At 48.0% G+C, this 144,179-nt stretch overlaps 1 protein-coding gene across 1 annotated transcript; it reads right to left on the reverse strand.

The window, feature by feature from the left end:
- Positions 1-19,073: 19,073 nt before the first annotated feature.
- LOC149347454 (uncharacterized) lies at positions 19,074-111,158 on the reverse strand. The gene is made up of 20 exons (XM_089541582.1): positions 111,040-111,158; positions 106,571-106,736; positions 104,278-104,535; positions 99,248-99,451; positions 89,591-89,737; positions 77,551-77,644; positions 75,884-76,098; positions 68,453-68,629; positions 66,777-66,944; positions 62,891-63,073; positions 57,679-57,874; positions 56,194-56,504; positions 52,044-52,346; positions 38,242-38,343; positions 36,872-37,081; positions 34,290-34,448; positions 31,472-31,638; positions 29,619-29,813; positions 27,589-27,694; positions 19,074-19,112 (listed from the first exon to the last, which is right to left on the reverse strand). Exons 1-20 carry the CDS (start codon positions 111,156-111,158, stop codon positions 19,074-19,076), a joined length of 3,519 nt encoding a protein of 1,172 aa, XP_089397708.1.
- Positions 111,159-144,179: the final 33,021 nt, after the last annotated feature.

The following is a 144,179-nucleotide window of genomic DNA, read 5'->3' on the forward strand; positions in this document are numbered from 1 at the left end:
TTTTTGAATATCAACTGTTGTGTCTTGTGCGAGAATAGCTCTAAACACAGCGTTAGCTTTGTCCCCGCGTCCGCGCTCTTTCAGAGTTTGAATTGCGGCAAAGCAATTTATGAATTGGTCAAGACCATCGTTGAAAATATGTGCCCTTCTGTCCCCCTCACCATCGTTTATCTTCACCGTCGGAAACTTTCAACTACCTTTTCCCAACTGGAGGCAATACTGATAGCAATGATTACAAGACTAAAGTACTGATCTCTCTTTATAAGCTGCTTTCACAATTCTTTAGTAACGGCATGATGTTATTAGTTCTTGTTACGCCTATTTCTCTATAGAATGAAAATGCTTTCCAGGTTTCTTATGATTGTAACCGCTTAATGGCTCGACCAGAATGTTTTCTCACAAGCCGTACCTACTATCTGTCAAGTTATTCCTTTCTTACGAAAACTAGTGTCTAATAGCACTGCCTCGCTCTGACCGTCCTTGCTAATCACTGCGAATGGAGCCTTAATAGGTATCTAAACCAACAAGGAGGGCTCTGTCAGAATAACGTTGCTTTCCAAACGCCAAGAAAGGGGGGTACCGACCAATTCACAGGCTCACGTTGGGGTGAACTGTTCAGATTCGTGGCCTACAAACGCAGCTGGCAGATCTATGGAGCTGTGTATAAGAATCCAAAAGGTTTACATATGTCAGCAATAAAGGAGTGAAGAAATTGGCATTAGCAAGTGTGCTGACCAGATGGCACGTAATTCTGACCTAATGTTTTTTTTTAATTATTTGTGCAATGCATCCGTGTAAAATTACGCATGCAAGCATCCCCTAGCAGCGGACAGCTTGCTAATGACTGTCCAGGTGTAATCGTTGTCCACTCAAGGACTGACAAAATAGAACTAAGAAAACGTTCCAGGCAAATTAATATACTCGCGCTGCTCTAAAAGGCATGCCATTGGCTTAATTTAGATCCACCGTTTCCTGCATAGCGATATAATAGACGCACTCGAGCGCACGACTGAGGATCGAGATGAACGCTGTACTTAAAAACTACTGCAAGTACTTCACTGAAGCTGAAGCCTAATGATGGAGAAATGCAATCAGTCAGGCGACATTTTTGGATCTGATGGCTCGACGGCTCATGGAACATAGAGCTAAGTTCCGTCACGTTCTTTCGCACATCGTGATCAAACTGTTGAGACGACCTTTCACATGTTAAAGGAGTTGTTTTGGACAATCTCTACTTCCGGAGAAAAATCTGTGGAAGAAGCGAGTAAAGAGGCAATACTTTCTTACAATGCTGTTTACTCTGGTAATTAACGAAATTTATCCAGTTTTTCTAAAATTCCCTCCAACCTCCAACTGGCAAAGCAGGAATGTCGCATAAGTACGAAACCCAGAACACCACTTGCTAAAACTTGGACGTTAACGGGAAGTTTGAAAGTGAACTAATGACAGCGCAGCCAGATTTGAAGAGAACAGTTACACAGGTAACATAAGGAGACAATCGGAGTCTAGCCTGCTCTGCAAAGTTTTATCCATTTGAACAGGCTGAGTGCGGCACATGGGGAGGTAGCCCGCACGCGTGCGCTGCCTCTAGAAGCACTCTGAATGGGCGCACCAAGAGGCGCTCTTTTTACCGCCTCACCAGTGCGCCTGATGCGACAGTTGTGCCCTGCCGGCAAAGCGGATCCATCGCCTAAGAGTCGGGTGTGCATGTCGGTGTCGTAGGCGGTGTCGCTGTGCGCTCCCGTGGTGAGACCGAACAGCGTGTAGGACTTGCTGAACGTGGCCTGTCCGGGGCTCTCGGCTATGGTCCCCTGCTCAACTTGCTGCACTGAAGTGGCTCCTGCAACCTCCGTCACGAGAACGGGCTGCGGGCTTCTCGAAATTGAGCGTCTGGCCTTTGGTGATGGCGGCGCCGGCGCCTTCACTTCGACCTCGCCATCTGGCGGGACGCTACTGGGCAGCGGAGCCGGCGTTTCCACAACCTCGTCCGCGATGGTAGAGGCCTGCACTGGCTCACGTTGGTTCGGCGTATCAGCTGCCACCTCCAGGAAGGGCGTCGAGTCGCGGCGCTCTCGACCTGCCAGCGCCGACTGCACCGATTGACTCGCCGTTTGCACGAGAAGGTCCTGCGAACAGTTGTGAAAGGCAGTTTTGGCTAAAGCATTGTTCCATGCGTGAATGTTTTCTCAAGTGTGTAGTCTAAATATGCGTGGTATTGAATTCGGTGCGATGCCTATTGATAACTCTTCTGTATCACAGACAACCCGCTCCAAAGTTAACCAAGGTGATCCAATCACTTCTAAGCAGACTTCCGCAGCTTACATCGGCATTTTGCAATTTGAGCATCCAACCCGCATGCGGGTGAGGCGGAGTTCAATCCTCAGTGCCGCAGGGTACCCATCGGTTTCCAACAGGTGCTGTTGGCCTGCTTCTCCGCTTGTAAAATGCTTGTAAAAAAGTTTACAGAGACACTTAAGACTGCTTACGTGCCCGATAAACAAAGTCGGTATTGTGCGCTGTAGTCAGATATGGACACCTGCATGACGACTCGGGCGCCTTGGCACATAAAACGCGGCTGGTAACGTGACAAGACAGAACATTAAGTCCGAAACCATTCTTTTATGTCCGCCTTTATCATATCCTCCCGCCAGAGCGTGTCTGGCTGTTCCATGATTCATCCACAGTAAAATTGAGAAAAACAAGGCTATCACACTGGAATAACTAGGTGCCGCAGTCGTCTGTGGCCACTACTCCTGCACAGTTTGTTAATGCTGTTCGCAAACTTTGCACTCGACACGGACAGTATTTCTTACATACACAACCTGCCGAAAAAAAGGAACAACGGCAGCATGGCAATGATCTACCCTCTACATTCTTCAAAACAGTGGAACTATATAACTGGTAATAGCAATACGCTTTTGCCACTTATGCGTCATTTGTATAAGCAGGGATATCACCGTGTAATTTTGAGAAGACGGCTGCTTTAGAACACCAGTAAAATTCCTGTTAACATGACTCCATCCCAAGGGTTAATATTTCTGTCGGAATGTTAAAAGGAGACCTGAACTCAAATATTTGCGAATAAATGGCTACGGGAGTTCGTGACCTCCGTAGAACGTTAAGAAATCTGTAAGTAAAATATAGCATTTGATACCAAGCAATTTCTCCTTGTAATCTCTCTCATTCTTTTAGGGTACCTAACCAATGGCATGGACCTACTGAATGCATGAATGTTCATTTCAGCTTTTTGTCGTGTCCGGTCGCTGTGTTGAATGCAGCGAAAGACGCACACGGTACTTTAAGACTTCGTTTATTTAAAGCCGATGAGGGTGCGACCAGCGTCGACCGAGGCAGGAGCCGAACTGGCCGCCCGAAGAAAGGAGGGAGCGGAGAAGCGTCCACGGGAGGGAGTGGCTTCCCAAAACAGGAGGAGGATGCGGGGGCGCACCATGGGGGGGCATCTGGCGACAGCGTGCGACGAGGGGCAAGTGGTCGTTAGGAGGAGGATGCGAGTGGTCGTTAGGAGGAGGATGCGGGGGCGCACACACACAAAAGCAATAAGGGGACACAACACTTCCTTCCCCCTTAGAAAGTTGCCTGGTATCGTGCAGGGGGTCGGCGCTCACGCGTGGAGGCGCGCTGGCTTTGTGCGCTCGGGGGAGAAACACTTGTAGGCTGGCTGTTGTTCGCTGTGTCTCCTAGGTCTGTCCTGGGCGAAGTCTCTTCTTCCGGGAAGAGGTGCCAGGCTATGTGGGAAGATGGTGCACGTGCTCTCTCCGCTGGCGGACAGCTCTCAGACGGCGTCGTAAATCTACGCAGCTGGTTGAGATGTCGGCGTGCTACTGTGCCATGTATGTTGACGAGCCAAGAGCGCAGGCCTATGCGTCTGACAATTGTAGCTTCCTCCCAGCGTGGCTTTTTCAGAAACTGACGGGCGAGGACGCGCTGCCCCTCATTAAGCGTGCCGCAGCGCGGAATTGCTTTTTCTTCCCGGAACGTCTCTGCCTTTGGCTCGGGGAGGATGGCTGTGAGCTGGGTTCGCATTTCACGCTCGAACATCATTTTCGAGGGGGTCTCGCCTGTTGTGCTCTGAACCGTCGTGTGCTGCTTGAAGAGAAAGCGCGCAAGGCGGCGCTGCAGCGAGCCTGTCTGATCTCTTTCAAGGGCGCGTTTTAGCTCGGCTACGTAGCGCTCGGCTTGTCCGTTTGTCGCTGGGTGGTAGGGGGCCGATGTAACTGATGAGATCCCGTTGTCGCGATAAAACTTGAGGATCTCCGCAGACACAAACGGTGTTCCGTTGTCCGACACTACCTTGCGCGGCAGGCCGAACGTTGCAAATAGTGATCGGAGGTTGTCAATGACTGCTGCCGAAGTCGTCTGTCCCATTTGCCTTATCTCAAGCCACTTTGTGTAGGCATCTACGACCACAAGGAAAGTGCAGCCCTCAATTGGTCCTGCAAAATCAATGTGCAGTGTGTGCCATGGTGTGTCTGGCTTTTCCCATTCTGGGACAGGAGCTTTCGGCGGGGCGCTCCGGCTGCTCTGGCAAGGCTTGCATTCTCGCACCACTGTTTCGATGTCGTTGTCAATGCCAGGCCACCACATGTAGCTTCTGGCACACTTTTTCATTGCAACGATGCCCCGATGTCCGGCGTGGATGAGAGACATAGCTTGTGCGCGTAGTTCTCTCGGCATCACAACTCGGGACCCAAATATGATGCAGCCGCGATGGGTGCTCAACTCTGTAGCTCGCCTGCGGTAAGCGTCGAAGTTGTCCCCTTTGAGTTTATGCACGTTGCCTTGTTGAACAGCTGTGTAAACGAGCCGGAGAGCTGCGCACTTCTGCGTAGATGCTGCAACTGTGCCTGCTGTAAGCGGAGGTTCTGGCAGTGCTTCGAACATCAGAACGTCTCCTGGTGGAAATGGTTCGTCAACAGTTGCGTCTAGTGGCAGACGGCTTAGCGCATCGGCGTTTTGATGTTTACTCCCATTGCGGTAGACCAGAGCGTAGTCGTACGCTGAGAGTTTGATGGAATGCTGCGTCGGCTCGATGACACCTTGCTGCTCCAGTTTGTCCAACTCTTTTTCAACTGAATCTCGGAGAGCAAACGGCACCGGCCTGGCCTTCAGAAATTTGGGTTGCGCGTTGTCCAACAACTCCAGTGTGACCGGGGGCCCTTCGTTTCCTGGAATCTCTTCCGAGAATACTCTTTCGTATTTCTCTTGCAGTTGCTCAACCATGTTCTGGCTCGGCGTCTGGTGTATGCCGCATATCATCACGCCTAGTGGAGAAAACCAGTTTCTCCCTAGAAGGCTTGATCCTGTGCCCTTCACAACAAGCAGAGGTAGCGTATGGGTCTGGCCGTTGTAGTTAACCTGCACGTTGGCAGAGCCCAATAGTGGCAGATTCTGTCCTGACCACGTTCGCAGGTGCGTGTCGTCTTGTTGCAGGGCGGGTGCGTCAGATGGCCATGAAGTTCGGAACGTGTCCTCACTGATCAGAGTACAGGCTGCGCCGGAGTCCACCTCGAACTTAATCAGCTGGTGATGTACGCTTACTTCTGTAAAAATCTTCGGTCGCGTGCCGAGATTCATGGTGTTCAGGTCGTACAACACAGATGGTGTTGCTGATGTTGTTCCATGGAGATCAGATAGCGGCGTATTCTCTGAGGCGTTGACGCTGTGATTAGGCTGGGAAGGTGACTTTATCTTGGCAAGTCTCCGTTTCGTAATGCATGCTCTTTCGATATGCCCTCGCTTGTGGCAAAAATTACACGTGGCTGACTGGAATCGACATCCCTGGGGGTTGTGTTGGTCGTCACACCGCCAGCAGCGTTGTGCCTTTTTGACCGATTTAACAACAACAGAAGGCTTGCGCACCTGGTTGCTTGTCTGGTGTACCGGCTCGGTGTTCCGGCGAATCCCTCTCTGCTGGTGACCGGCGCTCTCCGCTCGAACGGCGATGTCGTAAGCTTTGCTGAATGTGAGGTCCTTCTCAGCGAACAGGCGCTGCTGCAGTGACTCGTCACTCAGTCCGCACACAAATCTGTCGCGTAACATCACGTCCAAGGGAAGCATGGTGGTGTTAGCAGAAGAAGCTGCGTCTCCCTCCTGCCCGGTAGCTGTTGTCGACAGCGTTCCAAAATTGCAGTCGGCAGCGAGCTTCTTGAGCGCGGCTACGTAGGCGCTCACAGTTTCTCCTCCCAGTTGATCTCGTCGTTGGAAGCGAGCCCGGCTGTAGACCTCGGATGGCCTTGGGTCGTAGTGCTTTTGCAGCGCTTTTACGATGTCGTCGTAAGACACTGCCGCTGGTGTGCTTGGCTGAATAAGGGCGCAGACAGTATCGTAGGTCTGCTCCCCGCACAGCGTCAGCAGGTTGGCCCTCTTCAAGGCTGGGTCTGTGATGTTGTTAGCTTCAAAGTAGAACTGAAGGCGTCCAACCCACGATGACCACGATGAGCCGTTGAACTCTGGTATCTGATTGGGAAAAAACCCTCGCGTAGCCATGGCTTGTCAATAGCGTTGCGTAGCGCGGGTCGAATCCACTTTCTCGTCGCCACTGTCGTGTCCGGTCGCTGTGTTGAATGCAGCGAAAGACGCACACGGTACTTTAAGACTTCGTTTATTTAAAGCCGATGAGGGTGCGACCAGCGTCGACCGAGGCAGGAGCCGAACTGGCCGCCCGAAGAAAGGAGGGAGCGGAGAAGCGTCCACGGGAGGGAGTGGCTTCCCAAAACAGGAGGAGGATGCGGGGGCGCACCATGGGGGGGCATCTGGCGACAGCGTGCGACGAGGGGCAAGTGGTCGTTAGGAGGAGGATGCGAGTGGTCGTTAGGAGGAGGATGCGAGTGGTCGTTAGGAGGAGGATGCGGGGGCGCACACACACAAAAGCAATAAGGGGACACAACACTTTTGTTACACAAAAACCGTGGCTGACAAAAAAGGGCGTCCGCAACGACCACTTCAGAGGCTTCGTCACCCGTAGAAGCCGACAACATTAGCAGAGACAATTCATTCGGAATACAATGAAGTAAACAACATTAGAGGAGAAATATTAAACATTTGGAAACAAGGAAGAAAGAGTACGTTTCAACACCTTCACAAATACAACCTACTCAAAGAGTAGTTCCCAAAGGACAGAAAATGACATTTTGCTTAGACTGGTATAGAGAGTGGGCATCAAACATTTTTGGGAGATAATACTTCAATCTAGCAAAAGCATGTTTATCACAAACAATTAATGGTGTTTAGTTGCAGTGGGTGTGTCGTGTGATGCCAGTTAGTTGAACAATGCGGATCAAAAGGCAATTATTTAGTCCCGTGATTTTTTTCATAAATGCAAGCAAACCTGTAATCAAACAGCTTTTTTACCGGGATAATTTGTGCTTTTATCGCACGGGGAGAGTGGTGGCTTCATAGGCGGCAGTTTTCAAAGGATGGATAGGATGCAGAGCACAGTGGCCACCTAGTGGAGGGCGACAAGCTGCAGCTCACGTCGAATTCTCCTCGCGTTGTATGTCATCCAGCACTGTCCACGCGCGTACGCCAAACGTGCACTCTCAGTAGCAACCATTTGTATTGCAGTTTCAGCGGGTTCACTTCTTGCTAATCTGACTGATCTAAAAAATCAAAAAGTAAACTGGGGTTTACATTCTCTTTCTACGCTGCAATGAAGTCCCTAATTATGCGTGTTGAGCATGTCGCGCGGGAATGTCACATCCTTCATATACCTTCGGCGCTTTTTCTTTCGCCGCATGGGGTTTCATGCAGACCTCTTAGGTCATACCCATTGCGAACTGCCGCTTCAGCTAGTGACTAGTCCTTGGAGCCACTTTGAGAGGATGGATGGTGGCTATAGCCACAATGCTCGGCTTTTTTCTTTATAATTCTTGTCTTGTAAACCGGTCTATAAATTCGCCATTTTCTTTAAATACATTTTGAATCCCGCACTTTTAACCTGATGTCACCTCGCTACTTTGGAGCCGCCAATCTTGCAATCACTTTTTGCTAACTCTCATCGCAAATTCACTCACATGACCATTGTTGTCTATAAACCCCAGCGCCTCAGGGGGAGTAACTGTGCCTCATCGACATCCGGATGGATGACATCACACTGAATTATAAGATGTTCCATTGATTGTGCAGATTTATCCCACCCACGCTGCACATCTCTCATCATCGTGGTGAAATTTGTTTTTGCAGCTGACACCCTGACCTAGCTTCAAGGAGTAGGGCACTGCATCTTGAGTCAAGGAATGATTCCTTCCGCATCTGCTTCTTCCAATACTCGTCTAATCCGACACAGCTTCTTTTCCAATTAATGATTCCACTTTTTACTTTCTGCATTTTTCGTGCCATTTAAGGGTACTTATTTCTTCATCCTGTTGTCCTGCCTACTAACTAGTTAGTTTCGTAGTCCTTTTCGGCCATTGTAAGTAAACGCTTTCTGTATAAGGATTTAAGTCCTTCAACAGCCCACCTACTATCACCCAGTTTCCTTAAGCGTTCCGCTACTGAAAATTTCTATTCTGCAATAATGTCATACAGATTTGTTATGCAAATATTATACAATTAATTATTTTGCAAGAGATACGTTAATTTCTAAGAATGCATCACCAGTGTATGACATTTGTATATTAGTAGTATGATATTTTCATGGCAAACTTTATCATGTCATTGGATCATGCAGCTTTTCTCAGTAGGGTCTTCATACATTATTTTACTCTGAGCTTCCTGTACATTGAACGATGCCCAGCCCATATCCATCTGAGCTGCCTCGTTCGTGGTTTTGCCGTGGTCACCAGGCGCTAATTTTCCAACAGCTCTCCGATTTATTTTTAATCTCAACTGAACTTCTGCGCTTAGACTCAAAACCGCTTTCCCGAAAGTAAGTCCCGGCATCATTATTCCTTTCCAAATACCTCTCAGAACTTCATATTTGCTGTACCCCCTAATTCCTTATATTTCATTATCCCGGCATCTTTTCGGCTTTTTGTCCTAACCGACTGTTCATGCTTTTCTGTGTGTATCTGTCCTTTGTTTACCCATATCCCGAGATATTTGTATTCTGTCACTCTGAGTACTGCATGCCCAAGTATTGTAAGCACCTGAACAAGTGAATCGTTGCAAAATCATCATACATGACTTAATTGAAATTGAAGCCTAGATCGCCTCCTTCGTTTCCACAAGAATCAAGTAGAGTTGGCAAATCTTTCTGCTATTTGCTTATAGTACAATACCATCCGCATGCATTAAATCGGGATGCTCGTACTCTACAACTTTTCTGTTTAATCTTGAAGACAGAACATAACCAAGCCTACTGTATTGTATTCTTCTTTCCATATTAATTATGTAAAAACAACAGCGCTGAATGAGAGCAATATTGCCGTACTCCTTCCTCGCCGCCGCTTGTAAGCCTCTTCCAGAGGCTTGCTGATTGCGGCGCCACCTAGAAGCGGATAATAAAGCCTCTCGCTATTTTGCGCCATTAACTTCTGAAGAGTGTTTTTTTTTTTTTGCTAACTTTGTCTGCAGATTTAAATCTCCGACAAACCTTATGCATGCATTTTTAGGGTGCATCTGTTTCACTGATTTTGTTCTCTGGTGGCTGAGCGGTTAGGAAAATAACGAAGGTAGTAAATGGAACACGATTTACGTCATTGAGAAGTCTTGTATTTTGCTCGGTGGTATTCTATGGTGTAGGTTCAAAGAGCATACGTAAAAGAGGACTGACAGTGACAGAGGCGACACAGTGCACTCCATGAGGTCGCGAACAACTGACCAAGATGGTTGCCACCAACTCCGAATTATGGCTGAATAAGGCCGCCTTTTTTTATACTTGGGCCCCGCGCGAAGTTCCGCGACTGGCAAAATCGAAGAGCTCTGGTTTAAACCATATGACGATACCACTAAGTGTAGTGGCGAAGCAAACGGAGTAACTGAATGTAACCTTACAACGATTATATCTGCTCACCAACAAACTGCACTGCGATACTTATTCTTTATTCTTAATTCAAGAGTTACCCCGCATTTGCCCGAAGGCGTTATAGCAGGGGGGTTACAGATTGGCCAAAAATACACCTTCACTTGCAGAGCACACTTGCATTTAGGAAAGCCGGTTCTACTGTTGCACTGTTTTAACAAAAAATGAATTTTCAAACAAGTTCGTCCTGGTACGGTACTCTCTAATTTTACGGGAATGGTCATGCCGTTGAGAAACGTAAAAGGGCTGTTTTAAGTAACTTTCAAAATCAATCCCCGTTTTTCCGTGAACTATTAAGTACAGCAATTTTAGCCTCAATTTTCTTCTACGGGACGAGTGGTCCCCATTTCAATTCTTTTTTTATTGCTGTACAACTATCCCTTCGCCCGTACCTGCCCAAGACGAACCTTGCTGCTCTGTTATGAATTTTTTCAAGTTTTTCAAATAACACCCGATGTGCATGGTCCCATACAATACAGACATATGCAGTGATAGGTCAAACAAAAGAGAGAAAAGCAGTTTTCTTGAGGTTTGGCTCCGAAGACCTTAAACTCCGCTGTATGGAATTTAGTGCCCTACCGGCTTTGGTAACCACATGATCCACGTGAGCATTCCAGGAACAGTCATCTGTTAGTGTAACACCTAAGTATCTGTAAGTACATTTCTGTGTGATCAATTCAGTGTGATCAAATCAATCATTTCTGTGTGAGCATTGTATAGAGATTCATAAACGAGTCGAAGTAAAGACTGCTGTCATGCAGAGTCTATTTCAATAGGCAATATCGTATCCTCTAATACGCAACATCATGTTCTTTTGAGTTGTTTGTTCTCTTTATGGTACCACTTGTCGTGTAGGTATATATGAGTCATTTTCATACTCTTTTCCTTCGCCAACTTTTAAACTTAGTGCATCTGGGAGATCAGAACCACAACAAGCGTTTCTCTGAGTTTTACGATAGTTGTATTAGTGATCAAGCCCTGCACCTAAATGTAACCTAAATAATCTGGGTGTGGTCTATATAACTAAACCTCTAATTCGATCGCGCGATAAAGTTGCGTCTTGCTGACGCAATATCTCCAACGCGAGCTCATTAAGACATAAAATTATCGGCAAAATATGAATCACATGTGTGTCGCTCTAGTTTGCGAGAGTAAAGAAATTTTTCTCTTAAAATTTCTTGCGCAAGGCTAGCCACAATTATGCGTATCGCAGCATCATTATAACAATTCTTGGGTAGGCTTCGCTTAGATGCCTTAGAAAATAAAGTGCGGAAAACGCGAAATTAGGTGAGCATGAAGCAAGGGTGTGCGGCAGTGCCACTTTTGCCGTAGACAAGCAGTGGGTCACGCATCACTCAAGAAATTTAAGGGAGATCAACTGGTTTGTTGCGAGGAAACGCGATCGCGCGCTTCATTCACTCGGTAACCTATTGCAGTTCTCAACCTATACCCATTTTGAGTTAATAGTGTTTCACTTCCTAATCAAATACAATTTTTACTACGCAGCTACACCTTATGTGTCACGTTGTTACATCACGGCAAGTAGCCATACCACTACCGGAGCAATAGCGCGTAGTTATGCGCAACACCACTGCATGGCAGGTGGCTGTTTGAAACACAGCCAGAGGTTGAGCTTTTGAGACCCAGGTTGCTCTTCCAGAGCAATAGTGGCAGGAATAGCTCCCCCACATGTTTCATTTCTGCGCAGATATTGCTCCGGGAGGCTTTATGTTTTGCCCGTAGGCCTGCTATTGTCCGAGTTATTTCCTTCTAAGTCATTCCCACTTTTCTGAGTCATTGTTCTTGAGGCGTCTCCCTCCTAGCTCCCATACATTTGGAAGGCCGATTGAGATCAGTTTACACGTGGCAGTTTAAGGGAGGAAGATCCCCTAAACAACGCCTGCGAGACGGAAACTTCACACTTACGACGCCGAAGCTACAGGACAAATTTCGCCTTCTCCAAATTCTGTGGCAATAAACGCAAATGAAAATACAAGTGCCGCTAGGCAAGTAACAAAAGTATTAACGCTGCCAGCATGGAGAGAAAAATGACAAAAGCTTAACTCTGTTGCACCGAACAGTCGAGCGATAGCTGTTCTTCGTTGCAATAAGATTGTGCTGTTTCTTATCTGTGGCTTAACTCATTGCTTACGGCTGCTATGTGTACTCAGATTAAGTACTTAGTTTGCTAGTTTTAACCATTTTTATGCTTCTTGTCTCACACCGATTCTGACAAACACCGTCTTGTGGTTCGCGAAGTAGTTGGCTTTCGTTCGCACTTCTTTTGTTGTCATCTTTGCGAAAATCACTCGCAAGACCAAAATTGGAGGTAACTATCGTAACGAGCAGCTTCAATATAGCCTGGACATGGATTTTGGTCCAAATCCGCGAGGATGAAGTTTCGTGTGTGGGGTGGCCAAATGAGTGACCTGAGTTAGATTTGGGGGTCACCATCTCATTGCGAATATTCAAATTATCCTGAATATTCATTTTGGTCCAAATCTGAGACGGTCAAATATCGAGTTGGTGAGGAGCTAATTTGGGTGCTTGGGTGGGCCAATGTTGGCAGCGACCAGGAAAAAATTTGGGGAGACAATCATATTGGCCATTATCAAAGTATGCTTCGGCATTTAACTTATGGTTGTTGCTATGAAATTGCAAAGCCCGAAGGCGACTTCAATGTGAAATCTACATACCGACAGATACTCAGGTTTTTGCAGAGTTATCGCTCTAAAAGCAAACCCAGGATAAGCCGCTGGCGAAACAGGGGTTCTATGCTTGTGTTTAAATTACCCGCGTCTTCACACTATGCCCTTAATGTTCACAGAGCTAGTGCTCCGCGCCATGTACAGTGCAGTCATGGTTGAAAGCAGTAAACGTGTTATCTCATTCCCTTTAGTGGAGGCCCTTTCTGTACCAGAGAACTCTCCTGGAGTTCGAAGCCAACTGCAGCCACGTACAGTCTAGCGCGATTTGAAGGTTATCGCGCGAGCGTCGACCAGCCTAGCCCTTTAGGCACCTAGCGGCCGACTTCGGAACAGGAAAAATCATGATTTCGCACTCTCCTCTTCCTCGTTCGCTGTTCCGTGCAACATGCTTCACCCCCGCGGCGAGATGACCACCCTTTCTCTCTATTCTAAGCTTTCCATTGGTTGTGATAAAGTGTGGACTTGTTTACCTCTCGTATCTTGTGGGCGATAACAAAATTTGTGGGAAAGATCTGGTAAAGCCAGTGCTTGGCACTTCTTGATTTGAACGACTTTGAAGTTGGAAAAATATAAAAAGGCAATATCGCCTCGTCATATTATCTTTGTCCACCAATAACATTCCGCGAAACATTTTTTCATGAGGGATATATAACTGCTGCAATGATCGATGCGATCCCAGACCACTTGTCGCAAGGAAAATGCCACGACGACTTACGTTAGAGGAGCGCCACGAAATTGTTTCGTTGGGAAAGTTCATGTCCCAGCGAGAGATATCCCGTGAGGTGAACCGTCCTCAGAAGACAGTCAACCGCATTCTTCGAGTGTTTCACCGGGAAAACCTCTTGGAAGATGCCCCGCATCAAAGAAGACCCGGAAGAACAACTGCGCAGGAAGACGCGCTGATAATAGCTGCCGCCGTCCACGATCCATTCACGACCGCCAAGAAAATCAAAGAAGAACTTGGCCTTCGCCTAAGCCTTTCGTTTATCCGAATGAGACTTAACGCTGCGGGTCTTAAGAGCCGCGTGGCTGCGAGAAAGCCACTTTTGACCAGCGGACATCGCAGGAAGCGTTTGGAATTTGCACATCGGCACGAAGCATGGAGCGCTGAGGAATGGCAACAGGTCATATTTAGGGACGAATCGACATTCTCTACCTGCTGGAACCAGCGACTTCGTGTTTGGAGAGTCGATGGCTGCCGGTGAGATTTACTTTTCTTGCATATCATTCCACAAGAACAGCGGTTTTAGGCCGACTCTTTAGTTTTATCAGTGAAGTCATCATCACCACCCATATTACGCCCACAGAAGGGTGAAGGCCTCTCCCGCAGTTAACTATGTCCTGCGCCAGCTCCGGCCACCGTATCCCCGCAAACTTCTTAACCTCATCCTTCAGGGACGTGAAGTTTATTGGAGCAAACATAGACTGAGCAGCCGCACAAGCATCACCAAGCGCGGTTATTTATTCTCGGCTCGCTTCAACTTCTTTTGCGGGTCCCGTTTGCTCCCTGAACGACTCTGTTTCTCTCTTCTAGTAAATTTAGCTGTGATTTTCTTTTGCAGAGCTCATTGCATCGTCTTTGATTTAAGTTGCAGCGCAGTAGTGGTGTGGTAACCACGTAGGAGAAAGACAGGCGTTATCATGGGAGGAGGCCGACAGGTGTATACAGGAGGAGTATGTGACCAGAGTTAGTTATGATGGGGGGCAGCGCGGAGAGTATACGGCTAGAGCAGAGGAATATGGCACGCTTCGTGCGTGGCGGCTGCTGTGAAATCCACCGCCCGAGGAGAGGCTTTAAGACCGGCATACTGTAGCGGAGTTTCAGGCGAAGTGCGAGTAAGTGTGCAAAACTAAAATAGGTGGTCTCTAGCTAGAAAATATGCATGTCGCTCTGAAATTTTTTACCTCAGTGTATCGCGAGCTCAAAATACCTTAGCAGCTAGCGCTCAGTCTCTCATTATATTGTGGTAACTGCCCTGTGCGTAATTCTGGTTATTAAATTTGAATCATCACTTTTATTGCAGCTATGAAGCTGAAAACGTCCGCGATGTCGGAGCAAGCGGGCGTGTCTCGGCCAATGTCTGGGGTGCAATAACTTACGCTGGTCTGGGTCCCCTCTTCCGCATTCCAGGGAGGCTCACGGCCGAAGTCTACAACGAGATCATCGACACTGTTCTCCTTCGTTTCGCCGTGAACGGACCTTTGCCTGATGGATGTTTTTATTTCCAACACGACGGCTGCCCTGTTCACACTGCATCATCAGTGCAAGAAAATCTCACCAAGTCTGGAGTTGCGCAGCTCCTCTGGCCACCAGAAAGCGCCGATCTGAACATAATCGAAAATGTTTGGGTTTAATGAAGGCACGGCTGGCTCGCTCGAACTTAACGCAGACACTCTGTGGGCAGCCGTTGAGAGGGAGTGGAATGTCCTCCGACAGGACCAAGAACTTGCAGTTTCTGTTCGCTTCTATCCCGAAAAGGATAAAAGACGTGAAAGAAAGAATGGGCGCCGCGTTGAAGTATTAGGACCTAGGTCAAAGCTCTAAGCCTGTGATATTGCATAAGATGCATTAGTCTCGTTTGGAAGCCAATAAAGAAAGATTGAAATGAATTTGAGTCTAATCAACATTAATGGGTAAGCATCGATGACACAGCCATTTTCAGTGGTAGTTCATTGCTTAGCCCTCTCCGTATACGATGCCACTGATATCGAAAGTGATTCTGTACACAACCATCACTGAAATTCGCAGCACCATTTAGAGTCCATAGTAGCCCGAACACACATCGGAACGGTCAGCGTTTATCGACATTCAAACGCCTTAGTGACTCTATCGTTCCTCGTCTGTCTCTTACTTATGACTCGCAGCTCCGGCTTGGCTGCCGCACACATTCTAATTTCGACCGCGTTGCCTGACCTCAGCCTCAGGGACCAGCTTGCACATGCGAATCCTTTCATCGGTGATGATTTCGCTCTGCTTCGCACGTGTGTAACTGCAGAGCTTTGAAGGAAACAGCATAATTAAGATTATTTTTCTTATTTATGCACAAAATCTATCCATATTTAGCGCAGTTATCCAAATTTTTATGCTGCGTCCTTTCATATTCCGGTCGCTCATTGCGACAGTGATAATAAGATGGAGCGGGCTGCAGTCAGAAATTCAAGAAAATCGTGATGCGCTCGACGACGTTATGCGCTCATGAGTTCTCGACGAACGCACATCTTCATTTTTAAAATGTTTAGGGCATACCTGGCTACAATACTTCGTCATAGGGCAAATGGCGACGCGAAAGCAATGAAAAATAATAGAGATACCGCGCATTTTTGCCCAAACTGGCGCTTTTACTTGCCGCGTGCTTCCACGTTTATCTTGTTTGGAGCCTTCGAAAATAAAATAAAAAAAAACTGATAGCCCAGAGGAGGGAGTGACAGCTGCTGAAGGAACAGCAAAAAGAGTGAGGGAAGCTGGCCTGATACCTCCCTCGCTTCGGCAGAGAATTCTGGGCCATGGCGCTGTTCATGTTCTCGGCCGACGCTCGCGCGATAACCTTCAAATCGCGCTCGACTGTACATTTCCACGGTCGGCCCTAGATGCTCATTCGGTAGTGCAGCGGCGGTGAAGCTACCTATAGGCCGACATCCTGACCTCAGAGCGGCAGCCATTCTTGATTACCTAAGTGCTGTAAACGCTCCAACAATTTCAGGCAAGCGTACCGGCGTCCTTCGTCACCGCGGTTGCGGATATAAGCAGGCGGAAAGCTTCGATGCAACATTGCCACGGGTATTAAGAGGAAAAGAGGAGAATCTCGTGTGGGGATTAGACTAACAGCTCCGAGAGCTTTTCATGCCCGAAAATATAATTGTGCGTAACAGTAATATCTCCCACCGTTTCATGAAAAAGAATGAAAAGCCTGTGGCTGGCGCCTGCGAAGAGACGACGCCAACCGTCCACCGACATAGGTGAGGCAGATACTGCGCAATTTCCTTTCCTAGAAAAAAAAAGCAATTTACCAAACATTTAAAATAAAACTGACGAAACATAACCGACTAACCAAAATTAAAAGCCTCTAATCGTTGCTGCTAGCGTGGGGGAAAATGCCGGCGCTTCTATGCAAGTCCTGCAGACTCTGACAACCGGACCGAGTGCAAATTTGCGAATTAAAACAACAAAAATATGTAATCGAACGTCGCTTACGGGGCTAACGAGGACGGGAACATCGGCAGAGATGGCGGCGGAAGTCGGAGTGGCGGCGTCCGTATCCCTCCGGAGCGATGTCGAGGAGGTTGCTTCCGCGGTCATGGCCCCCTGGCTAGGCGTGGCCTCCTGGCGGTGCTTCCTCTTGCTCCGCTTCTTGCGCCCCATGCAGACGTCCGGAGCAGTTCAAGGTGCTTTGGACCGCGTGCGGCAGAACGACGCAGTGTGCTCTCGACGTCAACGGAGAGGATACTGAAGGCGTGAACGTCGGGCGCCGTCTTGTTCTCGTCCCGGGATCGTCGGCTGCGTTCGAGTCGCGTGCGATTCTTTCCTCTTCTGTTTCTTCTTCTGGCTCGAAGAGTGACACGCGCCATGGGGGCGAGATTACCGAAGTCAGCTACCTGAGCGCCACACGTCAGAAGTCTTAGCTTGGCCATCGTTGTTATTGCAGTCGGGACATCAAGGACCGTACCCACAAGGGGAATTGGCCATGACACGGGCTGTGACTGCCAGATTTTTTAGTGCGCAGGCACAAAGGCATCCTCTCCGCCGCAAAGCTGTTGTCTCGTCCCTCCACGGCATGGAAAAGCTGGGTGTCAACCTTGACGGCCACCATCACAGATCATTAATTATTCAAGAACGTTATGGCTAACACTGTTTAACTAGGATACATTTTATACTGTGTTATCTTTTTTTCTCTCTCACCTGAACACCTTAGTAACAATGTATATTTAGGGGTCATGTTTCAATCAATTAATCAATCAATCAATCATGTTTATTCAAGACAATAATACAAAACTATTGTCTTGTTTGCACCGTGTCTATTTCATTTACACCAGTTTGTTAAATTGATTTCATTTTTTGTAACAACTCCGCTCTGCAATGCCGTAGTGGCCCTAGGGGTATAATAAACAAATACATACACGTCATGGATGGTAGGCAGAACGCCTGCATCACGTGACCGTGTGACGTCATTACAAAGTGCCCACCGGATTATGAGCAAAATGCATGCCCACTTCGGCAGATGGCGGTAATATTCATGATTAATCGCGAGGAGTTTATTGGGAAGAGGAACCTGATACCCGCAAGCCCCATCAGTGGCAGCAACTACCATCGCAAGGCAGTGGCGCGTCACTTGCCGCTGCACCACTGCGCCAGGAGTGGTATGAGCACTCCCAAGGATATCTGAACTTTGTCTTCGTTGCCTGTGATCTTTTGCCAGCCGTCAGCTGAGGGATATTGCAGGAGCGTTGATTCCGCTCACGTCGCAGCCTCTCAGCTGGCCACAACTACCACAAGTAACCCAATGTTGTGTTGTTGGGACTGAGAGAAGGTTTGGTTCACTGTTTCATTGGGGTTTAACGTCCCAAAGCAACTAAGGCTATGAGGGACGCCGTAGTGGAGGGCTCCGGAAATTTCGACCACCTGGGGTTCTTTAACGTGCACTGACATCGCACAGTACACGGGCCACGACTGAGAGAAAGGTGAAAAGGAAAGTGCATGGGCCTGCCGACTGGCTCAAGCCGAGCCATAGAGGAGAGTTAAGAGATAAGAGGAAAGAGTGAAACAAGACACGCGCGTCGCAACAACCGCGTCCGCCGAAGCGAAGACGCTGCCTGAAACAACAGATACCCGATGCCCCCCCACCCCCCATACACACACAAGTAACCCGAGCTCGCCCATCCGCAAATATCCACGCAGGGGAGTGTTGGGTTTTGGCATCCCACCGCTGCCACCACTGTTGGGACTGGGGCATCCCACCGCTGCCACCACTGTTGGGACTGGGGCATCCCACCGCTGCCACCACTGTTGGGACTGGGTGTCCGAGCCAGGAAACGGTCGAGGCGACGGTGAGTAAAAGGACGTTTATGTACAGTATGTACAAGGGCTTTTACATGATACAAGGGTCAAGAGCACCACGGGCAGGCACACAGAAGAAGGGCGGCCCCGGCGGCGAGCGTAGCTCCGGCGTGATGGCTCTTCTGCTGCCCGTCTGCTGCTCGGGTTCAGCGCGGCTCCGTTTTTATAGCCGCTGGTAACGGTTACGGCAGCCAGCCGTTCAAATCCTCCAATCACTGGCCACCGTTCAAATTGGACCAATGGTCGAGAGGCGACGCGTCGGAGGAGCCCGCACCGACGGAGAGGAGGGAAGGAGGAAGGGTCCATGTCGGCGCCGGCCTGGCTGGATGAGTCACGCTGCACGTCGCGACATGTCCGAGAAAGTCTGGGCCTGCTTTGAGCGTCGGCGAGCGCGCAGCGCTTGTTTCCAGGGAGGCCGGCCAGCGAAATGGGAGCTCCGGCACTACAGGAGGCAGCACTACCCTGCAGAGACACTCCGCAGGAAGCCCTTGGCATCAGACGGCGCTTCAGCAGCCTTCGCGTGGCGCGGAAAACAAAAGGTATAAAACAACAAGCACTGCCGCCGGTGAGTTGCGCCGTTTCGTGCATGTGCCCTTGTTTCAAAACGGAAGCTATACTCCTCCCGTTCTTCAAGGTCATGTCGGTATGGAAAAAGACCTTGGGAGGCAGCGGAGGGCAAAATAAAAATTTAAAATTTAAAATGAAAACAATAATAAGATCAAACACAACAAATAAACAAAATAATAAAAGTAATATATGAAACATAAAAAACAAACTCAGAGAATAAGATCAATAAAAATTTCAGAAAAATTGAAAGAAAGCAGACTTCGCTCTGCATTAAGGTTGCGCAGAATTGCGACGAACCTGCGTCAATTTTTCTCTCTACGTTTTTCTGTCGTGAAGTGGCTCTCACGATCGACCAATTGAGTACCGCATGCTTGAGTGAATACGAGCTCTTCGGTCTTTTTGAAGAAAAATACCTGGCAGCAAGATCAGAAAGGATTTTACCTGCAGACATCGCCTCATGCCTAAAGGAGGCTGCGAACGACTTCGCACGTGAGTGGTTACTGAAGAGAAGAAAGTGAATGGTCAGTACAGCCCTTGTGCTGTTAACGGAATCTTAAGTGACAAAGAACGCTTTTCTGCGACAAAGAAAGCTTTTCTGCTAACATGGTCTCTCTTCAAATCCCTCCTTGGCACTAAGCCTGCCCTTGCTCCCACTCTAGCTAATGCCCTCACTCAAGGGACTGGACTCCCTCCGATGTTTTTGATCAGCTCGCCTCTCTCTATCTCCCGCCCCCTCTGGCACCCTCCTACCCGGTGTACAGCGGTGGACCTAACCCCGATCTGGACCAATCCTTCACTCTCCGGGAGCTCGAATCGGCTCTGGCTGCTAATGCTACACGCTCGGCTCCCGGTGAGGATGCCATTACATACACCACACTTCGCAACCTTCCTGGCTGTGCCAAAGAATTCCTCCTTAAAACCTACAATGAGGCCTGGAACAGCGGCTGCCTGCCAAGCTCCTGGACGCTGCTGCGACTCAGGGAAATATTAACACATTATAGCGACAACCACCGCCTTTTCCCGGCCCCTGCTAAAGGGCTGAGTAAGACGGAGGAGCGAACTTTAAGGCGCCTGCAGACAGGTACTCTACTCTGTCCTGCAATAATAAAACATTACGATCCTAGCACGGATGGGCGATGCCCGCACTGTGGGGAGACCTGTGAAATCTTCCACATGGTGTGGGCATGTACTCAAAATCTCCACCTCCCCCCTTCCCTACCCCTTCCAGAGAGGCATGGCAGACTGCCCTCCTCAACTGCTCCTCGCTTGAGTCCCAAAGGGCTCTGGTGAAAGGGGCGAGAGACGGGCCTCGTCATGCGGTATCCCGGACTAGGGACGCCGGCAATGTAGCGGGGCCACTCTGTGGCTCCCAAACTTTTTTCACAAAATAAAAGTTTTCACCACCACCACCTTCCTCATTTCTATTATTCCAAAGCCGGGCAAACCTCTCTCTCTCTATAACCTCCGCCCAATCTCCCTGACATCGTGTGTTGGTAAGACTCTTGAGCGAATGGCCCCGACTCACCTCTAATTTTCTCGAGGCGAGGGAGTTCTTCCCTCATTCTCTCATCGGCTTCGGACGCCGCATCTGTGCACAGGACATGTTTCTGATTCTCCAGCACACGTTTCTGTCACCTACCCCCACTCAAATTCACGCACATGTGACCGTCGATGTTCGCAAGGCCTTTGACGGTGTTTGACACGACCACATCCTTTCCCAACTCGCCTCCCTAGACTGTGGCTCCCGCATGTACTCTTATATCCGCTCATTCCTCTCTAAACGTGTCGCTCGCTTTCGAGTAGATACCAATCTGTCCGACCCCCACAACCTCACCCGAGGCACTCCTCAAGGGGCTGTTCTCTCTCCTACCCTTTTCAATCTTGCTATGGCCCCTCTCGCCTCCCAGCTGGCTGATAATCCCGGCCTGCATCATATATTTTACGCCGATGACATCACTCTCTGGTGTTCGTCTGGCTCTCCCGGCCATGTACAGCACACCCTGCAACGTGGCCTAGATCTCATCGACTCCTTTTTCCACACCGCTGGCCTCTCTCCTGCTCCTGAAAAATCCGAGCTGCTCCTTCTCAACCATTGCTCATACCAGCGCTCACATAACCACTTCGTCTCTCTCCACCTTTCTGGCTCTCCCATTCCTGTCGTCACGCAGTGCAAAGTTCTTGGCTTTCCTTTTTATGCAGCCAAGAACGTGCAAGCCCTCCACCACGCTGTCAACACCTGCCACTCGGTAACTCACCTCCTGCGGCGCGTGGTCAACCGGCGCTCAGGTCTCCACGAGGCTCATGCGTGCCGACTTACCCACGCTCTGGCCCTCAACAAGGTCTTGTACTTTGCACCCTACGTTTCCTTCAATCAGACTCAACTTAACGCTCTCGAGACTGCCCTTGTGGGCCTCTACAAGGCAGCTCTCAACCTCCCTATCACTACCTCTACTGCAAAGATCTTTGCCACACGCCTCTTTCATCCCCTCTGTTTTCTGTTCTCTCTCCATCATGACTCACAGCTTCCCCGGCTTTCCCTTACCCGTCAGGGTCAGTGGTTACTGACTCAAGCGGGTATGTCGCCCATTCCCATCGCCCCGTTTACCTCTTCTATTCCCACCCCGGCTCCCAATCTTCGTACCCTCCCCCTCCCGTCCAACATGTCCCCCGTTCTACACGCCGGCCGTCGTCATGCGGCCGCGCAGCACCATTCCCCTCTATTTCATACCCAGGGTGTAGCTTACACGGATGCCTCCTTCGTGGCTCCTCGAAGTTGCTGCGGCTACGCCCTGTACCACCCCCACCTCCCCGCTCCTGAAACTCACACCAGCGGGCCGTTTCTACGTCCTCCGGATGCATTGTCCCTCGAGGTCCTCGCCATTGCGCATGCCCTGCAGTCATTTGCCCTCCTTCCCTCTATTCAAGAGTACACAGTCTATTCAGACTCACAAGCCGCTATACACCACATAAAGAAACGCACCCTGACCCCTTCTTTTCAACAGGAGGTCGAAAGAGCGGTCTCCGCATTGCAGCCTTCCATCGTTTTCCTCCGCTGGGTCTCTGGGCATTCAGGGATTGCCAGCAATGAGCTGGCCCATCAGCTCGCCCGCGACACACTTTTCCGGGCACCGTTGATCCCCTGGCCCAAGACCTCGGAGGACGGTGGGAGACTCACCCTTCGCCGCACCATAAAGGATGTCTACCTCGAGCTCCGCCTTGACAAATGCCTTTACCCTCCCCCTCATCCATCACTCACGGTGCCGGAGGCTCGCCTTCTTCGGCACATTCAAATGAATGCAGTCATCACCCCGTCTCGCCTCTTTATCGCTATCGATCGGACCCTTCCTGCCCCAACTGCCTCTGTATCTAAGCGGACCTGGCCCATTCCCTCTTCTATTGCCCGGCTGCTCAGCAGACGGGTTCCTACCCCCCACTTTCTTTATCCTTCACCACCTGGCTCGACTGGCTTGGCACTGAAGGGGAGGACGAACAGCGACTTCTGGTCGCCCATGCGGTCGACATGCTCGGCCTGTAAATTATGGCCGAATAAAGATCTTCTACTACTCTACTACTACTTTTCTGCTACAGTGAAAGAAAAATTGGTTTTTTAAAAGCAACTTTAAAATAAAAAAGGGGCTGACTGCGTTGTAGCACGATCGCGAGATCGTACGCCTACGCTGTCGTCTCGAGCCCGGACCATGTGCAGTGCGCGAAAAAAAGCTTACCGATTGATTAACGTCGCTGAGTGCTATGGTGTAAACAGCCCTCCAGTTTTGAGAGCGTTACCTCCACTGGTTGTGTTTCGAGCCTTCGATTTATGCTCATTCCACGGATAGAATTCAAGATGGCGGCCTCCATAGCAACGGCACTGTATTAGAGCGTTAAGCTCTACTTCTCGAGTTTCGGGTCTCATCGTTACGCGTTATAACGCAAATCATAGCCCAGTAGTTGGGACGGTGACCGAGGTTGTTTCATGATGGAATAAAATAACACCAGGTGGCCTGATTACCGAGCAGCACAACTCCAAACCAAACTATTTGGATCCAGTATCTATGTATATCCCTGTCTGTCAGGCATCAAAGCCGCGCCAATTAGTCTCGACTAATTTATTACCTTTATCACCAGAGGATAACAACTTTATTACCAGAGGATACAGAGGAGCGACCCCAATTTGCGGGCCAACAGTTTGCCGCGTAATGTTCCGGGTGGTGTCATACGATTCAGCATTTTGTACAGTATAAACGTACTAGTTAAGTTAGAGCCTAGGTCGCGACGCACATTCGAACCGGCGACCTAAGTACCCCCAATTCCACGGCATTATGAATCTGCACATGAACATTGGGGCTGAACCGTTTGCCGCAGACGGTTCGGGGTGGTGGCATATAATTTCGCGTTTCGTTAAGCATAAACTTTTTAGTTTAGTCAAAGCCTAGCTCCCGGTAGGGGTTCGAACCGGCAACCTGTTTAAGGGGTGTTAACAATCGATGTTCGATCGCTGCCTCAGCGTCGGCTAACTCATTTAATAATATCCGGAGAGCGTCGCCCACCCGTAAAAGCTGCGCAGGAGCAAACCAAACCGGAAACAGGGCAAGGTCTACGGCATGCGCCGATACACCGCTGCAGGGGCAAGCGTCGTCTACTAGGCTGTTACGGTTTGTGTGAATAACCCCTCGCCACTCAGCTCTACCCTCAGCGGAACGCCAAACACCGGAGTGATTTCATCCGGCCTGCCCATATAGTGCAGAGGCTTACCTTGAAACAAGCACGATGTTGCGATAAAAAGCAAACGAAATCAGAAGAACGGTTACAGCTGTAATGCACAAAAAAATAATCACTACGCTGGCGGCCATGTTGAGTACAATGTCACAGCGCGTTAAGAATTGTAAGTGGTCAGAATGACTCTGTAGTCGCCTAATATAGTATGCCTTGAAGCCCGTGTGTCGCTTCGAGACGTTAACCCCTACAAATTATTAAAATTCACAATTTAAGGAAGCGCTATACAATGTAAATCCCGGAATCTAGCGAGAGCAAATGTACACGCTCTGTTTCTAAAACTACATGAATAAATTGGTAAAGGAAGTGGCACAGTATCTATGCCACCTATCTCGGTGGACCCCTGAACTGCGCCTTAAGGAAAGGGAGGAAGGTGGGAGTGACAGATGAAAGAGAGAAAGAGGTGGCGTAGTGGAGGTCTCCGGAATAATTCCGACCACCTGGGGATCTTTAACATGCACTGACATCGCACAGCACACAGGCGCCTTTTGCGTTGCACCTCCATCAAAGCGCGGCAACCTGGGTCAATCTCGAACCCGGATACTCCGGCTCGGTACACGAGCGCCTTAACCACTGAGCCACCGCAGCAGGTATACCCCTTTCATCCATTCTTTCATACCCACGTGAACAGCATGCAATCCAAGTGTTCTCACACGGCGATATTGCTTGCACGCCATTCCTTTTAACTAACCTATAACACCTATACAGAAACTCAAGAGCATGTGAGGGGTGTTTCGACCACCTGGGCACCTTTAACGTGCACTGATATCGCACATCGCAAGAACGCGCACGAATTCTTTTGTCTGATTCCGGCGTAATCCTTTTAACTATTTTTCTACATCCTTGGATTGTAAAGCTTCTTGCATTACGTTTCTTCTAGCTTGGCAGGGAAATTTCTTTATTGTCATATTTTGCACAGTTGAAGTTTGTGTTTTTGCCGTTGTTATTCTATATTCTACCTGCAACAAGCCCGCTGAAGGGTTAGCAGTATTCCAAATATATAAATAAGGTTAACATGCTGTCGCACGTGCTGAAACCATTAAATAATTTCCCAGTTACTCATTTTCGAATAAATATTAGCTATACGATCAGCGCTGTATTGATGAACGTTTTATCGAATTATAAGCTTTTGTTTGATGAAGACGAAAAACAATGATCAAGACAAAAAATTACAAGCTGGCAAAAATCTAGGGAACTACTTCGTCAGATGGCGCTGCTATCACAATAGCGTAGGCAGCGTCTGTTAGGCTTAACAGCTTAAAAGTGGCGAAGTAATTTGTGACAGAAATGGGCCAGTAATTGCTGGTACCATGACCTAAAGGCTGGTCAGCATTTCTGCTGGGTTAGTTGAACAGATTCATCATCATCAGCCTGACTACACCCACTGCAGGGCAAAGGCCTCTCCCATGTATCTCCAATTAACCCTGTCCTTGGCCAGTTGCGGCCACTGATCCCCGCAAACTTCTTATCTCATCCGCCCACCTAACTTTCTGCCGCCCCCTGCTACGCTTGGCTTCTCTTGGAATCCACTGTGTTACACTTAAGGACCAGCGGTTATCTTGCCTTCGCATTACATGCCCTGCCCAAGCCCATTTTTTCCCCTTGATTTCGACTAGGATATCATTAACCCGTGTTTGTTCCCTCACGAACTTTTCCCGCTTCCGATACGTTACACATATCATTTTTCTTTCCATAGCTGGCTGCGTTGTCCTTAAGCTCAACCCGCGCCGCCGCGGTGGCTCAGTGGCTATGGTGCTCGGCTGCTGGCCCGAAACACGCGGGTTCGATCCCGGCCGCGGCGGCTGAATTTCTTTGGAGGAGAAATTCGAGGCCCGTGTACTGTGCGATGTCAGTGCACGTTAAAGAACCCCAGGTGGCCGAAATTTCCGGAGCCCTCCACTACAGCATCTCTCATAGCCTTAGTCGCTTTGGGACGTTAAACCCCATAAACCAACTAACCAATCTTCGTTAGCATCCACGTTTACGCCCCATAGGTGAGCACCGGTAAGATACAGCTACTGTTTACTTTTCTCTTGAAGGTTATTGGTAAACTGTCATTCATGATCTCAGAGAACCTGCCATATGCGCTCCGCCCCATTCTTATCCTTCTAGTTATTTACCTCTCATGATCCGGATCAGAGGTCACTACCTGCCCTAAGTAGACATATTCTCTTACTACTTCTGTCACCTCGCTACCAATTGCGAACTGCGGTTCCTTGCTGGTCTGCTGAACATTACTTTGGTTTCCTGCATGATCATTTTTAAACCCTCCGTTCCCGCTCTGCCTGTCTAACTCATTTACTAGACAGATTAACCCAGCGCTAAATAACGAGGACACAAATGGAACGCACAACAGAGGACAGTCGCTGATTGCCAACTCTTTATTTTCTCGTACATCAGTATAAGTATGACATATATCGGTGACTGTGTGCGAAATAAAGTAGACGCCACCATTAAGAGCCAGCAACCACGCCGAAGAATGCAGTGGCGACATCTATTTGCTCCGAAACAGGCGAGCAGCCCGCCGCCATGTTAACGCAGCCTTTAAGTGCCCATAGCGTCCGCATGTTTAGTAGCGTGCTTCGGGTGCAAAACTCAGCGAGAGACACAGCGTTCTGCGCATGCGCATCCGTTGCGTACAGTCTGATTGCGAACTAGTTGGTTTAGTTAAACTAGTTCGCAATCAGACTGTGGCCTGCAGATGGATGGGTCTCATGAAGCGACCTGCGCCTACTTTAATTACCCTTTTGGCCGTTGAAGGCGTTAGGTAGCCCTTTTCGTCTGATGTGATTTATCCTCATCGTCTGTTATTTCATGCGTGCAATTTCAGCATGTTTACTCAGACTTCCTCTCCTTCCTCTTTATCAACAATAAAAGCAGCCACAAAGTGCCTTCTTCCGCTTTAGGACAGAACAAAAGAAAATATCTTCACTTTTGCACCCTCTCTTTTCGTCGGCACCTCCGCACTCAGCACAAGTGCATAGTGATGATAACATAACTAAGGGAAAATATATAGTTCTTGAAATAAAATGATGGAGCAGGCGATTTCCTTATTAGGTATACCTTACCGCCACACCACCGATAGTGTTCCTAAGCTAGCGGCGAAAGGGTTAAACGAGGATAGGCGCGCGGGGGCAGTGCCAAGTGTGTAGGTTTGTACTTCAGTAGGTGTTGCCAAAAGTGTCGCATATTAATTCTACATTCCGTTGCCTGTACCTCGTATAAGTCCTGCAAATAGATTTCATAAAACCTAGTCAGCCACTATGAATTTTCTCTTCTTTTGCATATAGGCCCCTCTAAGTACTCTTCGTTCATTTTATAAAACTAACTGGAGGCCAGAATAAATTTTAGGATGTTTTCGTCCTCAATGCTTGTTTCAGGTAGAACTTATCCCGACTCATCCCGGCTTATCTTAACCTGGCTTTCAGAATAACGCCATCGCACGAGACAAGATTTAACGCAGTTGCTTAGACGCTGGCAATCTTTCGAGCAGCAGCGGCCGGTGCCAGCCCCGTCCCGCGCAGCAAGGCGTGGAAAGCAGAGCGCTCATCTGAGGCGAGGTCACTTGTGTGGCCAAATTCCACGACCCGACCACTGTGCATCACCAGGATCCTGGGCGAAAATGAGGGCAGCAGTGGGCACCAGTGGATGAGGACCGATTACCACACGTCATATATGTTCCACACAGACACACATCATCATCAGCCTGACTACGCTCGCTGCAGGGCAAAGGCCTCTCCCATGTCGCTACAAGTAACCTCATCCTTTGCCAGCTGCGGCCACCGTATCTCGGCAAGAAACTTAATTTCTTCCGCCCACCTAAGTTTCTGCGGCCCCCTGCCACGCTTGCCATCTCTTGGAATCCACTCCGTTACCGTTAAAGACCAGTGGTTGTCTTGCCTTCGCATTACATGCCCTGCCCAAAGCTATTTCTGCCTGTTGATTTCAACTAGGATGTCATTAACCCGTGTTTGTTCCCTCACCCAGTTTGCTCACTTACGGTCCCTTAACATTGCACCTATAATTTTCATTTCCATAGCTCGCTGCGGTGTGCTTAACTTAAGCTGAACCCTCTAGGTTAGCTTCCACGTTTCTGCCCCATAGGTGAGTACCGGTCAGATACAGCTACTCTGTACTTTCCTCTTGGGGGATATTGGTAAACTGTCATTCATGATCTGAGAGAACCTACCATATGCGCCCCACCCCATACACGAATCAGCATAAATAACGAAGCCCTGGTAAGCAACGACACGCCGTGCCAGTGCCGCCTCTATATGCATGCAATCAGTGAAAGTATTGCTCCTGCAAACTCGAGAATTATTCACCAAAAGATGCCTGAAACTAATGCAGAACCCAACAAGCGATAGAGTTCCAAATGGCCATTTTAGGGACGGCCAGGGGATCTTGTAGTCTACTCACTGTTGAAGAAACAGTTTCTAATGTTATTTATTCTTCCTCTACACGTTGATTGGAACCCTCTACCCGCAGACAATGCCGCCAGCTCCTCTGGTACGCAGTTATTTCAGACCTTTTCTTATATCTCTTTCTTGGGATAATTAACCTCAACTATTTTGTTTAAAGAAATGTTCCTGGTGCTACAATTGTATTGTTTAACCTTTTAATGCATTTGTAGAAGCGCAATTTGTTTGGCATTCTTTTGTGTTATGCACTTGTTCCCATGTTTCCTAAAGCTTATTTTTTTTTAACTTTTCATCGTTTCTTATAATCCATCCAATTCTCACTGTAAAGCTACGCCACCTGACGGCGCAACAAATTAAACAAGAATTAAGCTAATCAAACTCTCCAAAGAGTGGCCATTCGAGATACCAGCAAAGAAACCAGCAACTATTCGGACAGTCGCCGCTCTATGGCGGGCCTATATACCCTTAAATGCACGAGCAGTTAAACACGATCCATGTCAATGTGGATGTGCGATATGGTCTTGTTTCGAGCCCTAGGCCACTCGTAAATCACGCTAATATACTGCCGGGTCTGTCGTTCGAGCACTCTGTGTACAGTCGCCATAACAAGCTTACAGAATGTGGGTTTCCCAAAAAGAATTCAATTTATTTCCATCCAGGGCATATGTTTAAGGCTGAATGGCTCACAATGTAATTTGCACAACCATAATCAGGTTAAATATTCCAGGCTGTGGGCAAAAACGGCCACGTAATACGATGTAATTGACGGCCTCCGAAGGCACTGGCGATAAGTAAGTACATTCTCGCAGTGATATTGCTCTTCATAAATTCTGGGCAGCGGTGGCACATATACACTCCCATTGTTGCAGTAGTTATCGATTAGCTTTTTTCTGCGGATGTATAACCTCGATCAAAAATATCCAAGCCACTGGGCTTTCTGTTCAGGTGTTAAGTGGAGCATTCAAGGTCGCCGTCATACTCTACACTTATGCACGTGTTGAGAGCCGTTGTCCAATAGCCATTCGAAGCCATTTAGACTTTAAGAATGCTGTGCCTACTCAACGCCGACAGTGTGGCGTGGGGAGTTTCAAAGAAGACTGCATGGACGCACTCACTTGTCGTAGTCGAGCACGGTGTCCAGCCTGTGCGCGATGGCGAGTACCGTACAGTGAGTGAAGCTCTGGCGCAAAGTCCGCTGTATGAGCCTGTCCGCGTCTCCGTCCAGGCTGGACGTCGCCTCGTCCAGTAGCAGCACCCGCGGACGCCGCAGCAGAGCTCGGGCGAGGCAGACCAGCTGCCGCTGACCAGCACTGTGGTCAGAAAAGGGAAAAACAGGTTAGGTTCTAAATTACAGGTTTACCACTAATAAATTCCAAAAAATAGTTGGTTGTCCAGCTGCCCACTCTCAACATTTCATCCATCTTTAGCAGCCAGAGCGACCCGTCCTGGGGTGAACGATACCATCGCTGTTCAAATAACGGTACGAGATGCAATCGTTGTACTACCCAGGAATTTTTGACGCGTTGGTTTGTTGACATTGTTACGTAATGGCTATCCGAAGTAGCGGTAATCTACTAGAGAGAGGATCGATGGCCTGTGACAGCCGAACAGCACACAAGCGCGCACCACAGTGTCGTCATTGTTCGAGACACTTCGTCGTCCTACCAACGTCGGTAGCAATATTGTCGACGATATATAGATAGATATAATCATAATGTGCCACTAAATGAATTTCGAACGCACGACGTACTTACACCGACCACTAGACTGCGTGGAGATCATAAGCTCCCTTCCTCTGCGAGCAGTCCTCATTCGCATCTTGTTCGCATAAACAGACCCACCTCTTCATGAGTTTTAACGCTGCTTTAACGAAGCTCTATCGAATAATGCTCTATAGATGCCGAATTGAGTAATACTGCAGTTTTACCACCGTTTAGAGAAATAATTGTGTAGCAACCCGAAGTGACTACGATTCAAAAGTGCAATGAAGAGAATCGAACACTCCAACGAATATTCGTGCAATATTTGATTCGACTCGCAGAGTAGGAGCGAAAACAGCGAATCCCTAGCACAGATGAAGCGATACGATGCATTGCTGTTACGCATGAAGTTATAATTACAGCGGTGAAAATTTGTAGCAGTAATCTCCATTAGAAAGATGCAACATCTATTCAATGCATCAGGTTGATGACCATCCCTTGAGACACAGGAAAATTACTTTTTCTGTCATTGCTGACGATAGCAAATGGAAGCCGATCGGTGGGAAAACGATCGTGTAGCGCAGGGTAGTTTCCTATGGGGTTATGTGATGTAGTTTGGTGTGTTTGATGTGGTGTGCTGTGGTGTAGTGTGGTGTTGTCTGCTGTGGTTTGACATGCCATTAACTGCTTTAGACACATCTAAACACTGCGGCTGACACAATCTATAACCCATTCCAGAATATGCTGCGTCGGTAGCGAAAGCATTTCATGCTTACATCCACTCTGGATGGGCAGAGAGACTAAAAATTTTTATGTGCGTTCTTCCAACGCAATCTATACTCCTACTTCCCTGCCCTTTTTTTTCCTATACCGTGCCCGACCCCCTCCTGCGTGCTCTTTCTGCATGGAATCTTCAATAATTGGTATATTTTTATGTTACGAACCTAAATAAGCGGATGCCACCTATACTGTGGTGGAAGGCTCTCCTTTAGTTCGTGCTTGATAAAGTTTTTACGCTGAGCACATCCGTTATTTTGCGTCCAGCCTTCATGAAAGTTCGACCACCGTTACCGAGGCAAAAGATCGACATACCCTGATTGGAATAATGCGGATGCCAATGCGCCACTGCGGCGTTCACGAACGTTTCACAGAAACGAATTCCGACAATCGCAGCAAAGCAAGCTGGAAATCTCGGGGCCGGCTTATGTGCTATCACTGAGACATTCTATTACAATCGAAGAAAGTGAGTGCACGGGAGTGGCCAGTACCTGAGGTTACTTCCGCTGTCACCGACCTCGAGGCATATGTTCCCTGGGTGATTGGCAACAAACTCTTTCATGTGCACTTGTTCCAGCACTCGCCACACATCTTCTTCGGAGTGGCTTCTGGCCGGATCCAGTACGTCGCGCAAGGGTCCTCGTGTTAGGCATGGGTCCTGGTTTATGGAAGAAAAGAAGGATTTGTTTTTAGAAGCCGGGCTGGGAGCTTCTAAACTACATCGAGTAGAGAATAAAATCGCCAACTTCCTTCAGTCAGTGGCAGCAAGAATGGAAATGCATATTTCACTTATAATATTAGTTTAGGAAACACCGAATCGAAGAATAGGAATGATAATTTAACAAAACTTCTGTTTGGGCTAGATGATGCATAGCTTATATTGAAATGAATTCAAGCGCACAGGAACACGCACACAACCTGTCCTGTGTGTTCCTCCTCTTGTGTGCGTGTTCCTGTGCGCTTGAATTCATTTCAATATAAGGAATGATATGCGACCAAATTTGGGCGATTGAGAGCTGAAAGTTACCCCTATAAAAAGAACATACCTCATTCACATCCTAATATTGTACTGTACGGTATGGACTACGAGTCCAACTTTTCTGGTCCCCAAGAGTTATGCCACCAACTGGCCAACATACGTCGGGACCAGTATCCCTTACCAAGAATACCCCAAAGTAATCAATCAATCAATCAACTTTCTGGGCAGCACTTTTCATTATTAGGCAACTGTGGAATATTGTAAGACACTGTTATGAAGATATTGATGGGAATTGTCCAACCTTTCAATGAGTAGCAAAATCTTCCTCTTAATGTTTGTCCGGCGCTTGAACCGAGCAGTTAAGACTTCCATAGAAAACCAATGGGATGGTATCTTCACAGTAGAGAGCACAAAACTACACACTACTCTAGAAGATATCTGCAGCTATAATGATTTCTGCGGGGCAATCCTGCGATATGCAAAAATGATTGCATTCATATGCACCTTTGGATTGCAGAGATCGCTCCTCCAGAATTTCTGGTTTTAAATATGACGTTGTACAAGTACAATAAAATAAGGTATCATATGGTTCGCGGGGTTTTAACGTTCCGAAGCTTCACGTTTGCTGTGGTAGAAGCCGCAGTGATGTGCAAGAATAGGCGCCTTCTGGGATTCTTTAGCGTCCACAGACATAGCACAACTCGCGGCCGTTTCGCCATTTAGTCGCCTTTAAATGAGGTCGTCGCGACAGCGATTCAGTCCTGTGCTCTTTAGTAGAGGACATAATGCCGAAGGCTATAAGATGCTGCTGCAGGTGATTTACGTTTTGAGCAGCCCTGCGCCGCTTATTACACTGCCACAGGTGGAGTGGTGGAGAGCAGTTTCGGTGATTTGACCATTACAGGACACCGTATATAGAGGCATGGGCGCTTGTGATGGCTTTTCAATCAGAATGTCCATCAATCATGGGACATTTATGACGAAATATTGAACAAAACCTTAATAAATGTAATTCTACATTCTGTTAAAATAAATAGAAAAACCTGCACCTTTGTTTTCCGGCTTCGAACCATACTATAGTGCTGTAACACAAACATGGCATCTAAGCAACATCTAGAACGTCGAGATAACTCGCCCAAAAGAGAGAGCAGGCCCGCACGAAACGACACGTAGGCACTGCGTGGAGGGGTGGTCATTTTAGCAACACTTTGAAAGAAAGCTTATTGGCCTCGGTCTCCCATCGTAAATTTCATCTATCATAGCTCATCGTTTTACTGAGATGTCAAGAATTCTTTTAAAAAGCAAAGCAAGCCAAACCGAGGCTTGTAGATTTATCGAGTATTGCTAATGCAACTAGACTAATGTGTGCGCATGCCAGGTGTACTCAGCTTGAAAAGTCTATGCCGCTCGACACAGCCGAAAATGGTAGGAATGAACGACATAGTATGACAGAAAGTTCAGCTAAGCTCCGTAGAGATCCCCAAGTCAAGCGCGGTTGCAAATCTAGAGCTTGCCAAATTATCCGATAAAAACTTGAAGACCATAAAGCCTCACAGACCTGTTCAAAGGTAAGCTTCCCCCTCCTCCTCCTTCATGCAATGTTACAGTTAAGGCTACGTTGAGTGATGAAACAGCCGACTCGTGCACTAAGATGCATTTCAAATATTGCCAGATTTTTCTTGCTCAGTGAATATTTTCCACCTCAAAAAGCGCAGACATAAACAATAAATTGCCGGCTATGAACGGAAATGAAGGAGGAATTGGCGCAAACGGCTGTAACACGTGGCCAATAGAAGGTATAGGAGCTTTCACAGCCTTGATTAAACGACCCTTGAAACTGCATCCCTCCTCAAAAAACGCCAATATATTTATTATCGCCATTAACGATAGAAGTATAAAATAAAAGCTACCAAAACAAATAATACTACTGACACGATCCCGACTTTTTCCAAAACTCTGAAAACATTACGATATGTTAAGTCTACAGTTTATAAATACACCTTCGGCACTGAAGACAGAAACAGAGTACCAAGAACAAGCTAAACAATTACTTCCCATCCGTGTTCATAGCCAATGACTAAATTTTCCCGCTTTAACCCTTGCAGTAGAACGGATCGCTTCAAGCTGTTCTCAGTAAACAAGACGGGAGTGATAAACCTTTTACTAAACATTGACGTAAACAGAGAGGAGGGACTTGATACGCACATTGATGCTAATATGGGTTCAGTGCCCAAATATATCGGTGAAATCTCTCCGTGGTCCCCTGAGAAATCCCATTCCGTATCAAGCAGCTCGAGCAGGCGTCTCAGGATCGTGACACATTTTCTCACCTGCGGGATTACGGTGACCACTGAGCGCAGTTTCCGCAGTGGGACAGACGCAATGTTGACGTCGTCGATGCGAATACTGCCTTCTGATGCATCCAAGACCCTAAGCAGGGCCATGATCAGCGATGACTTCCCCGCTCCCGTGCGTCCCACAACGCCTACCTGCAGGAATGTGTGGCGCAGGCGCATTCCTGACTGTGCGACTGTGATGGTGTCGTATTGAGTCGACAAGATTCAACAAGAGTTCCTAAAATTGATACCAAGGGAACCTGGCGAGTGATTCAAATAACGACATTAGTCACCGCATTCTCAACAGTCTGCGATATATGAAATCTCTGGCAGATTATTTCCTTTCCTCTGCTTCCTGTGGTATTGTTTTGATTATCCTGCCTTCACGCTACCGCACTTCGGACTACTCCGCTGCGAACGCTTGGTGACCCCATGCCTTGCATCAAAAATATTTTAAAGATACAATTAAGTCTCCTTACGCTCTGAAATGCGAAAGCATTTCGAGTTCCGTTGTCTACTCCGTTACTTAGTAGTGTAATTAATCATTTATGGTGACTGTTTTATTTATAAGTAATTAATCCGTTGTTGTTTGTTAAATAATTAGTAGTAAATGCATTAATAATTTTCAAACAATAATTATTGCTTTATTAAGTATAAATTATTCATTTTAACTTTATTAGATATTAATCAATTGATTTCGTTATTGTTTTCCTTGTTCACAGATTCCCTTGCGCCATAAAAATCTACCATCATCGTCAATTCACCAACTCCGTGAATTACGCGGAGTAATCAGCGAACCTGATTGCCTTATTATTTAGTTAATGATTCCATTTAGTAATTTGCTCATTTCCACTCTGCCATAATTATTTATTAGAAATCATAATCCCACTCTCACTGGATGATCGACAGTTCGTGGGGACAAGCTCTGTCCACACTTCCTGTCCAAAGCCCGTGATGACACCTAACCTGTCCACGCCACACATGAGGCAAGAAATACTTTCGTATCAAAAACACGACTACGTCCGCTGTGGCGCAGCCGAGAACTAGACACTATAAACAGCTACCTTCGAGCATACAATAGAAGAGAGCAGTTGCCGTAGCTCGCTTGATGAGGCACAGCACGCGACATGCAGAGATCATGGGCGCAGTTCCCACTGTACAGCTGCGGCCAGTCGAAATCGATTATCAAGCAACTTTCCCTAGCAGTAGCTACAAAAACAACGCTCTTTATTGTGCTCTCCTCAGTGTCATAGCCAGTTTGTTTCTTCCACATACTACTTTAAAGATGTTCGCAGAGAGGGGCAGAGGTTGCCGCTGTTTCAGGTACACGGCGTTGCGCTACGAAGCGTGCACCAAGAAATACGCAAGCGGCCACTACGTTGGTGTCACGTCAGTGGTTGGAACGATATGGCGTGAAGGGGCTGGTTGAAGAAGACCTTCGAAAACCTCGAAACGATAGGCCCTTGTGCTGCGAGGCACGTACCAATCGATTTTCGCCAGGTTTTGCAACTTCACTATTATGTCGGAAAAAGTGCGAAATATTTGCATTCTCTCCATCTCTCTTTCTTTTATTTTATTGTACGAGCATAATGTGCCGTTGCCATAGGTGTTCGAGTTAGTTCTGTACTCACTTTTCAGATGGGCCGCCGCGGTGGCTCAGTGGCTATGGTGCTCGGCTGCTGACCCAAAAGACGCGGGTTCGATCCCGGCCGCGGCGGCTAGAATTTCTTTGGAGGAGAAATTCTAGAGGCCCGTGTACTGTGCGATGTCAGTGCACGTTAAAGAACCCAAGGTGGTCGAAATTTCCGGAGCCCTTCACTACGGCGTCTCTCATAGCCTTAGTCGCTTTGGGACGTTAAACCCCATAAACCAAACCAAACCACTTTCAGATGGAAGTTCACACTTCTTTAGCGGAAAAGAATAGCCTTGAGCAAAAATAGAACAAACTGAATCGAATAAATTTTCTCCTCAACTATAAACCTCAACGCCAGGTTTTCAGTGGTGAATAAAAATCTTACAACAGAGCTTCGGTGGCGCATGACTCTGCTTTGTTTATTTCAATATGTGGAGCTCTCAGAAAGGCGGTGACTGATGAAACGAATTCGCTGGTTTTGAAGACATTGGTTGCAGTTGAAAAAAAAAAAAAGTTCAGTGCCAGTTACTTATTCAAGTGTAATTCTGATTAACAATCTAAGTTGTTTGGTTTAGTATTATGGGGTTGAACGTCCCGAAGCAACTCAGGCTATGAGAGACGGCGTAATGAAGGGCTCCGGAAATTTCGACAACCTGGGGTTCTTTAACGTGCACTGACATCACACAGCACACGGGTCTCTAGCGTTTGTCCTCCATCGAAAAGCGACCGCCGGAGCCAGGATCGAACCCGTCTCTTTCGAGTCAGCAGCCGAGCACTATAACCACTGAGCCATCACGGAGGCCTTCTCTTTTTTTCACTGGTAATATCAAGAAATCTTTAGAGCAAGAGCTTTAGCGTAAATCGCATGCTCTTTCTTTGTGGGGATCTGAGAAATTAGCTGCAGAAATGGGTATGCTAGCCTGAAGATTCTCGATCCATTTACCTTTTCTCGGGGTTTCAAGAGAAAGGACACATCTGTGAGAACGTTTGGCAAGACACCTGGCCTGTACGATGCGCTGTACTTCTGAAACTCGACTTTTCCTTCCGATGGCCACTTTGCTCGGAAGTCAAGACTTGTGCATGAAGTCAGCAAAGGCAGAAGCGATTTTTCTTGGGCTTCATCAACTTGAGCATGTGCGGCACAGCTGTCTGCCTGGATCAAATAAAACACACATACCCATGAGGAAAATTGGTTCTTCCCTTCAGAGACTGTTGAATATTCAGATTTTCGCAGATAAGTTTCAAGACACAGCGTTCTCCCTTGCCTGTCTGGGCCCTCTATCATGATTTGCATTCAGCCCCTGAGTTACCTGGCAGGGCACTTAGTTATATCCCGTCCAGTTCTCTGAATACGCCCTCTTATCAGGACAGATCGTGCCTCCTTGCCTGAAGTCCTTCCTGATCGATATTTCACCGCTCCCCCACATCTGCATAACATCTGGGCAACCGCTCTAGAAATTTCACTAACTTTACACACGCCTCTCCAACACCATGGCTGCATGGTTGCTGTGGTTCGGAATAAGTCAAACGCTTCGTCGAAATCAGTTAATGTTAGCCATATACAGACGCTGGTCATATTTTGCACAATTGCCTATCCACGAACAATGGCTAGATTTACGAAATCTAGCCTGATCCCTTGGTTCACTTATGTCTACGGTTACTCTAATTGTGTTAGCGATCACCTAGATGCGTTGTAAAAAAGGGTCTGTAGGCTCATCCGTCCGTAATCTTTCAAGTCCTTCGTGCCCTTTTTCTCATAAATAATAATGATGTTAGCATTATTCCAATATTCTGGTGCCACCGAGGTCATCAAGCATTGCGTATACAGGGTGCACGTCTTTCAACCGTAGTTCCACCCCTTTACTCCCACAAATATGGAGCTACCTACCGCTGTTATATATAAAATTATTTCGGAAGCTTTTTTTTTACCATATAGCTTCTGATGGCTTCAGTTTCAACGCAAGTAGCTTTTTTCTTTAGAACAGGGTAATATGTTGATGCGGGCCGACTTTGATTTATCGCCCTTTTCTCTTTAACGTTGTGAGACCAGTCCAAACAAATGGTCTATATCCATGCATCTTATAGGCTTCTTCATGCAGTACGGCTTTTGTGAAGAAGTCAAAACTTAGTGCGGCGTAGTAGGCTCATAGAACGTAATCAGAAGCAGCCCGGGCTGAAAATAATTTTCTTCACAGCTCTCATGCATACAGCACAATAATATTCCCTTACTTTTAATAACAGCTTACGTCATATTTTAGTAAAACATCAATTCAGGCATTCTTGACCGCAGGTTGGTTAGTACTGCCCACTCACCTCTCCAGGCAGCCTGGTGTACTCCAGGCAGCGTTCAAATGACACCATGGTTTGGAAGAAGACGACAATGCCTGCAATGGCACCCGTGATCAAGAGCGGAATCTTGCAAAAAAGAAGACAGCAAGCGAATTAGAACTCAAAAGTGCAACAAAATAAATCTAAAGCTCAATATCGCAGCTTCTCTCGCTGTACATGAATAAGAAGCATAGATTTGTATCCTATCAGACGCACGCAAATCTTTTCCTGCGCGCACTGATTATTTAGTTTGGTTTTTGTGTAAGAAAGCTCGCCATCTCCAGGATAAGCCGCACCGTTCTCTCGATAATAAATCGGTCAAAATGCATACAAATAACGATAAATAAAAAAAGAAGCGGTCAAAGCACAGCAATGAGGCGCGGTGTTAAGCAGGTTTTCAAGAAGAGCTTTTGCTGCCCACACATGGTGGGACGATGATAATAGGGATGGAGGTCTACCGCTTTAAAACGGGCAGTCACATTCAATGTTCCCTGGCCGAAAGGCAGAAGAAAAAAAAATCCAGGGGTGCACTGAAGTCTGCACGGGTGCAGCAATGTGAAAGCATTTTTCTTCCTCCTGCCGAGAACGTTGTTGCCTGTTCTTTTCTTTAAGCCTCCGTCGTTTCAAAATCGTCTTTTCGCTCTAATCTCGGTTCCGCCACATCCGATGACGTGAGTCCTGTTGCTAGACCGTATAGTAAGCACACAAAAAGTACAAACTAATTATTACAGTAATTATGTAATTCATCAATTCGATTAAATCCCCGATGAATGCCTAAAGCAATTCACTATTTGAACCAATAAATTTGGAGAACTCATGAACTGTCCGAATAATTCATCGTTTCGAGGTTTAGTTCGATGCAATCGAATTAAATCGCTTGTTTCATCAATGCAGTAATTAACGTATTTATCAATTGACTACATCGATTAATTTGAGAAGTAATTATCTCATTCAACTTAGCTACTTTGTCTAATTGATTATTTGTCAATGAAATTAATCATTTTGGTGGCCTAATAAATAATTCATGCTAATTACATACTTATTCCATCAACGACTCAAATAATTTCTCTTATATGGATGATTGACTAGTCATGCAGACACACTCTGTCGACATACTCTGATGACAGGTCCCGTACACGCCACTGATAAAAGACGAGGAATGCTTTCGCATTAACAGACAAATTTGGAAAGCCTGAGGAGAAAGGGAAATAGTTGGCTAAACAAAGCAGCGGCCTAGTTAAACGGTCGGCATAAGCCGGCAGCCGGGCGGCGGCGGTGGCGGTTTGGTCACGTTGACGCTTTCTACGCTCTCGCTCCAGCGCGGCCCTCTAGAACGAACCTCCCCCGAGACGGCAGCCTGAAAGGTGGTCTCCCCTCGGCGCGGTTACGCTGGCGCCACTGTTGCTGCTGCAAAGCCTTCGTCGCCCACTGTTCCTCGGTCTCCCTACGCCGCCGTTCGGCTTCTCACCTGCCGGCGAAATCAACAAGGCCTTTTCTACGCCCTCGTTGAGCCTCAGGAGCGCGACGACCGTCTTCCCCATCAGACAAAGCACTGTGACACGTCTGCTGCTCGGTAATCTGTGCGTGGCGGCTTCGATGCGAACGCTTTATGCTGCTCATCGGGAACGAAACGCGATGTCCAGAAAAAGTGGCGCCCAAAACACCCGTGACACGGCCGGAAAAAAATAAAATTTCTTCTGAAAGAGCGCGGAAATAAACCCAGGGCTTTCAGATTGCGAGGCGAGTACGGAGCCTAAAGGCCAGAAAACCACTTTGTTGTTTGGTGAACACAGGTAGATTATCTGCGTTGCCTGACAACTGCATGCTAGTGGTATAACTGCATGATACAAGTGTGTCATTAGGTGGGGGCGAAATTCTAGAGGCCCTTGTACAGTGCGCTGTCAGTGCACGTTAAAGAACCCCAGGTGCTCGAAATTTCCGGAGCGCTTCACTACTGTGTCTCTCAAAGCCGAGTCGCTTTTGGAAGCTAAATCCCATAAACCAAACCAAACCACTGTGTCATTAGGGAGGAAGGAAAAAGATAATAAAAACATCGTCACGTAGGTAAATAGCCTTGCGACTGATTCAAGGACGAATTCCGAAGAACAAGGTACCCTAGCGTTCAGCAAGAACAGCTGAGAGAAAAAAGCCGAGCCTCGCACTTCTTCCTCAGAAATATTCGTTGTCCACTTCAGCGCTATCGTCATTACCCCTCCTGTTCGGGAGCATCGACCCGACGCTAAAGAAGGCCTTCAGTGGCACAAGGTCAGTGCGTCCTAGCGTAGTAAGGTTTTAGGCAGACTACGTGCACTACCTCGGAGCGCTTGCGTTGTCGGCGTTCGGGCGTCTCGTGAAGAACAACCTCATTGTTGAGCTCGCCGACATAACGCAGGACTTTACAGGAACCGAAATAACGGCGCAGAAGTTTTTCGCTCCGCCCACGGTGTCGGATCGGGTTCGAAGCCCAGACAAAGTCGCCTGCAAGAAATTCGGCATCTCGTCTTCGCAGGTTATAGCGGTGCATATCCCGGCCTTGCTGATCTCGGATTCGCATCCTTGCTAGCTGGCGGGCATCCTTGGCGCATTGTAGAAAAGCGGTAATGTCGTCGCCTATGCGTTCGTCGAAATGGGGAAGCAAGGCGTCGAACGTTGTCGTCACCATGCGTCCGTAAACTCGAGAGAACGGTGTCATGTTGGTAGCTTATTGGACGGCAGTATTATATGCGAGCGTGCCCTAAGGTAAGGCCTCGTTCCATGTCCTATGTTCTACGGCCACGTACATCGACAGCATGTCTGCAATTGCCTTGCTGAGTCGTTCAGTTAGTTCGCTTGTCTGGGGCCGGTAGGCGGTCGTGCTACGATGCCGTGTGCGACTCGGAAGAAGAATATGCTGCATGAGCTCATCGGAAAAGGCAGGCCCTCTTGTGTAATGACAACTTCTGGTGCTCAGTGCAGCAAGACAATGTGCTGAACGAAGAATTTGGCGGTCTCAATAGTGGTGCCACTGGGGACAGCTGCCGTTTCCATGTAGTACGTCAGGTAGTTATTAGCTACTATGGTTACCTGTTTCCAGAGGTAGATGTGGGGAATGGTCTATGTTCATGCCAATTTTTTAGAATCAAATGGACGGGGTGTAATGGGCCTAAAAATATCGGCAGTCTTGGCAGACATAACCTTGCCTCAATGGCAGTTCCAGCAAGTTCGCACAAAATGCTTCATGGTGGCGGAGAGACCGGGCCAGTAGTATCTTTCCTGAATTCTGGCGACGGTTCAAGTGATTCCAAGGTGGCCAAAAGAGGGGTCGTCGTGACAGGCTTGCAAAATTTCGTCGCGTAGGCTCGCTAGCACGACAAGTAAGTACTGGCGACGGTTCGGAGCAAAATTCGTGTGAAGAACGCCGTCGCATAGGCAGAGAGAAGACAAAGGGCTTCTGAAAGCCTTAGGGAGCGTGCGCTGCTGGTCAGTGCTGTCGGTGTGGCTGAAGGCGTCCACCAAGGCGTCGTCGTAAACGGGGGCTTCCGGCTTCCAGAATGGGTGCTGTCTGAATGCGACGTTGGAGTTCCTGTAATGCCTGCTCCTGTGGGATTCCCCATGTTAACGGCACATCAGCCTTGGTCAAGGCGGTAAGGGGTGCGACTATTGTCGAGAAGTTTTTGACGAACCAGCAGTAATATGCAGATAAGCCAAGGAAGCAGCGAACCTCTTTCAGATCACGTGGCACCAGAAAATTCCCCATGGAAACGGTTTTCTCTGGATCCGGAAGGACCCCGTCCCGGTTCCCTATGTGACCTGAAAACTTCAGCTCCTCGTAAACCAAATGATAATTTTCGGCTTGCAGTGTAAGGCCAGGTGACTATAGCCTGCAGAACGACGTCGAAGCGACGAAGGTGCCCCTTGAAATTTGGGGCTAAGAAAATCCCGTGGTTGAGGTATACAAAACAAGTGTGCCACTTCAGATCGGCAAGAACAGTGTCCATGAGTCTTTGAAAAGTGGCTGCTGGAGAACAACGACCAAAAGGCATGACCTGGAATCCGCATAACCTATCTGGTGTGATGAAAGTCGTCTTCTCGCGGTCCCTCTGACCGACGACGATATCCCAGTACCCCGACTTCAGGTACATGGAATAGAAATATCTGGCGTCGGAGAGGTGATCCTACACTTCGTCGATTCTTGGCAGAGGATAGACATCTTTTTTCGTGACGTTGTTCAGTCGATATTAGTGAACGCAAAACCGCCCATCTTTGTCCCATCTTTTTCTTCTTCAAAAGGACCCCTGGGGCCGCCCACGGGCTTCAAGATGGACGGATGACGTTGGTACCCAGCATTTCTTCAACTTGAGCCCTGACAGCGGTGCGTTCCTTAGAGGAACGCTATAGGGTGACTGACGAAGGGGACGGACAGTGTCATCTGTAATAATGCGGTGATTTACAATATGTGTGCGTCCGACGCGTGCCGACGATGCAAAGGAGCTACGGTAGCAGTTGAGCAGGTCCGGATTCACGTCATTTTTCAGGTCAGTAGGGGCGTCGAATTTTGTTGGCGCTGCGCTGGTTAAACTGTGCGCGCACTTAGTTTCTTTGACGGCTTCAAGGTACGCCACAGTCGTCCCCTTATTGACGTGTTGGTGTTCATTGCTGAGGTTGGTATGCAAAGCCTGTTTATTCCCGACGACAGCTTCTGTTGCTCGGAGTGCCATTGTGCCGACGGTCACCATGACACTAGAACGTGTCATTACACTCATATGCCCGTCAAAATGTGCACTGCAGCAGGTAGTGTGCTGTTGGTCCGGAGGGCATTCGCAGTAAAAAGCCTGACAGACTTGATCTGCAGGTCGATGATTCTTCCGTGTTCTGCTAGAAAGTCCATTACGAGGATCACAGCACACGAACACTGGGCCAGCACGAAGAACGTTGCCAGGAAAGCTTCCCCTTGCACCAAGACTCGCGATGTGCACTTTCCCGTCATCACCATCATCATCAGCCCGACTACGCCCAATGTAGGGCTCAATCCCGTGGGCTCAGTCAAATGGCCACCAGCGCTACGTATCTGTGGGCCATCCCAGATGGTAGTAACCATCTTGAGCGCCGCGGAAAACTGCCCACTAAGCTCGGCATAGTCGGCGCCAGTATCTGCAAGGGCGGTAACGTAGGTTTTCACTGTGCGTGCTGTCGTCAGCTACAGTTACGCCGGAGATTACACACTCAGTGTCACATGACCATGACCACTACTCGTGGTCAGCAGTGCAACATTCAGGCGTGTTGCACTCGGATTACACGATAGAGCTGCGCACTGCTTCTTCCTTCTTCATCCTCAGGCGCCTTCCTGAATGCACAAACTGATTGAAGCGCCCGGTTGGCCCTCTCCTCAGTGGAACTGCAGAGGTTTCAAGGCCCGTACTAAGCGGACCGACCTACGGCTTTTCCTAACAAAGTTCCCCAGTCCTCTTGCTGTAGTGGCCCTCCAAGAGCCGGGGGACACAGCCACCCTCACAAATTACTCAGTGTATCAGCAGGATGCGCAGAGCTGCCTCTGCGTACATAAAAATTATACGGCCTCCCCGGTGGACCTGGATTACAAGGCGATTTTCTCGTATGCGATGGTGACGATCCTTCCGCTACGCAAACAGGACCCCCCTTTACACGTACTCAACGTTTACAGCTCTCCCAAACTTCCAAACGTCACATATGCAGACTTATTCAGTCGGGCGTTAACGGTGGCGAACAGGGACCCCCTCATAATCGTTGGGGACATTAATGCCCCCAGCCCCTTATGGGGATACATACGTGAAGAAAAACGAGGACGCAAGCTGGCGGAACTTGCGTCAACGTTGGGCCTTACTCTTCACACGGACCCTGCACAACCCACTCGCATTGGGAACTCCGTGGCACGCGACACGTGCCCAGATCTCACCTTTACAAAAATATTAGATATGCAGAATGGCACAATACCGAGGAAACCGTGGGTAGCGACCACTGCATTCTTGCGACCACAATCCGCACCAAACCCCTTACAAGACCTCACACTAAAGCAACCCTTCCAGACTGGACCAAATTCAGATCCAACTACACTAACCCTACCCCTATAGCGGATCAAGGTTACACTACCTGGTCACAACACCTCATCTGCCAACTCAAAGATACCGAACACCACGTTCAGCTCTCAGAGGCGAACCCGGCAGTGGACAACCACCTCCTTCACCTCTGGGAGGCCCGGCACAGCCTCGTCCGCCGATGGCGCGGGCAGAAGTACAATCGGCAACTCAAAATCCGCATCGCGGAACTCATCCAACAAGCGGCAGAGTATGCGGCCCAACTCGCCTACTCGAACTGGGTAGACCGATGCAACACCGCTGCTCGGCAGATGTCGAGCCGGAGCACGTGGCGCCTTTTCTGCGCCCTCATTGATCCGACCCAAACCCGCACCGAAACACAAAAACATCATCAACGAGCAATTCACACCTTCAACGGAGACACAGCCAAACTAGCTGACGCGCTCCGAGACAAATATCTGTACACAGACCAGGATTCGCGTGGTCCGGCGTACTCGTATGCAGGTTCTGAGAACGCAGAGCTGGATCGAACGTTCCAGCTTCACGACCTCAAAGCGGCCCTGGCCAAAATGAAACGAGGGACAGCCCCGGGCAGAGACAAGGTAACTGTGAAACTTCTCGCTAACCTACCCGAACCGGCCTATGAGCGGTTGCTCGAATACTTCAATGCCATCTGGACGGGAGGTACGCCTCTCCCAGTGGATTGGAAGACGGCTCTCGTAACATTCATACCCGAACCAGGCAAACCTCTCAACACTGACAACCTCCGGCCCATATCTCTCACTTCTTGTGTGGGGAAGTTGATGGAGACCATGGTCCGTGACAGACTATCCACCTACCTAGAAACGCACAACGCCTTTGCAGACACCATGTACGGGTTCCGCCCACACCGGTCCGCACAAGATGTGCTGCTGCAACTTCATAGAGAGATTCTTGATCCCGTCGAGCACCCTAGCGATGACAAGGTGGTCCTCGCATTGGACTTGCGGGGGGCTTTGGACAATGTTACTCATGATATCATCCTTTCCCACCTGTCCCAAGTGAACTGTGGATACAACACATTCCAATACATCAAGCAATTCCTCACAGATCGGCAAACATATATCCGACTCCAAGACAGTGAACATGGCCCGTACCAACTTGGTACGCGAGGGACTCCACAGGGAGCAGTCCTCTCGCCTCTTCTCTTCAATCTGGCTATGATGAAGCTCCCTACCCTGCTGGGTGAGGTCCCGGGTGTGCAGCATGCCCTGTACGCGGACGACATCACCCTCTGGGCAACACACGGTTCGGTTGGAGAAATCGAGGCCAACCTGCAGCAAGCGGCGGCTATTGTGGACGATTATGCACACCGCTGCGGCCTTGAGTTCTCCCCGAACAAATCGGAATTCGTGCACATACGTCCCAATCAAAGGTGCACAACCAAAATTGCCGTCTCCCTGCTTAGTGGCCCGATACCTGAACACGATGAAATCAGAGTATTGGGACTCTACATACAAAAGAATCGCAAGATTGGCACCACGCTGAAGAAACTCCGCATGGTGGGGGATCAGGTGGGCCGCATGGTCCGCCGGGTATGAAACAAACGAGGGGGGTTGCGATGCAAAGACGCCCTGCGGATGGCCAATTCATTCGTAACCAGTCGAATCCTATATTCGGCACCATACCTCCACCTGCGCAAATGCGATGAGAATGCTTTCGAAGTGATTCTCCGAAAAATCTATAAGAGAGCTCTCGACCTCCCAATTGCAATATCCAACCAACGTCTCCTCGGCCTGGGGATGACGAACACCTTTGGGGAGCTGCGCGAGGCTCATCTCAGCAATCAATACTTGCGGTTAAGCAAAACACGTGCAAAACACTGACCCGCCTCCACATCAATTACACAACCCAAGAGGAGAAGCGGGTATCCATGCCCGAGGCCTGGCGCTTCGCACTAAAGGTTCGCCCCCTCCCCAATAACATGACAAAAGATGCCCATGATGGCCGCCGCCTCGCGCGAGCGGAGGCCATTTCCAAGCAGTATGGTGCTCGACCAGGGGTATTTTACACGGACGCGGCAGGTCCACACCATGGGGGTTGGTACACGGCTGCCGTTGTCCACCAAAACAACCCAGTTCAGGGCCTCACCTTCCGTGCCCCCAACATTACATTCGCGGAGGAAGTTGCTATCGCACTTGCAGCTGCGGATCCAGCGTCCCGAGTCATTATCACCGACTCAAGAGAAGCTTGACGCAATTTTGAACAGGGCCAAATTCCAGATCGTGCTTTCCAAATTTTACACAGATGTGAGTACCGGGATTTCCCCGGCGCACCATCATCTGGGCCCCAGCACATGCGGGGATAGAGGGAAATAATGTAGCGGACACTACCGTCCGCGCGCTTATCCACCGACGGGAATCGCCTCTCTCGCCGCCTGATCCGGCTACTGATTTTAATCCGGCTATTACTTTTCGGGAGATCTCTCTCCTGTATCAAAACGCTCACGGCCGATACCCACCCCCCTGTAAAGGCCTCAATAAGGCAGAGGAGCGTTGGCTACTTCGCCTCTACACCAACACGGTACTGTGCCCGGCAGTGCTCAAATATTTCAATTCGGCCTTTTCGGGCGAGTGTCCACACTGTGGGGAAGTGTTTGCGGACACGTATCACAAGGTGTGGGCATGCCCTGCCAATCCTGCTTTCCTACCCCACCCCCAGCCCACCCGAGAGGACTGGGAGGCTGCCCTGCTCGGCTGCTCAACTCTCCAGGACCAACGAGCCCTGGTGACAAGAGCCCGGGCCGCCGCGGAGGCCACAGGGGTCCCGGACTAGGGATCCCTCCTAGTGATTGTGAGGGCCGGGCCCTTCAGGCACGGTCCAAACAATACCTCTGTATATAGTATAAATAAATGTTTTACACCACCACCACCACCTCTCCTCAGTGCATACTACATCGGTAGTAGCTACATTTTCCCTTTGCTGTGGAAGTGACACTCTGGTCTTCACTCTCTGCAATGTCAGCTGTAGGAACCGGCTGTTCTACAACCACACTTCTACCTGTAGAGCTTGCTACAGCCTCTTCTTTGGTTGTTAGAGAATCGATGCCTCTATCCTTCCACCTGACATCTACGGTATTTAGTTCCACTTCCGGTAGCTCCGGTATTTAGCTTCATCAGAAGGCTTGCTTTCTCTCTTTCAAATGCCTTTTCGGCCTCTTGTCTCCTTTTTCGTTATCTGTTTTCATCTTCACGTTTGTTTTGGCTTTCTTTCTGAGCGGCTTCTCTAGCGCACTCTCTTCTTGTTTTCTCTACCATTCCCTCTCTCGCTCCAAAGAGAGCTTCTCAGACTCTTCTTGTCTTCTCTTCCAGTCTCTCTCCCTTTCTTCGTTTTGCCTTTATCTCTCTCTCTCTCTTTCTCACAATTGTGGCGAAATAGGCACCTTGGTGAAGGTTCATACTCAAAACAGCACGAAAGAAGGGACAAAAGAAGGAGACAACAGGCGCTGACTCTACTGATCCGCCAGTTGTCAGTCAGCGCCTGTGTTGTCTCCTTTTTTTGTCCCGTTTCTCGCGATTTTTTGAGTATGAGCTCCCTTCCTCTTCTTGCACCTCTTTCCATTTCTGGTCCACCCACTGAACAAATTCAGCTCCCTTCATACCCTTCTCAAGTCCTAACTCAGCTACCTCCTTCAGATTCATTCTGAGCCTAAACTCTTCAAATGCAGTACATAACGCCTGCTCGATGAACCGCTTCTAACCGCTTGTGTGCCGCATTTCGCAATATAGGTCTGCTGCTAAGCACTCGTTTTCAACCTCTTCGTAAATGCCTTCCGATCTTTCTCCGTTCTCTGCGCTTACAAAGCACCAAAAGTCCTGTTCGCGGACGCCAGAACCACTTCGCGCACTTATTGCGAGCGTTCCCAGAGACCTTTAGAGCGTGTGGGGCCGTCTCGGTCATAAAGGAGATGCCCTCGACTGGGCATGGCAAGATCAGCCTGAGACCAGCTACCAAGCGACATGGTCGTTTGGCGCCCAGCTTTCGCTGCTCGCAAGCCAGAGAATAGGTCACAGCGAAAGGTTCACAAGCAAAACAAACCTCATACAGCAGAGACGATACAGAGGATTTCATACTCACTCGTACGAGCACATACAAAGTGATTTACAATGCAATGCAACTCGTGCAAAGTAACACTCGAGAGAGATTAGAATACAAACATATATTGCACGTAAAGTGCTTTAACACAAGAGAGAGGCAAAAATATTCAGGGGGGCACTTTGTTGACCTAAAGTGCGCTGAGGCGAAAGCCTTAAGCACTGATGTGTTAAGATGTTAAACTTCGCCTAGAGCGAAACGCGACAGCGTCTTGCCACGCTGCCAGGGAGTCCTCAGAACGCCATCGCTCGTTCGGTTCTACGCTTTGCTCGTCGGTAAATTCGTTTTTGAGGAAAGGAAATTATCTGTCTCGCATACCTCGGTGGACACCGGAACCTCGCTGTAATGGGAAGGCAGGAAGATGGGAGTGAACGAAGACATCCTATCCACTAGAAGCGCCTTTGTTCATTCCAAACCATCGAGCAGGCATGGCGGAGTGGTAGCATGCTCGTCTCGCACTTCAGAGACCAGGATTCGATTCCAGAACTCGACCAATTTCCTACTCGGTTTTATTTATTTATCTAGCCTGATTAGAAAGATTAATTAGGCTAATTTGGCAAATTAAGCAATTGACTAAACTCATTCCCACTTACTTGGAGCATCACTATACGATTCCTTTAATTGGTCGCATGGTTACTAGATTTCACCTTTAGCCTACAGTATATTAAAGCGCGCAGTGAGGGATTCGGACCCTTCGCCCAAGCGCATAGTTTGGACTCCGGGCCATCAGGGCGTTAGAGGTAATGAGGCTGCGGACGCGGCTGCCCGAGCGCTTACCTACCGGGCACCTCATCCAAGCTCTTCCGGCTCGGAGATTGTGCAACCGCTTCTGCGGTTCAGAGAAATTCTGGACTACTATTGCGAACGCCATCGGCTTTTCCCGGTCTCGGCTAAGGGCCTAAGTAAAGCTGATGAGCGAACTCTGAGGCGCTTGCAGACCAACACTCTGTTGTGTCCTGCAATAGTGAAACATTTCGACCCCAAAATTCATGGGCGCTGCCCTCACTGTGGGGAAGTATCCGATACCTTCCACATGGTTTGGGCCTGTCAAAAGAATCCTTCCCTTCCCCCCAATCCTTCCCCTTCCCGAGAGGCATGGGAGGCAGCCCTGCTCAACTGCTCGGGGTTGGAGTCTCAAAGGGCTCTAGTCCAACGGGCGCGAGTAGCGGCTTTGTCCAGCGGGGTCCCGGACTAAGGACTCCACCTATGTAAGGGGCTATTTTTGGTCTGCAAACTCTCCTTTTGCTTATTAAAAAGTTTTCACCACCACCACCACCACCGTCGATGGCAGAAAAGTGCAAGCAGTATTGCTTTCGCAATAAAAATCAAAACACAGTTTGTTCCCCGTGAACTGCGACAGCCCGACGACCAGAGGCTCACGACGGAACCGTCCCGCAGGCTGGCGCACGCTGCCTCGCTGGTCCATTCATGGTCTATTCATCACCGAATAATCGGCTCCTGTGTCGACTAGAGCGGTGACTTTCCGGCCGTCAATAACCCCTTCTAAGTCGGATGTCCTGGCTCTGGAGTCGCACGTCGTCCTCGGCGTCGGGTCATGGCGTCGTCGGGTATTTGAATCGTGGGTGGGGCGCGTGGTCGAAGCTTTTCTTGATGGCGGCGTCATTTTGAAGGTGGTTCGTGTCGTGGTCGAAGTTGTCGTTCGTACGCGGCGTCGGCGTAGTGGGTGCGGCGTCTTCATACGGCGTGGTCGCTGGAGGATCTTCGTCGTTTCGTCGGCAAGTAACCTGACCTCCACAGGATGTTTTATTTTTCCCAACAGGGGCTAGGGGACCTTCCTCGGACAGCCGCGGCGTAGATGCGGCCCGGTGATTCAAAACATGCGGTGGACGGCGACGGGGAGCGAGAGAGACGGCTTGACGACGCGTACTCCCCTCTGCGAAGGTAGTCGTCGATTTCCCGTGGTCGCTGGCCGGGGAGCGGTCGTGGGGCGTCGATGGCGAAATCTCGCAGGCCGATGCGTCTGTACGGGCAGTGGCGAAGTATATGACCGGCTTCGCCGCAATGGAAGCACAGCGGGCGGTTGTCGGGAATGCTCCCTCGTCACATTTCCTGAAGCTCTTGCGTCGCTCGTAATGTGGGCATGCGGGAGCTAGAGGCCGTCGTTCTTGTATAGCTGGTGCCCCTCGAAGAGGGCTTGGGGGGTCTCGTAGTGCTGCTGCACAGGTCATGGCTGCAGTTTCTGTTGGTGTCGTTGGTGGCGGGGATCCAAGTGCGTGATGCACTTCTTCACGGATAATGTCCGTGAGCGACGCCACCCGAGTCTCGTGCGTCGGCTGTGTTGGAGATGGCAGCAGTTGGCGCATTTCTTCGCAAACAATTTCGCGTATTAGATCTCGAAGGTTAACCCCGCTTGCAGGGGTATCTTCCGGAGGCTTGCCGACAGCACTTCAAGTGGTCGGTTCTAGTGATGGGTCACGGGCGTCAAGGGTCTTTTCGATGGTTGAAGGTTCAGCCACAAACTCTGCGACGGTTTTTAGAGGATCCCGGATCAGGCCGGCGAAGAGTTGCTCCTTCACGCAACGCATCAGGAAGGAGAGCTTCTTTTCTTCATTCATGTCAGGGTTGGCCCGCCTGAAAAGGCGTTTCATGTCTTCTACATACGCAGTCACGGTGTCGTTTGGCCGTTGAATTCTTTCCTGCAGCAAGACCTCCACTCTTTCCTTACGTACGACGCTAGTGAACGTACCAAGCAGCTGCTTCTTGAAGGTCCCCCAGGTCGTGAGGGAAGATTCGTGGTTTTCAAACCACGTTCTGGCAGGGCCGTCCAATGCAAAATAAACGTTTCGTAGTTCAGCGCTGTCGTCCCAGGTGCAGAGCGCTGCCACACGGTCGTACATGTCCAGCCACTCTTCTGCATCTTCGTGGGGTTCTCCACTAAATGTCGTTGGCTCACGGGGCTGGCGAAGCACGACGGGCATTGGCTGTGCACCAGGTTCCGTAGTGAGGGGCATAGCTAGATAGCAGGTCAGCACCAGCGCCAGATGTCACATAGTGGTGACTGCAGTCCGGTGAACAGGAAAATAGCGAGAATGGCTCTCCTAAACGAAAGTTATTATTTGGGCTGACTTGCGCCCGCAAAGAACTGAATCACTTGGCGGCGGCGTAGCAACAAGCGTGCTCGGCGGTCGTCGAACAGAATCCCCGCCGCTGTCGGCGATGCTCTTTTTAGTGCCTATAGCGAACTTTTGAGATAAAGCATGCTAAGTTACTAGAACATTCTGGAACAACATAGAATCGGCTCCGCCTGGATGCGATCAATCGAGATAAATCTAGGCGCGTCTTGCATCACAAACAAATTGATAAAGCGGCGTGCCGGCAGCTTTGAAGAATGAACAAACACTTCAAACATTCGCGGCAATATTAATACCATTACGTTTACCTCTAAATCCGTACAATCAATTTCATCTTGCACTCATCACCAAGGTCTGAAGTACTCAAGGAGCACAAAAATAGCGTACCATTTCGGAAGGGTCTAAGAGAAACAAGAACATCGGCGCCGTGGGGAAGTCGGAATAAGCGTAGTTCCTGACGCATCTGGCATACTAGCACAGTTGGAGCAAATGAAGCCGCTGATGCACTTACCCCCATCGAGGAGCTCAGGGTGAGTCCAAGGGCACTGGCTTTCGAAGCCGCATTCAGGCTGCTCTTCGGCGAGCTGCACAGGCCGCCCGTAAAACGGACGCTCCGGCCGCAGTCGACGAGCGCCAGCATGGCCCGCATCGCCGCGTCCAGCAGCCAGCAGCCGTGGCTGGCGAAGCGCCTCTCGGCGCTGTACGAGCGAACCACGCTCAGGGAGTCGCGTGTCTCGGTCACCTGCTGCAGCAGGCGCGAGTATTCGACGCTTTCGAGACGACGCGCCGCGTTGGATGCCTTGGCCAGGACAACCTGCGAGATGCAGACAAGTACCAGGGGCTTGGATGAATCTCGCACCCATTCCACGCGGACCTAGGTGGCGGATACGTCGGCTTGATGTCGAGATTTGTTGTCCACTCATCAAGCTTTGTGGGCCTCGATGCCTACGGCAAAGCTTTAGAGTTAGTGTCGGTCTGATTTCAACACGTGCGAACGGCCCGTAAATTCGAAAATTGGTTATGAGCATCCGTGGACTGTACAATATATACAATATAGAAAAAGGCCTTTCCCAACTGGAAAACATTGCCGCACATGAGAGTTTCTTTTGAAATCATTTTAACTTAAAAAAATTTCCACTCAGTTTGCACATAAAACAACTTTTTCACGGAGTGGTTTAAGCTTCTACCCAGGGCAATAATTTCACTGTGCGTTTTGTTTGAAAAAAATGTTTTTCAAACAAAATGCACAGTGAAATTATTGCCCTTGGTAGAAGCTTAAACCGCTCCGTGAAAACTTTGTTCATGTGTGCAAACCGAGTGTCAAATTATTTACATTCAAAAAGATTTTTCACCGCTGAACACTTCCTGTATTCTTTATACAAAAAGAAACTCTGAAGTGCGACATTATTTTCCCGTTTCGAAAGAACTTTTCTTTTATTGTGCACTCTCCCGATTTCGCACAAGGGTTTACTCCGCCAGTACTAGACACTTTTTCTTCTTGTGTACAGCCAGCATAACGACAGGAATTTTGGTAACATTTAGAAGAGACTCTTTATTTGAACGAGTTATGGGCTCTGATTCGGACAGGAGTGAACATTAACTTGTGGCGGAAACTGTCAGCAACCACAAGTTAGTAGCAGAGTACGAAAACATCGGCTATGGTCCTGCAAACTAGGAAGTCCTAGTGAAAAAAAAAATTGAAAAAAAAATAAAACTGAAGTGGGAAAGACTTGAAAAAGAAAGGAGAATGACAGTGCATAACGGCATAACCATAAGGCATGGTTATGCAGTCGGATTAACGGAAGACGCGGGTCTTGCAATGATAAAATAATGCGAAAATTTTCATTTTGCAAAAACGGCATATTCGGGATGAATACCCTCTAAAATTCCTGCCCAAAATACTTTAATTATTAAATTCAACCTCCAACTAAAAAATATCAATATATATTACGCGCCTACGAAGCCAGCAAATGACGAATTTAGAGCAAAATGCGCCTGGACTTCCCGCCCGTCGTTTCCCACGACCGCACCTCCGACGGCCGGCATCTTGGTTTTGTTTGAAACCTGGGCCCCTTCCCCACTGCCTGATATTACTCACTACTGTCAAATAGTTTTGGAGCGTCTGTATTGTGCTGTTTTTTGAGGCCTCAACAGCGAGCTCCGAATCACTGGCGCACGCACTTGAAATGCGATTTTCTCAGATTCGTGTTTTTGCCAACATGGGTAGCCTTACAGATATTTTTATCGCGTTATTACGGTGCAGTTTCAGTTAACCTTATACGGTTGGTTGGATTCATAAAAAATTAAGTTTAGAGCTATGCTGTTTTTGTTTGCGGGAACAAAACGTTTCAAATTGTGTCAATCATAATGTCACCAAACTATCCTTGGTAATTGTGGTGCCTCGACAAAATTTAACATTTTATATGATGATATGATTCAACAACAATATAACTGGCATAGCTCCAGATGGCAGGTCTTTGGCAACAGTCCCATTTTAATCGAAACCAATAACATAAATAGAAAGTGTCTTAACTAACCTAAAGAACTTTACTAATTAGGCTTCAGTTATTTTATTTTAATATGATAACTAACTGAGATATACTTACACAAATTATATTTTTGAAAACAGGAACAAGAAAAAGATACCCAATTCAATTACATCTCTATAATGAAAACGTTCAATTCAAGAACCGCGTCTTCTTTTAATCTGAAAAAGATGATAGCCAGGGTAGGGTGATAAAAGAAGAAAACGAGAGGTAGAAATAAAGGTTCACAAGCAAGAAAAAACATGGTAGGGCTTTAACGTAGTTAAACCAAGTAGACTTGCGAAAGGATGTGTTTAGGCTAGTTGGTCCATGTTTTTGCTTGCTGTGTCGTCGGCACGTCCGGCGACGAGATTAGTTCGATAGTAGTATAATTGATGAAGACGACGATGTGCAATGCACAACGTAAGAGTGCCTTTGTTAGTTCGATAGTAGTATTAGCTCAAGATGACGGCTCTGTGCAATGCAGTAGCAAGAGTGCGTTCCAGTTCAACACGAGGCGTGATGGGTGGCGGCGATAGCATAGCGCTCTCGTGCAGTGGCCAACGAAGCTGATGTGTTCACTCCATCCCAGCCGTCGCATTATTTATTTATTTATTTATTTATTTATTTATTTATTTATTTATTTATCTATTTATTTATTTACTTATTTATGTTTTGGTCAAGGTCACTCTCAGAGCCAAGCATCATACAACCTGGTTCAGCCGGTTAGACCTCGTGAAAGAGTGTTTTCGTACTAAAATTGATAGCCATTGCGAAGAACTGCGCATGGAAAATAGATTTTTGAATGTTGGCTTTTCTGGAAAGAAATGACGCAGTAAGTGTCGCACATGTCTCGTCAGACACCCGAACCGCGCCGTAAGGGAAGGGAGAAAGGTAGGAGCGAAAGAGGAAACGAAGAAAGAGGCGCCGTAGTGGAGGTCTCCGGCCTCCAGAATAAGGTAGACCGCCTGGGGAATCTTTAACGTGCACTGACATCGCACAGCACACGGACGCCTCTTGCGTTCCGCATCTATCAAAACGCTGCCGCCGCGGTCAGGATCGAAACCGGGTACTCCGGCCCAGTAGACGAGCGCCTTAACCACTGAACCACCGCGGCGGGTAGAACTGCGTATGGAGAATGGGCTTTTATGAAGTTGCTTTTCCCTTTCCGAGCATCTAATTGCGTGCAAGTTACACCTAATAATTTCGACTCACTTTCGCTGGCATTTAATCTTCACTATTTTATTCTTTTCATTCACTGCATTTGCGCTTCGCTGTCGTTTTGCTGGCTTTATGGCTTGATATGCTTTATGATTTGTTTTGTTACGTTAGGTTTAATCGCTCATAAGGAACTACGGCCATCTTGCAGACAACGCGAGGATCTTACATTTGTTGCCTTATGCACAATTCGCATGGTATGGCGCGCCGGTTGAATCGGCCGATTGCGCGTACACACTGACGTGATCCTCGGACGCGAACGCGCTTTCGACGCCGCTTTCTCTCCGCACTCGGCGCTCGCCTCAGGACATTGCTGCACGAGTCTTCCCGCTTCCGCCGTTACATATTTGCCCTCTCACCTCTCGTCGAGGAGAGACAAAGGCGTTCGCCTAGCAGCACATCTGGAAGCTTCATTCCGCGGCCATGCAGAGACACACGCCGCAATTTTCACCTAATCGCGCTCGTACTTCGTAAGCAGTAAAAAGTCGTTAACTGCATATACAGATTAGCGACTCGCGATTCGTACGTTGGTAGGAATTATCAGGAAAGTAGATGACCGTGTTCGCGGAATTGCTTCCGTTGAAAATCTCAAATAAGGTACTGAACACATTACCTTTCGTCACCCCATTGTTAACAGCAAAACTCGTCGATATTCGAGAATTGATGCGGCATGCAAAGGTAGAACTCGGACAAATATATCAAACAAGACAAAGCTGGAATAATGGTTTCGTGTTTTTTCCCTGTGTTGCCATGGTTTCATCTTAGATGTCGTAGGATGTCGTAGGCTCACCCAAGTGCCTAAGCCACTTTAGCGAAGCTATGCCATGCGTTCCCACTGTTTTGATGAAACCAATGCCGTTAATTGCAGGGTACGTAATGATCGAGGTTTCTAAATAAGAGACTTGCTTCGTCACTTACCGTCATGGCGAGGAAAACAGCGGTCGCAAGACCTCCCAGCACTTCCGCCGCGTGCACCTGAAGGCCGCTCACTGCGATCTTTGCGACGCCTGCCGTCAGCGTCTGCAAGAGCTGCTTGGCGGCCAGAAAGAAGCGGCTATCAACGGTGTCCAGGTCGGACGAGAAACGGGTCAGCACGCGGCCCCGCGGAGTGGCGTCGAAGGAGGACACCGGGCTGCCCAGTACTCGTCGCAGCATCCTCTTGTGCAGCTTTCCAGTGAGGTTTCGAAAGCTGAGGGCCAGGAAGAAGCTGCCCACACAGCCGAAGAACACTGCCAAAGGGGGAGAAGTGAGAGAATAATTTTCTACGTCAACCCTCTGAAATCATGTATTCCCAGTAATTCGCTTAATTTTTGCTACTAACATTAAATCGGCGACAAATGGTGGTTTTGGAGTATAGGCGCGATTTGCGACTGCTTCATTCTATTAGGAGGTATTAAAAAACCCTAGCTTCAATTTCTTCTCCACAAAATTGGTCTGAAACAAAGCTTTAGTTGCCACTCGAGCGGCCTAGATGCATTTCTTTGCAATACTGTTTAATGTAATGAATCATTACCTGCTCTAATGTCAAATAGAACGAAATAAAAGTAAGCAAATTCACAAATAGGAAGGCAAATTTGGATATCTCCGGTGATATTGTTCTTCGTTGCATCATTGGAGGCAAGCCCAAGCTTTCAAAATGGCACCACTGAGGAGCTGCGAAATATCTCGAGGCTGCGATTTTGGCTAGTGTTGCTGTAATCAAATACTTTGATTAGGCTAAGACAGTAGTCAGGCAGGCTCTTTATTACGCAGAGCCCAGTTTATATACAATTATTTACAAGTTGAAGCGACTCAACTCTGCCGTCAGGGTGCGGCTTCTGTGTGTTTAAACACGCTCTTCCTCGACTCCAACTGCCAGCCGCGACTCCTCTGAGCATTCTCTCCATCGAAGTTTTTTTATGAACGAAAGGCCTTTCTCGATCACTGCCGCGCCCGTACAAGTTATCTTCACACCAGCGAGTGAACTCGATTCGTGAGTTTTTGGAGATGAGTGGCTATTGCGCCGACTTCCCCTACTCCGCAAACCGCGGGATCCGTTCTTGGGACGTCCTTCCTCTGGCCGACTCTCCAGAGCCTGCTCGCGACTCCTTCGATAGCCGTGACGGCTGTGTGGCATGTCGCGTCCGCTGCTGGTTGGCCCGCTCGCTCGCGCGCACACACAGTCACATAGAAGCTCGTTCTGGCCGCCAGTCTATACTAAAGTGCTTGCCATATAGTAATGTTGTCGCAGCTATTTATTCGTAAACCAACTTTTTTTTTAAAGACAAATTGAAACGTTCCAACAGCCAGAAAGCCTCTAAAATGAAGCCTAGTGTTTCGATAAATCTCGCAAAAAAACTTTGCTGGCGCGTCTTGTTCACCGTAAACTCATTTTACGAGCGGACTGTAAAGTCGTGCGCTTACCATCTGATAGGCAAAGCGTTGCCAGAACAGTGATCCAATGCAGCGCAGACCCCTCGTCAGCGCTCGCGTCTGTCCACTGCTTTATCCAAACTAGGTAGGTGCCGATCGATGCGCCCCGAAGAAAGAAGCTGGTAAATGCCAGGGCGACGCTAGGTCCTCCTAAGCGTAACACTGAAAGGAACAAATCCATGCCTCCCTAGAAGAAACGGGTAATATAGTGGTAGCCAGTTGCAAAAACTGTGAACTATATTGTAAACATGAGACCGTAATGTTCTTACATATAGAAGCTTTGCAACCTTTCAAAATGTTAACTTTTTACAGCGCGAACTGTTAAAGCCTAGGTTCCCAGCCTCGGCGTAGCACTCAGCGTCAGCATCCTGCGCCCGCAATCAAACGACGACCCCCTGCACGAGGTCAGTTCCTCGTGCTATGTTCATCGTCAAGGCGGCGCCAAACGGTTTGCAAAGTCGCTTAAGGTTACATCCTCATATGGCTGCATAGCGGAGTATCCTGCATCCTGTGCAATAGCAGCCGTAGCAGTTGCGATGAATCCGTCAGCGGCAACAAGGCGCATCAGACGCGTTGAGGGAGGGCCATGGATGCTGCCGAAGCTGTGTCGTGCTTCACGTAGGCGAGGAAGCCATTGCCACAAAATGAGGTGGTCGAACAGATCACGGACGCTATCGGGACGTTACCCGCAAACGCGCTGCACAAGACTCTGAAATCAGTGCCAACACATTCTTCAAACCATAAAGCACTTGTTGCAACAATGTGAAAAGAAAAACACGATCATCAAATACTTATGCGTGGTAGTAGCATTTACAGCAACAAGCAACTGCAAACGCACAACGCGGACAAAGCTAGCGCTGATCGTTCGCCTTACTAAACGTGTAATTCCTATTTGTTTGTTTTTTTTTTACAATTAGCACAAAGATTCCAAACTTTTGTATTTCACCATGGTCAGTGTAGCTAGAAAGGACATGATCTGCGTCCCGTTTCCACACGGTTCCGGCAGCCCAGATATCATGGCGGGGCGCAGTAGTTGCAAGCTTCATTATTTGTAAGCGTTGAGTCGTAGCAAAGGGCATAAAGACAGAGCGAGCAGTCATAAATGCTACCAGCATCGTAGATATGTTCGCACTTTGTTCATAAAATCTGATGCATCTCAAATGGCTGAAAAATTTGTTACCGAAGAAATGTGTCGGCTCTGGAGCTTGCCGACACATCACCACCAGTTTCTTTACTCCATCGACCCACAGCTCGTATCAAGACTCTCAATCATTTCCTCGCCATCTGGAAACACTTTATCACCGACTTCGCCTGACCGCTGCATTTAAAATGGCTTGCGATATCGTTTCGGAGAAATGAACAGTCCGCTTCGTGACAACTGCGGCTCGATCGAAACTGTGGCGCATATCCTGCTTGTGTTTTCTGCGTATGCGGGCGAGCATGTGCACTATGAACAATGCATGGAGAAGCTCTCCCCAGTGCCTCTAACAATGAAAAGGGTTTTAGGTCCCTTACCCTGCCTTAGGCCACAAAGACAAGAAAGGAAGCTTTGTTTGCATTTGTCAATGACATTGGACACCTTGACAACTCTAATTTCACCTTGCACGTTACTCACTCTTCACGCAGTGAACTTTGTTAACCCGTTTTTCGGACTATGCACTTCACAATTTCATACGTTACATCATTACTCGCCGATGCACCATAATGCGCATTTAAAGCCGCATTTCTTCTCCTTCGTTTTTTATTTCTTTTATTTTACCCTTCTGGACCGCTCTCCTTCCGTCTTTGTCTCCCAAATACTTTTCCCCATGCAGAGTAGCATTCCAGTGATTTCTAAACGACGGCTAAATTCTCAGTTTTTCGTTAAATGGTTTCTCTCTCTCTCTAAATGGCCCCTCGTCTGAATAGTCTAATTTCCCAAAAAACTAACGCAAAAATGACCGGACTCTAAAAAGTAGTTGGGAAGCAGCTAAGCATTACAACTTCTCAACTTCTGTTTGGTGACCATTTTCTTTTTTTGCAAAGTTCATTGCAACGTCTCTATTTTCCTTTGTTTTGCCAATGTTAGCTGTCTGCCAGGCGCTGCCACTCAAGCCCTTTGAGGCTTTGGTAGGCCTGATTTATGTTGTCTGGCAATTGACGTGAATAAAAGTTCTATCTATCTATCTATCTATCTATCTATCTATCTATCTATCTATCTATCTATCTATCTATCTATCTATCTAAATGTTAGTATTCCTCATAGGATGCGAGGTTAGTTCTTCTAATGCAGTGCCCCCTTGAACAATTGAAAATGGCTCACTACCTTCGGCGCGGATGTATTTTTCTGAAGAGATCCCCTACGGCACCTCTCCTTAAATCGCGTCTTCAAAGCTATCAGAAATTTTATAGTTGTAGGCCTCATATTTGGAAACTTGATAACCGCCTTTCAGAAGGTCATCGTCTACATATAAAAAGAACACATGTAAGGTGCTTCCCGAATTTATGCATGACACCTAGTAGGCTCATGCTTCGTTCGCACCTACCAAGGAAATTTTTTACACAAGAGTAAAGTGAATGAATCTCTAACAAAGCCTCATATACCATCGGCGGCAAGCACACACTGCTGCTTTATTCTGACGCATGGTAAAAACATATAGCCACGCACAAACCGCGCCTCAAAAACTGCTCGTTGCTTCAAGAAGAGTGCGGTTCAAGTGTCCGCCGAGATATGTGACACAGATACTGCGCCATTTCCTTTCCTCAAAAACCAATTTTCAAGAAAAGATGAGTGGCCGAACAAGCACTTAGAAACCTTGCGAACAAATGCTCAGGTTTTAGTGAAGCCATCCATAACGTGGAAGATTTGAATTGCAATAAATTACAAAATCAACCCGGGTGGCTATGTGGCCGCATGCGCCACGACGCTGATAGTTCCGTGAAATTGAATTTGCTGCTTTCAGGAAGTAAAGCAACGATTAGCACAGCTTAAAGAATAGCTCAGAATTAGCAGAAACCAAGCAGTAGCTCATAAAGCAGTCTCAGTAAGCGTTACGAGTTCGTGAAGTACCAAATTCCAGTCTGTAAGGGTTTAACGTTTAACGGGTTTAACGTTCCAAAGTGATCCAGGCTATGACGAATGCCGTAGAAAAGGGCTCCGAAAATTTCGGCCACGTGGGGTCCTTTAACGTGCACTGATATCGCAATGTACACGGGCTTCTCAATCATGCATGATTCATTGCCAGATCATGCATTTCGCGCTGATCACACTGATCACACCTTGACCGTGCAGCGCGGCTAGTATCCATGCGCAGCACTGACTACATCGTGGCAACGATGTATGGCTACTTTTGTTGCTCGTTACTGAAACAGTATTTCATAGGAATGCACCGCAATCACCGTCTACAGCGCCTGCTGCAACACAAATAGCAACGGCTTGTAATAGTAAGCGCATCATGTGTTCGTAAACTGCACCTGTGCGCAATTATCATCGTCACTTTGCACTGCCGCTTCCAGTGAGTCAAAAAAAGTTTGCTAGCACGGAAGCCATTAGGGTTCTACCACTCAAGCATACGCAGTATTAGAGGGCGTTGCCCAAGTATTGAAGATTCTTCACTCCAGTGCACGAAGAGATGAGAGCATGCTTCATCTCACTATGATTTCAGCAACAAGAAAATAAATCTGCTGCATCTCCAGAGTCACCTTCATGTTTTCAAACAGGGGCTCATTATCATGTGCGCAACGCAAAACAAGAACATGTGAGGAAAGTGAAATCAAGGTACCACTTTAGACATCTCGGCTTCGTCTTCACTGGTTAGTTTGATAGCCTCCTCGCCTGTTTGGTTTATGAAATACTTCCTGGAAAACAAGAAAAAAAACAACCTCACTTGCTTAGCTAGCGGTTCACCCTTGTTTTCTGTCACCCATTTGACTTATTTGTGACTTTCATTCTTGTCCTTGCCAGCGATTTCGTTTCCAAACGTTCTTTCTTTACTGTCCTAGTGTTAAATTGATGTGATGGGGTGGAGTACTCGCCACCAGAAAACTTTTACACGGCTGCAAGTGGCTGAGTTAAAATAATCACGATTTAGGCTCCGCCTACAAATTATTTCAGATTAGAATGAGAGATAAATTGTAGCTATGGAAATCAAATCACAAGCTTCATTCCCCCAACACAATGCAGCACGTAATGTTCTACATGTAGTACGCTGATTGCTTGGTACAAAGTAATCTCACATGTTATGTTTTTTCAGTAATAGGCATTCCCTTAAAGGGCTACTGAAGCGGTTGTAGAATGCGATGAGTATAAGGTTGGCGAATGTGCGAAACGTGCAGATAAAGCCTGCGAAATCGTTTTGCTCTAGCATTTGAAATGGTGGCGTAATCACCGAATAAGGTCGTCGTCGGCGTTCAGGCTTCGCTGAAGTGCACCGCGACGGGCAGAGGCCCTGATAATGACGTCACGTATGACGGCACTACGTTGTCTAGCGAATAAACGGTTATTCCATGGAAGAAAACCGACGCCATTGAAGGTGAAGCTCACGATGCATTGTTTGGCGCCATCTGACGACACACAGCAGCATGCAGGACTAAGCAGCGGACATCCGAAATTTCGGCATCAATGACGTCACTGCCGAGATTCCCCGCACTCCTCCAACGTAGTGAGAAGAAGCCTAAACATCTTCCCGGGTTTAATCAATGATTATGACACCATTTTAAATGTTAGTGCAAAAATACTTTTCATGCTTTATCTAGAAGCTTGATAGATTCGAATTCTTGAATAACCTCGAATTCTCAAAAAACCGTTTCAGCTTCCCTTTAATGTGCACATGTCTTAAAAATATCACGTAGGTACCTGAAGTAATGAACAGCGTTGGACACGTCTAGTCCCAAGAGTTTCGCCAACATAACTGGCCACTGAAGAAGAGCAAGAGCCAGCTAGTGGTTTTCTTTCACTTTGAAGATTACTTGAACCGTTGCCCAAATACTCTAGCCGGACTTAAACACCACACTTACGTATGAATTTAGAATTTTAAAAGCTCAAGAAATGGACAACATTATTTGGGCCATAGTTTTAGCACAATCACAGTGATTTCCATCAGTAAATCTATTAAGTTATACTAAGAAGTATGTTCAATTTTTAAAATACTTTCCATTGCGTTCTCAGCCAACCAAGCAAATGGTGTTCAATATTTCGATGCAGATTCAACGTTTTCGAACCTACCTTACGCATCCTTGCGACGCCATTTTTTTCTGTATCACCGTCGCTTTTAACGGTCTTCGTGCATTTTGGGTCTTTAACAAGTTCTGCGAAGCTCTGGAAGGAAGTAACTCGTTTTTCGGCCACAAGAAGTATCTTGTCCATCCTTTCAAGGTACCGACCCTGATTGCACACCACGATTCGTGTCTGGAAAAAGAACAACATGGAAAACTTGTAATTCTTGGAAACGACCATGGCTCAAAGGCTGCCTAGCGCGAGATGAACACTCGCAAAAAAATTCAGAGGGCACTTTGACTGTCTAAAGTGCGTAGAGGCGAAAGCGTTTTCCGCACCATCTTCGCTGCTTCTGTGGCACTGGTGGCGTCAGACATAATTGAGTACTAATTATTAAGTGATGACGAATCACTAATGAATGTTTAATTACTGATTAATGCCCGGATATTAATTAACTGCTAATTAATTATGCTTAAGCTTCGCCTTTGGGAGTGGAACGCGACAGCGTGTTGTAGCGCTGCCACGGAGTCCACCGAACGCCACCACCCGTTCGGCGCGATGCCTTGCCCTTTGAACGCAACGCAACGCTTTCTGACGAAAGGAAATGGAGCAGTAATTCTCTGTCATCTCGGTGGACACCCGAACCGCACCGTAGAGGAAGGGAGGAAATGGGAGTGAAAGAAGACAGAGAGGGCCCGTAATGAAGGAAATGGAAATTGCATTTGCGGAAAGGAAATTACACAGGAACTCACACATATCTCGGTGGACACCCGTCAAAATTCAGGCAGTCACTTTCTTGACCTAAAGTGTGGTCACTGATGTGTGCTTAAGATGTTAAGCTTCGCTTTTAAGAGTGGAACGCGACAGCGTCTTGCAACGCTGCCAGGGAGTTCATAGAACGCCATCGCCCATTCGGTTCTACGCCGTGCACGTCGGTAAATTGATTTTGGGGAAAGGAAATGTATGTGTATCTCATATCTCGGTGGACACCTAAACCTCGCCGGAAGGGGAAGGGAGGATGATGAGAGTGAGCGACGACACCGTATTCACTAGGCGCGCCTTTGTTCATTCCAAGAGAGAGAGAGAAAGAAACAACTTTATTGCCATAGATTGGAGGGATTTAGGGCAGGTGGGATTGGTGTGGCCCCCAGGTGGGGGCGACTTCCTGGGCCCACGAAATGAGCGCCAGTTGGATGCTCTTGTCTGGCCTTTTGAGGAGTTGGTTCCATCCTTCTTCGGAGGGAGCTGGCAGTAAGGTTCCAGGGGGCGGATTTCCCGCGCAACCCCAGAGGATGTGTGCCTGGGTGGCGATTTCTCCCTGGTAACAATTTTGGCAGACGGGGTCATATTCCCCGTCTGTGATGAGTGAAAGCCTAGAATGGCTAAGGATGGAGTGCGTCTGCAACCTGCGGAGCAAGCTGGCTTGCGCTCGATTCAAGTCGGGGTGTGGAGGCGGGAACTGGCGTCTCACCTCTCTGTAGAAGTTGGTAATTTCGGCAAAGATCTGGGGAGCCTCGGCAAGAGCGTCTGGATCCGTGGGGCCGGCCGCCCGGTTGGTTAGTCCTCGGGCTAGTCGGTCGACCCCTTCGTTTCCAGAGTTTCCCGCGTGGGCGGGTACCCAGACCAGGTTGATCTTATGGTCGAGAGTGCAGCCGCGAAGGATGCGTGCAGCGGGGTGGCAGATAAAACCTGCCGAGTAATTCCAAACCATTGAGCTGGCATGGCGAAGTGGATAGCATGCTCGTCTCGCACGCCGAAGACCGGGGTTCCATTCCCGAGGTCGACCAATTTCCTACTCGGTTTTATTTATTTATAGGGCCTGACTAGAAAAGTTAATTAGGCTAATTGGATATTTAAGCAATTAACTAAGCTCAGTCCCACTTACTTGGAGCATCACTATACGATTCCTTCAATTAGTTGTATGGTTACTAGCCAAAGTACAATTGGCCCCGTTTGAAATTCGCGCACTGTGACGTCACGACCGTTTCGACCAACTGAAAAGCATGACATTTCTGTCAACAACTGCTCTTATAACGATGAGACATTAAAGGCTTCCGCCTTAAAATGACCCCTGGAAGGTTTCGCCACATTAGCCAGTCTCGTTGCTTGTCGGCGTCCCAACTCGCTGAGGTTGCTTCATGGCCAATATCGCTTTTCTTCATCCTTTCTATGCGCCCGTCTTGAAGGACCTTTCCAGCCCCCTCCCAAATTTATTTAGGCTTAGCTATGGCTACTCCAAGTACTATATGACACGAACGTACTATCGGCACCAAATGCTTACGGCAGGTGTGTTCTCAAAAAAGTTTTCATTGCGATACCATTTAGGTTGTCATCTAGCAAAAACTACCGGGTTTCCCCGTAAACAAATTCCTTCATTGGTCGAGAGGATCGTCACGTCACCAGCACGACCAAATTCGAATATTTGAGGACTATCATGTTAAAGAACCTTCCATTAGATTATCAGAAGGAATTTACTTATCCGTCCCGCTCTTTGACCGCAATCCACTGACTAATCCGCCTTAATTTATTTTTTGAGGGTGGGCCAACTTCCAAGTGCTGTCGCATATTCTTCTTCAAGAATGTGGTTCAGATGTCTCAAATTTTTATTCTAGCGCTTTCTTGCGCCACAGTAACCTCGCATTGTTACCAGCGGACAGAGCGCACACGTCCCCTGATACCCTCAGATATATGAACCGAGGACAGAGATCATGAAGGGTTTGTACTGAGGGCGTCGAAGATATAATAACGTCGAAGATATCGGTGATTAAAAAATGTGCTCCTCCTAGCCCTCCTCAAATCATAAGCGCCAACGCGCCAGGAGTAAATAAAGAAAACAGGTCGGGACAGCACCCCTCCGCGCCCCATCTAGCCCCATCCCGTCCATGACAGCTGGGCACGCCAAGTGAGAAGGGTCACCCTAATTGCCCACTGACGTCATCGAAGTAGTGCGGGTAAGAACACGTAGTGATGTGTCGCCCTAATCGTTTGCGATCTACTGCGAAACAATTTCTCAAATTTATCTCTAGATTACAGAGTCAACGCAGAACTATAAATTTCACTTTAGTGTACTCAAAAAGACCACCTCGACAGATTTCTTGCGCTAGAATATGACCATCAGTATCATTTCAGGGTCCTCCTGGCAGTTGAATTTTGATAGAGGCGAAATTCAAGAGGCCCATGTGCTGTGCGATGTCAGTGCACGTTAAAGAACCCCCTCGTGGTCGAAATTTCCAGACACTTTAACGACGGCGTCCCTCATAACCTGAGCCGCTTTGTGGCGTTAAACACCCTTACACCATCATTTCAGGCTCTCTTTAAGAGACTGCGTCGAAACGAACTTTTTTCTACACAACCCCATCCCGTAAACTTCTGTGGCGATAGTACACTAACGGAGGGTACTGAAACGTCAGGCTTGCCGCTGAAAGCAATGGTTGGCTTATTTCTCGGCACTTTAATGCCGAAAACACCAGGCGTGAAATCAATTATTCCAAAAACGTGTTTGAGCTAACAGGCAGGAAGTGACACGGGTACAAAAGCAGAACGTTTCGTATGTTAAAGTCGAGTTTAATTGCCCTCGATATACTGGAGCCCTGCTTTTGCCGCCTTCTGTGCAGAAAAAGTCATTGGCCTCGAGTAGCCGAGGGAGTATGCACAACGCTTTCCTCTGTTATGATATTTAGCACTAAGGTAAATAATCTTCTGTCACTATTTAAAAAAAATGCATGCAACACTCCTCCTACTAAAATTACTGACAAAATCCATAAAAGCTCACCCACAACAATTATCTAAGGTACCGCGAATTTCGATGTCCGCAAAATTTATGGTGACAGTGCCGAAGGTTGCCATTTCGGCATTGTCTCGTGTTTTCTAAGTGAACAAACCATCGTTTATTCACCTTGTTACAAAGGATTCCCGTTTTTCCGATGACTCGGTCAAACACCTTTGAAGCGACGTGCACGTCTAGAGCGCTAAGTGTGTCGTCCAGAAAGTACACGTCGCTATCGCTATAGACTGCTCGAGCAAGAGAGATCCTTTGCTTCTGGCCGCCACTCAAGGTTGCTCCCTGAAGATGCGAACGAATCGTGAGCCATTAAAGTGAGTAATACTCATTAGCATCCAAATATGCGCAGCCAAATGGTCAGAAACGAAAACTGTCCAGCTTTCATACAAACCACGTAGTTCAAGGAAAATTCCTCTGGGTGATTACCTCGCTTAATTGAAATTGATTGTGCGTTGGGGATTCCTGCAAATAATTAACACTAATCATAATGCGCTGTTGCAGGCTCACTGGCGCTGAAAGAAAGGCTCTACGCTGACCGTTTTAAAGGGACAGCATTAGAAGACTCCTCGCTAAACATCTGGCGTTCTGGTCTGTTGTAAAATTTGCTTATTGATCGAGACAGCTATGACGTCATCAATCCCGTGGAGCCTGTCACCTCTGCCGGCCCCTCTCTCCACCTGCGCCACCTCAAACAAAAGCCCCGTCATCGAAGAACTCTGGCGTTTTGGTCTGACATAAAAGTATGGAAGTATGGAATAAAAAAAAATGAGCTGATTAACCTAGACATTTTTGATGTCATCTGCATGACGGGACACCTGCCACCTCCTCCCGCCCTTCTCTCCACCTGCATCGCCGCAAACGGAAGCTTCATCAGGAAAAAAACCATGGTTATGGTGTGTTATAAAATTTGCTCATTGGTCGAGACAGATATGCCGTCATCAGGTCGCGTGGTGAGCTATCCGCCACACCTTCCAGCCCCCCTTCCCCCCGTCTCTCTCCCCCATGACTTACGCTGCATCGTCGCATAACCTGGGAAAAACCTGGCGTTGGGGTCTATCATAAAATTCGCTAACTTTAATGCTGCCACTTTCCTCACACATAATGTAATCAATTGTCTTAGTTTCTATGCATTTTTTTATCATGCATCAATGGAGCAGAGTTGCAGCATGCACCTCGCGTGCAAGAAGACGGCGATTGGAATTCCGATGGGGCCGCAATTCTTCACAGAATTGCAAAAAAAAATTCGAGTCTAAAAGGAATCGAATAATTAAACGACCTTGGGATGGTGCCTGATCCCTACGACTAAAGCACACAACGCACTCTCCCAATAGAAAAATATTTGGGAGCCCTGGTGTAGTACTTGATCACCACCTCCTCCGCCAACCCATGGCCATGACGTAGCACCCATGACGTAGCGTCTAGAACATCTTTCGCTAGCGGCTCTCTGCGCATGTGAGCAGGCCGGTAAAAGTGAGCGCGCCTGCAGTGTTAAATAATAGTGTGTATTGTGTGGCCACCGGCTCAACATGATTTCAAGGTGATACTCTCGATTCGTCACTGATTCCTCTAAACAGAAGATACGTCATTTTTTATGTCCAGAATTCTCCTGAAATACTCCGCGGAAAGCATCAAACATTAGCGAACTTTTGTCAACGGTGCAAGCCCACTTGGGTCCTTCATATATAAGTGACGTGACGGATCATGGTTCTAGAGGCCGTTTCGAGACTAAGTTCACTCCTTTACTCTTTCTTGGTAAAGCATAAAATACGTAACCACAGGTGCATTTTTACCCTCTCTCCGACTTCGGTGAGGTCCTTTAATGGGAAGCGTGCGACGTCTTCCAGAAGCTCGCAGGCCTCCAGCACGTTCTTGTAGCGCTCAAGATTGAGGGGTTTTCCAAAGAGGATGTTGTCCCTGATGGACATGTTGTAGATGCACGCCGTCTGAGGCACAAATGCTACGGAACCCTGTGAAAGTAGCGGCGACCAGTCATTAGTACACACGAAGTCACACTAGTAAGCATTTGCTTTGAACGAACTACAAGCGTCCACAGTCTAAGGCAGAAAAAACAAACGCCGCATAAATTAGTCTTAATAGAGCGACTACATTGCCGAAGTCATAAATCCCTAAAAACAGACCAACTGTTACTCCCTCAGACACTAACTACAATAGAACGTCAGCTACCGTTACTCTGAAAACAGTGTAAATATTTGGTTTGAGGACTAACAAGTTCCAGCAATATACAGCGCCAGGCACAACTAAATGAAAGAAACAGCGCCCGCGTGTGTAGTTCACTGTTTCTGTCTTGTTGTCGTCGTGGCTTGCGCTGTATGTTACCCTTGAGAGCTAAGCGGTGCAGTTACTCTCATTTTACCCGGCTTTGACCTAAAGTGCACAGTCTTCGGTCCGCGCTAAGCTATCTTAGCCGTTAGTTATGATAGGCGTACCTCATTAGCTTGAAGATAATTTATCTAATCATCTTGAAACAGAACGTAACTTCATTAAATGTTTCGCATTGTTTAGTTGACTCCGAGACGCCTGTTGCAATTGCGGCTGGCCTCGCGACTTCACCTACCTCGAAACTTACGTCTGCGCCGTTTTGTTATGGTCTTCACGGTGAAGCGCCTAAACTTTTGTGGCGCCATTTCAAATTGCTACCGTGACCATCAATTACGTATTGCAAGTGGTTTCGCGGTATGAGGACCTTTCTTATACGGAGCCTGGGAAAAGCAAGAGTGCCTCAGGAGAGGCAGACGGGTTATGGTGCTTGGCCTTCGTGCCCGAAAGACGCGGGTTCCATGCCGGCCGCGGGAGGTGCATTTCTTTGAAGGCGAAATCCTAGACGCCTGTGTATAGTACGATGACAGTGCATGGCAAAAAACTGCAATGGTCTAAATTATCCGGAGCTCTTCACTATGGCGTCACTCATAAATTGGGTCGCTTTGGGACGTTAAGCCCCATGACCCACCGAACCAACTAACCAACCAGAAGTAAAAGGCTTCCTTAGGCTCCAAAAAAAAACATGAACTTCGAAATTCTTTTCAATTTTTTTCCTTCTCACGGAACGTGGGGTAATGTTAAACGCTTCAACACGGCAGGCAAGCGCAGATGCCTAACGAGGGATGGAATACCAGTGTTGAACGGGTAAGTTCAAATGGCATTCGACACTTGGAATGGCACTGAGAAATCCGAGCTCCTAAGAGTTTGGAGAGGAAAATAAAATAGCACAGTCCCCACTAGCGACGACTTAAAGTTAAAAGTCTACCTCGAGGGGAAGACGATACCAGAAAAAACACTCATCAGAATCTTGGGGATGTGGATACAGTCAAACCAACGCTGCACCCACACCCTCGACCTACTCAAAGCCTCCACTCTACAAGTGGCCCACATGGTCGCGCGCATCTCACACAAACGGCATGACATGCGTGAGGAGGACAGTCAAACTGGCTAGAGGCCTGGTAGTCAGCCGCGTGACGTACAGCATCCTCTGCTACAATCCCATCAAGGGTGAGGTACAACAGGCGGACGTGATCCTACGCAAAGCCTACAAAACCGCACTCCACCTTCCTCACAGCACTTAAACCGAAAAGCTCCTAGCCCTAGGACTACACAACACTTTCGATGAATTGAGAGAGGCACAACTAGTCTCCCAACTGCGTAGACTACAGATACAGAGGAGAGAAACAACCCCGGACGAATATCGCAACACACTAAAAGTAACGCCCATAACCAAGAACATGGATCCCAACCTGCACAAAGCACGCAGAGAGGCAAGGGCTGAATACCTACAAAAGACATTAGCACCCCAAAGAATGACGGTATACGTGGACGCAGCCCCATACACCAGAACAGCGGGGCAGCACAACAGCAAAGCGGTAACAACGGTGATTAACTCCACCCTACGCGAGATCACCAGCACATCACTACAAGACTGTACGATAGTCGAGGCTGAGGAAGCGGCCGTCGCTCTAGCGGCAGCGGAGGGCTATCGATCTAAACGGTCCCTAACAATCCTTACAGACTCACAAACAGCATGCCGCGACTACCTACGCGGCAGAATGGGGCATAGAGCGCTCCGCATACTCAGCGCTGGGGGCCACATAAGACAGCGGCAACCAAACAACGAATCAATCAGGCATACGATAGTATGGACGGCGGGACACGCGGGAGTAACAGGGAACCAAGAGGCGGACAGGATCTCGAGGGTACACTTATTACCGAGCATCCAAAGTAGGCTACCTCGAGGGGAACGAACCTGTACCCCAAGATTATTCGGCGATACTAAACTATTACAAGCGCTACAGAAAGCGGTATCCACCACCACACAAGTTCCTTAGCAGAGAGGACTCTGTCGCGTGGAGGCAGCCACAAACGGGCTCGTACCCGAACCTACACGTACTCAACAAAATATATCCCACACAATACACTGACAAATGCCCTTGGTGCCAAGAACCACCCACGCTGTACCACATAACGTGGGCATGACAGAGGATAAGCGTGGTACCCGTTATAAAAAAACCCGAGTGCGGAGCAATGGAATAGAGTGCTCTCCAGTGATCGCCGGGTCGACCAAGAAGGTCTGATTCGGCGAGCACAACTGGCAGCAGCTTCCCGCGGAGCCCTGGACTAAGGGCAAACGACCTTTGTACACGTAGATGGCCGAAGCCATCTGAAAGCCGCAGAAGAAAAGCAAGTCTAGACCTTAATAAAGTTTTTCACTCACTCGCTCACTCACTCACTCACTCACTCACTCACTCACTCACTCACTCACTCACTCACTCACTCACTCACTCACTCACTCACTCACTCACTCACTCACTCACTCGACGGACTCTCGCGGTTCTGCACAATTTCGAAAGACATTCGGGAGCTCCAGCTCGTTTTCAGTGTACAATGTGACGTCGGCGGTCTCCGCGGTCACACTAATCCGACGACACCAGGACTATCAACAGCGGAATATTAATGAAGTGGGACATGTTTTTCAGGCAAACGACACAGCGGGAGTCGAGCATCCTTGAGCTCCTCGGCATGTTAGTGGCTGAGCGAAAACTGCAAGCTGGTGAGGCAACGCCGTGTATATATCAGCGCTGGTCTCTATATTTTCCGTATTGGAAATAACCGAAATGAGCGGCTATATTTAATATGTGCACACATCAGCACTCACCAGAAATAAACGCATGACAAATTCTCAGATTTTTACCGACGACGACCCCCTTTCGCGAAGTAGGCCTGGTAGGTCCGTAGGATTCGTGTGTGTGATTTCGGCGGTTGTGGAGAGCGAGTTAACTAGTTTTAGCGAATGCGAATGGCGATAGGCTGTAGTACTCACAACAGTGACCTCAAATCGACTATTGCTTACACTGCATGCAGGGCGCGCATACAGTAAACGGGAAGTCTCGGTGTGACACAGACTGCCGAGCAATGCTTTGGGCGGCTCGCAGCAGTTGTCGCCATCGCTTGTAGATGAAAAGTTATGACGTTTCATTTAATGCAAGCGGCAACCGAATATACTTGTGCATAAAGTAATTTAAAATTAACCATTGGTCACGTCGTAGAAAGCAGGGACAATCAGCGAGAAGCGCCGGTCCTACGCGATATCAGCAACCCCGTTATGACGTGTTTCCCAGAAGGCTTATCGCACTCCTGAGGAAATTTCGCGCTCATGCTGTAAATGTAGAATGGAGTATTATTATGTTCAAGCATTCATGCAGTGAATACGTGAGGAAGTTGCTAAATAAAGAGTGCAAAAAAAATGAGCACCGTATATCGAAATCAAAAACCGCAGACCCGAAACAGTCGCGCAGCGAGATTGTGGCGCGGGGTGAAGCGATGGCGATGGCTATTGGCTTGTTTTATCTGGGTTTAATGTCCCAAAGCAACTCGGGCTATGAGAGACGCCGTAGTGAAGGGCTCTGGAAACTTCGACCACGTAGTGTTCTTTAACGCGCACTGACATCGCACAGTACACGGGTCTCTAGAATTCCGCCTTCATCGAAATTCGACCGCCGCGGCCGGGATTGAATCCGCGTCTTTCGGGTGAGCAGCCGAGCGCCGTAACCACTGAGCCACCGCGGCGGGCGGCGATGGCTATTGGCGATGGCTATTGGACGGCGTTTAGAAGGTATACTAAAATCTCCAATGTCTCCGCAGACCTCCGCCGACTCGACTGTCATATGAAACGAAGGCCGCTGAAAAACATCGTGTAGTAGTGGGAGCTCGGCACTCGACTCGAATGACATTCGGTTGGAAGGAATTCGAAACGCACCTCTAGCAAGTGTATTCCCCCAGCGTGTAATAGTATGAGTTATTTTGTTATTTATTGCTTATTTATTTCTCCGCATTGTTTACTCCATCCTCGCAAAAGGCTGCAGCACCGAATGTTTCCTGCGGCGATACGCTCGACGTTAAGCGCAACTGGTGAGCAGAGATGCCGCGCACGTTTCCAGCACAAATAAAACACAAAAACTCCCAACTGCTTCGCATCCTAATACAGGCGCTACGCAGCAACAAACTTGTTTTCTACGTTTCCTTTCTCCAAAAACTTCTGCGGGCACCTCTACGTGCACGCTATATGCATCGTCACTACCACTCAATAAGTTCACCGACTTCTACATAGCACGTTTTTTGCCCACCGTTGTTGATGACAAGAACTTCAAACCGAATTTTTCGTTACCCCATTAAGCATCGCGCTGCCCCAGCTGTGTCATTCCGATGCTGCCTCTATAGCCACTTCTTTGACGTTCTTCGGCTTAGGAGCTAAATGATGAGGGCTACCTCTAAATACCATACCTTTTGCTCGAATACCATGGACATGCCGCTTTATACAAATTTAGCATCTGACGGCTTTAACAGCTTGCTAGGAGGCATGTAACGTTGGTGCGTGTGCGGGTAGGAAATGGCAGAAACGCACACAACAGTGCCATATAAGTATTAGTATGCCTGCTTGGTTTGAGGACGACTAAATTTCAGCATCACAGGTAAGCCCATTGTAATAAATACTTCTCTAGCGCAAAAGTCACGAGGTAGGCTCTTTGTTTTGCGAATAAATTCTCTAATTAATGAACCTCCTTCTTTTGAATGATATAAAGAGACACTGTGGGCACAAAAGGCACAGGCTTAAGGCATGTTCACACTGGCATGGCGCTTGTCTGCTTGTCTTTGTCTTTTCTCGTCTTCGTCCTCGTCGTTTTCTGTGTGTTTTGTTGTCAAGAGTGTGTCTATGATATGTTGAACCAAGCTGGGATCTCTTTCCTTCAACGCTTCATTTTTATTTTTTTTACTGCGTTAGCACTACAGTCGTCTTGCGGCGAAAAGGACGGAATGCGCGCGCGGGTGTGTGTGTTGTCGGTGTGTGTGCGTCCGCGTGTGAATTCTACATCCCCCCGCGCTATAGTGGTTTCGAGCGGAATTGGGCACCTTCCATGCACCCCTCGGTAAAAGCGCATCTCTCCCCTACGAGCGTCTACCTACCAGCCACCCACCGACCTTCGCTTTCCGATAGGCTCCATCCACCACGCACCCAGCTACACCCTCAAGCTCTAGTGGAACGAATAGGTGGCGACGAAGTAAAATTCAAAGACGCAATTTGGAGATGGTCAGTGTAAAAGCGAACGGCTATACAACCGGCGCTGCTCACGCAGATTCGTCACACCGCATCATATGGTCGCCTCTATGTCTTTTTTTGTTTTTCAAGCGTCCAATGAAACCAGGAAGCTGTTTGAACAAACCAATGAAAAATATCTTAGTGCGCCGTTCAGCGCCTCTGCAGAAAATTACATGCCTCAGACACGGCGCTTCTGGTGTAGCAAAAAATTATGGGATCAGTTTTAAGCTCCGCCGTAAGGTATAATGCAAACGCGTTAATTATTATTTGGTATTTTATTTCTTCATTAGCAACCTTTTTAATTACACACACTAATTAGCATGCATCAGTGAGCACACTACACTACGTGATAATCCAGAAGACATTAGAGGTTATTTTTTTAACCGAGTCGAACGAACGTACCTCAGTAACCTAGGGATAAAGTGTCTGACTCCCAACCCAAGGGCTATTTGTTCCATTCGCAAGTAATTACTTAGATTTTTTTCCATCGTAATTAACTTATCTTGCATCCTTATATCTCATAATGACATTTCAGTCATGCTACGGCGTCAGAGTCACAACTGACTCGAATTTTATTCATTTTCATTCCACAGCTTAACGAGTGGCGTTACAACCCTCTGGATCCACACGGCCCTTTTGGCCATCTATTTTCGTGCTATTGTTGTATACTGCTCCCCCTTTCCCTCGTGCGTACTGCCCACAGAAGGCCTTTAAGGGTACAATAAGTGATGCGGATGATGATGACCAAACCTGAATTAGTGTGACAACGGGCACGACTCTTCCACTGAACGTCCGTTCTAACGCTGCCGCGTTGACAACGCGCCTGTGCATGCAGAACAATGCGCGCGTACGGGCACAGGAAAATGTATGCTTGAACACGGCCGTGTATGTCGTGCCCATGGCTGCCACGCGGCGCGGCTTCAATCTCACAGCAAAGCGAGGATCCGGATAAAAATGTCGCGCGCCGTGATGTCATGTACCGCTGCGCCGTGGACTAACGGATTAGCTCTGCGGCATGATGTAACATCGCAAAAAAAAAATCGGTCAGCAAGCGGCTGCCCGGGTAGGTCTCTTCCGACAGCAAGTCAGCCCAAATAAAGAGCTTCGTTTGCAAGTCTTTCTGGTGTCTTCCTGACCGCTGGACTGCTGTCACTACAACGTGATAATATAATATAATATAATATAATATAATATAATATAATATAATATAATATAATATAATATAATATAATATAATATAATATAATATAATATAATATAATATAATATAATATAATATAATATAATCCAATTCAATTCAATCCAATTCAATCACGCCGCCGCGGTGGCTCAGTGGCTATGGTGCTCGGCTGCTGGCCCGAAAGACGCGGGTTCGATCCCGGCATCGGCGGCTGAATTTCTTTGGAGGAGAAATTCGAGGCCCGTGTACTGTGCGATGTCAGTGCACGTTAAAGAACCCCAGGTGGTAGAAATTTCCGGAGCCCTCCACTACGGCGTCTCTCATAGCCTTAGTCGCTTTGGGACGTTAAACCCCATAAACCAAACCAAACCGACAGCCTGCATTTCCGGTTCCCACTATACTTGTTCCGTGAGAGCAATGTATCCTTTGATCGCTTACCGACACTGCGACCGAGCCGCAGACGCGGTGAATCTCTCCTTGAATCGCGGCGAGCAGCGCTGACTTCCTGCTGCCCGCGAACCCCACGACGCCCACCATGGAGCCCACCTCCACCCGAAGGCTCACGTCCTGGAGGACCACATCTGGGCACTCGACGTTAGGGCCGGGGTCTCTGCTCCAGGAAAATGAACTTTTCACCAGGCGTACGGTGCCCCCTGAATAAGAATAAAACACCTCTACCGATAAGCAGACATAACCCACCGAATGAATGGCTACGCAAAGGATTAGCAAAAAAAGGATAGCATGGATCCCCATGCCAGCACACGTAAGGTATTAAGAAAACAACGCGCGGTAAAGTGTACATATCCAAGAGTTTCTCAGCCCTGCAGTGCCCCACCTATCACCTGGGATAGGCGGCGGCATACTCGATCAACTACGTTAAATGCTAACATATTAGGAGAAACGGTCACTCGGTACATATTTAAAAAAAAAAGGTCCAAATGGCAGCTGGCAGCAACACAGGGGGCCTGGTGAATGATAAATTTGTGCAAACATTAAGCCTAACGCCAAAACAGCCGAACTTTTCTTTGGGCGTAAAGGCGCGATGGAAAGAAAGAGAGCAATTTCCACTTTCCCTTACTGCGAGCGTTTTATCGTTTCCGCACAGTCGTTACTTATTAAAATCGTTACTTATCCATCCGCGCCGATGTCCCCCGTTTGAATACCGATTCAGCGTTGTGCGCGTGGTAGAGGCTGTGAAAATCTCGCTGCGTCTTATTCGGGGCAAACGCAGTTTCCAACACCTCAGCCTGCAAACACGGTTCATGTTACCGTGTTCATATGGGCGTTCGAGACCCCACGCTGTAACAAGCGCGTCTAAACATGCGTGCAGATTAACTTTCACTGCTGTAAGAAATCTGTTGAAAAAATGTTCAGAAGAAAACTGCAACGCGTCTGAATTCGCCTCAGGCTCGCTTAATTTTCGAAATAAAAGTAAAATATGTCATTACAAAACATTTGATGACACACCACAGCTGTACCTTAGATGTTCGTGTTATGGACCCGTAAACGCCCTGCAATTTATAGAGCGAAAGCTCTAATTCAGGAACAAATCTGCAAACGCTCTTTCCTCGCTGATGCCTTGGCATCGAACTTGAATAAACAAATGAAAAACTTCCGTCCATGGGATTTCAACACGCGACGGCCCAAACAAGTCAGCTACGCTGGCCACTGCTCGAGAGCACTATGGTATCCCCGATGTGTTTTTTTTTTCTCTATCGCAGCCAAGCACGCCTCGTGTTAAACCGCAACGCATTCTCGCTCTGTGCATTGCGCATCGCCATCTTCATCAGTTCCCATCTGCGGCGCGAACCCATAGATCAGTTTAACCTCGATCAGAGCGTAAACTGAGTCTAATATCGTTGCCAGTTACACGACGACCCAGCAAAGCAAAACCATGACGTAATCAGGCTAAACACATGCTTTTGCCCGTCTACTTGGTTTAAGTATGTTAAAAACCTACCGCTTTTTCATAACGCTACGGGACTGTGAGAGTGGCATCCCAGGAGAAGGCCCCTATGCAGTTGCTTCTGCAAAAACACTTGTCGGAAGCAAATGACGAACCAGGGATACGTGAATGATACTTGATATGCATTGCTACAACTTACGTTCAGACTGATTTGCGTTCTTCAGTGCGTCAGCAGCCATATCCATTTCTTCTTCTGTGCATGCCTTTGCAATCCGCTTCAGCCCAAATAGAGACTGCAAGAAGGTAAGGCATGCAGATTAATGTCATCTCAGTTTTAGAACCGTCTTTTTTTTTGTAGCCCTGACGCAAACAATTCGAGGGGATACTTAAACTGCAGATTACGGTGTGAAGCGATAGCGTTAACGTGTCTATTTAGCGGTCTTGTGTCCTCTTTTCCTGTCATTTTGCGGAGATGATACGGTTCTTTCTTTCATGACCGCATTGCGCTTAATCTACCCTTAAGAGTACAATGCGATACCATTACAGATCCTTCCCGCGCAAGTAGCACTCTTTTGTCGCCTGAGTTCTACCTACATGCCCCTATATGCGGTATTGGTCGTTTTCTAATAAGGCAGTAATTACTCATTGACGTCCACCCCAGCGCAGCCATACGGCTACAAAGGAAAGCTACACAGCTTTCTCAGAAACTTCGCAGTTAAAGAAAAATTCGTCCTGGTCCGGGGTTCGAACCCGGGACCACCGCTTCACCGGAGCAGTCGCTTCACCAAGTGCGCTAACCGGGACGGCAAACTTATGGTTGGGCGAGAGCGAATTAGTCAATAACTCGAAGTGGGAACAGTGCTGACCAAAAATGTTTAAGGGAATCCCCCTGTTCAACACTGTTCCCACTTCGAGTTATTGATCAATTGAGTTATTGATCTTCGAGTTATTGATCTCGCCCTATTATAAGCTTGCCGTCACGGTTAGCTCAATTTGTAGAGCGACTGCTCCGGTGAAGCGGTGGTCCCGGGTTCTAACCTCGAACCAGGAAGAATTTTTCATTAACTACGAAGTTTCAGAGAAAGCTGAATAGCTTTCCTTAGTAGCCGTATGGCTGCGCTCGGGTGGACGTCAATGAGCAATTCCTCCCTTGTTACAAATCTACTCTGCCTTGGGGGATTCCCCTAAACATGTTTGGTCGTTTTCTACATTCATAGACCGCTGAGAGTCCTCATACCAATTCTTGCGCATTGCCGCAGCGCTTAAGCACTACACCACTGCACTGGCAGGTACCCGTTTCAAACACAGCCATCGGTGCGTGTTGTGAGAACCAGGCTGCTCTTGCCGAGCAACCTTTCGCAGTTGCTCATTGCTTTATTTCCCTTCTGTCGCGATGAACAGTTTGCTCACAATCTGGAAGGCAGGTTGAGATCTGTCAGAGTGGGCAATTTGTGATGACGTCGGAAGGTCATTTGACCTAGGAGGCAGATGTACCACCTGCTTTCTCACTCACAACGACGACATCAACGGCGCCGGATTTCCTCCAGAATGGTAGCCTTACTTCTATCACTTTAATCTACCTTTACATTTATTCAGATTCTTGTTTACTTAATTCTTGAGTAGATACTTAAAAGAGCGAGGAGATCGCACGCTTCGACACCACCCTTGATACGAGGTTCTCCATAAGAGCGATTGAGGCACTTGGTTTGCTTCCAAGAGTGGATGCCCACCTGCACCCTGCGCCATAAGTGGGTTTATATGTAGTTTTTAAGGGAATTTTAACGTCCCAAAGCGACTTCGGCTATGAGGGACGCCGTAGTGAAGGGCTCTGGAAATTTAGATCACGTGGGGTTATTTACCATGCATTGACATAGAACAGTACACGGGCCTCAAGAATTTCGCCTCCATCGAAATCCGACCACCGCTACCGGATCGAATCCGCTTCATTCGGGTCAGCAGCCGAGTGCCATAACCACTGAGCCACCGCGGCGGCCTGAGCCATAAGTCATTTGCCAGCTCCGCATAGGTGCTTTCTTTCTGCTGACTAATCCAAGAGAAACAAACCTTGCACTGTATCTAAGTTCCTATACCAATTTCATTCCTGCGATTTCGTTCTCCCATTCCAATCGTTTAAATGTGGTGCGAGCCGCATTAGTAGGCTGTTGCAGCTAGTGCAGTGGTGTTCTGTCAATTTCTTTTTGACTACACATGCAAATACACTTTCGATTCAACCCACCTCATGCGTTATCTTCCACACAAGGTGTAACGCTTTCAGACCACCGTTTGCTTAAGAAAGCATGAGCTATATACGGTTTAGTTAATGGGGGTTTAACGACCCAAAGCGACTCAGACGGTGAGGAACGCCGCAGTGAAGGGCTCTGGAAATTTCGACCACCTGAGGTTCTTTAATGTGCACTGACATCGAACAGTACACGGACCTCTAGAATTTTGCCTCCATCGAAATCCGACCGCCGCTGCCGGGATCGAGCCCGCGTCTTTCGGGTCAGCAGCCGAGTGCCATAACCACTGAGCCACTGTGGCAGCTATGAGAGCTATATATTGTCACGGATGGGTCCTTAATCACACAGGCTAGGCGCAAGCCGCCAACAGAGAAGCAGAGTCCCAGCTCCGAGAGCACGCGAGTTCCTCACTTCTTCGTCCTTTCGGCGCCGCCCGGGGACACCTGGCGGCATTATTCCCCCTCCCCAAAAAAGAAAGCAAAAACGTGGGCGCACATTGAGTGAACGGGAGGAAGTAAGTAAGTGAACAAACGGTCACATGCCGCTCAACGGCTGCAGGCACTAATAAAAAGAACACGCGGAAGAGGCTACGTCCCTTACTGTGTACAGTAAGGCTTCATGCGCAGTACGTGCACGACCTCAGGCTGTGGTCGACGGCGCGAACTCGGTAGAGTGCCACCGGGGAGGACTTCATACGTCACATCCGTGATACGGCGCAACACTCTGTACGGTCCAAAGTAGCGGCTCAGGAGCTTCTCCGACAGGCCTGGGCGACGTACTGGGGTCCATACCCACACTTTGTCGTCGGGGTGGTACTCTACGTGTCGATGCCGTTGGTTGTAGCGTTGTGCATCCGTGGCCAGCTGCCGTCGGATGTGCATACGGGCCAGTTGCCGGGCTTCCTCTGCGTGCCGGGTAAACTCCTCGGCGTCCGACGTGAGCTCCTGGTCGTCAGGGGCGCACGGAAGCATGGCGTCGAGCATGGTCTGTACGTCATACCCGTAGACGAGGCGAAACGGCGTAAAGCGAGTCGTTTCCAGAAGCGCCGTGTTATAGGCAAACGTCACGTATGAGAGGATCTCGTCCCAGGTCTTGTGCTGTACATCGACGTACATGGCGAGCATGTCCGCTAAGGTTTTGTTGAGGCGCTCCGTGAGCCCGTTTGACTGCGGGTGGTATGCAGTAGTCTTGCGGTGGGTCGTGTGACTCAGCTGGAACACCTCGTGCAAGAGCTGTGCAGTAAACGCAGTGCCTCTGTCGGTGATTACGGAAGACGGGGCGCCGTGTCGTAAAACGATGTGGTGTATGAAGAAATGCGCGATTTCCGAGGATGTACTGCGCGGCACCGCCTTGGTTTCCGCATAGCGCGTCAAATAATCAGTCGCAACTATAATCCACTTATTGCCAGATGCTGATACAGGAAATGGGCCCAGAAGATCAATGCCGACTTGGTCAAAAGGTGTGCGAGGTGGTTCAATTGGATGGAGCAAACCTGCTGGCTTTAGCGGTGGCGACTTACGACGCTGGCACTCACGGCAACCTCTGACGTAGCGATGGATGGTCGCTGCAAGTTTAGGCCAATAATAGGCCTGACGCACTCGGGCGAGCGTGCGTGCAAATCCCAAGTGGCCAGATGTGGGCTCATCATGACACGCTGAAAGGATGTCGTCGCGGAGGTCTGATGGCACGACTAGGAGGTAGGTCCGGTCACCGTTACGTGAGTTTTTCTTGTAGAGTACGCCATTGCGAATACAAAAAGAGGACAGGTGGCGGGAAAAGGGTCGAGGTACGTTGGAAGCATGGCCCTCTAGGTGATCCATGACAGACCGCAGGTCAGCGTCAGCACGCTGCCTTGCCACCAAGTCCGAACTGCTGACCACACCTAGGAAACGATGGTCCTCCTCTGCGCTGTCATCAGCTTGCTCAACGGGTGCGCGCGAGAGCGTGTCGGCATCTTCGTGTTTACGTCCGGACTTATAGACAATTGTATAATCAAATTCCTTAAGGCGAAGGCTCCAGCGTGCCAGGCGGCCTGATGGGTCCCGGAGATTGGTCAGCCAGCACAAGGAATGGTGGTCTGTGACGACTTTGAAAGGGCGACCGTAGATATAGGGCCGAAATTTCATCGTGGCCCAGATGACGGCGAGGCACTCCTTTTCTGAGGTGGAATAGTTGATTTCGGTGCGCGAGAGTGTGCGACTCGCATACGCGATCACACGTTCTACGCCTTCTTGATGCTGAACGAGGACGGCACCAAGCCCAATATTGCTAGCGTCGGTGTGTATCTCGGTAGCAGCCTCCTCATCAAAGTGAGCAAGCACAGGGGTAGTGTGCAGCCGTTGTCGCAGCTCTGTGAAAGCAGCCTCTTGCGCGGCAGTCCAGACGAACGGTGTATCTTCACGCGTTAAGCGGGTCAAAGGTTCAGCGATGTTGGAGAAGTCTGCGATAAAACGGCGGTAGTAGGCGCACAAACCCAAGAAGCGCTTGAGCGCTTTCTTTGTAGTAGGACGGGGAAACTCGGCTACGGCGGCAGTTTTCTCGGGGTCGGGTTTTACACCGTCGGCGCTCACAACATGGCCAAGAAACTTGAGCTCTTTGTAGCCAAAGTGGCACTTCTCGGGTTTAAGTGTCAAGTCGGCCAACCGCAGGGCATCCAGCACGGTCCGCAGTCGTTCAAGGTGTTGGTCGAAGGTTTCTGAAAACACCACCACGTCATCTAGATAAACTAAACAGGTTTGCCATTTGAGGCCAGCCAGGACAGTGTCCATCATGCGCTGAAACGTCGCAGGCGCTGAACAAAGGCCGAAGGGCAACACCTTAAATTCATATAGGCCGTCGGGTGTGATGAAGGCAGTTTTTTCGCGGTCACGTTCATCAACCTCAATCTGCCAATATCCGCTCTTTAGGTCGATCGATGAAAAATACTTGGCGCGGCGAAGTCTGTCGAGTGAGTCGTCGATGCGAGGCAGCGGGTAGACGTCCTTTTTCGTTATGGCGTTCAGCTTACGGTAATCGACGCAAAAGCGCAAAGTCCCATCCTTCTTCTTTACCAGAACAACAGGCGACGACCACGGGCTCTTAGAAGGCTGAATTATGCCGTCTGTAAGCATCTCCTTCACCTGCGTTTGGATGGCGTCGCGTTCCTTCGGGGAAATGCGGTACGGCTGCTGTCGTATGGGGCGAGCATCATCGGAAGTGATGATTCGATGCTTTGTGACCGCCGTTTGCCGCACTTTCGAGGAGGATGCGAAGCAGGTTTGGTATTGAAGCAGTAGGGCGCGTAGGTCGCGCTGTTGAGTCGCTGATAGCCCGGGGCTAATATCGATGCGATCCAGGGACGTCTCCGGTTGTACCATGCCCTCGGACGCAAAACACTCAGTAACACCTGCCAATTGGTCGGCCCACGCTATGGCAGTAGCTCGGAAAAGGCGACGAGGTTCGTTGGTAAAATTAGTAATCAGGAGCTCCGACCGACCGTTATGGAGGTGGACAAGGCTTCCGGCCGAGCAAATGCCGTGTGTCAGTAGCAAGGAAAGGTTGCCCTCGGCGACTGCAGGTCCATCACGTAGCCTATCATCGCATTCAACTCTTGCAGAAACACTGGCGCGCGGCGGGATCAAAACACTCTCAGTGGAAATACGAAGGGCGGAGCTGCGTTGACGAACATCGGAGGTGTCGTCGGCTTTCGCTCTAGAAAACGTAACGGTTCTGTTCCGCAGGTCGATAACGGCACCATTCTCACGGAGAAAATCTACGCCCAAAATCAGGTCACGAGAACAGTCGCGGAGCACCAGGCAGCTCACTACGAACGTCGAATCGATGATCTGGACCCTAGCCGTGCACTGTCCAAGCGGAGTAATGATATGGCCCCCCGCCGTCCGGATCTGCATGCCAGAGCAGGGAGTCGTGACTTTCTTCAGAAGCGCTGCCAATTTGCCACTAATAATTGAAAACTCTGCTCCTGTGTCCACCAACGCGCTAATGCTGTGACCGTCGAGAAGCACGGGTATGTCGAGTGAGAATCGCTCCTTTAGGTCACCTGCTGTCGTCGACGTCGACAAAGCTCTATCATCGAATGTCGGCGTCGTCAGGAGGTCCTTACAGCATCGATATCCAGCGACCACGCCCCCGGAGGTCGCTGTCTTCAGTTTTCCCGGCGAGGACTGGGCGAGCGGTCCGCTGTCGCTCGCGAAAAGTTCTGCGGATTCTGTGAAAATGATGACCGGCGAGGGGACGGCGATCGGGACTGACGGCGCGCCGTGGACCACAGGGGTTGCTGCGTTACGTACTCTTCAATCGCAGGGGGCCGTTGACCAAATCGGGGTCTTGGCGCATCGGGGGAAAAACCCTGCAGGCCAAGTTCACGATATGGGCACCGCCGGAACAGGTGACCGGGCTCCTCACAATGGAAACACAAACGTCGTCGGTCTGGGCCACGCCAGACGTCCGCTCTGCGCAGGGATCGTCGGTCACTCGGGATGTGCTGCACTGGCTGCACGGAGGGTAGCGGGACGTCGTGATGGGCTTGAACAAACGCCGTTGCATTTGGGGGAGGGCGTCGTAAAGCGTCAGCATACGTCGGGCGGCAGTAGTCCGTCTGGATAGGCTGTGTAAATGCCGCTGGAGTCGGGGCAGGGCGTCGCAGAGCTTCAGCGTACGTCGGGCGGTAGTAATCTGGCTGTACTGGCTGTGGTTCGCCGCGTAGTAACTGTGGCCTGACAGCCTGCTGCACCTCGTCGGGGATAACGCCCATAAAGGAGCTGGCCGTGGTCTGCGACGTACCACAGATCTTCTGCAGCTCCTCACGGACGACAGTGCGGATCATGTCACGGAGGAAGTCGGTATTGGTGTTGAACGCCGGGAGAGGCTCCGTTATAGAAGCAGCAAGGACTGGCCGGTCGTACGCGGTGGAACGCTGCCGGAGAACCTGCTCCATCGTGACAGCCTCTGCTAGAAACTCGGCAACAGTGCTTGGGGGGCTGCGCACGAGGCCGGCGAAAAGCTGTTCTTTCACACCACGCATTAGGTGGCGCAGCTTTTTGGCTTCCGACATGGCTGGGTCAGCCCGCCGGAAGAGACGCGTCATGTCTTCGACGTACATGGTAACCGTTTCATTGGGCATCTGCATGCGGGACTGTAGGGCGCGTTCAGCTCGCTCCCGACGATCAGCGCTGACATACGTGGCGAGCAATTGACGTCGGAACTCATGCCATGACAAAAGAGCGTCCTCACGGTTTTCGTACCACGTCCGAGCACCGTCCTCCAAGCTGAAGAAAACGTTCCTCAGTTTGGCGGCGTCATCCCACTGGTTAAATGCGGCGACCCGTTCAAACTGGAGGAGCCAATCTTCCACGTCCTCCAGCTGAGTCCCGTGAAAGGATTTTGGTAGCCGTGGGTTTTGGAGGGTGTAGTACGCGGCGCCTTGCATGACTGGTTGAGGGGCAGGCGCCGAGGTAGTGTCAAATGGCCTGAGCTCAGGAGGCAGCCGGCCAGGTGCCGAGGTAGTCTCCAACAGCCTATGCTCAGGGGGCAGTCCTAGATTGTCGCGACTGACCCGATGCACTGGCGTGTCGATAGGGAGAGGTTTGGGGTCCTCGGTGTTAGGAGGGGTGTGCGACATATTCCAGGGCGATGTACCCAGCGCACTCCACCAGAAATGTCACGGATGGGTCCTTAATCACACAGGCTAGGCGCAAGCCGCCAACAGAGAAGCAGAGTCCCAGCTCCGAGAGCACGCGAGTTCCTCACTTCTTCGTCCTTTCGGCGCCGCCCGGGGACACCTGGCGGCAATATGCTGTCGCGAAACTTAGACAACGAAACCTATAGAGTCGTTCCGCAGTTGCCGCAGCAATATTCGTTGCATTCGTCAAAGGATTAGCCACTGCCTGCGTTACGCGTGTTTAGAAGCAACGAACGACGAAGGCAGACACCGAAGAAGTTCCGTCGAAACTCCAGGTAGCGGTATGGTTTGGTTAGTGTTTTATGCGAAGCATATTACAATAGGTAACCCAAGCCCTTCGTGACGGTTACACGCCGTGCACACCACGTGACACAATGACGTCACGACAGATGAGAGACGGGGCTCCAACTCGTGCCGTCGCTTCGGTTGCACGCCGTGCAGACCACGTGGTATAGTGACGTCACACCACGTGACACAATGACGTCACGACAGATGAGAGACGGGGCTCCAACTTGTGCCGTCGCTGCGGTTGCACGCCGTGCAGACCACGTGGTATGGTGACGTCACACCACGTGACACAATGACGTCACGACAGATGAGAGACGGGGCTCCAACTTGTGCCGTCGCTGCGGTTGCACGCCGTGCAGACCACGTGGTATGGTGACGTCACACCACGTGACACAATGACGTCACGACAGATGAGAGACGGGGCTGCAACTTGTGCCTCGCTGCGGTTGCACGCCGTGCAGACCACGTGGTATGGTGACGTCACACCACGTGACACAATGACGTCACGACAGATGAGAGACGGGGCTCCAACTTGTGCCGTCGCTGCGGTTGCACGCCGTGTGAATCACGTGGTATGGTGACGTCACACTCCCGCGCATTTCGAACGCGCGTTCACACTCGGTGTAGGTGAAACGCTCGCTCCACCGGGCAGGCGGACGCGGCTTCCGTGGCAATCCAGGCGCTCACCCAACGCGCGTCTCGGGGTTAGTCGGCGTTCCGCTCTAGCCATGCTCCCCCACGACGAAGGCTTCTAGTGGTTGTATTAAAATGACCAAGTATTCAACCAAGGAAAGCCATGTATTACCAAGCCTAGCCATCAATATGCTTCGCATCTGACTAGGCTTAGCCTTAGCTAAGCCTCAGCCATTTTTAGAGGAAAAGAAAATGGCGCAGTAACTGTCTCGCTTCTCAGTGGACACCTCAACCGTGCCCTGAGTAAAGGGATGAAGAAGGGAGTAAGAGAAGGAAGACAGGCGCCGTCCATTAACTACCAAATAATAGTACTCCCCTTAATCTTTTCCTTTTCTACTATGTATTGTTTCTCTTCCTTGCCTTGCTTTTTCCACCTTGAGGCAAAACGCAAAAGTGGACCGTGTATTGTTGCAATGTCTGCAGTTTGTTAAATAACCCAATGTGGTTTCAACTAATCTGGAGGCCTTTAGTGCAGCACTTCATTTTCCGTTCCTTCTTTAACTCTCTTTTCGCCCTTCCCCTCAGCATGGCTCAGGCGTCGGCCGAGATTAAGACAATTACGGCGGCTTCCCATCAATGGAGGTGAAATGCTAGAGGCCGGTGTGCTTTGCGATGTCAGCGCACAGTGAAGAACCCTAGGTGGCTGAAATTTTAGGAGCCCTTCACCACGGCGTCCCTCATAGCCTGCGTCGCTTTGGGACTTTAAATCCCATAAACGTAAACCTTTTCTCATATCTAACTGCTTCATTCCTTCCCTGACAATGTGGCAGTGATTCAGTTGTCCCTCTACATGAAGACCATTACCGTGCATTTCGTTTCATCTCAGTGTTCTTTTTTTCGCCAGATGGCTTTATCTGCTATTTGACCCTCATGTGGTAGAAATTATTGTACAGCCTTCTACAACAGCGCAAATTTCTTATTTAACTCCCTCCTTCATGTCTTCTCTCACAGCGTATCTCAGGTGTCTCTCAAGAAGTAAGAAAGTTACTGCGCCCTTTGCTTTCCTCAAAACCAGTGCTCAGTTTTCATGTCACACCCGAAGAAGCATACCCAATTATTCTAGACAAAACCATTTTTGAGTGGGAACCTATTAGAAACGGTTTTTTTTGCCTAGTAGTTAGTCGAATCACGTACAGCCTACCCTACCAGTGCCTCAACAAAAATAAAATACAACAAGCGGATGCCCTGCTACGCAAAGCGTATAAGACAGCGCTCCGACTACCACGCAACACGTCTACAGAAAAACTCATGGCCCTGGGATTACACAACACCTTTGAGGAGCTACGAGAGGCGCAGCTTGAGTCGCAAAAACTCAGGTTGTTGCAAACAACGACAGGAAGAGCGCTCCTGCAGAGGCTCGGATACCGCGAGCAGATGCGAGAAATGTCGAGGACGGCAACAATCCCCGACGAGCTTTGCAAGACCCTCAAGGTAGCGCCAATACCAAAAAACATGGATCCCAACCTCCATCGAGGCAGAAGAGAAGCGAGGGCCGAATTCATCGAGAAAACATACGCTCCTCAAGCCACGACCGTGTATACAGACGCGTCTTGGAGAGGAGGAGATACCAAAATCGCTGTAGCGGCGGTGGTCGATTCGTCTTTACGTGAAATGACCAGCGCGTCTCTCCGAGGCTGCACAGCTGCAGAGTCCGAGGAAGTAGCCGTTGCTCTAGCGTTGGCGGAGGGCTATAGAACCGGGCGGTCACTAACAATACTTACGGACTCTCAAACAGCCTGCCGAAATTACATGAATGGCAGGATAGGTCGTCACGCGCTCCGTATACTCCTCGCAGCGAGTGACAGAATTAAAAACCGGGAAGAACAAAACGACAAGATCCGACACAAAATTGTGTGGGTACCGGGGAACACGGGGGTGGCAGGGAACCGAGAGGCCGACAGGATAGCTCGAGGATACATTACTTTCCGAGCTTCCGACGAGACCGCGGAACTCGCGCCAGCACCCAGGGAATACTCGGCCATACTACAAAACTATAGAGGCAGAAGAATGCGATATCCCCCACCGCACAAATCTCTCAGCAGAGAGGAAGCTGTCACTTGGAGACAATTACAAACAGGCTCTTTCCCAAACCTACATATACTAAACAAAATGCACCCTACGATATACACGAACAAATGTCCCTGGTGCGACGAAAAACCTACACTATACCACATCACATGGGCCTGCCAAAACATAGACGTGGTCCCCAAAATAAAAAAACCCGAGTGCGGAGCAGTGGGAGACTCTGCTGTCCAGCGACCGCTGCGAAGACCAACAAGGTCTGGTACAGCGAGCTCAACGGGCGGCAGTGGCCAGCGGAGCCCTGGACTGAGGGCAACCGACCACTGATTAGAGGCGGACGACTTCGACAGAGAAGGCTCCTGGGGGTAGAACCAAGACGTCTCTGAAGATGCCCCCAAACCGCAGGAAAAACCATTAGTGTAAATAAAGTTTTCCCTTCCTATGCGAAGCATACTACTTTAGCTACCACTTCAGCCCTTCAACGTGGTTATGCGCCTCCAAATCACGTGATACATGACGTCACACCACGTGACACGATGACGTCACGACAGTAGAGAAACGGGGGCCCACCTCGCGCCGTCGCTGTGGTTGTGCGCCTCCAAATCACGTGATACATGACGTCACACCACGTGACACGATGACGTCACGGCAGTGGAGAAACGGGGGCCCACCTCGCGCCGTCGCTGTGGTTGTGCGCCTCCAAATCACGTGATACATGACGTCACACCACGTGACTTGATGACGTCACGACAGTGGAGAAACGGGGGCCCACCTCGCGCCGTCGCTGTGGTTGTGCGCCTCCAAATTACGCGACACGATGATGCTTCGTATTCTCCAGGCTTAACCAAGTTAAGCCTCAGCCATTTTTTCATATATCGTAAGATTTCACTACAACCTCCCCTCTGCAGGCTTTAATTTTTTTTGCTATTGGCTTATTTTCTGTCTCCAAAGTAGCTCCCCCATAGTTTTATTTCGCATCCTAACTGCTCCTTGCGAGCTGCGGAAACAAATTAAAAAGGAATATTTTACTGCACATCGAAAGAATTAAGTATTACCTTTAATATTTTTATAATAGCGCCTTACAATTTTCGAATATTCAAAATTTTTGACCGAGAGCGTTGGACATGAACGTCAAAAACATGTTATCGCTGAGTAATTGGAGTCTATAAATCTTCCTAAAAGACGCGCTGAGCGTGGGTCAGTGTAGTTCTCTAGGTAATATGAAAATGCTCGACTTTCGCGAGATGACAAGCCGACTTGGCATCGGCGCGAGATGACAAGCAGATTTGGCACTGGCGCGAGGAATGCCGACTTACCAGAACGACGTGCCTCAGCACGGGCACGGTGTTCATGTGCGCAGGGTCGAGCAGTGAGATCGCGTAGAGGCAAGAAAAGGAAAGCGAAGCTGTCAGAGGTTCGTCGGGATAAAACCAAGCCCGCGTGCCGAACAGTGTAATGGTCATCTGCAGAGAAGAGAGAGTTTTGTAAAAGATTATCCATAATTAAATAAACTAAACCCGAACATTTTGTGGCAAGTTACGCTGCATCTGACACCAGAACTCTGTGGTTTCAGTTAACAAACAGTAAATCCGACGAAGTGATGAATGAAGCCACACTTCACAACTTGAAATGTTTTTGTTACCACTGAAGTGAGGACGTTCACTTGGGAGTGCCGTCGTTATAGTAGCGACTCTATTGTGATTTTGTACGCCAGAATCAAGTACGCTGAACTCCCAACATAATAATAATAATAATAATAATAATAATAATAATAATAGCCTTTATTTCCATCAACATGATGGGGTAGGTTAGGGAAAAAAAGCTGGACAGCTTGACTGGTTCCCCCCCCCCCCCCCCCCATAGCCTGCGCAACCGCGGCTCGATTTGGCTCATGAGCTCTGTGAAGCACGCTATTTTTAAGGTGATAGCATTTATTGTTGAGGAAACCCAACGGACGCATGCGTGTTCGCGAGAGAACATCCGGGACTTCAGAAGGCAGAGGTCTAAAGAGGCAAAACTTGCCGCCGTATTCAAGAACCATACTGATCGGTGCTGGGGCTAACGAATGCAACGATGAAGTGGCAACGAGGCTAAGGTGTCCACGAGTGGCAAGATGGCGTCGGGACGACAGAGAAGATAGGTATGATTTTTGTTGTGCTTGGCGATGGAACCCGATAGGCAGCATAGCAGAGCGAAAAGGCGGTGTAGTTGTCTCACTCTCAATCACACACCCCAATCTCGTCGTGATGAATAAATGAATAAAAAGGTGCTTTTGGAAAAGGTAAGACGGCGTAACTGGCACAGTGCTCGCTGCACACCTCAACCTCGTCGTAAGAGAAACGGTGAAGGAGGAAGGCTGGATGGGAGAGAGAAAAGAAGCCGCAGGTGTAGGAAAACATTCGTTTCGAGGAAAGGAAATCACGCAGTAACTGTGTCACATATATAGCGGTGGACACCCGAATCGCGCCGTAAGGGAAGTGATGAAGGAGGGAGTGAAAGAAGAAAGGAGAAAGGTGGTGGGGATGGTAGAAAAATTTATTCCTCTATTTACAGAGGATAGTAAGGATGGCCTTCAGCAGCCGGGCAGAAAGCTGAGCTAGTTGGTATACGTTCATTGTCAAAAATCCAGGCGCTAACAAAAAACGACACAGAGGGGACGCAGCGCCCCCCCCCCCTTCAGCAGCCACCTACAAATTCTAGCCGCCGCGGTGGCTCAGTAGTTATGGTGCTCGGCTGCTGACCCGGATGACAAGAGTTCGATCGCGGCCATGGCGGTCAAATTTCTATGGAATCGAAATTCTTGAGGTCCGTGTACTTTGCGATGTCAATGCACGTTAAAGAACTACAGGTGGTCCAAATTTCCGGAGCACTTCACTACAGTGTCTATCATAGCCTGTGTCCCTTCGGGACGTTAACACCCAAACCGGGCAAACCCCTCACCCTTCAAAATTTGCGCCCCATCTCCTTAACGAGCTTTGTCGGCAAGCTCTTCGAGCATGTCATTCCCCATCGCCTGCAACCGTTTCTAGAAACAACAGCCTTTCTCTCCGACGTTCAATTCGACTTCCGCCCAAACAACTCGGTGCAAGACGTACTTCTTGCCCTTAAAGAGTCCCTCTTTTGCACCAAGCGCCGTACAGCCAGTACGCGAGCCATACTGGAACTGGATATTCATAAGGCTTCCGACACAATACGCCATGACCTACCACGAACCCCGCCGCAGAGCTCGCGCACGGGCACTCCACAAACACTATGGCACGGAACCGTATGCCGTTTGGGTGGATGCCGCATGCGCGGACGAGGACACGGTTGTAGCCATCACGAACCCCTCCCTCCAACCAATTGCCACCCTTCACATAACCCCTACTGCCACTTCGGAGGAGGCCGAAGAGGCCGCCATTGCCTCGCCATCGCACGCACGGAGGCCCAATATATTCTATCCGACTCTAAAACTGCCATACTAAATTTTGCTCGCGGAAGAGTTCACGTCCCTGCATTTCGCATACTGAACTCCCTCGCCGCACACCCACCCCGCCACATGCAGTTGATATGGGTGCCTGCCCACTCCGGGAATCCCGGAAACGAGGCCGCCAACGCTTTAGCCCGAGGTACTCTCAACCGGGCACCGGCGGCCTCCGACCTGGGGTTCTCGCGGGAGCGCATGCACTACCTCAGTGAAATGACGCAGGCCTGCAAAGCTGAGCGTCGGCTCTACCCTCCACCCCATCCCTCCCTTGACTATTATCATCAGACACTTTGGAGGCGGCTTCAAACACGCACCTCACCCTCCCTTTATATACGCTCGCGCTATCACCAGGTCCACACAAACCCCTCCTGTACCCTCTGTCACCACCCCAAAGCGACTCTAGACCATATTCTTTTCCTCTGTCCGGCGGATTCTCACCCGCGGGGCCTGGAGCACCTTACCACTTGGGAGGCTTGGGAGACCCTACTGCGTTCTGAGGACCCGGCCAAGTAACCCATCGCCACCGGCCGGGCTGCCAGCGTCATGAGCCTCCGGGACATGAACGTTTGAGTGCAGTGGGGCCGTGCGGGGACCCACGGACCTGTGTGTCCATGTCCCCAGTTGTAAATCAAGTTTTCACCACCACCACCATATCCTCACGCCATTAGCCGCCACGGGATGCGGCACCCGCATATGGCAATATATTCGGGCCTTCCTTCAGGGACGCACGGCAGGACTCCACCTTGGGGATATTGCCTCCCAGCCTTTCCCCCTGCCTAACCGGGGTACCCCACAAGGGGCGATTCTGTCACCCTTACTTTTTAACATTGCCCTAGCGCCACTGGCAAAGGCCCTTGCTGCTTTCCAAGGGAGGCTGCTTTACGGACCGCTCAACTCGCCGGCCAGAAATGACTGGTGGATCGGGCTTTACGTGAAGCACAAGCCCGTGGACTCCTGGACCAGTAGGGGACCACCCTGGAAGATTTTTGTTTTGTGTACTAAAGTTGTTTCCATCCATCTATCCAACCCCATAAAAAACTAACTTTACAAATTCTGAGAGGGGTCACCAGTCCGGAACCCCTGTGTCTACCGCGGCTGCTCGGGCCCTAGCCACGAGAGGTCGTTGGATCTCGTAAGGTAGCAGCCGAGCAATGCAGCCTCTCAGCTCTCTCGGGTAGGTGAGGGGAAAGGGGGGTAAACGGGGTTGGAGGGGCATGCCCATACCATGTGGTACACGTCCGAGAACGCGCACCCACAATGCGGGCACTCCCTGTTAAAAGCCGGATAAAATATTGCAGCACCGCCGGGCACAGTACCTTGTTGGTATATAAGCGAAGGAGCCATCGCACCTAGCTTTTAATTGGCCCTTTCGCAGGGGGATGAAGACAGCTGTGCCAGGTTTAATATAATTGAACAATGTATTTGTAAGTGATAGCTGGGTTAGGTTCTGATACCAAGGCGGCGAGTGCCCGTGCGGTGCCCGATGGTTGAGCACGCGGGCTGAGGAGCCTGCATCCTTGTTTTCTTCAAATCTCGCATGTTCTTAGGTCCAGCAGATGTCATGTGTATCCGGGCGATCCCGGTACTCGCATCTATGTAAAGTTTTTGGCGGCGCATTGAGAGTTGCGTCCATGTTCTAGACTCCGGCAGGCTCCCCGGGAGTCGGTAATGATAACCGAAGAGTCTGGTTCTGCAGCGGCGAGTGCTATGGCGACCTCCTCCGCGTGTGTAATGTTTGGGGCACGAAAAATGAGTCCCTGAACGTACGTGTTTTGGTGGATTAATGCGGTCGTATAGCATCCCCCGTGGTGTGGACAAGCAACATCCGTATAGAAGACTCCGTAGAGAGAGCCGCAGCGGTCGTTAACGGTCGTCGCGCGCGTGGTTCGACGGCCCTAGTGAGTCTCCTTTCTCACTTTTTGCGGCAAAGCCTGGACCTAGCGCTTGGCGCCAGTCCTCTGGAACCTTGGTCATTTCCTCTGCTTGTGCTTTGTAGGCAATGTGCGGGCGGTCTATGCGGCTTTTGCCAGCTGACGGTTTTTTCAGCCGCAAGTATTGGTTATTTAAGTGAGCCTGGCTTAGCTCCGCACAGGTGTTGGTTATCCCGAGATCGATGAGCCGCTGATTGTAAGCCGTTATGGGGGGATCGAGGGCATCCTTATTGGTTTTTCGAAAGATCAGCTCTAGGTTCTTCTCGTTGCACTCCTGCAAGTGGAGTCGCACTCCTGCAAGCGTCGAGTAGAGCATCCGACTGGTTACGAATGCATTCGCTAGCCTCAGGGCGTCTTTGCATCGTAAACCCGTAACCCTCTCATTAAAATTCATTTCTGTCTCTCTCTTCCTTTCTCTCTCTCTCTCTCTGTGATTTTTTGTTGTTGTTGCGTTGTTGTTGCGACTGAGAGAAGGATAAAAAGGAAATTGCACGGGCCAGCCTACTGTCTCAAGCCGATCCACCACCGCTGCCACGTGCATATAGAGGAGAGTTAAAGGATCAGAGGAAAGAGAAAAAGAAGAGAAAAGACGCGCGTCGCAGCAACAACCGCGTCCGCCGAAGCGGACGCTTAATTTTTACAACAAAAGGGTCCCTTTAGTACTTCGCCATTGTTGAAATTGAGATGCGACCGCCGCAGACAGGATCTCGCGTCCTCTAGCTCAGCAGCCAAGGAAAGTCTAAAACAGGCCCTGAAAAAAAAAGAAGATATGCCTCAGTGGGAGGCTGCTAATAATTCTCGCCGCTTGGGGCCCTTTATTTGCACTGACATAGGAAAGCAGACAGGGTTTTTTTTCCATTTTGACTCTGACGAAACGCCGCCGCAAATTCTTCTGGTGTCGTCATGATCAGCACTCTAGAGCCACGCAAGAGGGAAGGCAGACTTCCATGCCGCACGCGTCCTTGTCCTCAGCAGCAGAATGCCGCATAAGATGGTGCCATGGCGGTAGTGACCTATGTGTGCACATGCATAACGATGACAGAAAACCAACCACAATGAATCGAATAGCGTTTGTTGAGATAATTCTAAACGACCTACGTATGTCGACTTACTATATAATCAGCGGTGCAGTAGAGTTGTCATTTGCCTGTGGAATACCGCAACCAATTTTACATACTTCTGGAGTATGTGTTCGAGCACTTTGACTCTATAATGTGTGTACAGCAGCGCGTGCACTCTTTTGGCTGTCGTCAGAATTCCTTTGCAGGTTACAGGAAGGAAGCGAGAATGTTTTGATTATGCCATCGGTCTCTAATGGCGCGGCTCACACCTCGGTCATCGTGAAGGAGGACTGCCAATGCCATTTTCAGAAATGTAAACACTGATGTCAACCATTCTTGTAAAACCTTCTGAAATATAATTAAAGAACCTTTCTTTGGCGCACTTTAGCTCCCTTAGCACAATGCAACGTCATTCATCAGAGACCTGTACAGCTGTCACCAACGAATAGCTGAAAATCCATAATTAGAGTACGGCACCTAACTGCAAAGAATAAAAAATACTAATTGCACTTTAGTTAACCACTGTTACCTAAGCCGTCTTGCCTGAAGTCTGCGGCCCGTCATCGTTTACAATTGCACCGGAGAAAACGTATTTTAACCTAGAAGACGTACATTTAAATAGCACTAACATTCTCCGGAAAGACAGCTCGCAGTTGTTTCTACAAGAAAGTCATTCATATCCCTGAAAATTGTGTTTTCTTTTTTTACATTTTTATTGCTGTGGCCTCCATGCTTTCCTTGCACGACACGCGGGTAGTGTTCTTTTCTTTGTCTTGCTACAGTGTTCTATACTGCCGCCAGGTGTCCCCGGGCGGCGCCGAAAGGACGAAGAAGTGAGGAACTCGCGTGCGCCCTGAAACCAGCATTCGATTCTATTCACGATTATATAATTTAATCTGGTAGATTCCTCTGCTAGAATGTGAATTCACAACTTTTATTTCTTCGTATTTTTTGTTTTGTACAAATTCTAGCTCTGCGTCCCAAATTTTAAATTTAAATATACTCCATTCCCTGTACATGAGTGTGTTTGTATCCGCTATGCACCCTGGCCAATACCCCGCCGTGGGTATGTGCCATTCAGCCTGAGGACATCATCATCATCATCATCTCGGAGCTGGGACTCTGCTTCTCTGTTTGCGGCCTGTGCCTAGCCTGTGTGATTAAGGACCCATCTGTGACATTTGTGGTGGAGTGCACTGGGTACATCGCCCTGGAATATGTCGCACACCCCTGCTAACACCGAGGACCCCAGACCTCTCCCTATCGACACGCCAGTGCATCGGGTCAGTCGCGGCAATCTAGGACTGCCCCCTGAGCATAGACTGTTGGAGACTACCTCGACACCTGGCCGGCTGCCTCCTGAGCACAGGCCATTTGAAACTACCTCGGCGCTTGCCCCTCAACCAGCATGCAAGGCGCCGCGTACTACACCCTCCACAACCCACGGCTACCAAAATCCTTTCACGGGACTTAGCTGTAGGACGTGGAAGATTGGCTCCTCCAGTTTGAACGTGTCGCTGCATTTAACCAGTGGGATGACGCCGCCAAACTGAGGAACGTTTTCTTCAGCTTGGAGGACGGTGCTCGGACGTGGTACGAAAACCGTGAGGACGCTCTTTTGTCATGGCATGAGTTCAGATGTCAATTGCTCGCCGCGTATGTCAGCGCTGATCGTCGGGAGCGAGCTGAACGCGCCCTGCAGTCCCGCATGCAGATGCCCAATGAAACGGTTACCATGTACGTCGAAGACATGACGCGTCTCTTCCGACGGGCTGACCCAGCCATGTCGGAAGCCAAAAAGCTGCGCCACCTAATGCGTGGTGTGAAAGAACAGCTTTTCGCCGGCCTCGGGCGCAACCCCCCAAGCACTGTTGCCGAGTTTCTAGCAGAGGCTGTCACGATGGAGCAGGTTCTCCGGCAGCGTTCCACCGCGTACGACCGGCCAGTCCTTGCTGCTTCTGTTACGGAGCCTCTCCCGGCGTTCAACACCAATACCGACTTCCTCCGTGACATGATCCGCACTGTCGTCCGTGAGGAGCTGCAGAAGATCTGTGGTACGTCGCAGACCACGGCCAGCTCCTTTATGGGCGTTATCCGCGACGAGGTGCAGCAGGCTATCAGGCCACAGTTACTACGCTGCGAACCACAGCCAGTACAGCCAGATTACTACCGCCCGACGTACGCCGAAGCTCTGCGACGCCCTGCCCCGAATCCAGTGGCATTTACACAGCCTATCCAGACGGACTACTGCCGCCCGACGTATGCTGACGCTTTACGACGCCCTGCCCCAAATGCAACGGCGTTTGTTCAAGCCCATCATGACGTCCCGCTACCCTCCGTGCAGCCAGTGCAGCACATCCCGAGTGACCAACGATCCCTGCGCAGAGCGGACGTCTGGCGTGGCCCAGACTGACGACGTTTGTGTTTCCATTGTGGGGAGCCCAGTCACCTGTTCCGGCGGTGCCCATATCGTGAACTTGGCCTGCAGGTTTGCTCCATCCAATTGAACCACCTCGCACACCTTTTGACCAAGTCGGCATTGATCTTCTGGGCCCATTTCCTGTATCAGCATCTGGCAATAAGTGGATTATAGTTGCGACTGATTATTTGACGCGCTATGCGGAAACCAAGGCGGTGCCGCCCAGTATACATCCTCGGAAATCGCGCATTTCTTCATACACCACATCGTTTTACGACACGGCGCCCCGTCTTCCGTATCACCGACAGAGGCACTGCGTTTACTGCACAGCTCATGCACGAGGTGTTCCAGCTGAGTCACACGACCCACCGCAAGTCTACTGCATACCACCCGCAGTCAAACGGGCTCACGGAGCGCCTCAACAAAACCTTAGCGGACATGCTCGCCATGTACGTCGATGTACAGCACAAGACCTGGGACGAGATCCTCTCATACGTGACGTTTGCCTATAACACGGTGCTTCTGGAAACGACTCGCTTTACGCCGTTTCGCCTCGTCTACGGGTATGACGTACAGACCATGCTCGACGCCATGCTTCCGTGCGCCCCTGACGACCAGGAGCTCACGTCGGACGCCGAGGAGTTTACCCGGCACGCAGAGGAAGCCCGGCAACTGGCCCGTATGCACATCCGACGGCAGCAGGCCACGGATGCACAACGCTACAACCAACGGCATCGACACGTAGAGTACCACCCCGACGACAAAGTGTGGGTATGGACCCCAGTACGTCGCCCAGGCCTGTCGGAGAAGCTCCTGAGCCGCTACTTTGGACCGTACAGAGTGTTGCGCCGTATCACGGATGTGACGTATGAAGTCCTCCCCGATGGCACTCTACCGAGTTCGCGCCGTCGACCACAGCCTGAGGTCGTGCACGTACTGCGCATGAAGCCTTAATGTACGCAGTAAGGGACGTAGCCTCTTCCGCGTGTTCTTTTTATTTGTACCTGCAGCCGTTGAGCGGCATGTGACCGTTTGTTCACTTGCTTACTTCCTCCCGTTCACTCAATGTGCGCCCACGTTTTTGCTTTCTTTTTTGGGGGAGGGGGGATAATGCCGCCAGGTGTCCCCGGGCGGCGCCGAAAGGACGAAGAAGTGAGGAACTCGCCTGCTCTCGGAGCTGGGACTCTGCTTCTCTGTTTGCGGCCTGTGCCTAGCCTGTGTGATTAAGGACCCATCTGTGACAATACTGTGATTTTCACAGTTGCTTGCATGTATCTTTTTTTAGACGTTTCACTCTCACGCTACATTTCTATGTTGTTTTCCTTCATTTCTTCTTTGTTTTGATTACTTTTCATATGGCTCCCTCTTCTAGCGGTCAGACCGTTTCGTTAGCTTTGCCTGGCAATGGTAAATGAATGCTTTAATGCGCTCAGGGAGTAGTTTATTAACAGATTTATTTATTTACAAGCAATAAAATAATTCATTATTGCAATATTTTAAACTCTGAGGCACCAGGAATATGATCACTACAAAGCTCAAAAGAGGGCACACTCCACTTGAATGCGGGGACCCAAGTCAAAACCCTTTGCGCGGCAAGTTGGTGCATATCTTGTACATTGTGGAGCTCAGCAAAACGACACCACAAACAAGGAACGACAGGATATGCACTTTAGAAATGTTTTGTCGCTCTCCATCTTGTACGAGGTTCCGGGAACAAAAGTCCGAAGGATCAGACTTCTGAAGGAAGTTCGACTCACAGTCGCCATGGCAGACCTCCTCACGTGTGCAGACGGAATTGAGTAAGAGCCGAAGCATATGATCAGCCTCTTGAACTGCAATAGGCGCCACTAATATTTATGGGCAGTCCTGATATACGCCATATGCACTCTCAACACAAATACGCCTATATGGGAGCAAAAAAAAAAGGAGTCAGCCATCATGTAACGAATTTCCTTTTATCAAAGAGAGTGTCTAGGGGGCGGCATACGCCAGTTTAACTCCTTTCTGTTTACAGCGTAGTATCTCTCTCAATTAAAAAATGTAGAACACCGGTGAACATGAGAGTGGACACGTCGAACATGCATCAAGTTTCTCACCACCCCGCTGCATGAGACGAAGAGAGAATCCACAATTCCGTCCGCCAGGTTGGCGGCGAACTGATCCTTCACCTCGCGGCTTCTCAACCGCGAGATGAGGTCCGCTAAGGTGTCCTCCCACGCGTACAGCTTCACCAGTCGCACGGAGGACAGTAGGTCGGTTGTCTTCTCCAGTCGGGCACTGTGGGACTTGCTGACGCGCGCCTGGATTGAGCAGGCACAGCAAAAGGAGCCGAGCACAGAGTTCCGTTACGATTTCTTTTGCGATTTTTTCTTTTGCACAGCAAGCTTTGGTCTCCCTGGATGTCATTTTATTGCTGATACATCCAGCGAGCAATGTGTGTATTAGGTGTCACTGGTGCTTTCAGGAGTGATAAAGACAAAACCATGCACCAGTTTCTCATCAGTTGCGTTACGCCCCCGTTATACCGCGGTGCACACTGGCAGTTGTAGGGCTCTGGCGGGCGGACAAGTTTTGGCGGCGGCGCTAGAAGCAATCGTGTTTATGCTGCAACATGGTGTTTCACGTCATGAACGCTAGGTCTATGGAACAGGTGGCTTGGTCCGATCGGCACCAAGTGCGGCTACAGCTCCAACGAGCAGGAAGCTGTCGGTGGCGGAAGCGAAAAGCTTCCGCCACCTGACAAACTGTAGGTTAAGGCGCAAGAGACCGCCTGGAGGAGACTCCAAACGAGATTTTTTCTTAGCCCTTATCAATTGACAGAAATATATCCGGATGATTTTAACCCGGAGTACAGGTTCTGTGGCGCAACAGCCTCGTATGACCACATTTTATGCCAATGTATATAACCTCCACCGGAGGATTTAGTACAAATTCTTTTTCTTGAGCAATGGCAGGCTGTTGTGGTCAGCTCGGACCCGGTCATTCAAGCCTTGGCCACCGAGTGGGCCGCTAAGGTCGCCGCTAGCCATGGGCGCGGACTATCTAGCGCGGACCGTCTGCATTTTGAAGAAATAAGCGTTTTCATTCCAATTCCAAAAGAGAGCGTGTAAAAACTGGTCAGAGAAGTAAGTGACGAAGATATAGTCAGCCTGTTTAGCTGCATGTTGGCAAACTGGAAATTCCTTCAGCGTGCGGCTGAATCAAGAACCAAATTTTACATGATGTTAAGTTCGGCTGAAGGCACTTACGTTGTTTCACGAACCCTTATGGCTTCAGCTTCGCCTTTCGGCGCGATGTGCTCATTGCAGCGACTTCTGCCTCCCGGGACTGAAGAATTGAAGTGCCATATTTTTTATTCTACGAGGCGTGAAAGCGCAATGCGAGTATTCCCTTCTCGTACCTCATGCTGGGACAGTCGAGGTAGCGCTTTCTTTAACCATTCAATGAGCAAAAGTAGCCTCAAAGTACATCGCTGCAAATATATATTGAATATATTTTTTCTTTTGGCAAGAACCAAAAAAATGTTACTCTTTTAGTGAAAACGACACGAATGACGAGACAAAGCCAACAGGTTTTTTTTTGGCATTAATGAGCTCTGTGTGGGCACTATGGAAAATTGACATGACATATAGGATTAAATAAACGAAAGCCTTGTCCTAGCAGGCGAAAACGCTTGTCAGCAAGCGTTTGTTCTATTTCCATAAATGTTCTTAAACGTTAAAGTATATCCGTTACAAAAAAAAGCAAGCGAAAAACTCCGCGGCCCTCGCTACAGATTTTCCTGCAGTGTTTGGAGCCTGAGAATAAAATTCATAGAAATTACAGCAGGACGTTGTGTAGTATTGCAGTCTTGTGTAAGATAGGGACAATTCTGCCGCGACAGCACATGACTGTACTATACCAAGTAAAAATCTATATCACAAGAGAATGAAACATCTTGTTGGATTTAGGGAAATGCCTCAAAATAGTTATCTAATGGTATGGGTCAAGCAGAGTGGGCGAGGAACAATAAAAAACAAACATTAAAATCATAATTCGAATGAAGCAAATGAACGCCATAGACATCGGTCTGACACATGGACAACAAAAATATCAACGAATTCAAAACCAACGGAAGAGGATCGAGAAACAAAAGCAAACTTCCACGTGAAAGCCTCAACCAATCTCCGGAAAATAAAGCTAATGTAATCCACGACTGCAACAACGAAAAATATCGATGTCATTATCGCAGAACTACGTTTTTGTTTTTCTAGATACCTTTTTCGGGTAATTTTGACAAAAGCTACAGCAAGGAAATATGCTGCCGGAAAAACATTCTAGGACTGGAAGAAGAACAGGACGTGGGTGCCATAAAACACACCAAACGCACTGCAAAGATTTAAACCACGTGACCACGCTGCCACAACGGAAGCTAAAATGCACATGGAACCACAAATGCAGAGCGCCATCGTTGTGGGCCGTGTGCATCGAGGAGCTTAGAAAACGAAGGAGCTCCAGTGATCTTGGCAACTCTGTCGAGGCAGAGCATGGCGCAGCGGGTTACGGGCACCGCGCAGTGTAGGATAACAGGTGATCCGCCTACCCACTTTTAGGCGAAAAAAGGCGCGCCAGAGACAAACCACGGGCAAACGCTTACAAATTGTTCAGCCAAATGCTTCAGCGCCGCACGTAGAGCGGATAAGTTGTCCACGTGTTTTGTGCGGTGCTCGACAGAGGAAGACGTCTGCTGGGAATTCAGTTTGCCACGTCGAATCGGCACGGGAGTGTCCCGCGCAGTTACAAATGGACAATACACTTAGCCCGAAATGGCAGGTTTGGTTCACCGGACATTTGTTAAATGCCACTGTAGGGAAATTTTTCCCTGTAAAGAACAGATATAAAATACACGTATTTCTATGGGACCTTGCAAGGAGAATGGCTATTCCTCCGTTATATCTATTGTTTTGTCATAAATCGTTTTGTTATGGTGAGATTCGATGGCAAAATAAGTGCTCTGTTTCAAATAACCTTTTGCAAACCGTTTGTGCTTCGTCCTTTCTGCTTTTACTGTATGATTTTTTGTGTTTCGCGATGACCATTTCTTTTATCGAAGAACAACTCGCCCGATAAGCGCAGTTCTGCTGTCTCATGCTAAAGAAAAAGTCAGCAGGCCCGATCAACAATCGTAGCTCTTTTAGTAATCCATACAAACACATTCTGCATGAACAGGATAGATACACAAAACAACGCATCAAGCAATGTTTCTCCCCAGGTTCACCCAGAAAGGACGGAATGACCAAGATCCCGGCACAATATTTATCAAGCATTTCCATGTCGTAAAAGCACAACATAGATGCAAAAGCAAAATGACATTGGTCCGTTTGCGATCTAGAACATTGTATCTGTAGTGAATCTGTTAATTGTGACATGAACAAAAACGAAACAGCCAATTTTTTTCTCCAGAAAGAGAACTGCACTACCAATTATTTTCATAAATATATAGAATACAACTGCTGGTGCCGCAAGCCACAACGAGAAGTTTCCCTCGGACAGTTATGGTTTTCAATGACTAGAATGTAAAATACTGCTACTTTGCTCGCCAAGATACATTTCTTTCTGAGTGCAGATATTAATCTATTACTGTAGAAATAAACGACCATTTAAATAATCGGCGTTAGAACTTCACACTAGGAGCTCTGTTTGGGTTTTAACGATACTGATACTGCACCTCTTACGCATGTTCAGTATCTACAAGGTTGGTGTGTGCGGCGTGAGCTAAGATTATGGCGTTGGTGTGCGTTTCCAGTCGGGAAAGCTGTGGCCAATGTTTTTTTCTTTGCGCGCGCGTGCATGCGCGCGCTGACATCGTGCGTCTGTTGTAAACCTTTTTTGCTCTAGACATTTCGAAAGTTTTCGCCATTTCTTTAAGGATTTTTTGCAACCCAAGATAAAATCGCTGTTTACTCGTTCAATATTTTATCGGATATGTAAGCATTGATTACAGCTTCCCGATTTCCTAGCGGAGTGACGGCAGGATGCTACTGAGTGGCTTGTTTTGCCTGACATTTCCTCGGGCGGAACAAAAGATTTTAATGAATAAAGTGGTAGCGAGAACGCTATATCGTGGTATAAAATTTCTACAGCTGCGCGCACATTTTCACCAAAGCATCGCTTGCTTTTTTTTTTTGGATTTTCTATTGTAACTCTGCGGTCACTGTTTTCAGCGAGAACGCCAAGTTGTTATGCTTTGACGACTTAGGACAGCAGGTTGTGTGGAACTTAAGGTTGTAGCGCTCTATTTCATCCCTGGAAAATTTCGGCTGGCAACATCGTTAAGGTATACTGATTTAAGTAGATTTGAGTCCCTGCCTAGCAGAACTAAAATCAAATTTTTTATGCTTTGTTCATTGCTGGCGCGATTGCTCCGTGACACTTGCCGGCCTTTACCTGAGCGGGTGGTTTCAACTTGCAGAAAAGCCTTGTCCGGAAGCCACTTATGTGCAGCCGACGCCTTGTCTTTCCTTTTCTTGCCTTTTGGTCTGCAGAGTTCTTTACTAGCTTCTGCTCTAATATATATGCTGTTATAGTCGTTGAAATATTTGCCCACGGTGCCTCTACTTTCAGCCTGCGTTACGTTTCTGTTGCTTCATTTTTCAAGTTTAGTATAACTGAAGAAAAAGTACAATATTGGGATCAAGTGGCCATCTTCATATGCCAGTGCGGTAGCGCAGCTTTGTCAACAAATGGAGCGTACATGCATCCGCTGCTTTTCTTCATTTCAGCGCACTGCATACATCAAAACAGAAAACTAGCAGGACAGTTGCGCGCGCAGCATGAATATTGCACACATGACCGATATGGCCACCTTATGCTATACAACAACAAAGAGGGATCCAGTGCGTTAAACTAGGCCCGAGAAATTAAGTAGTAACCTTTTGGGGGCCTTTCCTGGGACACACAACGTCAAGGAAAGATGGGTATGCTTTTAAAAAATGAGGGATTAATTACGTCAGTGTTTGTGTATCATAGCTGGCCAGCAATCCCTTCGGCCCTGCTGTATTTCGTTTTGCTTCCCTTTGCTGTCGGCGCGACAGTTTTCTTTCCCGTTCTTCCTTTCTCTTTCCAGTGCAGAGACACGTGTGCTCACCCACAGCTTCCCCTGCAGCAGCGCCTGCGGCACCAGCAGCAGGAACGTGCACAGCTGCCACGCCACGCAGCACAGCACGGGCAGGACTCCGGCGCGTACAGACAGCGCGTAGTGCACAATGGGCGTGCACAGGAGACCGACCAGGACCCTGGGCACGGACGAGGCTGCCACCGAGAGCCGAGTACAGTCGACGGCCATCACGGAGACCAGGCGACCCGCTGGGTACGCGGACAGTGCAGATGGACTCATCCGCAGCATCTGAAAGCGATACTCAGTTTGTTCGCTTCAAGCAGTTAAGGTGGCTTTCGTACAGCCAAAGGCAAAATCGAGCATGAAAGCGACATGTAAGTTCCTTCCATCAGCCCTTACAGGCGGCTCTCGTGTACTCGGCTGGTAAACTAAGAGTGAGCATCGAAGAAGCATGATCACTAAAATAGTGAATCAATAGGTAATAAAGGCATTTGTATTCTTATTTAAACAATCTTTATGTGTTGTCAGCTAGATATTTTACATTGTATACCATAACGTAAAGATTCATTTAGACAGGACGCATGTATATTGATGACTTTTGAGCCTCCTACGAACGGCCTTAGCACTACAATTCTGCTAAAAATCAGAACACACATATATCAAACCTTTCACTTTTTCACGAATGGCTCTAACAACACTACAATTCTGAAAAAAGACATAACTACAAAACATATCTGATACATATGCAGATACGCTTATGGGATTGATTAATGGGATTGATTAAAATGAAGCAATTAAGCACAAGAGACTCATTCTGCGGCTAGTATGGAAACATTTACTTGAAAAATCAAATGAGACACAGTGTTGCACTATTAATGCTCGGAGCAGTACCTGTAATGTTTTTATAATGCGAAATCTGTCATCCTTGCGTTAAATTTCAAGTTCGTTGCTCAACATTTTTTGCGACCTAGCCTCGTAGAGTGGAATTTCCATTCACGTTGGCAGTTTTTGAAGTGGGTGTTTGTGTCCGTTCAATGCATTTTCACAGCAGCTAAACTTTGTCATGTTATAATTAACCTTCCCTCCCTCTGTATAGTACGACTTGCCCTTCAACCGTACATGTATCACAAAGAACCTCTTTGACGGTTCTTCAATTTAGAATCCCTTTAGTTAAGATTTTAATGCTCTAACATTACTGCATACCATTGCGGTTTCTAGCTTTAAATACACTCATACCCCAACTCAGGATGAAAAACAGCACCTCTGCGAGACCACGTGGGCACCTTTATTGCCTCGCGTGATAGACGTACTTAGCGAAGCATTCCCAGCGTCCCCAAATGCGTACAATTTTCATATCTGTCATCAAGGCACCAGAAGAACTGACTCCAGTGGGGGACAACGGCCTATGCCAAGAACCTTCACCTATCCTGGATTTCAATCAGCCATTCTCCCACTGCATATCCAGAGTAGTTGTTAACATTGTACTCTTAATCTGAATCGTTCTAGCCCCGGTGGCGTTCTCTATCCCGTGTTAGCCACACTGCTGACACAAGAGGTGCTAACGAATTCTTGTTCGTAAAGGTCTACATAGCGAGCCAGGCGTACAGGCATTCAAGCACGCTGAATGGAAACGTTTAGTTTTGAAACAGCTCAGGAAAATCCCTGCTTGTGCCATCTTCCCACTGCCTCTAATCACTATCAACTTTAAGCCTTGCACATACGCCATGCTATGTCGGTCTTCAGGTGTTGATGGTAGAAAGAAGGCAGACAGGCGCGTTGCTTGTCAAAGCAAAACAAAGTAAACAAAGTAGGAAGGAACCTCAAGGTGTTTATTGAATGCTCCGACAAGATTACTTGTCTTCGACGAAGAAGCGTTCTCTTATCAAAAATTTGGCTGAACACTCTGAGGCTCTGCCTCCCTTCTTCGCATTGTTCAAGTGTTGAAAGTTATGCTGTTTGGTCCCCAAGGAAAGAATTTATTACCCGTCTGTTGACTCACATGTGATAAACTGAAATCTGTTGAATCAGCCACCATAACATCGTTGGCCCATTCGTTAGGTCACCTTCTAGTGACTTCGGCAGCTTCTTTATTGTCTATGATTACTGGAGCACAGTCATCATAACTGCATGAAATGTCCTGGCGGGGTCGTAGTCGCCGTTTTCTAGAATGGGCTATGGGCACCCAGCGTTTAGCGTGCTTTTATTGTCATATTTGGTTTTACATTTTCGGAGACGTTCGCTCGCCATTTATTCTTGTGGTCGGCACTCTTCGGCCTTAGTTGCAATTGTTCTGTGAAAATCTTACATCATCTTCGCCGCGTACCTTCGTGAAGACCGCAGCTTGGCACAAGGAGTTGACCCGCACGCCGAAGTTGTTCGAGTGTTCGACTTCCACGCACACCAGGACGAACTCTGCTACGCAGCTTGCGACGAGCAGTAGGATGAGCGTAGCGGAGGCCTCGTTCCCGGATTCTGGTCTCAGCAGTTCTCTGCGTCATCGTAGAATTTATTACGCCTCAAATAAGCACCTTCCAAGCCCAAAATTTCATGAACGTACAGCTTGTAAGTGCGAAAACACGGAGCATTCGGTAGAAATGAAACCTACCGCACGGGGAGTTCTCTGCTAACGTTTTCTATTAATGCGAACGAACTTCTTGTCTGTCGGCAGAGGGTGTCATCAGAGCATGTCCGCACGAAAATGACCATTCGAAAATTTCTGACATTGAGGTTCCCACCAGGGCCCCCTGTGTGCCAAGCGGGCACGCAACGCAAACGTCACGAATGTTTTCTTTCATTTCAGTATGGTATTTAGTATACGCGTTTATATGCAGGAAAGGGCTATATACATTATTTACAAAGTAATCAGCCAGTAGCCGAGCAAGTTGAATGAAAGCACAACACCACATAACTAAACACACTTCTTAACAAAACTTAACTAAAACGGTGGCAAGCATAGGCGAGACATCAATAACGGCAACCAGTCCGGTTGATAGTCACTCTCTTCGTAAGTGTATTTCAGCTGGCGCACCATCTGGCCTAAATCTGTGCTGGAGAAGACGACAGGCTCAGCATGCCACTCCAACATGCACGTTTTCCACAGGATGTGCAGTCCGAGCTGGAAAATCAAGTCAGAGGGTTCGTGGTCATGTTGGGTGGCCATTAGGTAACGCACACTATGAGAATTCAAAACAAAGTCCTTCTTCACTGTCCTTTGTAGAATGCCCCAAAATAATATCGCGATTTTGTAGCCAGTAAAGCAGTGTTCGATGGTTTCAGGAGCATCCCATAGGCTACAAATAACAGAAGAAGCAAAATATTTTTTTTTGTGAAGCCACACTTTCACAGGTAGGACTTCGGCGTGAAGTTTAAAGAACAACGTTCTAGTTCAAGGCGAAATTGGTATTTTACGTACTCGTCTCAGCACACCATGACGAATACAATTAGAGTAGAGAGAGCGATACAATAGACTTGAAAACAGCATAGGTATTAATCGTTTGTAAGAATTTTACGTGAAACAAAGAATAAGTTCTCGTAAGAACAGCGAACTGCCAGAAAATAAACTTAGTCAAAAACTTGCTTTCTAAAACCAAATGATATGGCCGCTCGATAAAATCAGAAGAGACCATTAGGCTGGGAACGAGGTTCAGAGTTAACTTACAGGAATGGTCAGATAATTGGATGGGAGATGTCACAAAAAAACTAGAGAATGTTTACTACATTCTAATCACAGTAAAGCACGGATTTGTGCTACGTAGAAGACGACGGTGAGCAGGCAGTGCCGTGGGACGGAGGAAATAGAAGTTGATGAAGGCGACGCTCTCCAACATGCGCAGCGAGTGTGTTGTGCATCATCATCATCAGTTTATTTTTTTTTTATTCGAGCTGTTTGCCATCAGGCATAATGAAAAAGGAAAGAAAGTTATAAAAACGAGTGCAAACAAGCCTCGCTTAAAAAGCGGCACAAGTTCGTGATATAGCGATTATCTAGAGTCCACTTGGTATAGTCGTCTGCAACGTCCCATCGCAGGCCAACCTTTCTTAGTAAACGTCGTCTCACAGAAGCTGTAGCCGGGCAAGTCCACAGCAAGTGTTTAACACGAGGCATGCTGGCTGCTGCGATTGCCTAGTTTCCCTCCCAAGTGAGACTAGACTGTGTGTTTTGTGGCGTAAGCATGATAGGTTTTGCTTTTAGGCCCTAGTCCTATGCAATAAAGAAAAAAATGCGGTGATAGCCCAGTGCTCTCGCTGAGCGGCCCTTAAAGGACATCTGCTCGCGCAGCGCTGGTTCCACTCCCAGTCATGAATACTGATTCAATTTATTCAATTTATTTTTCTCTTTTTCACGGTTTGACCTCTAACTCAGCTGAAGGTCAAAACTCGGCATCCGGCGATTGAAGCGTGAGGTCCCGTAGTGAACTTTCCCTTTAAAAAGAAGAAAGGCGCAATTAACTGCCTCACATATAGATGCGTCAAACCTAGTCCGCCAGCAGAAACAGGCCTGAATCGCGCCGCATTGGCTCAAAACTCTAGGACCATGTGAACGTCGCAAATGTTCGGTGAACGCTTTGGATGTAGTGTCTCGTGCAATGGAGTACCTGCAAAAACATGCTAATTTTTTTTTCCCGCACACGTGTTGCAGACTTGCGCTGGGCCAAAAATTGAGAGGCGGTCGGGAACCGAAGTCTGAGCATAGCTCTGAAGGGCCGGGACCCGCTTCTTCCAATAATGGCCACTAGACTTGAATGCATGAAAGAGAACTCCAAGGTATTGGGGGAGGGGGAAGGAAGGGGGAGGGCGGGGAAGGGGGAGGGGGTACACGAGACCATTTGCAGCTTATCTAGTCGGCATTGATCCCCATGAACCGAACCACAGGTCAGAACTTTTAGAGGTATTCGTTTAAGCGCCGGCCAGAGAGAATGCCAAACCGCTCAATAGTAGTAATAGTTTTTACAATACTAGGTGTATCACTGCAGGAAAACGCCAAATCATCGGCGTTCGCAAGCACTTTGACTTCATTGCCAAAGAAAACAAAACCACGGATATTGCTCTTTCGCACCACACTCAAACAAAGGGCAAAGCGTAGCGCGGTCACGAAGGGTTACTGGTTCAAGCGTGTTAGAGCGGCAATAAAGAAACACGGTGTGGTGTGTACGACGGTAAAGTGCGTTGATGTGTATCGATGTTATACAACGATGAATTGGAAAAAAATGTTGCTGGCGTTCAAACAGTAACAAGGTACCCATGTGGGCTAGTTGGTGTACATCAGACATAACTTCACCAGCGAAAGAACGAGACACCAGGAGAAGAACACAGGACAACGCTGAACTAACAACTGAAGTTTAATCGAGAAATGGCCAACCCAGGTCACCAGAAGACGCATGCGTATCTGACTCACTGAACAAAACAAACAAATACATAAGTGGCAGATCACCGAGGAGTGGATACACGCTCCAACACTGGCAAACAACAAAATACAGATAATAGGCCTATCGATTTCGCACGCACACACTTCTGCTTAGGAAATTAACTTCCTTGCTAGTGAGATGCAAGGACGGTGCACTGACGCATGTGTCACTGCCTTGCAGCCTAATATGAAAGGCCTCAAGATTTCCCTCTCCTCCCTGTTTTTCCCTTTCCGATAACTGAAATGTTGTTGAAACCCACGTCACTGCAGGAGTTGTAAAAAATGTGTTCCAGGTTTCAACAACATTTCTGTTATCAGAAAAGGGAAAAACAGGGAGGAGAGGGAAATCCTTGAGGCCTTTCATATTAGGCTGCAATGCAGTGACACATGCGTCAGTGCACCGTATTTGCATCTCACTAGCAAGGAAGTTAATTTCCTAAGCAGAAGTGTGCGCGTGCAAGATTGATAGGCCAATTATCTGTATTTTGTTGTTTGCCACTGTTAGAGCGTGTATCCACTCCTCGGTGATCTGCCACTTATGTATTTGTTTGTTTTGTTCAGTGAGTCTGATACGCATGCGTCTTCTGGTGACCTGGGTTGGCCGTTTCTCGATTAAACTTCAGTTGTTAGTCCAGCGTTGTGTTGTGTTCTTCTCCTGGTGTCTCGTTCTTTCGCTGGTGAAGTTATGTCTGACGTTCAAACACAAATGCTTCCGTATTTCTTCAAATCCAACAGACCGCAGTGCTCTGCTATTCGTTTTAGATGGTTTGCATTCTTGAAAGGATGCGTAACAGACTATTAACTAGTTCAAGCCCCCCCCCCCCCCCCCCCCCACCCCCACCTGCATCTTGGACCGAGATATTTTGTCGACCCACTTAAAGGAGCACTAAGTACCATTTCAAGCTGAGCTTTATGAACAGGTTGCAGCTTTTCGGTGACGAAGAACAGTTTTTCATTTTTTTTTATGTGTTCTTTATTGTTGCTAAAACAAAGAATTTTGTTTAAACCAGTCTTACAACGTATATATTAAACGTTCGGGTGTCTTTTTTACACTTTATATTTTGCCCTTTTTGGGATCGCTGCTCGCGAGGCTAGGCTATCGGCCATCGAGGTCTGTTCCGTAATCGCACTCTTAAAGGAGTGCACTCATCTCCAAGTGGAACTCTACTTACCCCGTTTGAGCTTTAACATAATGCATTTATTGCGAGTGACATTCTGCGTGAGCGCACTTAACGTGCGCACTTGACATGTGTATAAGCAACTAACCCCGTTATCTAGTCCCTTTTGGCAAAGTCGGTACATGTCTCAACAGGGTCTCTTTTGAGAGGCGCGTTCACCAGTCATGTTCACCATGAAGCGGCGGAAAGCCATGCTGTCGGAATGCTCACTCGAGGAGCGGTATCCTGACGATGAGGCTGGCGTAGTAGGCAAAGTTGGCGGCTATGCTCCAGAGCAGGTCTTGCCGCAGAACACATAGCACGCGCAAGATGAACAGACCCTGCTGCATCGCTCCAGGGCGCCTAGAAATTCAAGCAAAGTAAAAATGAATTTGCAATGTTTCAACCTCCTGCTCATAACTGGTGTGCTCTAAGAAACGAATCACGGTATATTCCTCTTCACGAACGCCGACGAGTCTACATTCTCAATAGGATGAAGGCAGCTCCGACTAATCTCCAGTTAACCCTTCCCGGCGCCAGCTGCAGTCACCGTGCTCAACCAAATTCCCTGATCTTTTGCCACTGCACTCTGGCATTCCAGGCGGCGCTTCTTGGTCACGCTCTGTAACTAAGCGGATCGACGGTTCTTGGCCCAATCGAGGCCCTTCACCCATTACGCCTGTTAATTTTCGCTTGTACACAATTGCGTCAATCTTATTTTATAACCAACACTGCTGTTTTTCCGCCTCTGAAAACTACCGAAGTCTTTTCTAGCTATCAACGCTATCTACAGGCTGATTTCGCACTGTGTTTAGGCTCCAATAACCAGCCCCGCAGAAAAGAATCCGCAGGATGCGAATGTTATTGGTGTGATTAGTCGCTTCTTGGTCGAGAAGGCGATGACAACGCAAGGCCACGTGAACATGTGAAGATGCTGACGTCGTCGCAAAGTCACGTGACCAGGTGGAGATGCTGACAACGTCCCAAGGTCATGTGACCGCGGCGAGTGGGCGCTCACGGCGTGAAAATTGAAAACTAAAAAACAAGGGGAAGCACGCAGCCAGGAAGGAGCAAAAGAAGCAGAGGAATGGTGGAAAGCTGCGGCTGACTCCAATCCAAATAACACAGCCAAACTCGACTATAGGGAGCACAAGGCTCCGGTACGGGGCTACATGGCATTCTGCACTAGAAAAGTCTCACCAAGCGCGAATCGTCATGCCGAGCACGCGCCAATACCCCGGTCAAAAAACACAACACATAAGTTTCTGCCGACAAAACAAATTTTCCGGAATGTTTTTGAACAAAACTTCTAGTAGAAGCAGAAATTCTTGCAGTGACTACAGAATTTTGTGCACTTACTACCAAACAGTACTACAGACTACCGAAAAGTACTACAGAAAAACTACACTACTAGGAAAAGATACTGCAAAACAACCGAAAATCAGTAGTTGGAACCACGTACGCTGGTAGGAGCATGAATAATTTTTTTATCTGTGGGCGGCACCGCAGAGCTTCACCCAGGACAGGTAAATCTGCACGCACCACCTTCCCATTGTGCGCAGCATTCCAGATGTGTCTGAGACGCAAATGAGAGTAAAAGAAAAGTTAAGGGGTTCATAGCTTGTGGTTAACGGTCAATATATTTTGAGCTTCAAAGTAACGCTGTGGGTTATGGATAAATGCCTTTTCAAGAGCATATGATTGATTTTGACTGCCTGCTGTTCCTTAACAGCAGAGAAACTTCGATATATTCATTAGCCTTCAGTCACTGTTCATGGTGCAAAAGTGCTTCTGCGTGTGTTTAAAAGCCACAGTAAGAGTCTGGCTGACAGTTTGTATTACAATGATGCTGCAGTGCTAGTGATAGTACACAGCCCTAGAGCCGATTTTCTTTCTGCCTTAAAGCCCTAAGCGTTTGACTCCGGCCTCGGGAGCCCTTGAACATTCAAGGTCATCCATGGCACACTGACTGAGTAGAACTCACGTGACAGCCACTGCCAGCGGCTTTTATATAGTTATTCGCTCTAGAATATTTCATACTCCATAAGTTCGGTTGTATAGAGACCAGGAGCAACCAATTGAAGCGCGTGACGGCGAAAGCCACAAGCATTAGTTCGTATCGTAGCCTACATAAGATATCACAAATTTGTGTTGCGTAGAATGACTGCATAGGTTCCCAGAACTTTGCGTTCGTTTTTCCTCCGACGCTCGCCCCTCTATTGGCCGAACATGGTCACATGGCTGAAAATGCATTCATGCAATTTGTATGTATGCGAGCCCTGGCCTTTGACCTCCATGCAGTGTCTGACAGGCGCTTTGAAGCGTTTAGAGTGAGTGAAGAAACTTTATTTCCGCCAGAAGAAGAATAATGCAGAGGAATGGGAGACCATACTCAGAAGTGCCGACCTTAGCATACAACGAAGCGTTTAGAAACCTTTCGCAACAGGGTGTACCACCCGAAGACGACGAAGGTAGCGCGAGGTGCGAAGATCAAGGTTACGCATGGCAAGGCTAAGAGGCACTTTTTCGAGGACGACACAAGTTGCGTACTATACGCAACCTAGTGGCTCCTGGCGCGGATGTGCTGATGTATTCAGGTTGTTTCTCCCAGTGCTAGTAAGAACAAATCTCGTTAGCTAAACTATCAAGTTCTTGATTCAATAAATGTGGTCAACAAGAGGAAAGAAAAAGCGAAATTGGTCTTTCCTTCATATGAATCTAACACGGTAGCAGCCACAGCAAGCGTTTTTTTTTTTTTAGGCGAAGGCCTTTCCAGGCTCATGAGTGGCGTGCACGGATGTTATAAACAGATACTGTCCGCAAAAGTGTCCGCCCGAACTGTGAATCATAGGAAAAGAAAAGAATAAGAAAAGAAAATTGGGCATTCAACCCGGGCCGCTGGCGTGCGAGACTAACACCTGCCACTCCTTTTTTTCTTTATTTCCTGCTTTTGACACATATTTCGGGACGCTGCCACTTCGTCACGGCACTTCTTTTTTTTCTTTAAACATGCCACTTATTGCAATGAAGCAATGTACTGTGTGCATGAGCTACGTGCAAACCAAGAAAAAAACAATCGTAAATCAGAGAGAGAGAGAGAGAGAAAAGGACGGAAAGGCAGGGAGGTTAACCAGGCGATGCCCAGTTGGCTACCCTACACTTGGGGAGGGGAACAAAGGGGAAAAAAGGAAAAAGAACAGCAATGAAATGAGTTTTCTAAGTGTCCAGCGACCACTATGTCACGGGGACAGAGGGCGCGCACTGAAAACTTAAAGATTATAGGCGGGAATGCAAACCCGAGTCCCTTAAGAAATTCAGAAGCGCTTTCACCGCTTTCCTTTCTGAATCGTAAATCAACAAAATGCATAATGCGACCCACCTAACCAACCAAGTACGAAAAAAAGACACGACACAAGGCAAGTCACTGTTAAATCACAATACGACACACCTCAGCAACAACGCACTAGAAAAAAGCCAATAAAGAGCACAGCACTAGGAGCGGTTGCCAGTCAGGTTCAAATTCAGTCTGAGCATACAATTCCTGTAGATGAACAATCATCCACAACACTTCGACGTTTGCAGCTGAATAAAGGCGCGTCTAGTGAATCCGCAGCTCTTAAAAACATATCTGCGAGGTGCATACTAAGGCCTGCATGAGTAATTACGAGCATCTTAATTACTGAGGGCGAATCAAGCGAGTAACAAATTTCCTCCGTTTCCTGTGAATTCCCCCGTGCTTGGCGTGCAGTGGTAGCGCCATCATGAGGCACCCACTGGAAAACCCCTCACATAGTACGGCGCTGGCCCAGCAGATGACGCACGTGGAGGACCGCGCACAGCTTCCACATTTCTGCACTTAAGTGCACCTTTAATTTTTATTCCGTCACTATCAAAGGAGCAGGTATAGAGCATTATGTAAAAATGAATAGCCTCGCAGTTCCACTTATTACAAAGGCTGCAGCTAAAAGCCACATGCCACCCGTTTGAGCCTTGTTGGTTCATCGTCGTGTCGCTGATCTTAATACCCGATCAATGAGCCCGGCTACGAATACTGTCATCAAGACAAGAGCTCATCGTCGTCTGTCAATGCTAGCTACTTCTATGCCATCTCCTACAAAAGGCGTCATGCAGCTCTGAAGACAACGGGAGAAGTGGCTTGTATTATTTGCATGAGATGTGCAAAATCTACAAGTTACTCAGTCAAGTGTAACATATCTTTGTGTGCTTGAATGTCAGTGGATGCTACGGCGGTTTGGTAACGCATGTGACAGCGCTGAAACACATTTAATATTGACTGAAATTTGCTGCTTGCTTTAATTCGTTGGCACAGACGCACAATGAAAGGATTTACAATGGCAAAACCCAGCATGCTACGAGCCCGGAAGTTTCACTATTAAGCGCAACCTTAAACCGTTTCGCACTGGGTACAGTCTACGTACGTGAAAAAAAGGTTTCTACGATTACTTTAATAACTTGTAAAACAAAGTGTCAATTCCAGGTATGTCTCATAAAAAACGTTAAGCGGAACTGTTTCTCTCGCACACATAATCTTTCTTGCTATTATTGATTGCTTTTTTATTGAAAGTATCATTTGTGGAAGAGTGTTATTGGTTTTGCGTTTTCTGTTTTCTCAGCTATCCTTTGATCCAAAAGTTATCTGGTATTATATGGGCTGTTTTTTTGTTTTTTTCTATTGTAAAGAACAATATCAATCTCGACCTCGTGTGCCAATGACAAAATTTAGGCGGTTTAGGGCTTCGACAAGTTGTCAATGGACAGTATGAACTCTGGGCACCTCTCATCATCTAGGACTGGACGTACCTCTCATCATCTACGACTGGACATATGATTTTTTTTTTCATTTTATCTGCCAACACAATGCGGTACGCCTTAAGAATTCACGGCAGCGGTTCTCTCGGCAGCGCTTTTACCGTACTCACGCGGCCAAGCTCCCTCCTTTCAAGAACCGCTTGCATAGAGTTTCATTAACAAAAGCGAGTGTAGCGAAAACTTCGGATTTCAGGAGAGGAGTATGCACAAGATACGAGCACAAACGAGGTGCAAGGGAGAACAACTTTACCTAAAGCTGTCAACTTTTCATTTTTCCTTATATAAGAAATCGCCATGTTATGGACGACCACATCGAAGTTTAAATATACCTGGCCAGCGTCCCTACTGTAGCAATGCGAAGGTCCAGAGCGGACGACGCATTGAGTACCCAACTTCCCAGTTACCGCTGACGCCGTTTGGCTTTGGTTTTAGCGACCAAACTTTCACATGCCCTCTGTGAGCTGAACAGACCGTGCAGAGATGACCAGCGCGGTGTGCTGAGCATTATTCACTGATTCGAAATATTTCGACCACACGACGCTGTAGGCACTGCGTGAACTGCATGCTAAAGGACCAACTATACATGGCACCCTCACGTTCAGGGTCATATCCGTAGAATTCATGCCTCCCCTCCCCCTCCTCGACCTTAACTGAATTGCCACCCGCTGACAAGCTGCTGCATTCTTACCTGAAAACTGCTGTACATACCAGCCTACGAAACACGGAGTGCGTGTCTTCATTCCTGTCGCAAGCATCCTGAAAAGTACAAGAAGTATCCGAAAGCACTGGGATGAATTCATGGCACTAACTTCACCTTTTCGTTGTACATGTGTCGTATTTGTACTGACGGAAATCAATATTTCATCCGAAATTTTCATTCAGTATGCAATACCAGGTTACCAAGCAATTTCCTGTACCCGACCTGCTAGAAAAGGGGGTGGCGTCGCAGTTTTTTTGAGAGACAGTTGGACTGTCACAGAGCTAAATTCTGACTTCCAGCAAGCAGAAGTAGTAGCATTGCGTTTGAGCACGCCAGCTCTCTCTCTGATACTCTTTTCAGTATACCGACCCCCCTGCTTCAACGGCAGGCTCTTTTTGGCCGAACTTGACAACGCCCTCTCAGCCCACTCGCATGAAGATTATATCTGTGTTATAGGCGATGTTAACATAGATACCTTTCGCCCTTCTAGGGCTCTGGTCTCAGATTACCTTGATCTGTTATCAAAATGGGGACTGCAACCAACTATCCAGAAAGCTACGCGAGAAGAATTTCTGTCGGGGCAACTTGTCGTCTGTTGCATCGACCACATAAATATAAGAGATCCGAATTCTGCCCTACAATCTGCTATCGTCGAAGCAAAGCTGTCAGACCCCTACTTTGTCTGTTGTTCTTTAGCCAGGAAATCGAACCCTCCAACAGCAGATAGCGGTAAAAAAGAAATTTCCATCTGCGATCCCAAACTCTTTTACCGACTGGCATCGGAATACGATTGGGAAGTGTTCTTAGAAAATGTGCCCCCGAAAGACATTTATGCTAAGCTTGTTGAGCTACTACAAGAGTTTAAGAAAGCGGCTACTCGCGTGGTTGAAATCAGGCAGCGCGATAAAGAAAACGCATGGATGACCTCAAATATACTATCAGCTATAAAAGAAAAAGATTTGCTCTGGGCCCAGTCGAAAAGGGCACCTGCATCTATCCTGCTACGATCCAAGTTTAAGGTTGCAAGAAATAAAGTAAACGCAATGATTCGTCAGGCTAAAAGAGTACACTTTCGTAACAAGTTCAAGAATGCAGGCTCTGATACTAGAAAAACGTGGTCTTTGATTAACAATCTACGAAGTGTCAAAAGGCGTGGCGATGATGGTAAAGATTTTGTGTCGTATTTCGCCACTGATGAAGAACAAATAGCTAATGAATTCAACAGGTTCTTCTCGCAAGTTTCGGGCAGTGCGCAACAGAATCCCTTATTTTGTACTCTGAAGAACAGCACAGTTGAATCTGCATACCTACCTTTGCTAAGTGAGGATGACCTCTGTTCAATTATTTTCGGTCTTAAACGCAATAGATCTGTGGTAATAGATGGCATTTCAGTTGATGATTTGCGAACCTTGTTCGACATACTTAAAGGCGTGTTGCTGTCGCTGTTCAACAGCATTATCTCAAGTGGCATGATCCCGGTGAACATGAAAGCGGCTATAGTTACCCCAATTCACAAAGGTGGTGCACGTAATAGGTATGAGAATTATCGTCCTATTTCAGTCTTGCCCTGTTTGACTCAAATATTAGAAAAACATCTGCTGTTTGCAATGACAAGTTTTTTAGATAAGCACAAAATTCTGTCACCCCGTCAATATGGTTTTGTACAAGGTAAAGGGACGGAAATGCTTTTGGAGGATTTTTCTGACATGTTAAATCGATCTTTTGAACGTAACCAAGTGGTGTGTGCACTGTTTCTGGATGTCAGCAAGGCTTTTGACAGCGTGTGTCACAGTGTGTTACTGTGTAAACTGTCCAGGTTAGGCTGCCGTGGAGTGTTTCTTTCGCTTTTGGAAAATTTTTTACTACAAAGAACGCAATATGTCTCCATTGGCCGGGCAAAGAGCGCTTCTTTGTTAATTAAAGCTGGCGTTCCGCAAGGTTCCATAATTAGTCCGCTGTTATTGAACGTCTACGCGAATGACCTTTCAAACTTTGTTCCTGTAGGCCTGTACCAGTACGCTGACGATACTGTACTCGTGTACTCGTAACCCAGTCACCGAACTTCTCTGACACAATTTCTTCTCTTCAAGCTGCAGCAATAATTTCTATGGACTGGTTCTCAAACAACCTAATTAAAGTTAACAGCTCTAAGACTCAGCTTATATGCTTTCACAACCCAATTAAGAAGGTAGATTTAAACCATCACCTGTTCTTGCACGGATCTGATTGTTCCCAATGTCAATGTGTACCCTTGAGCTATACAAATACAGTGAAATACCTAGGATTATACATTGACAGTGCTCTTTCATGGAATGATCACTTGTCCCACGTTTGTAAAAAGCTCCGAACCGTCTCCTGTGTGCTTTACAACATCAGGTACTACATGCCGCTTTCAATACGCAAAGTTATCGTAAACGCCCTTGGTTATAGCATACTGCGCTATGGCATAACGATTTATGGTCACTGTGCAGTTCGCTGGATGTGCAGGATTAATTCTCTCCTACGATCATTGTTAAAAAATATTGGCTATGATTTAGGCCTTCCCTCCAATTCTGATCTCTTTAAGGTATTTTCGCTACCTGATTTTGATCGCCTTTTGATGGAAACGATCGTCCTGAAACATTTTTGGCTTAGTGACTATAAGATTCCGTATGTTTCCACACGGTCTCTTCGACTGAAGGAACCTTTTTGTATTCCCCGACGGTCTACAAGATATGGAAGGCGTGTAAGAGATTATTACGTTCCCTTTCACTTTAACAGGTTACCTCCAAGTGTTCGCCGGGCAAAAACTAAATACAAAATAAAAAAGATGCTGCGATACATTAATTAGAGGGTTTACGACATCATACACATGTGCTTTACCACCTGTCAAGTAAATCTTTTGATTTCATTGGTTACTGCTGTATTTATTGCATTGATCGGAGGTATTGTCATGCCACTTTGGTTTTTCTTCCTCGCAATTTAATCTGATAAGGATTTTTTTTTCCTACATGTAACGTGAGTCTTGTGTCTATTTTGTTCTCACCACCATACTAATTTGATGTCCGTTATTTTGAATGTGTTTTTTTTTGCCTGTGTGTATGTTTGCGCGGTTCCGCTGCCTGTCGGGCTCTGCCATTCAAGCCCTATGAGGCTTTGGCAGGCCGGACTTCTGTACATTTTTTTAAATATTTGGGGCCATAAAGTATTATTATTATTATTATTACTACTACTACTACTACTATTATTATTATTATTATTATTATTATTATTATTATTATTATTATTATTATTATTATTATTATCATTATTATTGTTATTATTATTATTATTATTATTATTATTATTATTATTAAGCATTGAGCGTGGGGTCAAAAAGGCGACAGTCAAAGCATTTCAAGCGGTAAAGGAGCTTCTAAAAACTCAGACCATAACGAGGATCCACCGCAGTGTTCGATTTTAATGACAAAAGACGAATGAGCGTAAGTGCGTGTTTTTGCAGTGATTTCATGAATGTGATTAATTGATGGGTCCTATTGTAATTCCGTGTCTGAATTGCTTGTTACTGATAATACAAAGTTAACTATGACACGTTCACTGCATATTTCACATCCTGATTGACATCGAACAAAATTCCGCCATATATTAGTCATCTTCATTAGGCACTTACAAAAGAGACATTGTTTCTTGCTCAATTCCTAAATACTTAATGTTTTACTCTCTTTTGCTATGTATGAGTTTCTCTGGGTTCATTGACAGGAGCAGCCCCTTCAGCTTTGGGCATTGAGACCTCCTTCGGCATTAAATATTTTTATATGACGATTACATGGTTTAATAGAACATTGAATTAAATTGCATTGAATTGTATACCTGATATGACTCTGAGTTACTGCTTAGTTTCATTTCCCTTACTTCTCCGTATTCTTTATTGCTTCTAACATCATTTGAAAAGAATCTCACCATATCTTCTACAAGGGACAAGTCCCGATGAAGCACAAAGCTGGCTGAAGCACGAAGTGCGTATTCGCCGGCACTTAGCTTTTTCTAGGTAGTTAGCAACCATTTGCCGCCGCTCCGGCTACAAGCAGATCAGTGGCAGGCCTTTAGCAGAAACTTGCACTCACAGTCCTCAGCCGCCGCTAGTGCTTCACTGCGACACACATAGCACTAACGCTGTGTCCTCTTAGTTCCATTCCGTTGTATATTGTATTTGAGCGCGCCAGTTTTAACACCTTCGTCGTCCTGGCGACATTCGAACGTACTCTAAAGCAAACACGCTCAGCCGAGATATTCTTGCTGCTTTTTTCTATTCAGTGCTGTGTCGATAAAAAAAAACCCAAGTCGTCTAAGGTTTCTCTAACGGCAAGAAAGATCGCCACGATCAATGTGACTCACGCATCCGACTCTGAACAGGCGGAGACATTACACTCCATTTCATTATCAGAGATAAGGCTCCTTTCTGTCGTGCATACATCTGTTAGCTTTTTGTGGTTTCAGTTCGTATCATCGACAATTACAAAGACAGGCATCGCCAGTTCCCTCCACCGGCAAACAGGGCTCCCACTTCCCACCCCACCCCACCCCCACTAAAGAGACTTGGGAGGCTTTCTTCCTCGAGTACTCCGCTGTGACGGCGCAACCTGCCCTTGCACCATGGGCTCGCGAGGTGGTGGAATCGTGCGCTGTCCCGGACTAGGACCAAGAATATGCCGACATTCACTATCGGCGCGGGCTCATCCTCTACATTTGTTTATTAAAGGTTTGCTCTCACTCTCTCTCTCTTCAAGTCATATAGCAACATAGAGTGAATTGGGCATTATATGTGTATTCATCATTATAAACTTCTTCAACATCGAGCCAGTTACGTCCCCCCACGACAAAGGACTCAAAATGATCACCAATTAACAGTGCTCCGGGCCAACTGCGGCAACACTTACTCAGAAAATTTTTATACCCTCGTCAGCCCACCTGAGTTTGTCATCTTGTACTGGGTTTGCTTACTCAGAAAATCCACTCCGCTACCAAACAGGACTATTGGTAGCCTGCATATTTCATTCTGTAATTCACAAATAACTAATTATATAGGAATTTAAAAATTTACAGACGACCAGTGCGTTGCTTAAGGCAAAGTTCAGGTTAACATTATTGTTTCACCCGGACGGAACACCCGCTGCCTCTGACGGGTTCAGACCGTGCGAGCTGGCGGCGTGAGCCAGCCCTTCAACCATCGTGCGACGCGCCGTACCTCCATCCCACTCTCCCCACCCCTCGACTATGATTGGCGACCGCGGAGGTGGTGGTGACAACATTTATTAAGAAGGGACAGGAGGTATGTTTGGATCAGCCCGTATGGGACCGATCCTTACAAGCACTAGGTGGAGGTCCCTAGTATGGGACCCCAGTAGTGGTGGCCGCCGCCCGGGCGCGCCCGACTAAGGTTTGTTGGGCCTGTAAGTCGTGGCAGCTGAGCAGGGTCGCCTCCCATTCCTCCCAGGTTTGAAGGTTTGAAGGTTTGAAGGTTTATTAAAACGAAATACAAATGAGTTGTAAGTTTCATAAAAACGTTAGTACAGTAGGAGGTCCCAAAGTGAAAACTGTCTGGGGGACCTCCCATCAGGAATACATAAGGAAAGTGCGTAAGTTTGGCAGAGGAGCTATAAAAGTATACAATCAAGTTAAAACCTATTAGTGTAATTTGCGGCAATGAATAAGTTATACAATAGTTAGCGGGCATAATTTAACAAAAAGGCATAACATAGCAAAACATAAGAGCAATAGAAAGAACACAAAAAGACATCAGATAACAATGGGCATTGAATAAATGCAGATATAATACACAGGCAGAGAAAGAAAGAAAAAAAAAGAGGTTCCAGATGATTAACAATATAACCGTTTGCTGTCAGAGTGGGGAACAGAAAATAAGATGAAGGCAACCTTAAGCATGGCATGAAGCTGAATGGGTTGATAGGAGATGTTTTTTAGTAAAGTGTAGAAAGCGGGCTGCGAACGTGTGGATTTGATTGCTAGTGGTAATGAATTCCAGGTTTTGATGGCGGAGAAAAAAGCAGTTTGTTTTCCATAATTTGTGTTCACTTTTGGTAGAAGCATATTGTTTTGTTCAGAGAATCTAGTGTTATTGCTATTAGAAAGGAAAGATGCGGAAAAACAGAGAAGTTGATTGTTATTATTGCGAGTGCGGTAGATTACAAGACCTAACCTAAGATTAAGGAGGCATTTCAATGGCAGAATGTTTAGGTCAGAGTAAAGAGGTGAGGCAGTGGCTGTGTATGGGCTGAAAGATCAAATTCGAAGCGCTTGATTTTGAAGATGAGAAATACATGACATATGGCATGAATAGGTATTACCCCATGATGATAGGCAATAATTAAGGTGACTGTTAATACAGGGATAAGTTAAGTACAGGGATAAGAGAACATGGCGTTGAAAGAAAAGTCTAGTTTTTATTAACACCCTTATTCCAAATGAAATTTTTTTACTGATAGATTTGGTGTGTAGATGAAATTTTAGATGACAGTCAAGCGTGATGCCGAGAAATGTAACGGATTCGGAGGCAGTGATAATATGATGTCCCAGATAAATGTCTGGGCTCGGGATGACATGATTTTGATGAGAGCGGAATATCATGAAAGTGTTTTTGTAGGATTAAGTTGTAGTAAGTTATATTCACACCATAAAACAATATTCTGTAAGTCCATGTTTAATTTGTGTATTAGGCTTGAGAAATTGCTATCCTGAGTGAATAATGTCGTATCATCCGCGTAAAGTATACATCTTGTGTTAATTGAGGACAAAGGTAAGTCATTGATGAAAATGAGAAAAAGAAGCGGACCTAAAATGGAACCTTGTGGCACTCCTAAATTAATAGTTAAAGGGGAAGACAATGTTTCTTGTAGCTCGACAACTTGTATACGGTTAGTGAGATAACTGCGTAAAAGAGCTAAAGCAGGCCCACAGATGCCTAGAGATTCTAATTTAGTGTACAGTATTGTGTGGTTAATTGTGTCAAATGCTTTGGTGAAATCTAAGAAAACAGCACCGGCAAACAACCCATTATCAATATATTGCTTAATACTGTCTGTGAATTCGATTAAAGCTAGTTCTGTGGAGTAATTAGGCCGGAATCCAAATTGCTGATCTGCTAACAGCTGGAATTTAATGAGGTAGTTCATTATGCGATTAACAATTAACTTTTCTATTATTTTACTAAAGAAAGGCAATATAGTTATTGGACGGTAGTTACTTAGGCATTCTTTGTCGCCTTTCATGAATACCGGCGTCACCTTACCTTTTTTAAGTTCAGTTGGAAAAACACCAGTCCTAAATACTAAATTAATAATGTGACTAAGAACATTAGACAGCTCACGACCCACACGCTTTACTTTGAAAGAAGGAATTTCATCGATCCCAGGAGCGGTATTTTTTTAGGCTAGAAATTATTTGGAAGACTTCGTCTGGTGAAGTAGGGCGCAAGTAGAAAGAGTGAGGGCATCGACGAGGGCCACGTAACTACTTGGAGGCGGGGAACCGCGGCGCGAGAAGAAGGAATTAAATGCATTAGCAATGTCAGTTTGATCAGTTAAAGTACACTCACCGTCAGAGACTTTCGTTATGCTCGTTTTGTTTTCAGCTATATTCAGAAATTCCTTAATTGTTACCCAATTCTTACGAGTGTGATTTCCATTTCTAAGTATTTCATTTTGGTAGTAATCTTGTTTGGAGCGTTTAAGTGCTGCGGAGAGAGTATCCGAGTATTTTTGATAGCGCTTTTTTAGGTGCACGTTAAATGGCTGCTTTCTAACCTTTTTGAGAAGGTTATTTTTTTTATTTATACAGCTTAGAAGGCTTTTGGTTATCCATGGATTCCGGGGAACTGAATACCAATGAGTGATGGGAGTTACTGATGTGCATGAGCTAATTATTTCTTTGAGCTTCGCAGAAAATTTACTGAACGCTTTATTGGCGCATGTTTCTTGTAGTATGCTATCCCAGTTAGTCTCAGCCACTATCGCAACAAACTGGTTTCTATCAAATGTTTGCTTATAGCGTTTTCTGGGGGGCGTGTTATTAGGGCATTCAATTAACAGGAAAGTGGGATAATGGTCTGTGATATCAAAGTTGATGACTCCTGCGATTTGAGGCGTAATGACATTAGATAATATATGATCAATGAGGGTGCTAGAGCCTCGATGAGCAATGCGCGTTGGTGACGCCAATAGTGACTCCAAACCATGGCCGAGAAAGCAGTTTGTGTATACAGAACAAGAGCTGTCAGAAATGTCAGTTATGTCAATATTAATGTCACCTACGATTACAATGTTCTTGTTTTCACGATTTAGAATTTGGAGGATGACTTCTAGTTCATGGCAAAAGTGCTCGTAAGACGCGGATGGTGAGCGATAGATACTACCAATGACAGTGTTTCTGTGTGAAGCAAAAATTGCTTTGTCAAATTCTAACCATACTGATTCGCACTTTTCTGTTTGAAACGCGATGTCGTGACGGCGTTTGTATGATATAGCGTTAGAAATAAAGATAGCAGATCCTCCGTGTCGATCAGCTGACCTGTGATAGTATTCATTGTGATAGCCAGGAAGAGCAAACAGCCTATCATCGTCGGATGACAGCCATGTCTCAGAAAGACAAATGATTGAAAAGGCGTGATCAACGAGCGTTAAAAAGTTTACTAAGTCATCGTAATGCCTTGGTAAACTGCGAGAATTAAAATGAATAATAGACTTATGGGTATCAGCTGAATTAAGGAGGAGGCTTTTAAGGTGGTCTAGTGAGAAGTGCATGATGATTATTGATATGTGGTGCTCCTTTTACGTGAAGACTGAAAGATCATCAACTCCAGAGATACGGTAGACGTCGCTATCCTTGGTCTCCCTTGCCTTGATACGGCCATTGTCTACCCACACAAACTCCCAGTTTTTTTTCTTTTTTCAGAGCCAGTGCTTTGCCAAGAAGACGTTTGTTCTCTGGGGTTAGGTGATCGTTCACGTAGATGGGCTTGTCATTGTTAGCATGGACCTTAAATCCGATGGAGCTCATGGAGATGCGTGCTTTTCTTGCTTTGGAAATAAATTCTGCCTTCTTGACGCGGGAAAAGAATCGTGCTATGATGTTGGTGTCGGTTTTCGCAGGAACTCGATGCGCAACTTCAATGTCAGTGCTAGAAACTGAACAACCTATTTTCGAGCCAATTTCTTCCAGAATTGCGACGCAGCTCTCACCCTGAGTCGAAGGAACTCCCTTAACCTCAACGTTATTTATCCCGGAATATTACTCCTGTTCAGACAATCGCTGTGATAACTGCTTATTGCAACGAGCAAGTTCCTTATTCTCTTTTGTCAAGTCAGCTTGCTTGGTTGGGCTGGGGATGGGGGGAATAGCCGGGTTGGAGGCAACGGGTGCTATGAGAGACTGCGCGGTCAAGGACCGCGGAGACCCTCTTGCCACCCGTCGCCTCCTACTTTCTCTCCCATATCCTCTTCCCAAAGTAAAAGTGGAATTTATTTCAGCATCAACTTCCACTGGGCAGGTGCGATGTTGAGGGGGGCAAACAAAAAGCCCAAAACGCTTGACAAAGCCCTGCACCCTGTTTGCAGGTGGCACCGCGAGGCTGAGCCGACATGATAAAAACGTGGATGCAAGTTGCGACCCGAGGGGGTCTAAACTTAACCCTAACTTTTCTTCTCTCTTTTTCTCTCCCTGAAAGGGGAGAGGGGACTTTCTCTTTTGCCAACCAAGGCTTCATCGAGAAAAAACACTTTTTGTGGTAACGGGAGTTCAAATTGTAACGGGTTAAAATGGTACACATTTAATGAGATCACCTTAACAGGAACTGCCCCGCCGTGGTGCCTTAGTGGTTATGGCACTCGGCTGCTGGCCCGAAGGACGCCGAATTTCGATGGAGGCGAAATTCTAGAAGCCCGTGTACTGTTCGATGCAAGTGCATGTTAAAGAACCCCAGGTGGTCGAAATTTCCGGAGCCCTTCACTACGGCGTCCCTCATAGCCTGAGTCGCTCTGGGATGTTAAACCCGAATAAACCAAACCAAACCAGACTTAACAGGAATGCGTGAAACAGAAGTAATAAATTGCAAAATATTGACAAATAACCGAATAAGCTAAAAAGGGAGAGTTTTTTTTTTATATTCAAAGGGAAAGTAACTTCTCGCAGACCGTGACCCTAAAATCTCGAAGACCGTGAATCCAACGTGGCCCTCATCGCCTAGCGAGCAAAACCTGAATCAGACCAAGCTGTTAATCCGTCTTCAGCCAGTTTCAGGCCGCAATTCGTACCGGATTAACTAAAAAAAAGAACCGTTTACCGCCTTTCATGATTGCAGATAGACCCTCCACGGTGGCTCAGTGGCCTTGGTGTCGGCTGCCGATACCCAGGTCGCATGGATCGAATTCCGCCCTCGGCGGCTGCATTTTAGTGCACGCGGAGTGCGAAAGCACCTGTGTGTTTTGAGACACCAACGTACGTTAAAGAATCTGAGGGGATCTAAACTAATTCTGAACACCCTATTATGCCGTTCCTCGTAGCCAGTAGTATTAAGCTTTTGGAGAACTTACTTACGGCTGCGCTCGTAGCATTGGTTTTAAGGTTTTTGGAGCACTCCATTATGGCGGCCCTAGTAGCAATGGTCTCAGGTTCTTGGAGCACTTTAATATGGCGTCTCTCGCAGCCAATGCGTCGCTTCGGGTAGATGAAAGCACACTTAGGTTAACTACGTCCAATCATTTTTCGGGAAAAAATTGATTCCCTGGCCCTTTCTGGCTCTATTGTCGCTTGTCCGGCAGCAAAAACAATGCATCTATTAGCAAGAAAACTGGATTTTGGTAAAAACCTTCTCTCCAGTAGGTTAAAACTCGTGACGTCCTTACCGGAAAGGGCGGCTGGTGCCATAGTTTTGGGTTGTGATTGGCTGCGTAGCGTAGCCTCTGGGATTCGCGAAAAGAAATAGTTGTCGACGCGCGCATTTCACTTGCGAAATCGCCCGTTGGGGGCGACAGCTGTATTACATTTCTTGGTACTTGTTAACTTATAAAAGCTCCGTTTTCGGCAAGAAGGGTTTCATTGTGATTACAATGCAATATAATATCGATTAAAGCCAATTTCTATTCGTGCTCAGCGTCACTTTAGGCGACAAAGTTAAAACTTTTACAGCAGTAGGGGCACCTTTTGCTGCTACTTGCGTCGAATTTCTTTTTCAATGAATTTATGAAAAAATTGTCTGGCGAAAATATGCAGAAATGGACAAAAACGGAGAAGGAGGTGATGATACAATACAAGAAGCGCGCAGATTTTCAACCTTTGCAGTGGTCCCTTTCTCAAGCTTTTCAGCACACTGTGCTCAGTGTTGTCGGGTATCATAACCTAACTAAAGTACGTCCTTTGGCCACAGGGGCAATGTGAATGCTGAGGAGGCTGCTCTAGAGGATTTGCATACATTGTCATTGTAGTATTCTGAACTTCGAAGTCGTAATTATCACGTTAGCCGCGAGTGAGCGCTGCTCAGAACGTCCCGAGCTTGTAACGTAATTAAGGAACCATGTTTTATAAGAATTCTTTCAGCGAGAGCGCTCCATATGGGACACCATCCACTTCCTACCATGCGCCGCATTTTTGACCCTCAATCACGTGACCACCCCATGGACGCAGCCCGTGACTGCCGTCTTTTGCATCGTGCTTTTCGATCTGTAGGGCCGCGTGGCCGCAAGACGCCGTCAGACGCTCTATGCGCGTCATTATAGGGGTTTTAAATGTTTGTACGCAAATGAAAGTGCTTAGTAAGCAGTGACAGAGTTTTATTTAACTTAAGAAGTTAAATTTACTCGCTTCGTTGGCATAGTAGTTAGGGCTCTCGTTGCTGTGCCGGAGTACACGGGTCGAACCCAGCCGCGGCAACCGCGTTTCTATGGAGGTGACACACAAAAGGCGCCCGTGTGCTGTGTAGTATCAGTGCACGTTAAAGATCTGTAGGTGGTCGAAATTATTTCGGAGCCTTCCGCTACGGAAGCTCTTTCTCTCTTTCTCATTTCACTCCCGTTCAAATTTTACCATATGTAGCCATGTGCGGCACGCCTAGAGCTCGCGCTTTATGAAGGTTCAACGCGACAGATGAGAAGGACTCAGCTCCCTTATCTGAGGCACTGGTGTAATAGGGAGTGCGAGGACAAAAGGGTAAGGAAAGAGAGGCAGACGCACCATCTAACACCGATGTAGTGACGTCACTCATAATGGCGCCTCAGCACGCTTCGCGCAGTGGTCTGAGCACAGTGCCGTTACGAATGACAGCACAGGAACATCGCGCGCACCCTACCAGAGAACAAGACAAACAATAATGCATAACCAATAATAATATGATGATAATGAGTTCACTTTACTTGCGCAAGGACAGCTTTAGCTTAGGATCACCACGACATAAGTTATTTTATTGCATAAGCAGTATGATCGCCATAAGGAGAAAGTGCCGGCGTGTATCTACGTGGCTGCTGAAACAGATTTCTGTCCGGAAAACAAAAGCTAGTTATAACCTAAAACTTCATGCTAGGGCAAGAATGCCAATACAACTGAAGGCCAATACAACAGTCTGCAGCACGATACCACGTCGAGGGATTAGCGACTAAGCTGTATTCACTCAAAAGCGGGCGGGCAGGGCGCCAACGCCACGAAAGCAAGCAACGTGAAGACCGCAACGCAAAGATCCGAAATCTCACGTACGCCAGTGAGACTAACGCAGACCCTTTGCGCTCTGCGCATGCGCAGTGGTGACACGTAAGCGCTCTACGTACGTGAAGCTTCTACGGACGTGAAACTAAAACTGTCTAATATGACATTCTCAACCATAAACCGCTCTCGACGAATCTCGCGTTACTCAGTGGTAACCATTTTGAGTTTTCTTCCTCCTACTTTTCCTGCCGTACTGCTTGTGTTGACAGACTGAAGAATCCTAGTGCAAACAGAACTCAAGGGGGTCACGTTCCAGACTTAACCTTTCATTACGGAGGAATTTCGGCTAGTTGACAGGCGGTCACTCAACCATCAAGCTCATTTTCCTTCGCAGGAACTATAAGCGCCCCGCGAGGTTGTGGAAGCGTTGCACCATCAACAAAAGCGACAAATCCTACTTTAACAACCAGCCCAACGCCTTGTCTGACTTCACTTATGTTGCGTTCCCTTGTACTCTGTTTCCGGTAAAATGAATACATACGTTTCTTTGGATCTTCTTGCTCGGAGGAACATCTTGGAGGCCAGAGTACAGCCAACTTCCGGCCACAGCTGCGATTAACAATACCCTTGACGCCGTCTGGTAAGAGAACTCGTTAGTAGGTCGCTGCATTGTCTGAAAGAGAGGAGAAAACAGTGCTACTATATAAAAAAAAAGGTGGGAGGCTTTTAACGTAGTTAAACCAAGCATACGTGTAAAAGCGTGGGTTTACTCTGGTTGGCTTAAGGTTTTGTTTTGCTGTGTCGTCGGCACGCCGGGCGACGTTTTTAGACTTAGGTTAGGCTGATCCGATGCGAAGTTGACTCGATTGAAGTTGATTCGATTCGAAGCTGATTTGATTCGAAGTTTGTGCACCCTCAAGGTGAGGGACGCCGTAAGATTCTTGGTTGGATTTGACCCCGTGAAAACAGAGGGCTGCGTGCATTTTGTGACTTGCAGACTTCGCATTCGATATTTAGAGCTTAAAGGTGCACTGAAGAGGAATCTGAAGTTGTCTTTTTTGCCGCGCGAACTCCATCTACACGTTCGGAGCTTCCTTGGAAACTTTGATTTATTGCCCTGTGTGGCCGATTTCCGTAATTAAATCGAATTAACGTCCGGCTCCCGCCTTTCTTTTCTTTAATTCTCCCGCGTACGGTGGCCGGAGTCGACCAACGCGTGGAGCGCCTTTCACCCAGTCCCGTGGCGGCTTGCCGCTCTGCCATCGGCGGAGTAATACGTATAGTCCGTAGTAGCAAATAGTCCGCGCGTATTTTTATTTCTGCGGGCTTATTTTGCGGCTATATTAACTGCGAATGAAACTATTTATTCATAGAAACCTAAAAAACAAAATAAAGCGAAAGCAAAGCCTCCACGGAGCTGGCTGAAAGGCACTTCACGCGTTGGTCGACTCCACCCACCGTACGCGCAGAATTCAAAAAATAAAGGCGGGAGCCGGACGTTAATTCTATTTAATTAGGGAAGTCGGTCACAGAGGGCAATAAGTCGCAGTTTCTAAGAATGCTAGGAACGTGTAGATCGAGTTCCCGCGGCAAAAAGAAAAGTTCAGAATCCTCTTCAGTGCACCTTTAAGGTTCTCATTACTTCGGCATTAGTTTTGGAGGCCCCAGTTCGGAAAAAAATATCCGTCGTAGGTGTTCTCAGCAACTTCCACCTGGAACAGTCGCTAGTGGCAAAGTGCAGAGGGAGAAATCCCTCTGGAGGAAATGAAAACTGGGAGAGAGAAGAGAGAAAGGAGGTGACGGGGGGGGGGGGGGGGGGGGCGGAAGGCCTCGAATAAACGTCTCTGTCTCACACATTCGCTTTCGCTACACGAAGAGAACACATGAAAACAAGAAGAGAACCCAACGAGAATGCCGCCTAAGCCTATCGCAATTCTGCCACGTAATGCACATTGATCGCCTACGCTTTCATTCTGCCGATATGTGGATCGAACGGGGAAGAGAATGGCGCTTCTTATTTGAAGAACGTGATGATAATAGACAATGACGCAGAAACACATTCTGATTCAAAAATGTTGTTCTGTTTAGCACGCGTACAATTAAAAGAAAGAAGCGGCAGCAGAGGAAAAGAGAATTCTGGCTAATGGGCAGCGTACTGGATATGAGAGCATATCACAAAATCACTAAAAATGAAGAACCGAGGCACACAGCACCATGTCCAGGATCACTGGACATCAGTTTCAATTTTGAGGCAACAGTGGAATATAATAAGGTACCGTTGTGGAAATATTGAAGATAATGCTTCAATATTCCGGTGCTTAGTATAATCTATCGTTTAAAGACTGTCCATCGCTCGCATTGAGTACTTTTGACTGCAATAAAAAATCAATAGGGGATATATTGAAATCAATTATTGAAATTAATCTTCCGATATAAGAAAAAACTGCATTCATAAAAACTTCCCTGTATAAAATCCGCTTCTTCAGAATATCTTGGCATGAGACGCTCAACAGCACACGAGCTACTTTCCCGGTTTTTTCTGTACGATCTTTTGTGATAGATTACCGACTTGCCCATGTATCTACTCTCCCAATACTCCTGTTGCGTTATTTAGCCCAATATAAATATGTCTTCTATTTATATTTCTGTTTTCTCGCATATCAAATCTGCGTCATAAACACGCACCCGCCGCAGGCACTGCGGGAAATCCCATCCTCCATACCGGAACTGCCCGCACATTACCCTCACCAGCCGAAGTCGAATCCGTCTTCGTTAAAGACTAACTGCCCGCTCCCTTGCGCCAGCTTATCCACATATGCAGAGAGCTCTGGTTCGGTATGACAGAGGTGCTATAGTCCCCGTATATGTTTCAATAAGTAGGTTTTCTCTCTCCCAATGTTGTATACCAATTTTGTATTCCTTTTTTTGGGCCATACGGGCTGAGTTGAATAGCATATTTAATAAATGAACACTCTACCACCTAAGACAAATTGGCATTTTCATGCTTATCTTCCCTTATGATGAGAATATAGCGGGAAGAACTGGAAGTCTTGCCGTGAATATATGTTTGAAACGACTATAGCAACTCCATTTTAACTGTATGCTTTAAACTGTGCAAATATGCTTTGTGCAAAACACTTTGCGCCTTTACTTTAATAGGCTTTATACATTGGAATAAGTGCACCACCACGTGGTGTTCGCGTACGACCTTTAAATATTTCACAATAATTGAATTCATTCTCTCATTCTGTTTCCGTTACAGTTGCAGCAATCAAACGAAGGATGTGATGCCAGACGGGGTTATGGTGACATAAGGCGTAAAAAATTGGTGGCTGTTTAGCATTGCTAAGCACAAAATATTTTGCGAAAGCAGTTTTTTGCAGGTGGACACACAGCCAACCCACGTACCTGAAATTCTCGTGCATTGTTGCGCTTACGAAGGAACTGGGACACAATCAGGGACGACACAGAACAGATGTGCGCAAACTATCAACTGCAAGTTTATTTCTGAGTGCATGTATATATAGGCATTGTCAAGACAAAAACAAAAACAAATCCGTGATCACATCGTCATGGCAAGATATCTTTTAACGTCCTGTCCAGCAGTAAAAAACATGCATTATCTTTCTGACTTAGCTGTTTGTTTTTATTTTTCCAAAAATTCTTTTTCCTGATTTGAGAGCTCGATAGAAGGCACGCTTACACATGGCCCTTCTTTTCCTGATTGTATGCAGTTCCTTCGTAAGCGCAACAATGCACGAGAATAACAACCACCAACTAGCCCAATTTGAAACTCTCCACGTACCTGAAAGCGCGACTGGGATGTTCACTGACCCGACGAAAAAAAAGTACTGCAAAAAAAAAGAACAAGAAGTAAATACAGGAAAGAAAAACACTGCAACTGCAAATACAGAGCGTCCGTGAGCGTCCATAATAAGGCTTCCGGCCAACGACATGCACAACTTTTGGGCGTGAACGGCGCTGCTGTGAGGCCGGCACTCCGTCGGGGTACGCTTCTTAAGCAAGCTCTCCAAGTCAGCGAATGATCTTATTTGGGCCGAAGTAACGACGCAGGAGCTTTTAACTAAGTCCGCGGCGGCGAATTGACGTCCACACACATACATGGTCACCGGGCTTGTATTCCGCATGACGTCGGCGTATATTGTACCATCGGTCGTCGGTGCGCTGCTGATCTTTGACCCGTAATCGGTCAAGTCGTCGGGTTGCTTCTGTGCACTAAATGTAAGCATCGACGTCAATGCTCTATTCATCGGTAACTTTCTTGAACATGGCATTGAGCATGGTGCTTGCTTCCCTACCATTAACGAGTCTAAGCGGTATCATCTGGATGGCCTCTTGCGCTGCGGTATTCTAGGCAAAGACGACGTAAGGAAGGATGCCATCCAAGGACTTGTGTTCAGCGTTCACATACACGACGAGCATGTAAGCGTTAGTTTTGTTCGGGCGCTCCGTAAAACCGTCGATCTATGGATAGTACGTAGTAGTTCATCGGTGGTTTGTGTGGATGTAGTTCAGAATGGTTTGGGTGAACTCGGCCGTAAGTGCTATTCCGCTATCCGTGATGTCAACTTCTAGGGCGCCGTGTAGCGAAATGATCTGCTCGACAAAACACTTTGCGACTTCAGCCGCAGTACCACTCGGCAGGGCTTTTACTTCGGCGTAGCGGGTCAGGTAGTCGGTCGCTACCATTATCCACTTGTAGCCGATGTTGACGTTGGGGAGGGGCTGATGAGATCCTGCCTAAAGTGTTTGCTCGGTAGTCGTACGGGTTTCAAAAATTTAACTGTCGTGATCGGCGGCGTTTTTCGTCGTTGACACTGCCAGCATATTTTGGCATTTTGTGGGACGTCGGCGGATAATAGGGGCCAGTAGCATTTATCTCGAAAGCGACGAAAGGCGTTGGTAAACCTGGGGCGTCCAGCTGTTGGTTCGTCTTGCGGAGCGTGCATAATTTCTTCTTGTAAGCTGTTGGCAACGACGAGGAGATACGCTGTATTGTTGGGGGCGAGCATCTTCTTCACAAGCATGCAATTTCACAGGCACAAAGAGGATAAATCGCGCTTGAATGCTGATTGGGGGTGAAGGAAACTTGCCTTCCGGGTACTGGATGAGAAGCTGTAGGTTAGTAACAAGAATAAGTTAAGTTCCAAAAGATAGACCGCGCTTCAGAGCGCTTTGCCATGTTGGAACGGATGTGTGCCCTTGCTATCGCTGCTTCTCACCTCCACTGTGCAGTTACGCAATGCTCTTGATGGAAAAATTACACCGTTGCGTTAATGTGTAAGTGCTTTCTCATGGTTTTTAGAAAGCGTTTTTTTCCCACTTCCATAAGCAGCGTGCCGCGGTCTTTGCAGGAACGCGTCTGGCCACCACGAGCATACGAAACGCAAACGACCTGGGACGCAGGAGCACAGTTGAGAACTTTGCGCTCTCCTTATTGGTTGTGTGTCTGGGATGGTGGACTAATCATCCCGCTGCTAATGTAGTGGTGTAGCAGCGGCGACAGGTACCAATGCGGCTCTAATCACAAGAAGAAAGGTGCCTAGTAATCGCAAGATCAGCTCGAAGCCTGCATAAGGAGAGGTAAAAATGGCCGTTTTCGCCCATCAGGTGAAGTTTGCAAGCAGGCAAACAGCCTCCGTGGTTCGAACGCTTCTGACTTCCACAAGTATCACCTGCACTAAAAAAGCGACCGAAAAACAAACAGTGATCAGCAGAACTGATGCAAAAGAAATCCGGCAGCATTTTTCTTTCACTAGCCAATCTTTTGCAATTATGATTCCATTCTCGTTCACTGACAAAGCTCTTCTAAATGTGATTGGGTTCTCATTCCATTTTTGTTGGTAATCACTTACTGAAGTCGTTCTTGCTGGGTCATTCCAAGTCATTTTACTTTTACTGAATCATTCTTAGTCCGTCCTCCGCCTCCTCTTCACTACTAGTGGAGAGAGAAACCCCTATAACACGGTTGGAATGTGGAAGCCTCACACAGACGCCGACGCCGTAGAGTCACCTTCGTGACCCTTCTAATGTTACCGTATTGAAAACATTTATTCATCTGGCTTCAACCTTGTCACCTGGGGCAGCAGAGCCTATGTCCAAAGGTATAGTTTGGTTTAGTTTGGTTTGGTTTGGTTTACGGGGTTTAGCGTCCCAAAGCGACTCAAGCTATGAGATGTCGTAGTGAATGGCTCCAAAAATTTCGACCACCTGGGGTTCTTTAACGTGCACTGACATCGCGCAGTACACGGGCCTCTGGAATTTCGCCGCCATAGAAATTCAACCGCCGCGGCCTGGATGGAACCCGCTTCTTTCAGATCAGCAGCCCAGCACCATAATCACTGAGCCACCGCGACGGCTGTCCGAAGGTAAGGAGTAGGCATCGGATTCCGGGCTACTCCGGTCCTCAGTAACATCTTTCTGTCAAAGGTGGACAGGTAGCTAGACGCTGATTTTGGTGATAGCACGGTTGGTGTCTTCAGGTACGTGCACGACTACCTCGTCTTTATTAAGGAACCGAGCAGCATAAGGACGGCTCCAGATTTTCAAGGAGAGAGTGTAGGGGCTGAACTTTACGTTTTCATTGCCGGTCTATGGGCGATTACGGTTCCTATACTTGGAGTTGAAGTTAGCTAAGCATCATGTATATTGGGTGTACGCACAGAAGGCCGGTAAGCTCCTGTTTCCGTACAAGTCGAACCTCCATAAACTGGTGAACGCTGGGATATAGCTTCGTCTTGCATGTTGGCTGAACTGAGGATGTCTTGCCACCACCGGGTAGAAGGTGGTTTCTTTGGTGAGATAAGCAAGCTTCTTGAAGCGGACTTTACAAGGATCATGACCCTCGCGCGGTAAGCTGAAAGGCTTTTTCTGAGGCTAAAGAGAAAGTATACCCCTGCGCCCCAAAAAGTACAAGATTCAGCGCCAAATAAGGCCGTCCGTACTTATACACGGTCCTTCGCATCGCCTAAGAAAGGCTGCAGCGAAGCACAAAGTGGAGGTCGCGTTCTCCGCCGACCAAAAGATCGGTAAAGTGTGTGCGGCAGTAAACAGGAGGCTGGACTAACCCGTCCCCTTCTAAGGTAGCCGCCGATGCGCAGTAGCGCACGCGGGGAAATTTACCGACTACAAGAAAAGCAGTCGTTTACAGGGTCCTGTTGTCTTGTGGAAGGTTTTGCTGTGGGCAGAAGGAAAGATGCTTTAATGTGAGGCTTAATGAGCACCAGGGTCCTTTGGCCGAAAAAAAAAAAACCACTTCTTGCAATCTCGTGCTTCACTTCCGTGATTGCAAGAAGTGAACCAAGCGCCCTTGCCTCCAAGACCTTCACAACACCTCATTAACTTACAGTAAAAAAATAAAATTTTCAGAGAAATCTTTAAAGCTTATGTCACCGCCAAAAATCAGGACAAATGTGTGGCGAAATCTTCAGTTGATTGCTAGATAATGAGTTATCGTTTTTGGATGAGTGTCGATGATAGCGTTTTCAAGGATATTTTCTTTTCTTTTTGCCTCGCAGATTATATTTTCCCTTATATATTCGCGTTCCTTTCCAATAAATTGCCGTTGTAAGTAAGCGCAGGCGCTGTCTTTCCTTTTTGTCCCTTGTCGAATTTCGCGCTCGTCATCAGAATGAACGCCAACCAACTCGCCCAGTACAGCGAGCTTATAATTGAGACTCTCAAGCAGAAGAGCAGCACACTAGATTCATTTACAGCGCGGCAGGTCCTGCAGGCTCGCATTCTCTTGCTGCGGTTCCTAGAAACATTTCTGCTGTTTTTGAAACCCTCTCCTATCGAATTAGAAGGCGCATGAAAAGCCATCTGGCCGCAGTCGTTATCTGGCTATTCATGGTATACGTTAAATGATTAGCTAGCAGCCCCGACGTGTACGTCGTGACAAATCTAGAACACTCCACTAATCCAGAAAAAAATTTTCAACACTCGGACACTCGCCCTGGAATCGTCTGGGGAATAGCTTTTGGTAAGAAAATGCCGACTGATCGCTTCACCAAGGCCCATGGGTCAAGTGTCGTTGGAACGGCGCAACAACAAGCTTCTCGGAAATAATTCATCAACACAAAGTGAAGGCCCAGAGTGCGGAGCAGATGGTGGAAAACTCCAGAAAACTCGACCACTGCATATGTTTCCCCCACATGAAAAATTTGCACCCGCTCTCACCGCTGCAGCTTTTGAGGTAGCGAGGCGTCTGGAGCAGAGGGGATAGTGCCAAATTCGTACGCCTCCGCTAAGTGAAGTTGCCTAGCGTAAAAATGGAATACCACGCCTAAAAGTTTGTGCTCTGGAAGAAATGGAACCAGACTAGAAACTTAAACTTTTTCAGGCCTGCGTTACAAATGACGTGCCGGTACACGTGCAACTGGCGCGTTCTGGCGTAATGGGCGAAAACACTGGGCTGCTCGCCGCTTGTTCCAGTGGAACTCGCTTAGCGACAGTAATATGTATTTTTCTCAGTGCTATTGACTTGTTGTGTGGTGCTATGCGCTTTCAAATGATAAAGGAAAGGCCAAAACTGCATTTACGAGCCATGCCAGCGACAACCCTCAAGGCCTGACACAATGTGCGGCATGCAATTTTCAATTTTATTTCATTGATGGCGTTTTTACCAACAAAAGTGATGCTTATGCACATTTCTTTAGTGAACATGAAAGCGAGTTTCGCCTGTATTGTTGTTCTCCCGATGTCCCGAACGCATCTGAGTGGAACCAAGGCACTCATAAGCCTGGCTGGCGATACCTCTCAGGGTAGATTAACGCGTAGTTATGGCAATAAATCTTGATAATCAGAGAGCTCCATTTTCCACGGAAGAGCGCTCAAGACAGAAAGGACACTTTGGCCAACCAATCCAGATTTTTGGCGTCTCCATGATGTCCCTTAACGTAACAATGCTTGAAACAGAGAATGATCATCGTTTTCGCTCTGTATACTGAAGCTTTTCTAAAATATTATCTAAGGGTGCGACGTCACCGCGTGCCCTCTTCCGTCCGCTTCCGCTTTCGTGCGATCGCGCAGCTAGTTAGCAGCACCCCTTGTTTTCTCAGAAAGATACAAGGTTGTATGATGCAATAGGAAAGTTGTGTGATGCGATAACCTCATGCAAGCTTTGTCATTAAATGTCATATAATTTGTTTGATACTATAACTAATATATATGTTTTACATTATATTAAACTAAGCATATGTAAAAACCAGATGAATGCGATAAGAAGCAAAGAGGGCAATGTCATTAGCAATATGGATCAGATAGTTAAAGTAGCCGAAGAGTTTTACACAAATCTATACAGTAGCGATTCGAATCAGAATTTTACTGAAAGGGCCAGTAGAGCACAGCAATGGGACATCCCGCCAGTAACGAAGGAGAAGTAAGAAAGCCTTAGGAACACTTCAAAAGGGGAAAGGAGCTGGTGAGGATCAGATAAGAGCAGATTTGTTGGAGGATGGAGGAGAGATTGTGCTCGAAAAACTAGCCACCCTGTACACGCAATCCGTTGTGACCTAGAGCGTACCTAGAGCTTGGAAAAACGCCAACATTAACATTATTCATGAGAAAGGAGACGTCAAGGACTTGAATAATTACAGACCGATAAGCTTATTGTCTGTTCCCTACAAGGTATTTACTAAGGTAATCGCTAATAGGGTCAGGACAACCTTAGACTTCAAATGATCAGACAGGCTTTCTTAAAGGACGCTCGACCATACACCATATTCACGCATTCAATGAGATGATAGAGAAATACCCAGAATATAACAAGCCCCTATATACAGCATTCATTGCTTATGAGAAAACATTCGACTCAATAGAACGCTCAGCAGTCATGCAGGCATTGCGAAATCTGGATGTAGAAGAGTGTTATGTGACAACATTGGAAGATATTTATAACAATTCCTCGGTTACCACAGTTCTCCATAAAGTCAGCAATAAAATTCCAATAAGGAAGCGTGTGCGGCAGGGAGACACGATCTCGCCTATGCTATTCACTGCCTGTTTACAGGAGGTATTCCGGGGCCTGAAATGGAAGCAGTTGTGGATAAGAGTTAATGAAGAATACCTAAGAAATATGCGATTCACTGATGGCATTTCCTTGCTATGTCACTCACGACATGGCCTGCAAAGCATGACCAATGAATTAGAAAGGCAGAGCAGAACAATGGGGCTAAAAATTAACATGCAGAAAACCAAAGTAATGTTCAACAGTCTAGCAAGGGATAGGATAGGATAGGAAAACTTTTAATGTCCAACAGACATAGGGTAGCCAGAGGGCTACCCGCCTAGACGACGGCCGAAAGGTTTTGACTCTCGCCGGCGGCTTCGGCCAGTCGGACGAGTTGTAACTGAGTCGCCGGGTCGGAGCTCAGTAGTAAGGTCTCCCATTGATCTTTTGTTTTTATACCGCGTCCCTCCCGGGGGGCATGAGGACATTCCCATAGTATGTGGCCCAAGGTGGCCCTAAGTTCGCAGTCTGCGCATTTGTCTGAAAATTGCCCTGGGTACATAAGACTCCAGAGGGCCGGGTTTGGAAAGATGTAAGTTTGTAACCGGCGCCAGTTGACGGCTTGGTATCTGGACAAGGATCTATCCGCTGGAGGAAGTCTAGCTCGTTGCAAACGATAGTGCTGTGTAATTTCTCTGTAGGTCACTGTAAGGAGATAGCGCCACCCAGCGGCGTTCGTGAGGAGAAGAAGACAAAGCACGAGGAGCGCGTGCGGAGGGGTACGCCGGGACAGGTCGAAGAGGATTACGGGGCAGAGAAGAGAAGAGCGCGGTGGGCGAAAGACGTGGACGAGTTCTGCTGGCTCCCCGAGTTCCTGGCTTGGGCCTTAGCCGCAGACGTCCGGGCCACCAGACATGGACATCCATCGTCGAGAGCCTCAAACACCAGGCCCAGGCGCCACTCTTCTGCGTCCATCCGTCAGCTGCTCCACACAGGCCGCCTCTGGTGCCTACGTGGCTTTTCCGGGATACCAGACCTAGGAACCGTGCTGGGAGCCACGGACGCCGACGCTGTGGTAGCGTTGCATCGACATTGGAACGCCCAGAGATTCCCTGACTGCCCGACACCCAGCCAGTCCTCCCCGCTCGACGCTTGCTTAAGAGACAAGTAGTGATTCTCAACATGGCCTCTTCCACTACAACCGTGTTGTTATGTTTCCAAGCTCCGTCAGCTGAATTCACTATTGTTTATTGAAGAAAAGAAAGGCCTCGCAGCGCCTTAACCTCAAGCCTACAAGCGATATCACTGACCTGACAATGGAGGGAGCTGAAGCAGCAAGTGAGCGCCCTGCTGGGACTCGAAGGCCGAGGTTTGACCCAGATGACTACCAAATGCGAAAGCGCAAGTCATCCGGCCAACTGCCACGTAGGGAGAATGACGTGTATGTGAACATGTCAACAACTTTCAAAGGGCAGCTGGAACGTTGCCGTAAGCTCTTTGATAGTGGCAAAACTGAACTATTTGTGCATGCTATGGGAGCTGCTGTGGGCAGAGCAATCAACCTAGCTCTGCAACTGGAGAGCCATTATCAAGGTTTGGTGCAACTTGATGTCCGCACCTCCACAGTCGACGTCGTGGATGATTTAGAGCCTCTTGGTGACGACCTGGAACCGATGACACAAACTCGACAGACGTCTGCTGTTCACATTAGGTTGTTCATGCCTCCTGCACAGAAACCTACCTAGTGTGTTTGGAGGCGGTTGGAAATCTTCTAGTGACTTTCTGTCTCTTGCCAAAAAAGGGCCACAAATTGGGCTTCTGCCGCACGAGGCGGACTTATGGTTGCTTGACAGGGGAACTTATCACTCATCCGTCACTGCAACTGTTTGGTCTAAGACCCTTTTCCCAAGCATCTCACCCTAGAAGGCCCGAGCACCAGGCCAGGGGAGATCTTGTACCCATTAAAGAAACCGGTGGGTACCCGGCGACACTGGGGATCGAACCCAGCACCTCCCGAATGCGAGGCGGATGCTCTACCACAAGGCCACGCTTCGGTCCGCAGTCGTGGCCTAGTGGTTTGAGCGCCCGTCTCGGCTGCGGGAGGTGGTTGGTTCGAAACCAAACCACCGCCGGGCACCCACCGGTCAAAAGGGTACAAGTGTCCCCCGGCCTGGCGCTCGGCTTCCTTTAGGGGTGTACGTTTGGGAGAAGTGGGAGAAGTGGTTTGAGCGCCCGTCTCGGCTGCGGGAGGTGGGTGGTTCGAAACCAACCCACCGCCGGGCACCCACCGGTCAAAAGGGTACAAGCGTCCCCCGGCCTGGCGCTCGGCTTCCTTTAGGGGTGTACGTTTGGGAGAAGTGAAAAAAAAAGGGCCACAAATTGGGCTTATGCCGCACGAGGCGGACTTATGGTTGCATGGCGGGGGAACTTATCACTCATCCGTCAAGGCAACTATTTGGTCTAAGACCCTTTTCCCAAGCTTGTCACCCTAGAAGAGCCGAGCACCATGCCAGGGGAAATCTTGTACCCATTAAAGAAACCGGTGGGTACCCGGCGGCACTGGGTGTATCGGTAGCTAAGTCATCGTCCCGGAAGCCACGGGACATGCGCACACAGTCGGCTTCTGGGGAGAGGAGGTCGCCCTTCTTTCCAGTGGTGGCTATAAAACCAGCGCGCAATAAAGCACGAAGGCTCCTTTGCCCTGCAACCGTGTTGTCATGTTCTATCGACTGTGACAGCCGATACATGGTGTCAGAAGTGGGTTGCCACCGACCAACAAGATGGAATTCCTAAAGCCACCGGAGCCGCTGCGTGTGACAGGGGACATCAGCAAGCACTGGGAGCTCTTTAAACAGAAGTTTGAGCTCTTCTTGACTGCATCGGAGCCAACCGAAAAACCTCGACCAGAGTCTGCGAAGGCCGCGCTGCTCTTGAGCATCGCAGGTGAGGAAGGCATCGCAATCTACAAAACGTTTACCTTTGCGGATGGCGAGAACAAGCTCGACTATGCGACGGTGGTGAAAAAGTTTGAAGAATACTGTGCTGCCCAACGGAACGAAGTCCACGAGCGGTATATCTTCAGGAAACGGATGCAAGATTCCGGTGAGCCCTTTGAACATTTTTTGCGCGATTTGAAGACTCAAGCCCATTCATGCAATTTCGGCTCATTGATGGAGTCAATGATTAGAGACCAAATAGTTTTTGGCACCAGTGATAGCAAAGTACAAGAGAAGTTGCTCGCAGACAGCCAGCTCACCCTCAACAAAGCAGAAGGAATCTGCAAAGCCGCTGAGAGCGCAGCTGAACACCAAAAGATATGGAATGAGCGCCAGCAGCAAACGGTGGACTTGGTGCGAAAGGAAAGCCCGTTTTTGGGTAAAGCGCAATCAAAGCAATTCAAGTGCAGAAAATGCGGCCGAACTCATGCGCCGCGGAGCTGCCCAGCGTTCGGACGTACATGCAGAAAGTGTCAAGCAAGGGACCATTTCGCGGTCTGCTGCAAGGCAAATAATCAGGTGGACGCACTGCAAGAATCCGAAGAAGACTTTAACGTACTCGACGTGTCGGTTAGCAGCGTCAGCAGTCGACGTGAATGGACCGTTGAAGTATGCATGAACAGTTTGCTGGTGAAGTTGAAAGTGGACACGGGATCCCAAGCTAACCTGTTGCCCTTCGGTCTTTACAGGAAGATGAATCCCAAGCCATCATTAATGCCGAGTAGTGTGATCCTGAGATCGTATGGCGGCGGCATTATCAAACATATGGGTGTCCTCAGAACTCAAGTGGAGCTGAATAACCGAAAGAGCGTTTGCAACTTTTTTGTAGTGCGCAAAGGAAATCAAGCAATCCTTGGTCTTGAAGCAAGCGAAGAACTGGGTCTTCTGCCGCGGGAAGTTCACAACGTAACAGTGAACAGTTCTGATAAAGTCATTCACGATTACCAACACCTGTTCAGCGGCACAGGCTGTGTTCGACGCGAATACCGCATGGCCCTGAGCGAAGGCGCCACACCTGTTGTCCAAACAGCGAGACGGGTACCTCTGGCTCTGCGAGAACCGCTTCGGCTAGAACTTGAACGCATGGAAAAGGCTGGGATCATCACAAAAGTCACAGAAGCCACAGACTGGGTGAGTCCTCTCGTTATCGTTCGCAAAAAAGACGGCAATATCCGAGTGTGCATGGACCCTAGAAAGATAAACGAATGCATTAAGCGAGAACACTACGAAATGCCAAGGCGAGAAGATATAGAATCCGAGCTAGCGGGCGCAACAGTGTTCTCCAGACTTGACGCAAACTCGGGGTTCCATCAGATCCCATTGCACGAAGAAACCTCCAGGATTTGTACTTTTGCAACACCGTTCGGTCGATATCGTTTTTTACGGATGCCTTTCGGTATTTCGTCGGCATCTGAAGTGTTTCAGAAAACACTAAATGAAGTTTTTGAATCTCTTCCCGGCATGAAAGTGTACGTCGACGACATACTAGTCTGGGGCACTTCCCGGCAGGAGCACGACGTACGCCTTCGGTCAGCTCTGCAAGCAGCTGAGCAGGCCGGTCTCACATTTAATCGTGAGAAGTGCACAGTTGGCGTTCAAGAAATTGAGTTCTTGGACGACGTTATCAGTGCAGAAGGTATAAAACCGAGCCCTTCACTAGTGAAAAGTATGTTGGAAATGCCCGCCCCCTCTGACAAATCGGGAGTTCGGCGAATGCTGGGGGTCGCAAACTACTTTGCAAAATTTTTACCCACGCTGGCGGAAAGAACGACTCTTCTCAGGAGCCTAATTAGACAAGATGCAGTTTTTGAATGGACAGATAACCATGCGAGTGAATGGAAACTGCTATGCCATAGCATGAGCCAACAACCGCTCCTGTCAATGTTTGACCCCAAAAAACCAACAAAAGTGTCCTGTGATGCATCACAGAATGGGATTGCTGCAGCTTTAATGCAGTGTCATAGCGATTCCTGGAAACCCGTGGCTTATGCTTCCAAAATGCTCACTGACGCGCAGCAGCGGTACTCTCAAATAGAGAAGGAAGCACTGGCTATCGTATACGGGTGCGAAAAGTTTCACCACTTCGTCTACGGCCGGCAGGTTATTGTGGAAACAGACCACCGCCCATTAGTTGCCATCCACAAAAAAGCAGTTGGCGATATGCCGCCAAGGCTGCAGCGGTTTTTTCTTA

The sequence above is a fragment of the Amblyomma mixtum genome, chromosome 4, assembly GCF_055824585.1.
Source record: "Amblyomma mixtum isolate Tamu chromosome 4, ASM5582458v1, whole genome shotgun sequence".
Taxonomy (NCBI): Eukaryota; Metazoa; Arthropoda; class Arachnida; order Ixodida; family Ixodidae; genus Amblyomma; species Amblyomma mixtum.

What these genes read in the sequence shown, in the direction of transcription:
- LOC149347454 (XM_089541582.1), bottom strand. Translation starts at nt 111,158, where the DNA reads ATGCAGCAGGGTCTGTTCATCTTGCGCGTGCTATGTGTTCTGCGGCAA. An exon ending in TGGTCACCGTAATCCCGCAG is followed by an intron (nt 31,639 to 34,289) that starts GTGAGAAAATGT and finishes TCCATAAACCAG; the next exon opens with GACCCATGCCTAACACGAGG. An exon ending in TGCTGCGCGGGACGGGGCTG is followed by an intron (nt 19,113 to 27,588) that starts GCACCGGCCGCT and finishes CGCTCAAAGCAG; the next exon opens with GCCCAGACTTTCTCGGACAT.